General features: G+C 45.5%; 1 protein-coding gene across 1 annotated transcript; it reads right to left on the minus strand.

The window, feature by feature from the left end:
* Nucleotides 1-26,078: 26,078 nt before the first annotated feature.
* On the minus strand, nucleotides 26,079-89,855 carry LOC144773662 (TRPM8 channel-associated factor homolog). The gene is made up of 7 exons (XM_078658810.1): nucleotides 89,223-89,855; nucleotides 79,514-80,490; nucleotides 68,585-68,679; nucleotides 67,181-67,394; nucleotides 65,146-65,385; nucleotides 43,753-44,087; nucleotides 26,079-29,123 (listed from the first exon to the last, which is right to left on the minus strand). The coding sequence occupies exons 1-7, from the start codon at nucleotides 89,837-89,839 to the stop codon at nucleotides 28,872-28,874; spliced, it is 2,730 nt and encodes a 909-aa protein (XP_078514936.1). The 5' UTR covers nucleotides 89,840-89,855; the 3' UTR covers nucleotides 26,079-28,871.
* Between the last annotated feature and the right edge of the window lie 19,708 nt (nucleotides 89,856-109,563).

The following is a 109,563-nucleotide window of genomic DNA, read 5'->3' on the forward strand; positions in this document are numbered from 1 at the left end:
ATGTTAAGTTAAAAGACAAATGGATGAAGCGTGCTGGCCTATCAAAGCCCCTGAAGGTCTGTTTATTATGTATGAATGTTTAGGGAAGATATAGGTGGTCGGTACTAACATTACTACTTGTAGATCTGTGCTTTCTTAATTCAAACTGTAAATCTATCAGTGTTACTAGCACTGAGTGAGAATTGGTACCGCTGCATCTGAAAGACTCAGTGCTTTAAATGGAAACATATAAAGTACAGGTACTCATCCAAAAGTACAACTGAAATTCAATTGCATGCAGCGAAGGTGGTGTTATTCTTACCTTTAGGGTTCTCCCTCACTTGGGCCACCAAAGTCATTCCGGACACCCTGTGCAGGAGACCGCTTGTTGCCTCAGGGGCCCAAGTCAGGCTCTTGGAATCCGCCTCATCTCTGTCCTGTGTTTCCTCCGCACCGTCCCCTGTGTAAGACCCCGATTTAGATGGCTCACTGCGTAACAGCCGTTTGTACAGCCAGTAGCATACACTGGAGCTGACCACCAACCCAAGCAGGGCTCCAAGAAGAGTCCTACTGTAAGGGCCCATGACGGGCGAAGCTGCATCGAAGCCCAGGTTGACAGGAAGGGGTTATTGCCGCCACCGTGACTGGCTGCCTGCGACGCACATGGCTATCTCAAAGCAGAAAGAAAAGGCTGCCGATGCAAGCCTGCTAGCCAGCCTAGGAACGAGACGACCACATTTTCTGTACCGACGATATCTATTTACACGTGTATAGTTAATTCGTTTATGATGTTTCTAAATGCAAATGTTCTCGAGCTACGGCATTACTTTTAGTCTTTTGCAGTTCCAGGTTTGTATTCTGTGCGTTTGTTTTTGTGCGCTGTATGTGAAGAATTTCCCTTTCAAGATGGCTGCTACAGTTGCGTTTATCCAAAGACTGGCCCCATGCGGCACTTTCGATGTTGACAAGGTATTGAGAAAGGACCTAATGAGGTATGCCTGGAAATATTGAAACATGGTTTCTCGGCCCTCGTGTGGTCAGAGGCGGGGGCCTTGTTGCCATGCAACAGTGATTTAGACGCACTGATTCCCTGTAGGACAGGCAGTGTGGAGCGCAGATGCCGCCTGTGAATTATTGATGCCCGGGATCCCATTACCATGTCTTCCCTGTGGCAGGCCGGGGCCCCCCTGAGACACTACATTCAGCAGCACGCACTGCCTGAGATATACAAGGTAGCATAAGAGTAGAGTTTTCACTAACAGCTGTGAACGTCCACTTTGTCTGAATTAATTGCAGGCTCTTAAGTTGAGTGTGAGGTGCTACACCAATTGTTCTTGTGGTTAGCCCCCTGTTATTACCTGTTCTTTGCCAATTTAGATGTGACCAGGGCAGAAGTCATTAAAAACAAGCATTGGCCGCGAAAGTGAAAGTGATCGCGATCGCGATCATTGGCGTGAACGGGAGTTGAAAGCAAGGGTCCCCAACAGGTAGTCCTGTTCCCCAGGGGCCCCTGAAATGTTACAAGTGGCATAAGGTGAATGATACCAGGTGCCGCCTGTTTGGTAAACAAGCACCCACTGGTGCTCCGCCCCGGCAGATAGCTGGTGTAGCCTTGGGGGAGGAGATGGATGTCCAAGGTGGGTGGGGTCCCGCACAGATGACCCTTGTCTCTTTAGGAGACTGTGAGACGGTCTCAGAAGCTCAGCTACCCAGGAACACTAAGAAACATGGGCAGTGGGTGACCATCAATCGCCAAAAGATGGAGGCTCTTAGAGACACACAAGTCAGTGTGACAGCCGTTAGGTGTCCCCTGGTGTCTCAAGGGCAGATTGTCCCTCATGCATTTTGCCAAGCTGTTTACGCCAACAACACAGTGAGGCATTATCCCATGGCTCAGATTCCCTTTGAGTGGGGGGGGGGGCTCTGGTACTCTTCAGGTACCTGTGAGGCCCAGCATGCTTGTTGACTGTTTGTTGGGGAACGATTTGGAGAGCTCCCCTTGGGAAAAGGTGGAGAAGACTACTCACTTGAAGATGGTGGATCTGCCTGACTGGGCGTGTGTGACCACCCGGTCAATGGTAGCCAATCAGGGTGCTCAAGAGGACCTGGAGCCTGAGAGAGAGGCCCAGGAACCTGCCTTAGAGAGAAGTAGCAGGGGGTGCAGGAAACCAGCCCCCGAAGTTTCAACGGCCCAAGAGGAGGTAGACCCTGAGGGGGATGCCCTGGAGCCTACTGGGGAGCAGATAGTTGAACTTGGGGACCTGCCTGAGCTGACCCATTGGCAGCAAGAAGGAGGCCCCTCCAGGGAAGAATTTTGCAAGAAGCAGAAAGAATGCCCTTCTCTTGAGGGCTTGCGGCGACAGACTGTAAGCCAGGCAGCAGGGGATCAGTTAGGATCACATTGGATTTACTGGGAGAATGGTCTCCTGTATAGTGAGCCTAAGGTTGCCGAACCTGGGTCAGCCCGTGTGCTGGTGGTACCCAAGAAGTTCAGAGCCTTCCTACTGGGGCTGGCTAATGATGTGCCTTTAGCAGGACATTTGGGGCAAAAAAAGACATTTGGGAGGCTTGTCACCCACTTTCATTGGCCCCAAATGCGCAAGAGTTCAGATACTCATTGTAGGACCTGTCAGACTTGCCAGGAAAGTGAAAAGAGTGGAAGGAAGCACAAGGCGCCTCTCCAGCCATTCCCTGTGGTCAGTACCCCCTTTGAGCAGGTGGGGATTAACACTGTGGGGCCACTGGACCCCACGACAGCCATGGGCAACAGGTTCATCCTGGTCTTGGTGGACCATGCCACCTGGTTCCCGGAAGCAAGACCTCTGAGGACAGTGACGGACCCCGTGGTGGGACGAGCACTGATGGGAATTTTCTCACGAGTAGGATTCCCTCGTGAGGGAGTGTCTGACCGGGGAACCAACTTCATTTTTAAGTATATGAAGTACCTGTGGCAGGAGTGTGGTGTGACTTACAAGTTCACCACTCCTTACTACCCCCAAGGAAACGGGTAGATTGAAAGGTTCAACCGGACCCTGAAGGGCATGATAATGGGTCTTGAGGAACCCATGAGGCGTGAGTGGGACATCCTCTTACCATGCCTGCTCTTTGCCTACCGAGAGGTGCCACAGAAATCTCTAGGGTTCAGTCCCTTTGAGCTTCTCTATGGACACCCGATCAGGGGACCTCTGAGTCTGGTCAAGGAAGGCTGGGTGCAATCTCCCAGGAAACCTCCCCAGGATGTATATAGCTGCGTGCTAGCCTTCAGGAACTAGACCAGGAGCTGTGCCCGCTGCGAGTCTGCCTGTGATCACTGTGGCTTCCTTGTGAGGCTGCATGCTGTGCCCCTTTTAAAATCAGGTACATTGTGCATCACCGGGTCGAGTGGACCCCGGGGTCGAGCTGAGATTGTTTCACTCGCTTTTTGATTGCCTTTATTGCTTTTGAAGTGAATCTGTAATTATGTGCATTGTGGCTTCTTGAACGCTTTAAAGCCTTGTATTTAGTCTATATAAAAATAACTATTATTCTATAACTGCTTGTGGTGTCCGTTTGTAGCGTATCCCCAGCGTTATTGTGTATGGTCATAAATGCTTCACAACCAGGTTCAATCAGCAGAATGCAGCCACAGCATTAAGCAAGCGTGTAAAGCAGGAGGGCCCACTGTGTGTCTTCCAATTGGTAACACAATGTTTCGCCTGGTTTAATAGCAGTAGTGAGGCCTCTGCCCAGCATGACCCCCGAGCACCACCGCAGCATGCTTCACCATCTGGGATTGTCCTCTGGCCGCAGCACACAGTGTATCCCCTCTTTGCACCACAGCCCCGCCGACCAGGTTAATCCGAGTAGGGTCTGCTGGTCTCAGCGCCTCCAGTTCCTTCATTAGCCGCACAGAGTGCCCCATACAAAGGCGAGGCTAGGCCCTATACGGTCCCCGGGCTATATTCAGCTGCTGCACTACAGGCGGAATCGACAGTGTGGTGGCTCGGTAATTCTACCCCGCTCACCTGTTCTTAAGTGAATTTAGGGATGAAAGGGTGCACCACCAGAGCCCTTAGGGCATTCACCAGGACCCCAGCTCCACTCATCTCTGTGGCAGGGCCCCTGCCTCCAAGTGGCTCAGATTCCTGTATCTTCAGCCATGTCGCCACCAGGGTCCACACCTCAAGACTGCACAGGATGGCCCAGCAGCTGGGCGGCGAACAGCGGGAACCCACAAAGCAGCAGCACACCGCACTGTCAGCTGCCATCAATGCTTCACTCCTCGTTCACGAGACACCACGCAGCATAGACCGCATCTTGACCCTGCTAGCCACGCCCTCCTGAAACTTTTAGCCCCATGTTAGGTATGCAATGTATCTACCGGTGCTTGGTTCAAGGCGTCCGGTAGACAGTTCTCTGTGTTGACATTGGCCCATGCTGTGTCACTTAACCTGGGTATCCTGTTGTATTACTGCTCCTTATGTTTGCCAGATACACCTTTATGCTATCCTCCCATTTGGGTGGAACAATTGTGGTGTACCTTTTAATTTGCTGATTGGTTTGTTGGATGCATGTTTCCAAGCCCCTTGGTTGTGGGATAATACACGCAGATATTTTCCGCGAGAGGGTTGGCTGATGAGGAGTCCCCAGTTTTCAATGACTTGCGCACCTTTATTATGTTATTCGCTTCCTTGATGTCTACCCACATGGTTGTGGTTGATTCTTTTGGACTGATATCATCGTGAAGTGAAGGGCCACAAGATGATCAGAGTAAAAGTATTCAAATGATGGAATATTTTTCAGAAGGCATAGTATCTTTGATCTGACTCACATGCTCCTCTTGAGGAGAACAGAAGTGTGAAAATCAGCAGACTCAGGTTTTCAAGGTGTGTGGTTTCAGATGACTTTGTGTCCTTAACCGTAGTTGAGGTGAGCTCCATTGGTTGTCTGTGATGTCTTTCGGCCACTAGTTGTTTGAATATGGAGCCGGACCGGTCCTCCATTCCTGACCTGATATGGTCCTCGGTTCCTGACCTGATATGGTGCTTGGTTCCTGACCAGATATGGTCCTCGGTTCCTGACCTGGTATGGTGCTCGGTTCCTGATCTGATTTGGTCCTCGGTTCCTGACCTGGCATGATGCTAGGTTCCTGACCTGATGTGGTCCTCGGTAGGGGTGGGTGGAATTTGCTTAATCGCGTTACGCAAATCTCCGCGAAACGGTAAAAATCTCTGCGAACACGCGGAATTGCTTGTTTGTGATGCTTTTTTACTGGTCGCAATCGCTGTTTGCATGCTCGGGGGATATATCTTGCGAACACGCATTTGAAAATGCCAACAAGCAAAAGATTTTGCGAAATCGCGGAACGGAGCATTTTGGGTAATTTTGCGTTCTCTGCAGAACGCGGAATTACCCAAATTCCGTGAGCGGAACGGAATTTACCGCCCAGGCCTAGCCTTCTGTTCCGAGGCCTCACTTCTGCTTTCATTCTGCCCAGTGCTGACGAACACCGGCCTTTGTGGGCTGAAGCCCTGCGTTTATTCTGAGATTACTCCATCATCATTGATGCCAACTCCAGTTTCTGCTGATGAAGAGGGTGCGTCTGACATTCTTGCCGGGCCTCCCAGTGTGTTACTTTCTTTTGAGGACCCCTTCACTGAAACAAGCATATGCAATGCAATCGGTCTCGCATTTCTTTTAATTAGAGCTATTAGTATCGTATATGACTATGTTTTTTACTTATGCTTTTTTATCTGCTGAGCTAGGAAATGTATATCATGTACTGGCAGGGCTGAATATCCACTTTATAGCCAAAAATAGAACATTTAATTAAGTTACTTAAGCATGATAAGGCAAACTAGTTTAGCCAGAACAACACATAAACCGTCACATTCAATCTCTGATGACTGGTGTGGGGGGCAAACATGGCACTGTACACACAGCTACAGCATGTACTAGACATGCTGTACTGTAAAAGAGTGCAGCTTCCCAGCCCATCGCATACTGCACTCCTCACATAGCAACCTTCTCGAAAGACACAGCAAATTGTTAAGTGGAATTTGCAATTGCTTTTTTACTAAAAGGTTGGCAACCCAACAACATGTAAATGTAAATGTGCTGGACTTGTAAAGCGCACAGCTGCCCGTAAGCGTCCCGGCGCTTGCTTAGGGAACCCGTCCTGGTATTCCCCTGTGAGAAACCCCGGCAGGGTGTCCACAAGGTGAAAGCCAGGCATCCCGCCACGAGGGGCCATAGTGGTGATTAAGCAAGCTATTGCCCAGAGTCGCAGAGTGTGACCCCGTGAGTTGAGTAGGCACCAGAGCGAGAATTGTCGAATCCGTGGAATTTTGAGCCCGAGACCCGCCGAGGCGGGGAATCGAACCCTGGTCCACGGTTGATCTCAGCTTCCGGGTCTGCTGCCTCTAACCACTGAGCCACGCTTCTCCACTATGAATTTAGATTCGATTTTACAAAAACAATTTCTAGTACAGGCATTACTTGGTAGTTTCCAGGGTGCCTGCAAAACAAACACCCATGCCAGCTGAGAGCTCCAGCCGCTCTGCGAGACTGAAAGAGGAAGGAAAGGGGTAATTTCCTCCTTCCCGCCTGGTTAATTATTTTTTGTAAACACATTGGGGAATATTATCAAACCCCTGCGATAATTATCGCTGGGCTCGCTTAGCGTGCCGTTTATTATTGCTGTCTATCACTGGAATATATCGCCAAGCTAGCGCTGTATTATCAACGCTTAGCGCTATAGCGATAAATATTCCAGCAATAGTGGGAAAATGGCCAAACATCGCTGAAAAACCAGCAATATCCCTTATAAAACAGCGATAAGCTTGGTGATAAGGCCCTGTGGCCTTAACGCGATAAACCACCTCCCATGTTAGGTATGCCTTAGTCAGGAATTTAGCAGGCGTTAAATTCCTGCGTTAAGGTAGAGTTAGCGCGATTATGATTATCGCTATGCCTCGTTGTTAATATCGCAAAGCTGCCTTAGCAATATTTTTCCGTGTTGTTTTGACAGCCACGCCTACTTTGCATCTCATTATTGATGCGGTGCGATCGAGACAAAAACGGGAGCTAAATCAAGGAAACACGCGCTAGCGTGTCCTTGTTAATAATGCGATAAAATTATCACCGCTTTTTGCCCGAAAACGGACACCAAAGCTGCGATAATTCTATCGCTAGCCCTTGATAATATGCCCCATTGAGTATTTGGGTTTAGAATACCTATGAGCAAACTCTGCCCCTTAGTGTGAACATTCTAAAATAAATATATTAAACTTGACCCCACACCCTTTCTTCTCAACATCCTTATGAAGCAATTAACCCATTGCTAACCCTGCTTTGTGTGTCCTGTGTTTTTGATTGATTCTCAGAGTGAACTAGAGAGGAGACATGGTTTGCCTTTCTTTTCCCAAAATGAAGAGAAACCAGTCTGTCACTGATCAAGCAGAAATGAATGTACCTTCAAAAATGTTTTCCTTTGTAGTTTATAAGATGCTCCATGGATGATAAGGCTGTACAAGCAGTGCTTGAAACGCAAAAACAGAAGCGCAGGTACTCTCCCCGCACCGTGCCCCTCACATATCACCTGTAAATGCAGAGTTTTCCCAGGGGGGGGGGCTTCTTTATATGCAGTGGGGTCCCTTCTACCCCACAGGCCTGCATACACTACGCGTCCACAGCATGCAGACAGACAGTCTATGTTTTCACTCCGGGTGGGGGCTCCAAGGGATGTGCATGCTCCGATGAGATAACTGGGCTGGGTAGAAACCTGGCCTCCCGTCACGCTGTCCGTGTGCTGTAATTGCTACATGAAAGGGGCTTACATGACAATTCAAACAATAGTTGAAATAGGCCATAGGCACATGTTATTGTTGACAGCGCTTACAAAGGCAGGGGTGCACCGAGCGCTATGGTGCCCTGCACAAGCTGCATGTACCTTCCCTTGACCCCTGTGTGTGGAAGCTCAGGCTCCTGCCTGCCCTTGGTAAACCTGCCCCTATCTTTCCTCATCCCCCGTGGCTGCAAGCTGAGGCGCCTGCCTGCCCTCGGTAAAGCGCACCGCAGCACTCGCATTAGCTTTACAGCCGCCATGCTGCTGCTGACATTCACCCTTCTGCCTTCTCACAGCTGTGCTTTCGCTTCCGGGTAACGTCTGTATTGCGCATGTGTTCAGGACAAGTCAGGCAAAATAGAGTGCAAATGCACTCAGCCAATCCCAGGTTTAAACAAGCATTTAAAAATGCAATAGGTCTCGTATTTACGAGAGCCCAATTGCATTGTAAATAAAAGTAAGGGCGTCCAAAAAGGCATGAAAAGGAGTGGGGGGGGAGGTTTTGGTGGGCAGAGAAGTCACAGACTGCGGAAGGGAACGGGGGGAGTCAGGGGAACAAAAGAGTTTTTAAAGTAAAGGGGCTGATAGCCATGGAAAAAGAAACATGACAACATGGTCGTCAGGAGGCGGGAGTAACTTGCCGAAAACCAATCACAATGCAGCATTTAACATTTCAGCCAAAGAAAAAGATTGGTAAAGCTAAGAGGAAAGTGGGCGGAGCTTTCCACACCATACTGTATACAGCATCTCACGACGAGGCAGCGCATGCGCTGCCTAGCCGAGACCTACATATGGACAAGTCTCTTTTTTTGGCATGGCCTTATCTTTTCTCTCCTCCTCTGAATGTCCAGCGTCAGGGGGGCCTTGATGCAGGGGCGTAATACAGGCCCCTGCAGCCCCAGTGCAGGGGGTCCTCACCCTCCAGGGGGCCCCATCAGCACCGCACTTCTGCTGGGGAGCTCTAGTTTGAGTTCAGAGGGGGCCCCTTCACGTGCCCTGCAGCAGAGCCCCCTCAAGGTTCGTTACGCCACTGCCTTGATGAAGCTATTTTATTTCTTGATATGTGTTTTCACATGTCAGGTTCCTAACATATATATTTTGTTTTGCAGTTTTCTGAAGCCTTTTCTTTTCCAGTCGAGTTAGGAGTCCTTGACTGTTAGAGATTCAGCTCATGGCCACCGCCTGGGATGCAGGAGACCTGTTCTCGAAGGCAGATTCCTGTCTGGCTGATATGGCAGAGTAATTCTTAGTATTTGTGTTAAAAGTTTGCTATAGCATGCATCAAATTAGATGTACAATTTGGATTACTCTAGGGGCTGGAAAAAGAAGTAGCCCTGATACCCTTCAAAAGAGCACCTGCGAGGCATGATCGGAGAGGTGCCCGCTTTCACATGGCCTGAGGATACTAACCAATAGTGAACTGTAAAAAGGCCTGTACCTGAGTAGGGTGCCCTCTGCGGTGCACTCGGCCTACAGTGTTTTATGGTGTACTCAACAACGGCCTAGAATCATGGTGGGGGTGTACCACTGCGAAGAGATTCTGCACGGCTGTGGGTTGGGGGATGGAGCAACAGCTTGTAGTATTCAGTATATGTATGTATCCTGTTGCTTTCTCCCCGGCTGCTCAGCCAGTGTGAATGTGCTGTGTGGAAAGTTGGTGTGGTGATGGTGGATATAATCCTTGCATCCTCTCTGCTTTCTTTATTGCTTAGTTCTTTCTTTCATTTATTTATGTAGCGCAACTAATACCCTAAAGCATCACGATTTCTTCACAAGATGTTTGTTCCACCTTGCATCCACGTGTATTTAACACATTTTCCATTACTAGTGTATATGTGAATAGTTGTCTCTATCTAGTATCTTAAATTTTAGTTTCTCTCTAAAGGGGGAGGATATGTTATTTCTTGCTTATGTATATGTGCATCTCCCTTGTCACCTTGGGCACCAGCTGCTCAGCCAGTGTGAACGTGCTGCCTGGAATGTTGGTGTGGTGATGATGGATGGAATGTTTGGGTGCCTGTGAGGTGAGGTGTGACATCTGGAGTATGGGACGAGCAGCAGGCAGGCTGCTCCTGGTGGGGCTGTTTTACATGTTCCTAATACCCTACAATTAAGACTAAATAAACATATTTGAAACATATAGTCCACTGGATCCTCATTGCAACATTTTGGCGACGATTTTAGGAAAAGAAACCCTGCGTGCTACAAATGAATTTACAGAAAGCAGATCTTTTAAATAAAATTAAGGAAACTTGAAGCAATGAGAGAGACAGATTGCTCTGCAGCTCTTCGGCCTCACCAGCTTCCTCTACATCGGCCGGCCCCAGGCAGGGTCTGCTTCTGTTTTTGACATTGGTGAGTTCCAGTATGCTTGCAGGCATTCAGTACACTGAGCGTTTCCATCAACTTGGATTTGTCACCACAGAAGTAGAATAATGTTCCCAGCTAATCAGCTCTTTGGTCGAGCTGTATAGTCGTTATTGTGTGCGCACAGGAAAGGCCATTCCATACCATCCGAAGCGAACATGCTGCGTTCAATGATTGATCAGTGTTTGGTGAGAAGAAAGCAGCAGCTGACATGGTGGACTATGCTCGCAGCGTTTCTTTATGGTGTGATCTACATTATGAATACAAGGAGTCTCATTTATGAGGCCGTGCGTCACTTTTACGTCGCCAGTGCGTCACTTTTTGTGACGCACCAGCAGCGTAAAAAATGTGCCTTGTTGCACCATATTTACAAAGTGTTGCATCTAGGTAGATGCATCACTTTGTAAACCCCTGCACTACATTATACCTGTGCCAGGTATAATGTATGCAAGGGGGGCGTTCTGACGCAAGAAAGGGTCATAGAAGTGACGCGGTGAAATCTATAAGATTTCACTGCGTCACTTCTAGGACGCCGATGCGTCAATTTCTTACACCTGCCTCACAGCAGGGGTAAGACTGACGCAGGTCCTTTCACATGGGGCGTGCCCCATGTGAAAGGACACATTGCTGGAGTTGCGTCACTGGTTAGAGGAGGCAGACCTGGAAGCAGAGGTCAGCCCGGGACCAGGGTTCAATTCCCGGCTCGGCAGGGTCTTGAGTCCTAAAAATGTCCATGGACTCGACAATTCTCGCTCCGGTGCCTACTCGATTCACGGGTTCACACTCTGCGACTCTGGGCAATAGCTTGCTTAATCTCCACAATGGCCCCTCGCGGCGAGAAGCCTGGCTTTCACCTTGCGGATACCCTGCCGGGGTTATCTCACAGGGGAATACCAGGACGGGTTCCCTAAGCAAGCGCTTAGAAACCGCTCGGTGATTTGCGCTATATAAATTCCTGTACACACACACATATTTTTTTTGACACACTCCAGCAATGCGTCACTTTTGCGCCTACAGATACGTCAGAAATACTGATGTATCTGTAACTCCTTGCGCCATGATGCGTCATACTGTAAATATGATGATTCATTGGTGTCGCAAGGAGGGCGCAGTGAAAAGTGACGCATCGCTGCTTTCACGCAGCGATGCATCACTTTTCATAAATGAGGCCCAAGAAGTTTTGGAGTTTCCGCACATTATTTATTGAGTGTTGAGCCTTGGTGCCGGCGGTTGTAGGGGGGCCATCAGGATGAAAGAAACAGAGGCAAGTTTTTTTTCTTGCTTCAAGTGACGTCGCTCAAACCGTTACGATGCGGTTTAAAATTGGAAGCACGAGCCGGTCTTAGCGCGTGCACCTTACCATTTCCAGGGGTCACGGGGAGGTGTTCCAAGCACCCCTGCGACATCTCTATTGCCACGCAATGTTGCGAGATTGACAGTGACGTCTGCTGTTCATTGCTTGGAATGCGTGCTGTGCATTACGCCACAGCGGATGTTGTGTTTCTTGAGTGACCGTCTCCGTCGATCGGAAGCCTTCCCATTTGGCTATCTCTTATCAATATTGTCTTCACAATGGGGTGCTGTTAAGTTGACAAATCTTTATTTTTATGGATGCCGGACAGATGTTCTATTTTGGAAACATTTGAGCTCTACGACTTGCTCCCAGTGGGCTGTGTCAGGATCGTGGCTATGTTTGGCTGGTCACAACATTATATATGCTTACGATTCCACTTAGTAGCAGCCAATGCACCACAGTGCCGTTTTAGATGTGTTTTGCATACCGTTGGGCTGTGCAGCCTGTCCATATGGTGATCACACCTGCAGTTTGCGATGAGACGTAATCACCAGTGACCCAGTTCTGTCTCATAGGTATTTTTTTCTTTGCTTCACTTAAATTGTATATTTTGGTTTCCACTTTATGTTATATTTCCGGGTTGCTCACCACGCTCAATGTTGCTTAGGAGGTCACATACTACTCTTATTGTCTGCAGTATGCTTATCATGCAATGTGTTCTTGTATCCATATTCATGTCTGGGTTTGTTTTCTTTACCAGTGTGTTGTATACCAGCATGTGTGTTGCTATGCTAGCTGTGTCAGTTTGTGTATGGCTGTAATAGTTCATTTATGGTCTTGGAGTCGTTCCTTACAGAACATGGGGTCTTTTGCGTTGGTGTTTCTACTGGAGTTTTCCACTTCACTTTCCCTTACACGTGGGATTGCGTTAAGGGTGGGACTTGCCTATTTTCATAGTGTAGTTTGTGTACCTTTTATATGAGGGATGACCAAGTGGGTGGGTTCGCCCTTTGTATGTTACTCGTTTCATGGGTGGGTGGGTGTGAGTGTCACCTGTTGCCACAAGGTACTCCATTCGCCCTTGTTTTGGGGATGTTTGGTCGGGTGTACTTCACCTATTTTGTCTATGTCATCACATGTGTGTATGAGTCGTGCCTGCGGCTTGTTCATGGGGTGTTGTGTTGTGCTACCTCTCATTCGTGTCTTGCCAGTTGCAGTGGTAGCAGGCGATACTAGGTGCGATTCTGTTGTTATTCTTTTTGTTTAGGAAGAACTTTTAGTGTTCTTTCTCTGTCTGCTTTCTAACAACGAGGGTTTTAAAGACAATGGGGCGTATTACCAAGGGCATTATTGCCGCATTAGCGGGACTTTTTCCGCGGAGATAATTTTATCGCCCTATTACCAAGCTGTCGCTAACACCAGTTAGCGACAGCTTGTAGGCGATAGTGGGCATTTAGGGGACCACTTTGCATGTCAACGATAATTATTGCTAATGACATGCAAAGTGGGCGTGCCAAGATGTTAGCGACTGAAAACAGTCGCTAACATCTCTAACTCATATTAACAACTTTTGGAAATATTCGCGCTAAGCGTGATTATCTCCAAAAGCTAACGCCTGCTAAAAGCAGTTCTTAGCCATGTTATCCAATGGAAGCTGGATAACATGGCTAAGAGCATTGTCACGATAATGCATGAATATCGCTGAAAAATCATTTCGCAGGATTTTTACCGCTTTTGAGATAAACCTTGATAATATCAAGGTATCTCAGCGGTAAAAATCCTCGGTGCTCGGTGATATTTTTTTCCCGCTAACCAAGCAATAGCGATAATTATCGCTATTGCTTGGTAATATGCCCCAATGTTTTCTCTTCTGATATATTTTTTATGAATTTTATAGAAGGGGAGGATGTGTGATATATTATCCTTAGGCTTTCCTGTTTTCAGTTTCTATTTTTTGTAAATTCTGGTGGGGTTTTTTCAGTGTTTTTAATATCTTAAAAAACAGTTGTTATCAGTGGTTACACATTTTCACACCACTAAAAACAACAGAAAAAGTGTTTTTCCAGTGTTTATGGAACGATTTGCTTTTATCATTGCTTGCTTTCTGCACTGAAAGAACATGGTATATAGACAGTGTACGTACAGTGTATATGAGGTCCAAAGAGATTTTTGCAAATTAATCTTATTGTAGTACACCATACAATACTTCTTCAGTGAGTCTTTCGTCATGTGCGCTTGTGCTTTCCTTCCCGTGTAAACTTCTGTGAAAAGGCCCCCTCAGCATTCATAGCCCCTTGGACTGAGAACCATCAGCTAAGGGACACAGTTGGTATGACTCCTTCTTTGATGCCACATAAAGCACGAAATGATAAATATTTGCGTTTAAGTCCCTGGGCAAAAAGAAAACAGTGCACCAGAATGGACTAAAAAGTCAATAGCATCCCTCATTAACTCTGAAGATTGTAAAGATGCTTTCAGCATACCATCTAACATGTGGCAAGGATCTCCTACAGGGAATGACTTCAGCTCGGGTATCAATTTTGACAGGTTACCACACAAATTTTTTATATACGTATCTTAATCACTACAAATACAAACAATATCACTCCAATCTTTGTTGAACTTGGAAAGAACCTTTTTTGCAGAGCATAACAAGTGACACTGCGTTCCATGTTTTCCAAAAGTCTGGTGTTACGTTTTCACCACTATCCCAGATGCTTGGTGTTATATATACTTGTCACTATACCTTGCATTTAATGTTTAAACTTAAAAAAGGAGAGAGTTTTCCCTCATAAACCCAGAAAGGACCGGGACATATAACAACTAAAAAGGAGATTCCTTTCTGTGTGTTTGACTTCTAGATAATTCTTCCAAGACAATTGCTGCACTCGTATAAACTCGTTTTTCCGTTTCTTCCATGTATCAGTCTGGTCACACGTGATCCTAAATACTGCACGGGTTCAAGAACGGATACCTCCTCTTATTCAATTAAGGCAGGTCTGCAGTGTCTTCGATACCGACAACCAGAGAGACCGGACGGACGGAACGTTCGCTGATAGTGAAGACACTGCAGACCTGCCTTAATTGAATAAGAGGAGGTATCCGTTCTTGAACCCGTGCAGTATTTAGGATCACGTGTGACCAGACTGATACACGGAAGAAACGGAAAAACAAGTTTATACGAGTGCAGCAATTGTCTTGGACTGCTTCAGCGCAAACGAAAAAGTCTCTGATGACATAACAGGGAGGAGGAGCCACTAATGTTATAACCAGCCCTGGATTGAATCTGGTACTGCAAAATAAAAATTGCTTTACACAAAGAAGATGTTTTAATAGTCCTGAGGAAGGTGTTCCAAACAACAAAGCACCGAAACGGGTCGACAAACCTTTGACAAAAAGAGTTTTTTAATTGTACTATTTTGTGTTTTTATATGTTTTGTCAGGATAAACTATTTTGGACTAATGTAATATGATTTTTTGCTAAAAAGCCTATATGTTTTAATAAATTGTGTATACTGTGTATATGAAAAATTGGTTTTAAATAGAAATAAATAATAAATTAGATACATCAAATGTAATGTTTTTGACTTAAAGGGTTTTGACTTAAATGTTATGTGTGGTGGGCTGTTGGTATAATTGACTAGAACAAATGGTATTGTTTATCTAGAAGTCAAACACACAGAAAGGAATCTCCTTTTTAGTTATTTAATGTTTAAAGCCTGAGGTGTTGGCAATTCACCTACTATCAATACTGACCCAGTAGAAACTATGATCTGATGTATTAAGGGTTTTTACCCATTCTCTGTGGGTAAATGTGATGACACATATTAGGAAAGATTTTTAGGAAACTAGCCATTTTACCTATCAGTGAAAGAATCAAATGCAGCCAAAATATCAAATGTGAGTTTGATATGTCCTGATTCTCTACAGTTTATAAAATAATTGAACTAAACCTAAAACGTGAAACTAAACCCTGCATCTTTAGACCAAAGGCCATAAAACTGAAAAAAGTAAAAAGAAAAAGAAACAATATCTTAGTGGCATCCCTAAATAACAAAACTCAAGCAGAATAATGTTAGCCAGTCTTCCTTACTGCTAGCTTGTATAACAAAGTTACATTTTATTGACCCTTCAGTAAGAACAAAATGACTCTTTCACTTTCTTTTTCCTTTCTTTGAATGGCATTTAGTTTGTGGTTGTGCAGGTGTTTTTTCAGTGTTTATATGTTTTCACCGGTGAGGGCTATTTTTCTTTCAGTGGGGTTTTATCAGTTATTATAGGTTTAAACCTAAAGCCCCACAGCCTAATTATCCTGTATATTTATCCAATGCATCTACTTCATTTTCCCTAGTATAGTTTCCTGTGCATTTCTCTTCTTGCATTTGTGTACCTCAGCATAACATCTCTTTTTATGGTTCTTTTTGTGTACTCCTTATTGCGTTTTGAAGTTTCAATCTTGTGTTATATAAAGGGGGAGGATATGCAGTATCCTGTATATGTATTTCTCCTGTTGCTTTCTCCCTGTTTGCTCAGCCAGTGTGAGTGTTCTGCTTGGAACGTTGGTGCGGCAATGCTTCATTGATTGTTTGGGTGCCAGTGAGGTGAGATGTGAGAGTTGAAGTATGGGCTGAGCAGCAGGCAGGCTGCTCCTGGAGAGGCTCCTCCACATCAACTTAATAACCTTCAACTAAGACTTAGTAAATCTACTTGAAACACCTCTCAGCCATTGGCTCCTCATTGCTACACAGCTGTGGCACAGCCACCCCGAATACTGAAACAGGCTTCCGCTGCCAAGAGAGCAGACGCTTGGGACGCGGAGTGAGCGTGAGCTGTCCTAGTCTGAAGTGACTGCATGTTGGACCCAGGGCGCCCTGTATGGTGGGACGCCCATTGAGAACTGCTTGACTGCCCCTCCCCCCATCGGAGTGACCTTGACTGTGGCCCCCTGACATTGGAAAACCCCTGGTAGGCTGAGGTGCAGGGCGTGCCCCATTGCCTTTGGCCGAGAGAACCATGCCGGTGCACAGAGCCTGGGGGGAAATGCTGCTTGGCCGCCACTGGAGGTCCGTGCCTGTTGGTGGTTACGCTGGGGTGGGACTACTTAATGTCTCAAAAACTAGTGAAAGGATTTACACCAGACCATAAAAAGCACAATCTGTGGACCAATATCTAGCTTTCTTCCAAATTCAGTGTAATTCTGTTCAGTAGATTTTGCTGTAGCCTTGTCTAAAGTCGTGTATGGAAAATTCATGGGGGCTCGCAGTTTGGGAAAACCCCTTTTCTCCACTCCCGCCTGATGCATCCCCTTGAAACAGTCTAAAACAGCTTTAAAAGTAGGACATGCATGGGAAGGCAAGATGGCGCCTGCACGTCGGGCGTGTGTGTGAGGTGCTCCGCTTGGAGGTCACCTAAAAGGCTATACTGGAGCCCTATCTGCTGTTTCTTGCCATCCGCACGCTACCTCACCGGACCTGCGCTGCCGATACTGGGAGCCGAGGCGAGGCGAAAAACAACGTCCTTGAAAGCTCCACTGCCCACCATCATTGTAGAGGGACGGGGCACAGCTGAGTCGCCGGTTGAGCCGAGCCGCTGAGCCGCTGGGTGGGGAGCCTCGGGAGCGGAGGCGTGGACGACTGCTGCTTCTGCTGCGGCTTCGGCGGCGGCCACGGCTGCGTTTGGAGGCTGCGTTTGGAGGCGGTTGTCGGGGGATATTCTGCCGGCTTGCTGTCTGGTTATCACGGCTGCAGGGCTTGAAGCCATTTGGAGGCTACGGCGGTACGGTAATTGACGGAGGTTAAGCCTGAGGCTAAGAAGACGCCTATGTAAAGGTACAAGTCGACAAATTTAAAAGGGGAAAAAAAAAACATAAAAGTGCTGAGAGGAAAACGCCGGGAGACGGGCTGTTACTTTGCTCTGTGCTCAGGTGCGCTGAGAGTAGCCCTGGCAGTCTGCTAGTCGGTGGACTCGACTTTAATAATTTTGGAAGTACTTTTGACAATTGTTAACAAAGACTTTATCTATTAATGAAGAAAAATACTGCTGATATTGATAAAAACTCTCTAGGCTCTAATTGTTAGATTGAAAGCCCGTACCTTGCTGAGTGGTTAATAAGCTTTTATTATGGCCCAAAAAACCGCACGTGGTGGGAAAACAAGACCCAGCGGTGAGAATCAGATTGGTACACGAGCTGCTTTAGCAGCAAAGACAAAACAAAATGGGAACAATGAAGCAGCAGAAGTAGATGCTGGCCAAACAGGTACTCCGAAAATACCTCAAATGTTTAACACAAAAGGGAAAACCCCAATGGCAAATACGCTTCCAGCAGATGCTGGTGCTGGATATGGAGATGGAGGGGGGAGTAAGAAGGCTATTGACGGTTTGGGGGCTGCAACTACTGAAAAGGAACAGGACAAGACTTTGGTTAAGGCACTTGACCAATTAATAGTCTCACCGATACCCTCTTCTATTGCCCCACCTGTTATATTACAAAAGCCTATGCCGCCGCAGGAGCTTAGCATGGAAGCTGCTGCTAATATCGATATCGATGGTGATCCCGAACTGGGCCCCCCCAGGGTTAAAGCGATAACGGTGCTGGAAGAAGGGATAGATGGAGGGGGAGGTGATCCAATTAGCAGCAAAGACAGTGAATTCTACTCGCTTTCTGAGCATTCTGAGGGCTCTGATTTGGAAGGCGCCTTAGAGGACGATGGGGAGTTTTCCTCTTTGGAAATGTTATGTTATGTTATGTTATGTTATACTTGGTTTTGTATAGCGCACGGCTACTCAAAGAGTGTCCCGGCGCTTTGGTTTGCACACCTATCTCATAACATAACAACATAAAAACAAAGAAAAATCCAGACAGAGGGGAAAAAGAACCCGAAGATGCAGCTAAGAAGTAAAAAGCCAAGTTTTGAGCCCCTTCCTGAAGGCCAGTAGGTTTGAAGTACTACGCAAGGTCACTGGCAGCGCATTCCAAAGCTGGGGAGCCAGCAATCTAAAAGAGCGGCCTCCAATACGCGCCCTTTTGACCCGAGGGACTACGGCGAGGAACAAGGATCCTGACCTCAGGGGCCTGGCTGGATGGTAAAAGGCCAACCTTTTTTGAAGGTATTTTGCTCCGGAGGCATGCAGAGCTTTATGCGCCAGAGTCAAGGTCTTAAAGATAATCCGCTTCCGAACGGGAAGCCAGTGCAGTGCCTGCAGGAGGGCCGAGGCTCTGGCACGGCGAGGTAGTCCAAAGATTGCCCGTGCTGCCGAGTTCTGGACCACCTGCAACCGTTGAAGCAGATATTCTGGCAGGCCGAGATAGAGAATGTTCGAATAGTCAATTCTCGAGCCAATTATCGCCTGCACTGTGATCTTCCTATGCTCCTCCGATAGTAAAGGGAGAAACTTACGCAGCATCCGGAGCAAACCAAAACAGGTGCCAGTGAGGCCGATTATCTGAGAACGTAAAGTTAGGCCGTTGTCAATTTTAATCCCTAGGTTTTTAGCCACCTGGGACGAGCTTACTGGTGGAAACATGTTCTCTGGCCACCACACCTTCCAGTCCGGATCTGAACTGCACCCGAAGAAGAGGACCTCGGATTTATCCGAGTTGCACTTGAGGCCGTTATGTTGGAACCACTGAAAAACAGCCTCAAGGCAACCCCAGATCTTCCCTCCATCAAAGTCCGCACCACTCTCACAGGTGAAGAGGAGCTGGGTGTCGTCAGCGTAGGAAACGATCTGAGCCCCGAAAGACTCCGCCAGAGCCGCCAGAGGGGTCATAAAGATGTTGAATAGAGTCGGGCTCAAAACTGAGCCCTGGGGGACTCCGACACCCAATGGCGACATCTCGGCGGAGCAGGCAGAGGCCCAGACCGTTTGTCGACGGTCTGCCAGGAACGAACGAAACCAATTGAGCACCGTCCCCCTCAGACCGATCTCAAAAAGTCTTACGAGGAGACCCTCGTGGGGGACGGTGTCAAAGGCCGCCGACAGATCTAACATCACCAGCATCGCCCTACCACCTGGATCCAGCACCTCCTTAATAGCCTCCGAAACTTCCAGGAGTGCTGTTTCGGTGCTGAGATTAGAGCAGAATCCAGACTGAGTGGGGTGCAGTAGATCATAGGACTCCAGATAATCGGAAAGCACCTTATGCACATGTTTTTCAAGAATCTTAGCGAAAGCAGGCAAAAGCGAGATAGGCCTGTAATTCGCCAGCACCTCGGCATCCAATCCGGGCTTTTAAAGCAGGGGGATAATCATCGCCTGCTTCCATGACTGAGGAACCACACTCTGAGCAAGAGAGCAGTTCAGCATGGGGTTCACATATGGATTGATGGCTACTGCCATTTTCGCCACAAACTTGGCGGGACAGGCATCCCGCGGGGAGCCTGATTTTAGACAGGCCATCAAATCCAGCGAAGAGGCCATAGAAAGAGGGGGAAAAACTGCCAGAACCGAGCCTGCACTAGACGGGATAGCCAAGACATTCTCCGCCAGGCCGGGCACCTCGGACTCCTGCACAGGGAGAGAATCCTGGATCAGTCGGATCTTAGAGGTGAAAAAATCAGCAATTGCGCTGACCCAGGATTCAATGGGGGGGGTCTGAGTCGACGCAGCGCGCGACATCGTAAACTCCCGCACAATGGCAAAAAGCTCCTTACAGGAGTTAGAGGCAGCTTCAATTTTTCTCGCGAAATATCCCTTCTTCTCGGAGAGGATATCTCGATGATAAGTTTTCACCAAAGACCTGTAGGCACATTTAGCCGCCGGGTCATATTTCGCGCGCCATACTCTCTCCACTACCTTGCATTGTCGACGTAACACCGCCAGCGCTTCGGTAAACCAAGGGGCAGAGGCACGTTTATCTAACTTGCGAGGGGGCCTCACAGGGGCAAGATCATCAAGTCTCTCCAGGAGCCATGCCTGCAACCGCTCTGCATCCCCGTCTAGATCCCCTGTCAGAATACAGGGGTGGGCCGCACATGCCTGTGCCAGTAATTCCGGGGTGACCCGATGCAATGCCCTGAATCCCTGGGAAACCAGCCGAGGGGCACAGGGAGCTTTCCTGACCTCCAGAATGTGAAATTTAATCAGCCTATGATCCGACCATAGCACCTGGATAGGTGCATGAATCTCTATGGGGATGGTAGAGAAAGTCAGATCCAGGGTATGTCCCTTCTCATGGGTCGGTCCAACATGATAGGGCACCAGGCCAAGAGGGGCTGTAACACAGCTAATCCACAAATGGATAGTAATTGGAGCGAGGAAATTTCTAATGGAGACGTGACTACAATAGATTTGGATCAATCCCGTTCGGGAGACCAAGTAATTCCTACTGAGCAAAATGGCATTAATGGCATAAACTCTGGATCTCCTAGTCAAACTCCTGTAGACATCATTTTGAAAGCCATCACTGAGCAACGTTTGGAGGCCAGAGCTGAACATTTGAAAACTCACAATGCCTGTAAAAAATTGCAAAATACTGTACGTCGGCTGGCAAAATCATGCAATGATTTTACCGATAGGATGACAGAAGCAGAAGGTCGTATATCTGCATTAGAAGATCAGGCATCACTTAATAGAACTGATATTGATGGAATCAAAGCTCAGAAAGATGACGCGAATATCAAGCTGGTGGACTTGGAGAATCGGCTTCGCCGCAATAACTTACGAGTTTTGGGGGTGCCTGAAGGATGTGAGGGATCAGATATGAGACAGTTTATAGTCAAACTTTTTGAAGAAGCTTTCCCAGAGGTTAAAGACTGGCAGTGGTCTCAAGAGATTCAAAGGGCTCATCGTTTTCCATTTCGTAAGCAAACTCCACGGGCCAATCAAAGCCAACAATACCCCTGTGCAATTTTGATATCCGTTAATAACTTTCTGGCGAGACAAAAAAGTGTATGACCTTGCAAGACCAGATAGAAAGCAATCTGGAAAGGGTATTGAATTTTTTGTTCGCCGTGACTATTGTCATGCCACCGTAGAAAACCGCTGGAGATTGCGTCAGCTGATTGAGCCATTTCAAAAGCAGGGTGCTCAAGCTTTTCTCCTTCAACCATCTACCCTAAAAACGATATATAAAGGACAGAATCGGTTTTTTACAATGGAGGCTCCAGCGAAGGAATATCTAAACTCTTTAGCATTAGAAAATGTACTAATCTTAAACTCCTATTTGGGTATATTGTTTATCTCTCATGCTTGTTCTTTATTGGTTAACTGACTCTTCAAAGCTTGAGAGAGGATCTCACACGCATCAAAGGGGCGATTGGCACCTTTGCCTTAATGTTCGGGGAGGGTCACAAGGGGTGGGGGGGGTTTGGTGGGGGGGAGAGGGTTTGGGTGGGGCACGGGGGGTGTGCTTGGGAGAAACAGGGGGGAAAAAATTCAGTCAAAGTCACAAAATGTTTAGAATATACGTATTGTTCTGCTTTGGGTGTAAACATGCATGGTATGTATTTAATAGCCATGACTAGTAGTAGTCTTCGCATATGTTCATTTAATGTATGAGGTCTCAATAATACCCAGAAGCGAAAACGAGTGATGCATGAAATTCGTTTGATTCAACCAGATATAATATGTCTTCAAGAAACGCATATACCATGGACCAATAGAAAAGTTTTGAATGACCTCGGGTATTCGGTATTTGCGGCTTCTCAACAATCTACAATGAATCGCGGGGTGGCCACATTGGGGCGACAATCTATATCTACGACAGGTAGAAGCAAAGTGGATAGCTTGGGGCGTTGGGCAATTATTGAATGTGTTATAGGTCATGCAGTGGTTACTATATGTACAGTATATGGATCCTACATGGATGACGCTGCTGTGATAGAATTTTTGAATGTAGAACTGGCTTTATGGGGGACCCCACTTTTCTTACTGGGGGATTTTAATATCCATGGGGAGTTGAATACTTGGGACAGGGGGTTCAGCCATTACGTAGGTAGGAAACCTAAAGTATTTAAAGAACTACGGCAACTGCTATTTCAACATGGCTTGATTGATGGGTGGCCTTTGACTAACCCGAGTGATCCCGGATTTACTTTTTTTTCTTCACCTCATAAGAAATTTGTGCTTCTTGATTATATTTTTCTACCTCGGTCAATGGCAGAGGGATCTAGAATGTTCATAATGCCACGCATCACATCTGATCATGCCCCTATTGTTTTAGATGTGCCCCTGCTTAAAATTCAACGTATAATCAGGTATTTTTCATTCAATAAGAAATTGCTTTTGGATGAAACATATATCCAACAAGTTGTAGCATGGGCCAAACAGTTTTTTGATCTTAATAGAGGCTCCACCTCTTATGCAATGGTTTGGGATTGCTTTAAGGCAGGCCTACGTGGGGAGACTTGTAGCTATGGTTGGAGTTTGCAACAGGAAGGTAAAAAAAAGATGACACAACTTTTGCAGGATCTAACAAATGCAGAGTTAGACCTTACACATGAAATAAGCCTACACCGAGATAGTAGTGCAGCACAAACCAGAGTTGCCAAATGCAAAGCTAAAATAAATGGGATATGGAGTCAGGATATTGCACGCCAATATAAATGTTATCGTGCTGAGCGATACGAATATGGTGAAAATGTGGGAAGATGTTTGGCCCAAAGAATGCAGGGGCGCCAGACAGCACAACGGATAACTTCCTTAGAAGACAGACACGGTAATTTAATAGAGTCACCAGAAGGCATTATACAGGTATTTCATGATTACTATACAGATTTATATACCCAAGATAAATCTTCTGGTGATTCAATTGACCAATACATTGATAGGTGTGACCTAACACAATTAGACCCTGCGAATAAAGAGGATTTAGACTTACCAATCACAATGCAAGAGCTTGAAAATGCTATTAATGAACTTGCGCTAGGGAAGGCCACTGGCCCAAACAAACTTCCATTAGAGATTTACCGTATATTGTTTCCCAATATTAAAGACGACATGCTGGCAACGTTTTTAGATGCTCAAAATGGAAATCCCCATCCATCATGGGATAACGCTAGCATAATTGTATTTAAAAAGAAAGATAAACCGCAGCATCTTCCTGGGTCATATCGACCTATTTCTCTTATTAATACAGACGCAAAACTCTACTCTAAAATTCTTGCGAATAGGTTGATACAAGTTGTCCCTGCACTTGTTTCTAATCAACAACATGGCTTTCTTCCTGGGCGCGGTACGATTAATCACATACACCGCGTCATTGCAACTTTAGATTATGCAACTGTAAAACACGCAAACGTTGGCTTGATCTTTTTAGACGCCGAAAAAGCGTTTGATCGTGTAGCGTGGGTATTTCTATGGGCGATTTTGGGGAAAATGGGGTTTGGACCTCGATTCATATTTGCTCTACAAGTAATTTATAGACACCCTAAGGCTAGGATATGTTTGTCAAGGCAAGAATCAATAGTAGTTAACATTACTCGGAGTACACGCCAGGGCTGTCCATGCTCACCATTATTATTTGCTATTTATATAGAACCACTTTTAAGAATGCTGATGATCTCTCCACATATACAATCTATGGCCTTACCTGGGGCAATATACGTGTATTAGCTTACGCTGATGATGTAGCGATTATAACGTCTGATCCCGAAAGGGCATTACACGAGATTGAAAATCTGACTAGTGAATTTGGCAAAGTATCGGGGTATAAACTTAACATTCAAAAAACCGAGGTAATATCTTCATCAGGACTTTGTCTCAACGATAATAGGGTCACTACTGAGGCTAAATATCTTGGTATTAAAATTAGATTATCGCTTCAAGAGCTAGTCATGGCAAATTGGTCAGATATTCTACATTCCACAAGAAACCAACTTGAGAAAATTGAGTGTTTACATTTGTCATTAGTTGGGAGACGTAATGTCTTAAAAATGACCATTTTGCCTAAAGTTTTATATTATTTTCGATCCGTGCCATTGGAGATACCTTTAATACAATTGAAGAAATTACAATCTGTAACTGATAGATTTCTATGGGCTGGAAATCGGCACGGAGGGCATCTAAATTTATGACACTACCAATACTAAGTGGGGGTTGGGCAGTTCCAAACTTCGCATTATATTATATAGCGTGCCTTATGCAGAATATCAAACATTTTGCGATCGGTGGAACCCCACCTATATTTGAGTGCCCTGATATCTTTTCTCTTTTATTAGGCCCTCAATCTCATCAAATGCTACTTCGTTTTCTAGAACCCAGTTACTATAAAAGAACTAGATTCAAACTGGTGATGGCTGCATTTAAAGGATGGCGGTTCATTGGGAAGCTTACCTCATTTAGACCTATTAATTTTTATACCCCATGTAACTCTATAGAACTGCTTCCTTCAATATTCTGGGATCACACTATGGGTATATGGGGGCAAAAGGGTATATTAACTTTAGGCAATATGGTCAAGGATGGTACAATTGCCTCGTTTCAGGAGTTAAAAAACAGCTATAATCTTTCTCAACATGATTTCTTTAGGTATCTACAAATACGCGATTTTATTTTCAAACACCCAAATGTGCTACTGCTTTGTCACAATAATTTCATTGATATTCTCAAAAAAACTTTTCGTATTGGAATTATATATAATCATTTGGTGAATCGATATCAGGACCATTTGGGATCGCAGGAATCCAAATGGTGTAATAGAATGGGCACACTGGTCGTACCCTTTCTAGAATCCATTTTTACAGCGGATAAAATTATCCGGTCTGCCAATTTATATTCACAACATTATAAAACTTTATTTAATCTTTATCATACACCATTTAAAATGATGAAATGGGGTAGCGCTAATAACGGGAAATGCTATAGATGCCAATCTGATCAAGCAGATATTGTACATATATTTTCAGACTGTTCAGTGTTAAAACCCTTTTTCATATCCATTGAAAAATTTCTAGCTCATATTACAAAATGTGATGTTATAATTTCAAGAGAGATGATCATTTTTGGTTTATCTAATGATAATAATTTATTTTTAGGATATCAAAATAATAGATATCTGATATTTATGGCAATGGCGGTTGCGCGCCTATGTATATCGTCAATGTGGTTGAAGCCAGAAGCTCCTATATATGAAATGTGGCGCACAAAGTTCTATAATGTCTTTTATTTAGAATACAACCTTTATCGGATTGGATCTGTCAGCAAAATGCAAAAAGGGTATAAAATTTGGCAGGCAATGATTGATCATCTGGACCCATGATAAAAATGATTGTCTTTTTTTTTCGATTTCTTTTTTTTTCATTATGTGAAAACTATGATAATATTGTTGTTTATATATAATGCCGTGCGGTCTGCTTGGAATATTTATTTGATTATGTCTGTGTAATTGTCATATAAATTTGTTTGCTTTATGTGGCTTTGAACTGAATCAATAAAAAAAAAAAAGAAACAGTCTAAGCACAAATGAATCCAAAAGTAGCAACTTTTTGGAACGTTTTGTGGAGGTTCATCAAATGGTGCCTAAGTTAATTGCAATTCTAAAAACACTATTCCTATAGAACAGCTGACCTAACTATAACTACCCAGTCGCAGCCACCGCTGGGTAATATGTATATATCTCAAAGCCTCCCGCTCCACAATGATATGCAATCATCAAGAACAATACAACACGAGTACCCGGACACAACTGCTTTATTCCAAAGATCAAGACTCAAATAAACAAATATAGGTGCATAGCCAAGGCCAATGTATATTTAAGTGCATATCAAACCAGAATAACAACAATCAATGTCAAACGCTGTATTTAGTGTGACTCATCATTGTTTTGGTTGTGCACAAATAATTGTGTATACATGACTTTACTACATGCTAGTTATGAGGTGCACAGAAATGTTACAAATTTTGTTAATCGTTTTCAGCAGTTGATGTCCGCAATTTTATGGATGATGCGCCTGAGACATATATCTAAGTACCGCAGCTCATGAAGTGGAGACTGAGAGAGGTGAACATGGTTTGTCGCATTGCCTTAGATCAGTGTGCGGAAAATAAGTGTTTATATCCTCATGTTTATTAATTCCAGAACTAGGGGATTTCACTGAATATGATGGGGCATAATTTAGATTAGAGTAATATTTCACGCCGCGTGCTAGACCTGCCCTGGGGTGATATGGGGGCCAATTAAGTAAACATATTGGGAGAGATTTAAACTTCCACACTTTTATCTTTATTCCTATTCACACAAATTCCCAGTATTACACCCGGAAAGTTGTGCTAAAGGCAGGTTTCAAGGTGTACTAGTGGAAATGACCCCCTTGCTGAGCACCTCAGAGCAGAGAATTCAGCACATGGGAAATGGAGCCTCCTCTTCAACTGCGCATTTCTTTTCTACGTGGAGAAAACATTTTTCCTTGTGGAGAAAATGCTTCCCCCTCACCCCATGATCAAATCTGGGGCTGATCAATTCCCCTCCAGTCCTAGAAGGAGAGTTACTCAAGCCAGGGTTGGAGTAAATGGCCTATCATTATCAGGGTGGGAAGAGTTAGGAGAGGAGACTGTGAGTACCCACAAAGCTACATGTAGCTGGGGGCTCCAAAACCTCCACGTCTTGAAATGCACAAATTAATCCGAAATTAGCACCTTTTTGGAACGTTTGTGGAGGTTCGTCAAATGGTGCCTAAGTTAATAGCAATTCTAAAAACACTATTCCTATAGAACAGCTGACCTAACTATAACTACCCAGTGGCAGCCACCACTGGGTAACATGTGTATATACCTCAAATCATATCTCATATATGTATATATCTCAAATCATAAAGATATACCTGACCATGAGGAGAAAAGGGACCGCCAATGTGTGAGTTACAGGTTTGATTAAGGGTTTGAGAAGGATTTTCCTCTCACTACAGCCTCCGTCTCTCCATCAATGGTCCCAGCAAGAGAAAAGTTTGATAGGAAATTGGGTACATTGATTGATGCGACTGATTGAGAAGAATCAGATATTATTGCAGAGATTTTGAAGTTCAATCTTTAGCCATTGCAGGTTATTGCAGGTTGAATTTATTATTTACAGACAGGAATAATGATACAAAGTTGTATTTGAGGGTTCAAGGCGTCAATGCATTGGAATCGAAGGACCACTGGGAGTTCACATTGAGTTGGTTTTGCCCCCTGATCTTTTGAGCAAATACAATTTTTGAGGAATCAAAAAGTAATGAGTGGGTGGTGGGACCACTTCCCAGGCATTCCCCAATAAACTAGGGGAAGTGAAGATTTCTTTGCATCGTTTAAAGCTGAAATGGGCAGCAGTGCCCATGAAACAGAAATCGCAGTGAATGCCAACCAGTAGATTTGGAGACGTAGAGTCCTTCGAATTGGTTACCCCGATGTTTCGCCTAAAAGAACAGATCATATTTTGAGGCAATAGCCATCATTTCAACTCTCCCATCAGTTCCACTGGGACCTGTAAGGACAGTTATAGGCACCAGTGGAATTATAGAGTCAGCAGGCACACTGCTGATGAGGGGTATCACACCTGTCATACACCTGCTCCAAGCAGGTGAGGACTCTTGTGCAGTACCAGAAAAAAAACTGTCGGATTCAGCACCGTAAATATGATTCATACATGTTTTTGCACAAAACCTGCTAATCCCTACTATTCCCCACCCTCCGAAATTCCCGGGAGCCCCGATGATAATAATTCTGAAGAAGGAACTTCCGGGGATTCCACCAGGCCTGGGTGATAGTGTGAGGGCTGCACATGCAAACATAGTTACATGCTCATAGGAACTCTGTACCTTGTTTGACCCCCCTCTTTATGGATCCGGTGAGACAGTTTTTGTTTTATGTGTTCATCTGTAATCACATTAGAGCTGTTAAGGATGTTGTGAGGGGGTTGATGGTACCACGGGTGAAGATTCTACCTCACAACACCTACACGTTGAACTCACATAAGCAGAGAGTGGCCCTTTCACTCCAGGTCACTATAGACAGTGGGGTAGATTTACAAGCCCCTTGCGCCACTTTTGTGTCACTTTGAACATTGGAAAAGTGGCGCAAGGGGCTTGTAAATCTGCCCCACAGTTCCCAGTCCTGGACACTCGTTCGTGTGATCACCTAAATAAATCTGGTGTTGTGGACTTGTTTTGCTTTCTTTAACGCCTTAACGGCGGACGCGATTTTGCGGAAGTGCGCACTTCCGCAAAACGGTAGGGGCCGTGCCGGCCATTGGCCGACGGCAGCACTAGGGAAGTAGTGCTGACGGCAGCACGGAACGGGTTAAACTAATTAGAGAAACACCCCTGACATCAGTGATATGAAGATAAAAAGCTCAGGGTGTTAGGCTGGAATGAGGTGGGCACCCCACATACACACACAAGAAGAATATATGCAATCATGTGTATTAGAAGCAGCTATTACAGAAGCAGCTGGATAACCATGTTCATCTCTCGAAGTCGTGCGTTTCTGTAATTATTGACATGCAACAAATTTCTTCATCGGGTTCTCCTCCCACTCCGGCAGTGAAGACAGCTTTGCAGAGATGCTGTCTTTGATCGGCCAGCCCCACATCTTGAAAAATGGAGCCAGATTCTTCTTAACCTGATTGGAGAACTTTTCTGCCCACAGGTTCATCTTGGAGGGGTTTTCATTTTTGATGCTAGTCAATTTCTGGTACTCGGAGAAGAGCTGAATGAAGGGAGCCCACCCAAAGCATTCCTGCAGCTGGGGGACAAGAGACAGAATGTTTTGAAACACACTGAATTATTATTTATTTATATTGCACAGTTACTTAACCCCTTGTGTGCTGTTGATGAGCTCAGCTCGTCATGAGGGACGGTTGAGCTGCCCTCATGACGAACTGAGCTCGTAACAGCCGTTGGAACGTTCGCACGCGGGGATAATTTCCCCGCTGGGCTGAACGTTCTAAAAACGGATGTGGTGTGACGAGCTCAGCTCGTCCCGAGGGCAGCTCCGCTGTGCCTCATGATGAGCCAAGCTCGTCAACAGCACAGCGGCGCCGCGCGCTGCCCTCCTCCTCCCCGCACAGCGGGGGGAAAACACCCTGCAGCCAAGGGGTTAAAACCATTTGCAATACATCTTACATACAATTTAAAAGGAAATTGAACAATTATAAAAAAAAAGACATTTGTGTGCAACACTATCAAAACATTATATATATATTTTTTATATATAATGTTTTAAAACACACAAACTCAGACCAATAACTATAGGAAGCAGAGAGAAGAGATCAAAGAGTCCTCTGATCGCGACTCAACCGTGTGGTAAACACTCCGGGTACTACAAATAATACAAGTTTGTGAGAGTGCCCGGGGCAGGTGTGGGAGCCAGGTTACCCCATAGCGAGTGTGGTCATGCTGGCCTGTGAGGATCACGTGGTGTCCTGAGGGCCCATTCCACCACTTGGGTCTAATCAGCAGGTGAATTACAATGATATATCTGAATAGTTTACCTTATATTAGGCATAGACAGCACGTGCCCTCTGGCGACAGACAGTTGAACTCACCATGAACATAATATTCTGCATGCAATGAGTACGTATGTGAGATAAGCGGGTCTAGCAGCATCCAGCCGCCTGGAGCCATGTATGTATGTACATCCACTCCATTGTCTACCTTTGGGGTGTGTGCATGGACATCAGTGTGCGTGACATCATCCTGAACTTGGGAGACCTGCAGCGGTTCCCATATATCCCTTGAGGTCAGGGGTTGCAGCATTATATACATTTCTACATTGTTATGACATGCTATCCAACTGTCCCTACATCCTTTGTAGGGACAGTTGTTACACACCACTTCATGACAAATCTCAAAACCACTGGAGTTTCAAGGGACCCCTTGTATTCAGGCTCAGACTGCCAGGCCTCGAGACTCACCAAGCCCCATCATTGCCTGCATCCCACGCCAAAGCATGTCAGACCCATCATACAAGCCACATGGAAACTCAAGGACGCCTGCTGTATAAGGGATGCTGTATCTCTTTTTTTGTAAATTATTCATCAGCTTTCAGCATCAAGGCTGGGGTGTTTCTTGCACTCCAACCTCAGCCCATGGCAATGCAACCTCCAGTATGGCCTTTAATGAATGTTACCTTACTATGGATGACAAAACTAAAGACTTCTCTGATCCTTGAATCCTTCTTAGACAGGGTGGAGGACTCTAGTATGGATCCCCATGTCACCCAGGAGGTGCCAGATCCTCCCCTAAATACTTGGGAATGCAGCCTTGGCAGTCACCTCACCACCATTCACAATGTTAGAAGTCTTTGCTTGGGCTGAATGGGATTGTGAGGTCTAGCAACAGGTTGTGGACTCTCTTCATAAAGATAGAGACAGGTCTCAGCCACCCCTCAACCCAGCAGCATCCAAAGAAAGAACCAAGAGAAATCCTGAAGTGGGGTTGATGGTTGGGAGTTTTGTGAGTCCACTAGAGCTTAAGGAGCCGTAAGGCTCCTTTCCCTCTTCATGCCTACAGTACCAGGCCAGCTCTGTCTCTGCTACTCTCTCTCTCTAGTCTCTAAGCTTACTTTATTTATTTATTTTAGGAGGAGGGTTATATAGCGCTGACACAACCCGAGAGGTATCAGAGCGCTTTACAGCAACATTAACAACAGAAATCAGAAACAGTCACTAATATTAACACAGATTTCAGTTTGTTATCAGTCAAATTCAGGTAGTTTAAGTACAATTTCAGGAGTTTGCCATTCAAAGTCAAACAAAGAATTTCGATTGTGGAGTTGAGCATCGGATTGTTGAGTAAACTTTACGGGAGCGGAAAATGTAGCTAGGTGGGGATGTCAAGATGGGACTCCGCAGCTATTTTCCAGAGGGATAGAGATGTAGGTTGAGGAGAAATCCTTTTAGTTGTCTCTTAAAGCTCACAAAGGAGGGGTTAGTGCTGATATGTATTGGGAGAGAATTCCAGATTTTAGGGGCGTTGCCTTTAAAAGAGCGAGAAAAGGCTTATGCTTATGTCTTTTCGGGAGGATAAGAAGATGAGTGTTGGAGTTTCGAAGGCTTCTCAATTGTCCTGCTTTAGTGAGTCTGGCTGCAAAGCAATCTGGTTTGCCATTGTGTGGAGCTTTACAGGTGAGATGGGCAGTTTTGAAAACAGCAGTGCGCTTCGATTTGTAGCCACTTTAGGTTTTGCAGCGTGGGGGATGTGTTTGTGTTTCTTTGCTCCTGTGACCATTCTTGCTGCTGCATTTAGGGCGGCTCTCATGCTCACAACGTAAGGTTTTGTGGTTTCTTCCCTTTCCCCATTTCTCGTTCCTTTTCCTGCCTTTTTCTTTCAAGCATCTGTTGCCCCTGATTACACTATGTAACCTGACTATGCAATGCACATTTGGAAGACTACGGAGACCCCCTACCACTCGAGTACAAATAGTTCTCCCTCATTGTACCTCCTCCTCTTCCTTCCCTTCACCCTGGTCTACAAGGATTTGCTACCTGTGTTGAATACAGTTTATAGTTCTCCCCTACATCTGTCAAAGCTACTATTGATCTTGTCTTCGAATGCTAATGGTCTGTCGCACTATGTGAAACGAAAAAAATAATTACCCTATTGTCGGAGGTCCATCAGGTCAAACGTGAAGTGCCCCAGTGCTCATCCCTGGGCTCCACTCTTTTTAATGTGTATGTGTGTCCATTAGCTGATATTATCTGTGCATCTGGCTTTACTATGGTGCCATACATGGACCAACACCGAGATTGTCTACACTGGTTAAGGGTTATTCATAACTCGGGAAGTATGGTGCTTCCGCTTTGACAGCGAGTGTCCTCAATCGGAGAACTGACACTGCAGAGGGGATCCTCAGCACCAATTGTGCACACGGTTCGGGGATAATTTCAGGGGGCCACGTTGATCCTTTTTACTTAATAGACGGCAAATATCTCTGCGCACCCGCTCATAGTGTTAATACTTTTCATGTGGACTACATTGCCGTCACTAATAATTGATCTCCGATCTTTGCTTATATATTTAGAACACCTTTTTGTTGATTTGACCGCACTGGTTTATAGACACTTTCTATTCAGATGGGGCGTTTTTGCAGCCTCAGACAGCCGGGTTGGAATTATAACCGCAGAGCAATTTTCTTTATTTTTCACTTCATATTCTGCCCTGAGGAAGTCACAGGATTATGTCCGATAAGCGACGAAACACGTGTCAGCTGTTTATTTTGTTTGCTCTTGAGAAATAAATCTTGGACACTATCACAAACTTTTCTATAGTGGAAATTGACATTACTTTTAAGTGGACTTTTACATTACCTTACATTGGTTTATAGCTTGATTGTGACGTGTGCCCAGGTCTTTGCATTTCAACACCAAGATTGTCATTTTATTGGCATTGAATATCGGTCAAGTTGTGGTGAGTCTGTCTCCCTGCCAGGAATGAGTCACTAAGTGGATGGCCACCAGTTGCCTGAAACTGCACAACGATTAGACAAAGGGCATGGAGGTGGGAACAACTCATGCCTTTGGGACCGTCTCCTATGGCCTTCATGTCGGGGTGACTGCCCTTACCCTAAATCAGAAGTAAAGAGTTTGAGAGTTTTCCTGGATGAAGATCTCATCATGGCCTCCCAGGTGAAGAAAGTGGCCCGGACATGCTTCTGTCTTCAAAGAGCCCTTAGGAAGACGTTCGAATGGCTCCCTGTGGAAGCCCGGAGAATTCTGGTGCTAGGCCTTATATGTTCCCTTTTAGATTATGGCAACTCGCTCTACCTAGGCAGCCCTGCCTACGTCCCCGGGAGACTGCAGGTTATTCAAAATGATGCAGCCCAAGTCCAAAATCACAGTTTGCACATCTGGCTAGCCTTCACTGGCTGCCGGTGAGAAAAAAAAATTTAATTTAAAGCTCTCTGGATTGCGCACATGTTAAAACACCCTCAGTGCCTACACATCCATAGTCATCAGCGTCTTGAGACCCTCACAGTAGCGCACTTTATAAACCCCCTGATTGATTGATTGATTGTCCCGCATAACAAAGCATGGAAGCTAAGGTCAAACAACCGCATCTTTATTGGTCACTCCAAGAACTAAAAAGGCCAGAAGTGAAGGACTGTCATTTGCCTTCCTGGTGTCCAAGCTTTAAGGCTCTCTCCCCATTCACCTAAGAGCCAGGAACCTTCCCAGCTTCAGAAAGCAACTAAAGACCCACCTGTTCATATAATCAGCGCACTCTTTTTATCATGATCCCTGTCAGTGCTGGGAAGCCCGTGTCTGGGTATCCATGCGCTCTACAAGAAACTGTAACTATCTCCATACAAAACATGCAGGTATTGCTCTGCTTAAAGAAACACACCTTTCCCTGAGGAGTCTCTTGAATTGGAACAAAACTGAGTAGGCACAATGGTGGACAGAGGCGGCGAGTGCCAGTCAGTGGAGACTTGACCCCATCACGTAGCTCCTCGAAGAAATGTGAAATAGCCACCCTTTTAGGATTGAACCTCCTCTCCAAAGTGCTGAAGACCTGGTTGGACTATGAAGGTGAATTGTTTTTTGTCAAGCTGCTCTTAGTGGGCAAGTTGGGGATTGTGAGCTCCATATGTGCCGCTAACATAGGCAGGACTCACTTCTTAGCCTACCTTTCTGTGGTACTGAAAATTCTGAACCCGTGTCATAAACATCGTCGTATCATGACGATTTTGGTATCAGCAGACCGAGAATGACTAGTATATCATGCACAAGCATTTTAGTCATATTCGAGTGACGAAATCACCCTGAAATCATAGTTTTTGTCCTGAACCCTCGTGTTCCATTTTGTGTACGGCAGCCATTTTGTGGGTTGCCCTCACATAGGCAGATGACTAAGGCCAGAAACGAATCTGAAGGAGACGTACACCTTTGCTGACTTCCCTGTGACCTGGGCAAGCTGACTCCACTGCCCAAGGCCAAACCTGTTCGGTCAGTTCCTCTCCCAGTGGCCGAACGAGATAGTATCAGGGCACAACATGCCATAAACCTTTCATCGCACACAAACCCTTCATAATCTTACACACACCTGCCTCTGTTTCTTTCTTTATGACTTGCTTTACGAGCAGGAGGTGCCCGTTTTTATTGGGGGTTCGTCGATATCTGATGAAAATACTGGGCCTTGCCGGATAATTGATTGTGGGCTGGACAAACTGAAATATGGGCTTGTCATCATCACTCTGCTTTTTCTTTGTAGTGAAAATATGTGAATGATCAACTGTAAAACAAAGAATGTTTGCCTAAAGCGTAATATTTTGTATAAAAAGAGAAGCCTGGCTTTGTAAGATTGAGCAGTCTCCTGAGAATATACACCGTGTTGTACTTCTAGGATACATATTACTTGGTTGCAGCCAATAAATTCGATCTTTGACTTCACCTAGAAGACTCTGAGTTTCTGTAGTCTGAAACAGGAATGACCCGAAGTCTTAGGGTGTACCCCTGGCACCGCTGGGTTCCGAAAAACCCAGTGCTTCATCTGGCGCCCAACGTGGGTCGATATCAGCGGTACCGGTCCAAGCCAGAGGTTCGTGAGGAGCTTCGTGTGAAAATTCTGGAGGAAGGCCGCCACTTCATCGACCCCTGCATGTCGACGTGGTCCGAAAGTCTTTTGCTGCGAGGTTCCCCGCTTCCCGACGGCTACGAAGGACTGCTGCCCTGACTATCGCCCTGTTTTGGACCTTTGATGTTTGGTAGAGCGAAACGTTAGACGAGTCTTCTGGTGATGTCATCGATACCTCAGTTAAGTATAAGTGGAGCGTCTCCCAGTCCTTAGTTTGGTTCTTAGTTTGGGTATCCCCTTGGGATCTTTGATTTGGAACTTGCAAGTACCAAAGCCGAGGGACTCGTGTATTCACGAGACTATCGTATTCGATACTCCTTTGAAGTTTGAAGCTAGACTAGAGAGCGAAGATGCCTGGTCTTAGCAGACTTGGAAATTTGTTTTGTCTTGGTTGTAATAGGGATTCCCGATTGGAGGACTCGTGTCCGGTTCCTCCGATTGGAACTCCAACCTATGAATTGTATGTGAAACATGGAGTAGGTCCCATCACATATAATGAAGTATGGATCCGATACACCAGAAAAGATGGTGTTTTAAAATGGCCCCAATATGGTAGCTTTGACATGGAAATTTGAGATAATCTCGAGGTCAAACTTTTTAAGAAGAAAGCACGGCCGGCGATGTTTGACTCTTTCCGCCTATGGCGTAAGGAAGCCAAACAGAAAGAAATTAAATTAGCAAAGAGAAATAAGAGAGAAAGTGGTATCTCGATAATGCAAGCTGCTATACCGTTTAAAGATAACGAAGAGGAACAGATGAGCGAGCAGTTGCACAGGCAACGTAAAATGGTAATCGATAAATGTTATCCAGTTTTGCCGCCTCTTCAGCAAGATGCAGCAAAAGTACTTGAAAAAGACCCCCTAATGTCACATTTGTTGAGTTCGCAACCCCCTTATGTGCAGAGTGCTACAGCACCTCCACAACCTTTAGTCGTGCAACCCCCGGTTGTTTTGCCTCAGGTTCTTCAACAGCCACCAGCTGCTCTCCAGTTGGCTCCTATTCCTCCGGTGCAGCCTCCTCAAGGGCCACCGACTTTGACATTTGCTCTGCCTTTACTTCCTACGACTTTGACCACTATATCGACTTCCATTCCTGGTATTCCTCCTGACACTACCTCTGCGTCTGCCTTGCCTCACTCTGCTTTTCCGCCTGTTCTTTCATCAACTTCTCCCTCTGTTCGCCAGAGAATGACTAGTACTGTTACTAGTCTTCTATATCCTCTCTTTGGAGCAGCAAGTATGACCCCTTTTTCAAAACGAAAACAGTTACGTAGCCACCTGCCTGATTCTAGGGAGAAAGAAACATTGAATTATTTGGCACATAAATGGGTTACGGACCCGACGAGATATGAGCTAGAGTCAGTTATGGATGTCTTCCATCAGTGGGAAGCACCGAAACAGAGATAAGTTTTTGAGAAAATGTGTACTTTTCTTTGTGAGGATTTAGAGGAAAATGATTTGGAGCCTAATCCGCCTGAGTTGTGCCGTGTACGGTTCGAGTTTGCAAAAGGCACGATTGTGGGTTCCGATGTCGGGAAAGCAGTTGCGACATTGTTATCATTCAGGAGTGAGGGTGTTTCTCGGTCGTTGTTTGAGTCTGATTCCTCTGTTAAAAAGAAGGTGAGACAATACCCAATGAGAGAAGTTCCTCCAGTATGGAAGGACGCCGTTGCGGCTGATGTAGCTAATCACGTTGATGCTGTACCAGCACATTTCCAGCGTGTCTGGGTACATGTTCCATGGAAGCGAGCTGAAGTCTTGGCCCTTAAACAGACATTGCCTGATCCCCATAAAAATCCTGCAGGGTATTACAAGGAATTGTCACAGACTGCAAGCTCTTGCATTATGAATTTAGCTGATATGGACATGTTGTTTGGAAATGTTGTTCCACAGCCTTTATGGGGAAAGATTCGTCATGCGGATCATGATCAAGAGTTAGGTGACTCATGGGCTAATATTAGTGCCGCAGATGGCCGACAAGTTGGTGGTGCTAAACCCGAGCCTTTAGTAGAAGATCTCCCTGGTAGGATAATTACTTACATGAAAACTTTAATGCCTGCGATGCGTGTGAATTGGGATAAATTGTCTGCGTGTAAGCAGAAGAAAGATGAAACGGTGTGGGATTTCTTCACCAGGTTTGAAGAAACGTTTATCGACCACAGTGGTCAAGATATGAGTACAGAAGGTGGGCAACGGTTGTTCGTTGACAAGTTTGTGCATAATTTGCTTCCCGAGTTATGTAAGAAGTTAAAGGATTCAGAAAGTTCTTGGGCCGTTTCCTCTTCAGCACAGATATTGGCTACTGCACAGTATTATGAAAACCGAGATAAAGATGAGAAGGATAGAGCAGACAAGAAAACTAAAGAGTTCAAAACGAAGGTTCTTTTACAACAAGCGTATCTGCCACGTGGTGGCCAGAGTAACTATCAGCAACCTCAACAGTATCAGAGAAACTCGCAAAGGGTCGAGTTTTCTCAACCACGTGTTCCTGTAGGTCCCAATCAGTGTTCATATTGTAAAGAAGAGGGTCATTTCAAGTATAGTTGTCCTATTTTGTTACAGCGTACGAATGGTGCTTCTGGTGCACGAGGTCGAGGTGTTCAACAAGCTCCTAGAGGTAGAGGACGTGGAAATTTCCCCCAGAACGCGCGTCCTTTCCCGCTTCAAAATTCAATGGATAGGTTTGATCGGCAGAATAACGCGTCTGGTAGGACGGCTCAGTACCATGCTGATGACTACTATGCAGAAGATGAGCATATGGAAGGTAATGATTGCTAGGACAGCCATAGACAAAGAGAGGGAGTTGTTTCAGTTCCAGTAGATCAGAGTGGACCTTATGTTGAGGTGATTACATCAGGAGTGTCAGAGCCTTTTTTGTTGGATACTGGTGCTACAAAGAGTTCTATTATGCACTCAAAACTCCCTGGCGCACCTTTGTCTGGCGAAACGAATGTTTCAGTACGTTTTTCTGGCGCCCTGGTTAGGAACCCAGTTTCTAGTCCTATGTCCCTTTCTGTTGGACCTTGCGAATTCGAAGCACCCCTTATTTTAACGACCGGTTGTGGTGAAAACTTGTTGGGATTGGATCTGTTGAAAAGATTGTATGCGACGTTGTATTGTTCTCCTTCGGGAGTACAACTTACACTAGGTAAGAAAGCGATCTCTCCAATGTATTTGTCGAAGGACAAACTTCCGACAGAATTGTCATTTCTTCCCGATATTCTTTGGGCTACTGGTCCTAATGATGTGGGTCTTTTGGAAATACTGCCATATGTTGTGACATTGAAAGCCAATGTGAAAATGCCACGAATTCCCCAGTACAAGATCTCTAGTGAAGGTGAAAAAGCATTGCTAGAGATCATTTATGATTTGATTGAAAAAGATGTAATTGAAGAGACAAGAGGCAACATTTGCAATAGTCCTGTTCTGCCTGTTTTGAAACGTACTGATCCTTCCCAGCCACCTGTTTACAGGTTTGTGATTGACCTTAGAGAGGTGAATAAGATCATTGTGCAACAATTTCCAGTTGTTCCTGATATCACTGCCCTATTGACTATGATTCCAGCTTCCGCGACTTGGTTCTCGGTGATTGACTTGAAGAATGCCTTCTTCAGCATCCCGATAGCCGAGGAGAGTAGGGATATTTTTGGCTTCAGTTTAGGAGGCCGAAGCTTCCGCTTCAAACGCGCCCCCCAGGTCTACTGTGAAAGCCCATCGATATATAGTCAGGCTTTAAAAACACAGCTTGATACGATTGTTTTAACTGATGGCGCTACCCTTATTCAGTACGTTGATGATTTGCTTGTTGCTGCAGATACTGAGGAAATCTGTAAAGAAGCCACATTGTCATTGTTGCGTCACTTGTCTGATTTGCATCACAAAGTGTCTCTTTCCAAATTGCAATATTGTCGACAAGAAGTGACCTACCTAGGTCATCTCTTATCGAAGGAGGGAAGGAAACTGACCCCAGAAAGAATTCAGGCAATTGCGAAATTGAGTGTGCCAAGGACACAGAGAGAAGTGCGTGCTTTCCTAGGTATTACATCATATTGCAGACAATGGATACCGAATTTTTCTTTGTTGGCCAAACCTCTGGTGGCAATAACCTGTAAAGATACACCGAATCCCCTCCCGTGGTCTGAAGAGTGTCAGAAAAGTTTTTCCGAATTGCGTGATGCATTATGTTCGGCTCCTGTGTTAGGTACCCCCGACTACAGTAAGCCCTTTACATTGTATGTCCATGAGAAAGAAGATTGTGCATTGTCAGTGTTGACAAAGTTGTTCAGAAACAAGCAGCGTCCATGCGCGTATTTTTTGTCGACTTTAGACCCGGTAGCTAAAGCATTGCCGAGTTGCTTAAGAGCCACAGCGGCAGCAGCTGTTTCTATTCGACAGTCTGCTGATTTAGTGATGAATAACACATTGATTGTGATGGTTCCACATGCAGTGGACACGTTGTTAAACAGGACCAAGACACAGCACTTAACTAGTGCTCGGTTGTCAGGTTACGAGTTGACACTATTAGCGAGTCATGTGCACAATAAAAGATGCTGTAAAGGGTTTTCTGCCGTTCTGGGTACCCATGGTTAACAGCAGGAACATAAGGCAATTGACAAGGGTGGTTGAGTCCACCGTAGTTGAAACTGCCGGTGCCCTTAGTAACTTGACTGCTGAGCTCCAGTCGGATCGTCTTATGACCCTTCAGAACAGGGTCGCGTTAGACGTCATACTTGCAGACCGAGGTGGGGTATGTAGAGTGATCCAACCGAGTTGCTGTGCTTTCATTCCAGATAACGCTCCAACAGTGTACAAGGCCATCTCCAAACTGCATAAGATTTCCGAATCTATTCATGTGGATAAAGGAGATTGGTCGTTAATGGGATGGTTCTGGGAACTGATATCCGCCTGGGGATGGAAAATTCTGATGGTCATTGGGATGATCTTAGCTATTCTTTTCCTGTTCTGTCTGTGCGTACAGTGTGCTCCTGCAATATGTGGCCTCTGTGCTACATCGTGTGTAAGGAAACTTGTATCAAGAGACGAGCTAAGTAATAGGATGATGCTACAGCAACATCTCCATGACTTCATAAATATAGACCTGGACTCAGATTAGCATGAGTATAGGTTATTGCCTATGTAAGGGCAAAAGGAGGGGCTGTGGTACTGAAAATTCTGAACCTGTGTCATAAGCATCGTCGTATCATGACGATTTTGGTATCAGCAGACCGAGAATGACTCGTATATCATGCACAAGCATTTTCGTCATATTCGAGTGACGAAATCACCCTGAAATCATAGTTTTCGTCCTGAACCCTCGGGTTCCATTTTGTGTACGGCAGCCATTTTGTGGGTTGCCCTCACATAGGCAGATGACTAAGGCCAGAAACGAATCTGAAGGACACGTACACCTTTGCTGAATTCCCTGTGACCTGGGCAAGCTGACTCCACTGCCCAAGGCCAAACCTGTTCGGTCAGTTCCTCTCCCAGTGGCCGAACGAGATAGTATCAGGGCACAACATGCCATAAACCTTTCATCGCACACAAACCCTTCCTAATCTTACACACACCTGCCTCTGTTTCTTTCTTTATGACTTGCTTTACGAGCAGGAGGTGCCCGTTTTTATTGGGGGTTCGTCGATATCAGATGAAAATACTGGGCCTTGCCGGATAATTGATTGTGGGCTGGACAAACTGAAATATGGGCTTGTCATCATGACTCTGCTTTTTCTTTGTAGTAAAAATATGTGAATGATCAACTGTAAAACAAAGAATGTTTGCCTAAAGCGTAATATTTTGTATAAAAAGAGAAGGCTGGCTTTGTAAGATTGAGCAGTCTCCTGAGAATATACACCGTGCTGTACTTCTAGGATACCTGTTACTTAGAGGCAGCCAATAAATTTGATCTTTGACTTCACCTTGAAGACTCTGTGTTTCTGTAGTCTGAAACAGGAAGAACCCGAAGTCTTAGGGAACTAAGATTTATTCAACACAATTAGAACCAACTTATAAATGTTACCCAGCACCCAACCCAAAGATGTTTGCACAAAATATTGGAGAAAAGAAATTGTGTGGACAAAATAATGTGTCAAGAATCTCGAGGACAGAAACATCATTACTATGGGTAATCAAACTTTAACTATATTTAACTACACTTATATGTACCCTGACGATATATAAATATTAAAGCTGCATAGATGTGGAGTTGAGTTGTAAATCTATACTTACCTCATTGCATTTACCTTTTCAATATTTTGGTCCTTGATATTTTTGACACAATAATGTCAAGGACCAAATCGCTCTACACGATATTTGTTTCCTTAATATTTTATCAGACAACCAACCCAAGGTATTCTATTTACTGCAACAAACATTCCTTGTTTTTTCAGCAACCAAACAAGAAGAAGATCAATAAGTAACAGACTGGAATATGAGAAGAAGAGAAATACATATCAAAAAGTGTATATTTCAAATTCAATGTTAGTATTAAGCACATTTTGTGGAGGTGCTGATGGTGCAGCACACAGTGAAAAGTGAGAGATAACAAAATTTACAACACAAAGAAAATCACGGGGCGGTAACTATCTACACGCGTACAGAGAAAAATGTCTGTAGGACAACCTGCCAATTACCAGCCAAACAATACTTTCTGAACTGATGACTGAAGCTCAGTATTTAAAGGAGAAAGAAGAAGTGAGGCTGGCCAGGACAGCACTGACCACACCCAGTCTGGCAAGAACTGGAGCCTGACCCATGGAAGGTCTATCAGCATTAGACAGGAGGGATTGAGCATTGCTGTTTCATGATGACTCTAATTATTTGTTTTGATGGTTGTTATTTGTTGACTTGTTTCTTATGGATTGCCAGCTGATCCTGAGCAGTTCTTGCTGTTTGCAAACCCTTCTTCTTGAATGAGTCAATGCCCAGAATTTGGTGGATTTAAAGTATGTTCCATAGGATTGGGGTCAGTGCGTTCCAAAGCAGGGCTCCCACCGCGTGGATGGAACGCCCACAGTGGCTTGTCAATGGAATCTGACCATAACAAATGGAGTTCCATTTGTGTACCTTACGTTGGGCTTTAATATCAAATTCAGGAGCAATGGCTGATGATCTTTTGGACCCTGTCTTGTACAGGCTTTAAAAATGACAAAGAGAATTTAGAACGAGGTCCTCTGTACCAGCAGAAGCCAATGCAGTTCAGACATGGGATGATTTCCTTATGATGAAACAATCTCTTTGGTTTTCAACATCTTTCTTCAGAGCTTTGGCTCACACAACATTTAATAATTCCTTGATGGCCATCAAGTCTCTGATAAAATCAATACAGTGAAAAAAAGGCAGCAACAGATGTCTCATAAGATGAAAGCTTGTGTTTTTGGTTACTGCTGTGGTTTTATTGCTTTGGCAGTGACTAGTGTGGCCCATAATTCCTACATCCAGTTGAAGGTAAGGATGCAGTGAAACAGATCTCCAAGTCAGGAAGATGTCCATGTCCCATCCTCAAGCAGAGATATGTCTCCTTCATACATAAGTAAATGTGTTTCAGTCAAGTTGTAGTGTTTTGACACTCCCCATTAATACATGTATTTGAGTATTATCAATGACGCTGCAGGTAATATTGCAAAGTCAACGGGTCCAGCAGTCACCTGCTTCTTCTGTACATTAGTGGAGACGTGAGGAACCAGTGGATCCCCATGTGTTGGCTTTTACGGTTGATGATGAGAAGGCTAAATTTGACCAGAAAGAATGAGTCATTTGGAGGCTTGTTCAAGAGGCTGAGATCTCGGCCCAGTTCAGATCTTTCAGTGACCTGCATCTAGAGAGGATAGTAGATCTTTATTCATATCGTCAATTATGGCTTCTACACTTCTTTTTGGTCTCAACCCAGATTTTCCTCCCTGGAGATTTGAGTTAGAAACCAGGGGCCCGATTCACAGAACTAACTTAAGACAAAATCCTATCTTAAGTCTGTCTTAAGACAAACTTAAGACAAAATCCTAACTTCTGTGAATACCAAAAGTAGTAAGTTTAGAATTTTGTCTCAAGTTAGTTCTGTGAATTGGCCCCCAGGATTCCTTGTGGTTGGATTGCAACCTCTTCCTCCGGATCTTGCTGCTGAAGGGGAAGTTAAAGATGGCTCTACACATTCCTGGAGTCTGCCAGTTGCCTAGTGGCTTCCTCTGCTTTTTTTAATGTGCTTTAGAGCATGGGTACCACAGGTACATGTATTGCTGTAGTGAATCATGTATGATACTTTCGATCTCAGGCTGGGTTTACAGAAGGTTTCCTTCATTGTGGTGTCCCTGAAGGTTTGTTGATTGTTTTACTCATTAGTGAGGGGCTTAAAATTGCAAAAGAACAGGAAAAAGGCAGGATTTTTGAAGACTCTATCCAAGTATAAGATGATAACTCCACATTTTCTGAAATCGTTGCTATGTCTCCAGGGTCCGGTTCTCACAGAAGGACGTCAGGTGTTCACACCATTGATCTGAGACAACTCAGGTACATTTGGCCATATCTGGCTTCATGACTTCTTAGAAATTCTTGAGGAATTCCCTAGTTGTGTTTGATGCCTGATGCATGCGATTTGTTGGAGGGAGTGTAGTGATAAGGACTGAGGGTCCTTCGTGTGCTGAGCAGCATTTGTGAGGAAGAGAGCTGTGTGCGAGGTGTCAGGAGTAGAATGTCATGGATACTGAAGTTTACTAAGAGGGTTATTCTGAGATTACTCCATTAATGCTACACCCCTACAGACAGTCTGCAGAAACCACATGATTTCACCCATTTCCCCTCACGGCTCACCTGCAGATACGGCTCCAGAGCCATCCAGACATGCCAGTCCTCCAGTCGTGCCCCTTTCTTGATGTAGTCCTTGATGCGCTGCTCTCTGGTTTCTGGGCGAAGGGCCCCATGAGCTTTGCTCCTCTGGACTCCCAGCACCTTCTCGCTCACGTAGACTGACCAAAGGTTGCAGGTGGCTTCTGTGGTGTTAGGACTCACGTTCCAGTTCCAGCCTTGCTGATTGTGCCCCAACTCGTGAAGGGGACCCCAGTTCGATGCAGTAATTAACTCTACGCTAAGGAGGCCTTTGGCTGAGTCTGTGTGGGCCATGATGGGATAGCCAGCGTGCATCCAGCCTGAAAGGAGAAGACAAAAGATGACAACTACTGCATCCCACAGAAGAACCATCAAACACAGCACATGAACAACAGCTTTGTACACTCATACAATAGTCTGGGTTGCTGTGTCTCGCTCTGAGGGTCTGTGTAGGGCCAGATCATTTGCTGTCAGAAGTCACAGATGATATTTGTAGTTCCACCCACCCATCACGTCCTCCTGCTTCAACAATCAACAAAACGTTTTGCCCTGCCTGACTCAAAAGTGTGACTCCTTAAACCGGTTTGATGATACTGTAGCAGAACACCCACCACGAGGCTGCCCGCATTAAAACCAACCAAGTAATCCTTTGAGCTCCCTTTATTAATCATTGTAAAGTTACAGGGATTCTATGGCTGCAGATAAATGAAAGAGACAAAACTATTAACAACTAGTGGAAGGATCTGGATGTAGGTACAGGGGGTGGACACCTCACCTGACGGCAGGCCTGTGTCTTGAATAGAGCAGATAAACCTAGCCTTAGTAACTCAAGGTTCCCCTGAATGAAGGACTGACACAAGGCACAGTTTATTACTCTGCCCACCTGCCACATCATGATCTTTACTAACAAGAGACTGCAGAGAGTACTTGGTATGGGTATGTCCTGTGTAACATGCCTTGAGACCCTTACGGGTGAGTAGTCACGCTTCACAAACTCATGATTGATTTATTTATTGAACATGTCTCCAAATACAGTCCAATGGGTGCCACAGGCCAGCCAAGGTACCCCACCTGGTATTGTAGCAGTACTGGAAGTGGCTGGTATCATATCTGTCAAAACTCAAACATAATACAGCGGGAGATTTATAGACCACGGAGAATTTTCTCCCAAGTTTATGATATCAATGAATGAAACACGAGATATACTTGGGTGTGTATTTCACTTATATTCATAATGAAATGTTTTGGGTATTGAAATTGTTTCAATCATGACTGTAGTTGTAATCACCACTGAAGTTGGGTACCTGGTTGCACAGCGCAATAGTTTTGCCATCTTTCTTTGAACGGTAAACTATCTGTTTTCTTCCCCAAAGGGTTTTTAACATTTGATCCCTCTTTGCTTCTACAGTGGACCACTTTTGATTTTGTATTTATTCATGAATACATTTTAAACAGAAGCAAATCTTTATTGGTCCTGGTGAAGGCCGATACACCTCTTTTGAGGGTGAAACTGCAGAAACATGTTGACCGCTTGTTTCTGTGACACATATAGGAAGGGTTAATAGATTCCTGAAGTGTCCACTGTTTTTAATCCTGACCCGGGTGTGCACTAATACATTTCTTTGTGCATCGGTAATCAGTTTTAACCTTCACTTCACACTTTTACTTCCTGCATGCTCTGCAGCCCTCGTCTTCGCTGAGCCTACCATAGCGTGCCTGCCTTATCTCTGCAAACACATGCAGTGCTCCTCTTTCTTGCTGAAGGAGTTGCGGTCTTCACTGTGATCGGCTGTCACTGCGTGAGAAGCTTCCCTATGATGAAGCATGCCTCCTTCTGTGAGTGAGGGAAATTCATCCTTTAAAGAGAATATTCTCTTTCAGGTAGGTTATCTTGCATTACTTTATTGAAAAACCAATATGTTTATCGGGTTCATATCTGTACCAGAATGAAGAAAAATATGAACCAAATGGTAAACTCTTTATTATGAGACGAACAACTCAAAGTACGGTTGGTAGGTCTGAGCAGGCCCGGACTGGCCGTAGCGGGTATTGGGCTATCCCCCGGTACGCCGCACGGGTGGAGGCTGGTTTTGTGCCCCTGGGGGCCATTTTTGGTACATAGCTGCAAAATCGGCCCTGTAACAACATCGACTGAAAATGTGCCCCGGCAAAGAGCTCGGCAGTACCCCCAACCCCCCGTGGGGGGAGGGAGGCTGCCGAGCACTTTGCCAGGGCCGGTTTTGGTTCTCAGTCCGGCCCTGGGTCTGAGGCCCACTCAGACCTTTTATACAGTGGTCTGGGTCCCATATGCACGTGTAATGTGAAACCCAGACAGTTTCACTCATCCAGCCCAGGACTCTGAGGCAAGTGCAGTGTGGATGAGCAGGAACTCCCAGGCCTCCGCGTCTTGACTTTGGCCAGGCTACTTGAAGAAGGTGCTCTAGAATTTTCCTGTCCAGACAATGAATATGAGTCTTCAGGGGCCTTCCTACCGCTCATTCAGCTTCCATCAAAACACATGATGCGGGCAACGGGGTTCAGATAGTGTATGACATAAGAAAGTGCATTCAATACATTCAATAAGTAGTCAGAGATACAGCTTTTAGGAGTTGTAGAAGACCACTTGCCTCCACCACCCAGCAGTAGGCCGCCATTTGTAATGATTGACCCAAGCCCGCCTAGTGGGTAACATTTTGATAAAAGTGTTTACAGTGGTGCAGCACCAGTGCTCTCCTCTAGAAGGAATGTCGGGCTGGCCACCATGTATTTGCAGTCTACTTGGCATTTTCTTTCCATTTCAAAAACATCCCTCAATGACAAAAACAATGACTTTGAGATGTGTGATGGTTTCTTCCTGCGTGTGAGGGTCAATGTTGTTTTTTCATGCATGAGTTTGCTGTGCCTGGCATTGATGACCTATGTGGGGAAACTCCACACTAGGAGGCCTACCTTACACGAGGGGGGCTCCTGATGCCCCAGAGGCAACAGCCCTGTGGTGGAAAATCTGAAGCGCATGATTGACAACAGGTCAAGAGAACTCTCAACTCTAAATGCTGCAGGGCAACCATGAGTTAGGGGTTAGATGGCTCCTGCAATGTAAGATGGATCTCTTACTCTGCTACCGGTAAATGACCAATTTATTTGTTGGAAAGTATGACCGATGCAGTTGGCAATCAGACAGTCCATTCCACCATCTAACAGTGTCATAAGACCTCAAAATAAACTTATAGAGCCTACAAAGTAACATAGGTGTCTATGGTGCCGGTACACCTACGGGTATTTGTGGGCTTCACAAGTTGTTAAAATTAAAAATATGGCCACTGACATTCTGTGGGGAAAGGCCAGTTGTCTTTGGCAAACATAATTAAATCTGGGTATATTGGGCCCGATTCACAGAATGAACTTAAGACTAAATCCTAAACTTACTACTATTTGGTATTTACAGAATGCACTTACTACTTTCGGGATTCACAGAGTGAACTTACTACTTTCGGGATTCACAGAATAAACTTACTACTTTCGGTATTCACAGAATAGATTTAAGACTACTAACTCTAAGTCCGAAATCGGGGAGTAAATTCCGGCCTGGAGGCGGTGCTTACGGCCCGAAGGCGGAGCTTACGGCCCGGAGGCGGAGCTTCCGGCCCAGAGTCGGAGCTTCCGGCCCAGAGTTGGAGATTTCAGCATGGCAAAAATCCCCACCTCCGAGCCGGAAGCTCCGCCTCTGGGCCGTAAGCTCCGCCTCCGGGCCGTAAGCTCCGCCTCCGGGCCGGAATTTACTCCCCGATTTCGGACTTAGGGTTAGTAGTCTTAAATCTATTCTGTGAATACCGAAAGTAGTAAGTTAATTCTGTGAATCCCGAAAGTAGTAAGTTCACTCTGTGAATCCCGAAAGTAGTAAGTGCATTCTGTGAATACCAAATAGTAGTAAGTTTAGGATTTAGTCTTAAGTTCATTCTGTGAATCGGGCCCAGTGTGTGCTGAGTTACCTAATGCCATCAGTTTTCTTTTGCAGATCTTGCCTATAGCTTTTATCTTTCAGTTACAGAAGACTTTATGTTAGACCTGTTGCCTCAGGGTTGTCTTCACCCCAAATTGTTGCCTCCCTCTTCCATTTTTTCTGACTTTGCTTTTGCTGGCCGTAGGACTCTGAGCACTTTACAACTTTTAACCAGTGCTAAACTGTATGTACTCTTTTCTCTAAACATGATAACATTGGTTCATACCCAATTGGCATATTTACTAAATTATATGTCCCTAAAACTATGCAATGCATGTTATGTTATGTTATTTAGAATTTATAAAGTGCAGCTTTCACTCCGAGGAGCATCAAGGTGCTATGTGGTGCGATACATAAAGAACAGACGTAACTCAGAATTCAGAGGAGTGAGAGGCATAAAGTGTTGGGAGTACCAAAAAATCCAGGATTTCAGGGCTAGCCTGAGGTTAGTCTCTGTTTTAATGAAACGAAGATGACTAGGAAGAAGGTTCCAGGCTTTGGGCCATAGGACCGCAACTGATTTTCCACCCTTTAGGAGCTCCGCTGACGAGGGTCAGAGGAGGCGCGGAATCACAAAGGGAGTGAACCTGTAGATAATTACCAGGATCTTGAAATGGGCTCTTTTGTGGCTAGGCAGCCGGTGTAACGATTTTAGGGCAGCTGAGGCTGAGTAGCCTCGTGGCCATTTCAAGACTATCCATGCAGCTGCTTGTTGGACTATCTGTAGTTTGTTTAAGATGAACTTATTGGTCCCTGCATATAAGCTATTGCAGTAATCCAATCTCGAAGTACTTAGGGCTACTGCCACTGCCTTTCTGGCCGTGCAGGGGAGCAGATCAAAGACCTTTTAAGGGACTTTATCAGGTGAAAGCAAGGACCTGCCACCGCTACCGATTGCTGAAGAAAAGTTAAGTGATGAATCGAATATCACTCCCAAATAATTCTTTGCTATATTTACTGATTTGGGAGGAGGGGGGATGTCCGTGGCCCACCATAGGCCAGGGGTGTACGTATTGGATTTGCCTCATGGGATAATCTTCATTTTTTGTGTGTTACACTTCAGGTGATTCTCTTCCATCCAGTGGAATACCCCAGTGAGGCAACGTTGTAGATTCTCTTCAGACTTGGAGGAGTGTTTGTCTAACACCAAAATTAGCTGTGTATCATCAGCATACGAGATAGTCTCAATGTTGAAAGAGGATATCAGGCTAATGAGGGGAGCCATATAAACATTAAACAGCACTGGACGTGGAGCAGAGCCCTGCAGAACCCCAGCAAGTAGGGTTTTTTCTGCTGACTGATAGTGGCCGAGAGTGACTACTTGTCTCCGGTTGAAGAAAAAAGATTTCAGCCAGGTCAAGGCAAGATGAAATGTGCTGTCTGTTTTAACCCCTTGCGTGCTGCCGTTGGCCGACATGAGCACTACCTCGCTAGTGCTGCCGTCGGCCAACGGCCGACGCGGCCCCGCCCATTTTGCATAAGTGCCGCACTGCCGCGAAATTGCAGCCACGGCAAAGGGGTTAAGATGGTCCAGCAGAATGTCATGTGAGACTGTATCAAATGCAGCTGACAGATCCAATAAAATCAGTGCAGCATTTTTCCCCTGATCTAAGGCTGACTTGAGAGTTTCAGTGGAGTATAGTAATTATGATTCTGGTGAATGATTGGGCCTGAAGCCTGATAGGCTAGGATGTAGAGTATTAGCCTCTTCTAGATAAGGGATCAGTTGTATAATGACTCGTTTCTGTGGTATTTTGCTGGACACGGAATCAGGGAGATAGAACGGAGAGTGGAAAGAGTGGTAGGGTGGGCAAGTTTTTTTTTCTGAAGGGATTTAGCTGCCGCGATTTTCCATTGCATGGGCACTTCGGCTCGTGAGAGAGAGGAATTTCTTATCTTAATTATAACTGGGTTAGTGATGTCAATATTAGCGTGCAAAAAATCTGGGGGGGCAGGGGTCAAATGTAGACCCTGATTTACAGGAGACAATGGCATGGCGTGACTGTTCTAAACTAATAGTTTGGAAATATTGGAGGGTCGGTCTACCACCTACATAATTAGAAGATACCCATGTGGGCGGTGGGAGGGGTGTTTCGAAATCTTTTTTTATAAAATTGGAACTTTCTGTTAAAAAAAATCAGCAATCTGATTGCAGGGAATCTGTGATGGAAGGATTTCTTGTTCGAGTATTTTAGGGCAGGTGAAGGAAATCATTATTTAAAAAAATATTTTTAGATCCAAGTCGGCAAGCCTAAGTAGATTAGTATGGTAGGATTTCTTTTCAACTTTGATCTGTTGGGGATAAGTTTTGAGAGCCATTTTGAAGAGAGTTAGGGGTATATTGTCAAGGGCTACCGATATTTTTATTGCCGCGTTTGCGTACATTTTTGGACGAAATGCGACGATAAAAATATTGCTTTATTTAAAAGAGCACGCTAACGCGTGTTCAATGAGATCAGCGCAGGCTTCAACATCGCATCACCTTGCATCACTAATGAGTTGCAAGGGAGGCGTGTCCAGCGAACCAACATGGGATATTATCGCTAACCCATCTTCTCCCTATTTACACGTATATCGCTAACATGCATAGCGATATTAAAATCAGCGCTAACTGGGTTTTTTGCCTGTTTGTAACGCCTGCTATTTTTCTTACTAAGCCATATCTATAAAGGGAGGTAGATTGTTATCCTGAGTCCACGTCTCCCTATCTATAAGGTTTTTCCTAATGCGCTTTTGTATCGCTGAAATTCCGGAGATTTCAACTCTTTCTGCCGCTTTTGCCTGGATTTCTATCGCCTCTGCGATGAACGTTGCTGATAGTGCACTCACTGGGCGATAGAATCCGGTGATAGGCGGCATTATTTTTCTGCACCCTAAACATGGCCAGCGATTATTATCGCTGGCCGTTGATGATATGCACCTTAGTTGTTCTTGTTTGTAACTTCTCCGCCATCTGCGTTCTAGTTCTCTATAATGTCTGTGTACTTCTCTCTGCTTAAGAGTGTACCAGGGGAAGAAGGTTTCTTGGAAGAATTCTTTTTCAGAGGAACTGGCAGCGCAAAGATATAACCGAGAGTAGACATCCATGAATTAAAGTGCTGGGTGTCTAATGATGGATCCCCTGTAAGAATGGGTCTACTGGCAGATGCTTCTGTACTGAGATCTGAAGTAGCGGACATGTAGTTTTGTGATTGTCCAAGGTGGGGCCCATGGGAATATTAGTGCAGTGGAGTCGAATTCGGAAGGGTATGCACTTGTGATCAGACCAAGTTAAAATAACTGGGTAGTTGACATTTAGTGTTGTAAAATTAGAACAGATCCCCTCAAGAGTATGTCCCGCACCGTTCATGGGGGCTGATATCCGCTGATCCAGACCCAGGGTTTCTATTGTTGCTAAGGAATGTGTTGCTCCAGGGATGATTTTCATGTCTAAATGAAGATTAAAATTCCCAAGTAGAGTAAAGTTTGAAAATCAAAGAATTAAAGTGCTTAATATGTCTCCTAGGCTATCCAAACAATTAAGAGAAGAGCCTGGGGAGAGGGCGGTAAAGCAGAGCTCAATAGAAAGAGATCAAGCCCTCTAATTGAAAACAAGAACCCAAGACTCTCTGCACTATTAAGCCCTACAATTTCAAACGTGGAGTAATTAAGTGTGTTGCGATATATAATTGCAAGCCCTCTTCCCTGATGATCAGGACTATCCTGTCTCTGTATTAGACATCCTGGGGGAGGGCATGAACAATATCTGGATTTCAGCATGCTTTAAGCCATGTTTTCTGTAACAAAAAGGCAGTCCAGATAGAATTTTAGATCATGTCAAAAATATTCTGGGAATGCTTACACAACAATCTGGCATGAATTAGAACCCCCAAAAACAGATTTGAAGACTGGCCAATTCAGAAAATGCAGCTGTCATTTTCTTGCCTTAGCTATTTTGTGCCTCCAGCCTGTCTCCGGGCACCTGACGTGGTGTAGTTTGCTGTGTGTTTTTCTCCTAGACAGCCACATACAATGGGAGCTTAGGTGTCACTGAGTGGGCCATCACTGGCAGGATCGGAGGGAGGAGCTGGCCCATCCTCACTTACACCTGAATAGACTGTGTCCTGTCTCCACACAAAGGGCTGTATACACCCTGTAGTTAGTTTTGAGTCAGGGCAGGGAAGTGCAAGGCTTCTATGCACTTCAAAGGCATGCCAGTACACTTCTGGACCTATGGATACGCTGCCAGGAAGAAGGACTGCCACTATGCTGGACTGCACTCTTCTGGACCCCTACTCTGCTGTCCGGACCTTCTGCCTGCTGCTGTCTTACCTGGGTGAGAAGGACTGGCTCTGCATCTCTTGAACCAGGGGCTAGTTGGCTGGCCTCCAGTTCTGAAGTCTCAAGGACATGACACTTTTCCAACCTCCTTTCACCTGCACCTGGACTCTACAATCTGTGAGTCTACCCTGCCAATTGCTGCAATCCCTGTCCTGGACCCTTGGAAGTGGGCCTAAGGTGCTTGCCAGTAGATCTGACACATATTCAATGCTGAGCAATGCATCTCCGAGCAGAACCTCTGCTGAGCGGCACACCCTAAAGCAAAACCGACGCATCATTGTGGTTGCATGGATTAGACCCATCGCAAAGACCCACATCGCATCTACAGTCCTCGGAACCAACATATCACCTGTGATGGCAAGCCGCATCCACAGCCCAGGTTCTCGCATTGCTCATCGGCGCCAGCCTCAGCAATGACGCCAGACTCGCATCGCAAACCTCATCAATGGGATCCTCGGCGACGACCAAAGAGGACCTAACACCACAAGCTTGCCGTATCTCAGAGCTGACGCATTGCTTCGGCTGCATGGCACATCTTCAACACGGATCAACGCTGGCAACCAAGATTTAAGTTACTCTGTTCAGTAAATCTAACTGGTCCTCTGTAGCCGGCCTGCACTTCATCCTGGTCTGCCTGAACTTGTGACTTTGTCCCAGGATGGCGTGAGCAGATACCTCCAGTAGGCTAAGTGCGTTTTGGCACTATTTTAACTAAAAACTATAACATTCAATATCTCCAGTTCTAGTTTTGGATTGTTATTTTTATGGTCTTGATTTATTTAGTAAAAGTTCCTCTATTTAAATCTGTTGTGAGATCATTTTGTAGTGTTTTTCCACTGTTTTACTGTGTGAACGGTTTGACAAATACTTTACGCATTGCCTCTGAGTTAAGCTTGCCTGCTCTGTGTCAAGCTACTAAGGGGTGAGCACAGGTTAATTTGGAGTTTGCTTGTGCCTTATCCTGATAAGGATTGTGGTTACTGCTTGACCAGGGCTCATACCCCAGTCATTCCACAACCCAATTTCTTAGACAGATGTGCATTAGTGAAGATTGCACTTGGGTTTGTGAAGTGCCATACAGTAATTGTGTGTTACACTAAAACCCCACTTAAATAATCTAAGATCAATTTAAGTTTACATTCTATTTGATTGGCGTTTTCACTTTTTCTAAATTCTTTCTCAGATTGTCCTTGAGACCACTCCTGCAAGAATGGAGTTTGAGCTGGTCAACATGGATGCCTACGCTGCGGCCCAGCTCAGGGAGTTCTACAAGGAAAGAGGACTTCATATCAAGAGCACCACGAGGAAGGGGAAGTTGCAAAAGATGCTGAGGGCTTGAGCAAAGCCCACCAAACACTAGTTGAAGCCAAAGGAGAGGATAATGGGATGGAGGGGTGTTAGACCTTAGGGTGCTCTGGTCTTGCCCCAACTTTTGCCTGCATACCTCCATGTTTTTGTACAAATTTTTGCGTATTTAATGCTCTGCACATTTTACCACTGTTGACCAGTGCTAAAGTGCTTCTGTTCTCTCCCCTAAACATGGCAATATTGGCTCACTCCCAATTGGCATAGTTAATGTACTTATAGGTCCCTAGTAAAGTCCACTACATGTGCCCCCTAACCATGGCGCAGGCCTGCAATTACAGAGCCTGTATGTGTAGTTTTTAACAGCCACTTCGACCTGGCAAGATAACCCTCTTGCCAGTCCTAAACCTTCTCTTTTTATAAATATGTTAACCTTAAATCAGGCCCTGTTTATTCATAGGGCAGGGTGCCATATATTTAAAAGAAAAGACGTGTACCCTTCTGTTTTACATGTCCTGGTAGTGAAAAACTCCCAATTTTGTTTTTCACTACTTTAACACCTTCCACGCTGATGACGAGCTCAGCTCATCAAGAGCGCTACCTGCCGTACGCTCATGATGAGCTGAGCTCGTCATGTAACGCGGTAATTTTAAAATTGCCGTGCACAGCGGGAAAAGCCGCCACAGCGATGCGGTTAAGGTCCATCTCTCCTATAGGATAACATTGGGATTACCTTATTTAATCTTTTAAGTATAATTCGCAATTGGGAAGAGATAGACGTTTCAAGCTTAGTGTCACTGAACTCACAATTTAAAATCACTACATATGGTGAAGTTGAATTTTAAATACCAGTCTAGCAATTGCCACTTTTCGAAAGTTAAAGGATCTAGACTGATTTACATGTAGCTGGGTTTAAACTGGAATGGTATGGGGAGCAAAGAAACAATGGATTTATGTCCAGATCTCTGTACTTGGGTGAATGTTTGACATTGTCCAACACTCTGTCCATCTTCTTTTTGCTCTTTTAGAATGTTGGTATTTGCCCCCCTGTAGTGTGTCTGGAGCCAGGGCAGGAAGGAAGAACCTATCTGCACTTCAAAGTTTTCTTTGAAGTCTCCTTCATTTCATAGGCACCATTGGGTATAAGTAGCACACCTCTGGTGCTACCAAATGAGGGCACTTCTGGACCTGTGACTACTCTGCCAGGAGGAAGAACTTATGTGCTGCCACTCTGGTGGACTACTGGTTTGCTGCCTGCACTCATCCTCACTGTGCTCTTACCTTGCTGAGCTGCCCTGCAGCCTGCTGATTCCCTGCCCGGTGAGAAGGACTGGACTTACATCAGTTGAACCCAAAGTGGCTACAAGGGCTTGCTAACTTGTGTCCTGTTGCCTAAGTCTCAGAGACACAAAATACTTAGAACCCTCCTTTTCTAACCCTTGGGCTCATTTGCTTGCGAATCTGTCCTGCCAAGTGATGCCACGCAGTCCTGGACCCTTGGAAGTGTACTTAGGGGTTTGCTCCAATAGAACCAATACATCCTCTGCTGCAATAGCAGAATTGACACATCGCCACTGTTGCAGGAACTGGACCAGCGCATCATGCTCGGAACCACCGCATTGCATCCGGAACCACAGTCTCAGAATCAATGCATCACCGCGACTGGTTGGAGAAGATCAACGCATCGCACCCCCAGCATGGGCTAACCCAGCGCATCACCTTCAAATGACACACCCAGAACCAGTGCTTCATTCAACGGAACGGATGCATCGCTGAAGTTGCATGCAGAACTTTGGTGCAACACCCCAACCACGCGAGGATCATCTACGCATCTTATGCTGTGACAAGGATTAAGGTACTTTTGCTCAGTGGGTCTTACGTGGCTCCTTTAGCCGGCCTGTGCTCCATCGTGGGCGGCCTGAACTCTTGACTATGTCCCGGTTCACCGTGACCAATTAGATTTTTGAGCACTATTTGCTTCTAAGCTCTACTTTTGCATTTAGTCATTAAAAATTCATATCTCAAATTTTACAGAAATACTTTACACATTACCTCTTAAGTTAAGCCTGACTTCTCTGTTCCAAGCTACCAAAGGGTAAGCACAGGATAATTTAGGGTGTGTTGTGACTTACTCTGACTAGGATTGTAGTTCCTACTTGGACAGGGTGCATACTCTGCCAATCAGAGACACCATTTCTAATAAAGGGCCTAGAGAGGAGCTTCTAGAGGAGTCATCTGCAGTGGAAGGGAATCGCTGGCCCCCTGGAATGGAGCCCCCTGTCAGGGCAGGGAGCAGTGTCTCTTCCTGCAGCCTGTCCACTGTGGAGGTGGTGGAGAGAGGATTCAAGAAAGGAATCTGGCCATGGAGGAGGAGGAGGCTGAAAGTGCCTTGCTGGAGTAAAATGTGTTACTGGCTCACAAACTGAGTCTTAAGGAGCTGGCCAGGCAGGCAGAGTCCAGCAGTGATTGTGGCAGCATACCGACAGTGTCTGAAGGAGACAACAAGGTCTGCATCCCCAAGGATCTGGTGCCCAGTTATGTGGTGGGGGATGATAGCTACAAAATGTTTTCTGCAGATGTTCACAAGATCACAGAAAAGCACTGCCTACAGTGAGGCGGGACACACTTAATTGCATTAGAGGTTGGGGACCAAACCAGGTACACATCCATGAAAGCCATTTTGGTTGCGAAATTTGGTTTGACCCCTGAAAAGTACCAACAAAGGCTCAAAGATAATTGGAAGCTCTCTAGTGCATCCTGGATAGAGTTTGTGGATTACTCCAGCAATGGAACTGAATGGTTGGGTGCAAGGAAGCAAAGTAAATGATTGCAATGGGCTTTACAATCTGATAATGAGAGAGCACATGCTCAGTATTTGCTTTCCGGCACTTAGTTCAAAGCAGGCTGATTGACCCCAGGAAGCTTGCTGAGGAAGCAGACCTCTGGGCCAGCAGCAGAGTGTCCAAAACGATATCTGGGTGAACTCTCACAAGAGTGATCAGGGATCTCACCAGAAGAAAGAGGGGTGAGAAAAACATAAAAATACGAAGTTCTCTAAAGGCCTCCAAAATAATTTCCAAGGAAGTGGTGGTAACCAGTCCCAGTCTGAACCTAAGAAGAATGGGTTATTTCATATGCAGACAGAAAGGTTTGTGCCCCAATTCACAGAGTGCAGCTTCAAATGTCCAAAGAGGGCATGGCCCCCAGCTGATGGGCAGACACCTGGGTTGGTGAGTGTAGCACTTTGTGAAGAGTTCCAGTTAGCTTTGGGGAACAGGCAGAGATGATCCTTGTTTCCTTGGGGCATAAGGAGATGGTGCCAAAAGCCCATATGCTTGCAAATACTAAGTACAGGCAGTGGGTCACCGTGAGTGGGCAATGGGGAGAGTTCTCGAGGGACACAGGAGCCAGGAGACTACTGGACATTGTTAGCTATGTCCACAGAGCAGATCCTTCCAAACACAATCCACCAAGTCATAGTCGCCAACAATCGTGAAATTCAATTACCATTGACTCTGGTTTCCTTTGAGTGGTGGGATCTCAGGTTCTCTAAAACTAGCTGTGAGCTCAACCGTGCTGTAGATTGTCTGTTGGGATGCAACACAGAGCACACTTTCTGCAGGGAGGTAGAGTTTAGGTCACACTTGGAGATGTTGGGATTGCCTGAAAGGGTCTGTATGACCACAAGGTGCAAAGCTGCCAAATTCAGAGGTGTCTGGAGCCTGGAACAATGACCCAGACAGCTACCAAGAAGGAGAGGGGCAAGGTGCTTGGGAAACCATACAAATGGAGATGTTGCTGAAAATGTAACTCGTATAGAGGATGAGCCATTAGCATAAAGTGGACACACTAAAACAAAGTGGACCAATCCAGATCAGAACAAATTTATGAACACTACAGCATCCATCCCCTGCATTCTAAAGAAATCATTGGCGATGCTATTGAGCTGTTTCAAATGAAACAAGCAGAAGGAGATCCCTTGAGTGTAGTCCCCCAACTGTTTCCTACTGGAGCAGTAGGCTGCTATGATGACCTTCCGGTACAGAGACTAGCAGCTGAATACTGCTCAACACAATTATGTTCAGATGATCCAAGATTTTGTCAGTGCATTCCATACATATTCCATCTTCTGTTTGAGAGTTACTTGTCTGGACTTTCATATGTTGTGAATCATATACGGAAGCCAGGTGTTAATCTTCAAAATCTCTCTGCGAGGGAATTTGTTGATAAAGTTCAAGAAAAAGATGAAAACTTAGAATACAACTTAATTAATTTGATGGCGTGCCAACGTGGCACCAACGAGTATTGGTATCGTCATCTTGGAGAAGTCAAATGCAATGATGAATATGCATGGGATGAGCTGCTTGAATTTTTACGAGAGGCAAACTCAAACATTGAGGACATCACGTAAATACATCCGGAGATCTTTGCTCTTTAGATCCTCCTAATGTTTGCAGATAGTTTAACCACAGATTCCAAGCCTTGCTGTCTTTTATCTGCAACAAAATAAATCCTCCTCTTGGCGAAGTAACTGATTTCTTTTGACATAAAGAGTACCCTACAAGAGATGCTCCTCAGATTCACATGATGGCATGGATAAAAGATGCTCCAAAATTTGGAAGGCAGTCTTTGACTGTGCGCCGTCCTTTCTTGAACAGTATGTGACATGCGCCATCCCAATTGATACTACTGATAAATGCTTGAGAGAACAAGATTTACTTTTCCAAACATATAGATGTGGAAAGTACATTAGACGAAATTACAGAAGCAAAGGAAGATTTTACACAAGATGTCATTTTGTATTTCCATGACCGGTTACTTCAAAAGGAAGAATCAACAGCTTAATGTCTGCAGTGAGACATACAGTTACACGGAAATCACAGAAAAATACATACAACCTAAGAACCAAGGATTCCAATGAATGTAATGTTCCAATTCACAAATATGAAATGCAAATATGCACATTCAATTTGTTGCAGACAACTTCATTGCTGAGGCTCATTATGTGACTTCCTACATTACAACACTCAAATGAAAAAGATGTGGCTGGATATTTTTACAAAATAGTTGTACAGCTTTAGTTTAAAAATGGTATCCCATAAGGAGATGGGTTCTTATTTATTTATTTATTTATTTTTAATATTTATAGAGCGCTGCATTTACCCGTAGGCGTCTTGGCGCTGATAAACCATTTATTTAAGTACAATATGTGAGATTAGGAACCAGTTAGTTAATACGGACTATGAGAAAGAATGATTATTGAGTGAACAGCCAAGTTTTCAGGAGTTTACGGAACTGGAGGAGCGTGGCACTTTGTCTGATGTTAAGAGGCAGGGTGTTCCAGAGTCTAGGGGCCGCCACCAGAAAGCGTCGGTCACCCCAGGTGACTGTCTTGGTACGGGGGACGACCAGTTGATTGAGAGTGGCTGATCGTAAAGCTCTGGTGGGTTTGTAGTGTTGTAGTTGATGTTTTAGGAAATGTGGTCCTTGATTGTTAACTGCTTTGAACACAATGCAGAGGGATTTAAAGTGAATTCTTTTTTGTACGGTGAGCCAATGAAAATCCTTTATATTTTTGGAGATGGATTCAAACTTTGTCTTGCCAGAGAGCAGACGAGCCGCCGCGTTTTGTACCGATTGGAGTTTTGTAATTACTCTAGTTTGAGCATTAAGGAATAGCCCGTTGCAATAGTCCAAAGATGAAAGGACAAGGGCAGTGACAAGTGTCTTGATGGCAGAGTCAGGGAGAAAAGGACGAATTTTCCTGATCATTTTTAATTTCAGGTGTGCCGTGGAGACTGTTTTATTGGCGTGGTCCATGAAGATTAGACCATCGTCAAAGGTGACTCCGAGGTTCCTAACCTTCGTGGTAGGAGTGGGAGGGGTATTGAAGGTCTCTGGCCACCAACTAGTTGGCCAGGCTGGTAGGAGTGATCCAAAAATGAGTACCTCGGTTTTTTCTGAATTTAACTTTAGGCAGTTGGTGGCCATCCATTCTCCTATATCTAGGAGCCCTTTCTTAAATTTTTCGGCTACTTGCTCTCCATCCCCTTTGATTGCCAACACTAGTTGGGTGTCGTCGGCGTAGGAGGTTAGGCTCATCCCATGTGCTTTGATGGTCTTGGCAAGGTCCGACACATAAATGTTGAAAAGTGTCGGACTCAGGGATGAGCCTTGAGGAACTCCACAAGGAGTAGAGAGTTGGGCCGATTGAAAGGGTCCTAGAATAACAGCCTGCGTTCTTTTGGCAAGGAAGGACGCAATTAAGTCTTTGGCAGTGTGACAAATGCCAAATCCCTGGACACGATCGACCAAGGTGTTGTGGTCGACCGTGTCGAAGGCCGCCGATAAATCTAGCAGAACCAGGATGGCAGTGCCACCCTGGTCCCTGATTACCCTGATATCATCGGCGGCTTTGATCAGGGCTGTCTCAGTCCCATGGTGTTTCCTGAACCCAAACTGGGTGTTATCAAGGAGCTGATGTTTTTCTATGAACTCAGAAATCTGGGTGTTCATGATTTTTTCAGTCACCTTTGCCATGAAGGGGAGGCTAGCGATAGGGCGATAGTTTTTTAACTCACTTTTATCCAGGGAGGGTTTTTTTAACAGGGGTTTTAATAAGGTATTTTTGAGGGGATCCGGGTAGTTGCCTGACAAGAGAATTGAGTTGCAAACCTGCTTAAGTGCCGGTAGGATAGAATCCATTACCGGTCGGAGTACAGAGAGAGGGCAGGGATCCAGCAGTTATCCTGATTTAATAGTGGATAGTATATTTTTTATTTGGTCAGGGGTGACCGGTTGGAAGCTGGGGAACATATTGGCTGGCACAGAGGTAGTAGATGTGACTGTGTTTAGAGGTGAGTTGGTGGAGAAGGCCTGGTAGATGTCGTCTACTTTGGTGAAAAAAAAGGAGGCGAGAGAATCACACAAAGATTGCGACGGAGGGGGAGTGAGGTCAGGGGAATGACCTGATAGTGCTTTAGTGATTTGAAATAATTGTTTGCTCGAGTTCTTGGCTTTCTCAATTTGATCACTATAGTATTCTTTTTTTGCTTTCGCTATCATGTCTTTGTAAAGTGCCAGAGCTTCCTTGTAGACTACTTTACTGGCTGTGTCATAGTCTTTTCGCCAAATTCTTTCCTTGCTGCGATTAGTCTGTTTTTGTGCCCTTAGTTTTTCATTGTACCAGGGGGCAGTAGGTTTAGATCTATTTCTGGAATGTTCCTTGGAAGGGGCTGATTGGTTTGTAGCCTGGCCCAGCCAGTCGTAGAATTGCTGTAGCGCTAGGTTGGGATCTGAGGCGAACGTAGGACGAGTTTGTTCCAGTATAAGTTGCAGATCGTCGTGATTTATATTTTTCCAGTCTTTAAAAGATTGTTTGGGCATGGGGCGTGGATTGGTGCTGGAATGATTATTAATGGCTATATTTGCAAAAATTGCAAAGTGGTCAGTCCAAGACATAGGCAAAATGTTGGTAATTTGCAGGCCTTCTAGGTTAGAAAAAATGGGATCCAGGATGTGGCCTGCTTGATGAGTGGAGGACGTAACGAGTTGTTTTAGCCCTAGGGTTTCTAGATCAGAGATGAGGGTAGCAGTGTCAGTAAGGTGACCTAGATCTATGTGAAAGTTTAGGTCACCTAGAACCGTAAAGGTACTTTCCGTGGCTACGGATTCCATCATGGTGTTAATGCTTGATAAGAAGGCCGTCTTAGATCCTGGAGGGCGATATATTAGTATTCCCTTGAAATTAAACAAAGGGGAAACGTTGATGGCAAATTGCATGGCCTCACAGGAAGTTGATGGAATAGAGTTCGTTCTTACGGGATACGAGTCTCTGGCAATTATGGCCAGCCCACCTCCTCTTTGTTTGGGCCTATCCTGACAATAAGCCTTAAATCCCTCTGGAACAGCGATGACTAGATCTGGCTGTGAAGTATCATCCGTCCAAGTTTCGGTGATAAACAGTACATCTAATTTAAAATCAGTAATAAGATCAGAGATTTCCTGCCTGTGCTTACCAAGTGAACGCGCATTTATAAGGGCTATGGAAATGGCAGCTCCCACATCCTGTTTTGTCATGGTGCCACTACTATTAGGAAGTATAAGTGGAATAGTGTCATTACAATGGGGGCACGAGGTGGCGGAATCCTTGTGGATCTCTGAGGGTTTGATGTTTACGCAATTGGCCATGATAGATGGCCGAAGCGCAAGTAAGCTTTGGCTGGAGTATTCTTTATAGGCTCCTGACAGGTTTTGGGCAGGGGTTATGGCCCTGGGCCCGCCCGCTGCGCGGACGGGAAGGTATGATGTTTTTATGCATGGGGGGAGAGAGGAGGGCGGGAGGTTTCCAAGCACTGCACCGCCACCCTTCCCTCACTCAAGATGTCTGCTGAGGTGGGTGGGGTGATGTGTCAGCGCGTGAGAGCGAGCGCTGTAAACCTGTGAAGCCTGTCTGCAGCCTCGGGGCGACGCTGATCTCGCACCGAGGTGAGGGCTGTGCTAGTAAAATCGGGCTGGTTAAAATATATACAAAGTTTTTAAAACGCTAATATTATTCAGTAGCGCGTGGAATTACACCAAAGAGTAAAGAAAGGAGCCCCCGGCTTTCCGCCTCAGGGGAGAGTGTTAAACAAATGATTTTACCTGCAGGGGTGATCTCCGACCCTTAAGTAATCTAGGGGGCGGGAGGTTTCCAAGCACTGCACCGCCACCCTTCCCTCACTCAAGATGTCTGCTGAGGTGGGTGGGGTGATGTGTCAGCGCGTGAGAGCGAGCGCTGTAAACCTGTGAAGCCTGTCTGCAGCCTCGGGGCGACGCTGATCTCGCACCGAGGTGAGGGCTGTGCTAGTAAAATCGGGCTGGTTAAAATATATACAAAGTTTTTAAAACGCTAATATTATTCAGTAGCGCGTGGAATTACACCAAAGAGTAAAGAAAGGAGCCCCCGGCTTTCCGCCTCAGGGGAGAGTGTTAAACAAATGATTTTTGAATGTTGTGACAGGTTGAGTTCAGCCAGTTACTTCTCGAATTTTAGGGGATTTGGTTCGGTAAGTCTAGGTCTAGCAAGCATGTAAAATAGAGTGTTAAAGTCTTTTTCAGAAATTCAGTATCAACTGTACAGAGTTCGACAAAGAAAGTACTGACATTGTAAAATCCAACATGTTGGATACATACTACCTAAGAAGAGGTGTACATCTAGAACATATGTGCTTATCTGAAGTTCTTCTGGATATGATGGTTGTTTAGTGAGACATGCTAAAGGAAACTTAATAAACAACAGAAAACTTAGTTGCCAAACATCAGATGAAAGAGAATTTTTCTATTTGGCACTTCTTCAACTGTTCAAGCCTTGGCGTGCTGAATTGGAATTACTTGGAGGCTATTACGGCTATGAAGATGCATTTAATGTTGTGAAATATAGTATTGAGTGTTTAGCCTTCCAAAATTATATGCAAATGTTAACTGATGAGAGTCAGCAAGAAGCAACATTTGCAGCAGAGGTAGCTAAGGACCGTTCACAAAACATTCAAAGTTCTGAACTACTCAGTCAAGATCCTCTTGGACCACCTATTATTAAAAATGAAGCTGCAATAGCTGTGAATGAGGTGGAAAGTGCAATGGAACAGGTTTGACAAGAAAGTACACACCTGGAGCAGTTACTTGCACAACTGAATAACAAACAGATGGACATTTATATGGAAGTAAAAGAGAAAGTAGAACATGGATTTCTCCATGAGGAGAAAGAATGCAACTGTTCATCTTTTAAACCAATTTTATCATATAACAGTGGTAGCGGAGTTGTGCTCCAAATAGTCAAAGTTTGCCACCTTGATAAGCAGTCCAAGACCATTCTTCGTGATGCCTGGAAGAGATCTCTACAAGGAATATCCCATCCCCAATCCAGGACCATACAGCACATTTGCATTCTGCCATATAAAGCCCCGATGAAGTTCCAAAAGCTTGTGTTTTGGAGGAATGAAACATGTTGGCTCTTTTGATGAGCATGTATTGATGTCAAAATATAGGAAGAAATTACAGGAATCACAACTGACTAAATGTGCTTTGTTCGGTGCACCTCCTTGTGTTAAATTTGCTTTACAAATCTGTAAACAGTGGCACCAAAGGGTGACAGGTAGTGGAGTACTGTGCACGACCATTCTTAATAAGACAGCAGCGATAGAGTGAGGTGCTATCTACTAGGGGCCAGATGTAGGTGGCCAATTACCGGTCGGTAACGGCCGAATTTGGCCGTTACCGACCGGTAATTGGATTTTGAGATGTAGGGCCAGTCATTTTACAGAATCGGTAAATTTACCGATCGGTAAATTTACCGATTCTGTAAAATACCGAATCGGTATTTTTACCGATTCGGTAAATTTGATATGTAGGTGGGACTCTTCTGAGTCCCACAAGCCTTACCGAATCGGTATTTTACCATCAAATTCAATTTGATGGTAAAATACCGATTCCGGTGTGCATGCACATGTGTGCATGCACACCTGTGCCATATGACAGGCAGACCTGCCCTTAGGGCATGTATGCCTGCCTCATGGCACCCGACCCTGTTTTGGGGGTGCTAGAGGGTGTCAAAGTGACACCCCCTGCACCCTAGTGAAAATCGGTATTTACCGATTCGGTAAATACCGAATCGGTAATGCCCATTCATTCCTATGGGCTTCAAAGCCCATAGGAATGAATGGGCATTACCGGTCGGTATTTACCGAATCGGTAAATACCGAATATTACCGATTCGGTAAATGCACATCTGGATTTACCTACATCTCCCTCCTTCTATTTTACCGATTCATAAATACCGAATTGGTAAAATTCGGTATTTATGAGTCTGTAAAATAGATTTACCTACATCTGGTCCCTGGTCCGTTACCTTGCATCGTCTTTAGCTTATGATCTTGTGGAGGTGGACTGGCACTTTAGTTCAATTTAGACAGGCAACCAAATGTGATGAATGTTTTAATGCTGCCTTCCTAATAACTGATTCAAGAGTTGATTTTAAATTAGAATGTTCTGTGGATGTAAGTGGTAAGAAAAATGTGGACAATAAAATAGACCATCTAGTTTGACTCCACAACTTGACTTTTCAGACTTGAGGAGTCATGGCAAATGCTGGTTGGCCACGGCTCTGACAGTGGTGAAGGTAAAAATATTGCACCATTGGAAATCCGTTTTGCCACCGTCTCATAACACATGGCTCGCTGACATACACAACATGGCCTCTTATGAATGGCTTATGTATAAGCTTAATGATCAATTGCAGAAGTTTGAGGAGGTCTGGGGCCCCTTCCTCCGTGGTAAGCTGTGGGCATCACCATTACTTAGTTGGGTCTTGCACCTGTCCCTTGGCTGCACTATGTTGGGACGAGGCTTCAAGGGGGACGGTCTGGGGTTCCGACATCACAATGTAGCAGTCCCCTTCCCTTCACTCTTTGATTCACCAATTTATGGTTGTAGTATAGGTTGTGAGTAATGTTTTAAGTTCTCACTGTCTTTTTTAGATGTTTTCAACTTGTAATGTCTTGGGCCTGCATGATCTATCATATCTGTGTCACTGGTGTATGATGTTTGAATATGAAAATTGTGTGCAACTTTAATAAAGAATTGAGATAACAAATAGTCAGTGTGAACTCTAACCTTGCCCTGGTGTGTGGCACGCCCTTGTGCTACCACTAGTGCCACTTTTGTGCGAACTGAAGGTGGTGGTGTGCAGGAGTAAAATGGCAAGGTGTAGTACTAACCTGCAGATATTTGAACATCTGTCACAATTCTCTCTGGCCTTGAGAAGGGCATAGGGAGGGCAGCCAGCTCTGCAACCGCTGCCATCATGCGATCCCACAAGGACATCAGGGCGTTGGGCTTCTCCACCACTTGAGCGAACTCCGTAGGGACGGTGAGGATGATATTGTCAGTCGCAAACTCTGCCCAAGGGGCAGGGTAGTGTCGGATGGTATCCAGCCAGGCAGAATCAGTGGTTTCTCCTGTAGTAGAATCAAAGATAAAGTTAATGTACTTATTATCCAATCAGAACACCAGAACAAGCCAGCACTTAGGCATAAATATGAGTTACTCTCTATATACCCTATTAACTAAACCTCTGAGCTGGTTATTCACAAGGAAACGTAGTAGTGGTCATTTTTTCAGAACAAAATCTCCTTATTTTCAATTATCTCTGCATCAATTTTAAATTATTGAGACTTAAGGTACTTACTTAGAGTTTTGTCCATGAGATACTCCAACAAAACATGATGGATATCCTGTATGCCATGTTACAAGTGGCATAGGCTACTATACACTTTGCAGACAGGACACCAGCCACATTTGTGCAGAGTATCACATCTGGTAAACTCTAAGGCAGAAAGTTCTCACGGTAAAAAGAATCTTCTCCTTCAGAAACAAGATCAGTGAAACAAGTAGCCCCAGCCTCCTTTTCTCAAACCATTAGGTTCTGTTCTAACCTTACCAAACAACCTAAGATTCCAAGCTTGAAAGTCCAGGCAGCAACAATCGCAGCATTCTTCACAATAGAAATAAAGACAATGCACAAATATTTTAATCACAGTCTTTGTCGACCCCGTATTTTGGAAATATGAGCCGACCATTTTGAAAATATCAGTGACGTAATGGTCATCTTTTTTAACCTCTTTAAATTGAAGAGCTCCATAGGATTACTATTACCACAAACCCATCAAGGTATAGAGAAGAAGGTTTGCTAGAATGCTTAATCAAAACCTGAGCTGGGCATATTCTACCATACTCCTCAAAGTTGTAACACCTCATCAGTGAAAGGGATCTTACTGGATGAACAGTCATGCTGCTACTCAAGATGCCAAACTTAGATTCTGCTGTTTTCTGGCAACATTATTTAGAAAATGGTAACCTCCAAACCCACTATGCATAGAACCAGGAACAAACTCCAAAATAAACTTCATTACGGATTCCGGATGAAACATACAGAAATGATCCACCCTCCATACCATAAAGAATATCCTTAAACTCATGGATGAAAGGTGAACCCTGCCTAATTGCAATTTGAGACCTGTGGGCTGCATTGAAGACTGTAAACAATATAACCTTACTGAACATTCTCTAGGTCATAATGGGGCTAGGAGGATCAGTCCTCGATTAGTTCCAGATATTTCAGTCTGCTTGAACACAACTCCATATTCTCAACCTCTGTGATTTGTCAACTTACTTCTTAAACTCTTGTGTACCACCAGGACCCCTCTTCTAACTCAACCAATTTGAATGTTACTTGGAACCCTTTTCAGAAAAGACTCAAGATGAAAATAATACATTCCACTGATATGCTGACATGAATTAGCAGTACCTCTGAAAGATTGAACTCTGCAATGACTGAGTTCATTCTTCTTCTTTCTTAAAATCCCCACCCACCTGTGCAAGAATATATCAGCCTGCTTCTGAATCACATTGAATCTGGTAGCCAGATCTCTAGTGTTTTCCATTGACAACTCCATACATTGCATTGTTCATATTAATAATCTAAAACAACCACCCCATCCCAACTACATATCCTAGGGAAAACATCCACCGTCCATAGGACTTCAGACCTTTGGTGTGGGCTCTAAAGCTCACATATAGACAGTGGTAATGACAATTTGGCAAGCCACTCTTAACCCACAATTGCACCCTCAAAGCCAACCAACATGCAGCAGTCCCTCCTTGTACTAAACATTAAGTGACCAGCCCACATAACGGTAATGCTCTAATAGCTGCTCAATGTAACAGTGTCTACGCCCTATGCACAATACTCACCATGCTTGTAGAAGGGTGCTCGCACTGCCTTTTTTACGGTGACCGGCAATTTTCCAAGCTGGCATCCGGCTGGCACCAGGATATAGATGAGGCCGCCCCACAGGTTGGAGATGGTCATCTTCTCGCGCTTAACCTCGAAGACCTTGATGACTACCGGCGGGCGAAAGAGCTCCTCTTTACCACAGAGGTTATCCGATTGGCATCCAATCTGCACCTGTGGGGTCAGGTACATGCAGTCAGCAGGTGAAAAGGAGGCACGGCTATACTTTCCATCAATCATCAGGAGTGGGGACCATTGGACCACATTATTTCTTCAAGGACCACTCTATGAAAAAGTTCTGTCCTTGTGTGGGAATCACATGTGGTTACAATTGACATCAATCAATGCTGGTGGGGACCAATGGATCACAGACATAACAGGCAGCATGAAAAGGATGCACACATTGGGTGAGGAGAATCAGTCACTGTGTGAATGGGTCAAGCTCCTTTTTCACATGAACAGTCATGAGTATGGGTCTCAGACCGCACACAGAGATTGTTTGTGTGCAGGAAGGGACACATTCCCTGCAAAACAGGCACCCTTGCACTATGATGCAATGGCGTCTACATTGGTGCCAGGCAGTTAAATTAGTGCCAGTGCAGGGGGAAAGTCAGGGCTGCACCCTATTGTTGTAAATACAGTGTACAATCTCAAATGATGCCCTGCGTTTCCCCCCTGCGCTGGTGCTAATTTCAGCTGCCATGGAAGGTGTCCATTTCTTCACATAAACAATCTTAAATTGTGATTTGTAACTTCTATGTGTGCTGTTTTGTGCAGCACACATAGATGTTGCAACTCGGCCTTTTCAAAATGATTGTTTATGTGCAGGAAAGGACACCTTCCCGCACATGAACAATCATGCACGGTGTTTTTGCTGTTTCTATGAGTGCTGCACAATGCAGCACACATAGAAACAGCAAAAACAAGGAGAAATAAAACATTTCTCTTCATTTTGGCAGATTAAGACCAAGTTTTCCCTGGTCTTAATTTTGGCGCTGCGCCATATATATGCCACCCTTGTAAAAAGGGGGCAGCGTCAAAATCAATGGGTGTTCTGGTGGAACGCCCACTGCAACACCCATTGCCCAACCCTTTAAATGCTGTGTAGCATGAAATGGTGCCTTATTTACAAGTGTCAGATAGATACTTAAAATAAAATAAGATAAGTGGCTTAACGCTGCCTTGAGAACAAGGCGCAGCCCCTATCGCCACCACAACGTCAAGAAAGGTGACGCTGTGGTGGTGGTAAGGGCTTGTAAATATGCCACCTGAGTTGTCTGCAAGGAGTGGGCTATGTTCTTCACAGATCTCACGGCTGAGTTGGCATCAAATGGCAGCTCTTCCCATGACAAGCAGTGTCTTACCTTCAGCTTTGCTCCGATGGCTGATGATGGGAGCTCAATGGATGCTTTCTGCTTTGGATAGAGATAAAGGCCAGTGCTTCTCCAAGCGTCGGGTCCTGCAAGAGGTCACACATGGTTAAAAGGTAAATCATGAGGAAATGGCTAAAGCACCCCAAGAGCTGAGCGCTAAATCGACTGAAGATTGTGGTGAAGAAACTCACATAGTTGAGTCTAAAAAGTACTTACTGCAAAAGTGAATAATCTATGAGTCACTTATTTGACCTATAAGAGGTTCCTCCAGCACCTGGCGGAATGTTCCTTAATCCAGGGCAGGATGTACATATATACGGTATCACAGATGTTTCTCATATCAATCACATTGACCGAGTGGTTCACCAACAACAGATACTCCACTACCATATACTCACCTGGGCCCATATACTCACAGTAGTTAAACCACTGGGGGGTGGTGAAGTTTAATAAAATTCCACAAACTGTTTAGGATTAGTCTATTCAATAAATGTGTTCATTTTTCAAACTAACCCTTCACAGATCAACGAGTTCTTTCCTCTGGTCGATGGACCATTAGTTGAACTAGTTGATGGTGATAATTACCATAAACTAACTTTTTTATACTTTAAGTAAATCACCACAGACTCGAGAAAGTTTTAAATCTTCATCTAAAATTCTAGATGCATGTGAACAATCTCAATACAGTGCAGTCACCATCATTCATAGGAGAGAAAATTCAATTAATAATCGCAATACATTTATCTCTGACTCACGCAATAATTGATGCCGGGAAGAGAGAGGACAGAGAGAAAAGATCAAGAGCAATAGCAAATAACAGACATTTATAATTGCCAAAGATTTATTTAAAGTGTTTTATTTAGCGCTGGCGAGACCCGAAGGTATCAGAGCATTTTACATAAGGTTCCATATAGTTGCAAACATACATCAGTTACAAGCTACCAAAAATACCAGTAAAAACTTTTAAGGAGCATGGAAGAAAAGGAAAATGGACTGAGGAAGGGAAAGGGAGTAGGGGAAAAAGGTAGGGTATCGATACGATGGAGAGACGAAGGGAATGTCTACCCAAGGTCCAGCTGGGTAGGTGATGTCTGGGAGGGAATCCGCAGCCCATCTCCTCTTCAGGTATCAGGTAGCTCCAACGGGCATTGGTCAAATAGCTAGGTCTCAACAGAAAAACATAAGGGGGTAGGGTGAATGGGAAGGAGGGGAATACGACAGAGAGACAAAGCAAAGTCTGCCCAAAGTCCGGCTGGGTAGGTGACGGCCGAGGGGGAATCCACAGCCCATCTCCTCTTCAGCTAACAGGTAGCTATACCTGGCTTTGGTCAAATAGCAGGGTCTCCACAGTCGAGGGAAAGTTAAAAAAGTACATGTCCTGGAGGGAGAAAGAGGATCACGGACAGGTGAAGGATGTGATTAAGTTCAGGTCGATGACCAGTTCGATTGTCCAGGAGTGATCAAGCATCGTGGAGCGACCAACTGAGGTGGCCATCATCAGCCCTAGAACAGCTGGTCCTGACTTGTGAGAGAAACACTGCCTCTCAAAAGGTTTTTTTGGAAAGTGGGAGGCAAGCAGTTCACAAATAACTCTGGTTAAGTATGCTTACTCAATGTCACATAAAAAACTGTACGATTAGGGAAGCTTTTTAGCAATTTCCTTCATATATGAAGATTTTTTACCAAATCCACTGTCGTTTGCTGTAACATTCCAAACGTTTGACTATGCCATGATTTAGGTAAGCAGTACAAAAGGGGGTGGTGATGGACGGAGCATCTGAACCAATCAAACACTCACACCCAGTCAACAGATCTGGGTTTAATCCATTACCCGTTCTTTAGCCCACTCTGCCACCCGGGTTCAGACATGGCCATATGCAAATCAGTCTGACCCTGTGCCTCATGGGAACAGTCCAGCCCGAACTGCCAAGCCATGCCTTCCCTGGACCAGAAACAAGCTTCCGAGTACCGGTTTCTGGTATTTCAGCTGTCTTCAGCCCGGCTTGCTTGAATCCAGTGGCAAAGTGAGCAAGGGACTCACATTTAAGCATACCCTGCCCCACTTATGGTGGCCAAAAGCGGTACAAAAGGGGGTGGTGATGGACGGAGCATCTGAACCAATCAAACACTCACACCCAGTCAACAGATCTGGGTTTAATCCATCACCATTCTTTAGCCCACTCTAACTTTGGAACGGTTGCATGGAAACATGTTGTGTTTGGTGTCAAACACTTTGGAATCCTACCCCCCCCCCACCAGTTCTGGCGTCTGGGGTAGAATTCCACCCTTCTAGAGGGAGAGACATGGACACACTGGTCTGACCAGTAATAGTTTAGAAGAACCTTAGCATCACAAAATGGAGGCTGCAGCCACAGAAACGGGTCTGACCTCCTGCTGCTGTACGAAACTCCGACAGGGGAGGCCTGGACAAAAGGTTTCCTGTCACAGGGAGGTGTAACCACCTCCACAGACAGGCTTTAGTGTACTGAGGCTGGGTGGGTGCATTCAGAGAATGCTTTTCAGACAGTGCTGGGGCACACTTGGTGTCCCTGAGCATATCCCAGTTCAAACCAGTTGCAGGGGCACTCAGCCCCTGCTCTGGCGCAAAACTGGACAAAGGGAAAGGGGTGTAACCACCCCTCTCCCCAGATCCTCCCATAGGTGGGTCCCCAGAGTTTGTCCAACCCCCTATCTTAGTATAAGTATAGGACCCCAGTGCTTAGGGCTTCAGATTACACCTGGACAAAACTCTGCAACATATATCCTGGAACTTCGACATTCTATTAGACTAGAAGACGGAAGAATCTCCCTTGGGGTCAAGGAGTGACTCCCCTGTTCAAACAGGCACCAAGAAGCATCTTGCTGGTCTGCATTTCCGAGGCTTGCGTCGGACCCTGAAGTATTTGCGACTCAGGACATGGACTTCCAGACTTCTCAGAGGCCGACATGAGATCCCAGCAAAGCTGAGACCCTCAGCCCTCACGAGTGACGTGGGACCCGAACTCCTGGACACCGTGCACATTTGCAAGTGCATTGACTTTCCAAGCCATCTGCACCGAAGATTGTGGGCCTACACTCCATGAGTCTTCTGTGAACCTGCTTCTAGCATTTCTGCTTGAGGCCCCTTCATGATCCCTGGTCCGTCGGCTGGTGGTAGGTAACTCTTCTTTCCTTTGGGCTTCCCTGGTTGCTCCAGACGTGCCCTGACTCTCTACCAAGAGGTGAGTCCCTCAGACCTTGCTGGTCTGCACCAAAGCTAATCTTTGCTTTCTGCGTGAGTTGCTGTTGCCAAGGGTTGTTTAGTCCCATCCAGAATCAGACACCGCAGCATTCGACATCCTTCGTGGAGCAGCTCGAATCCAGCACCTGGTCATCGTCGACGCCTCCCGTTCCTCGTGGCTGAAGAGTCAAGCTTCACCTCCTTCACATGAAATCACCCGACATCGGTGGGCATCCGCTCATCGCCTTCCTGGTCACTGGCTAGTTACCCAGACCCATTCCCCTCTGCTTTCAGGTTCTTCTCATCTCCGATCCACCCTTGGATCCACCTGGACTCTTTCCACTTGGATGCCAGCACCACTTTCTTTAAAATTCCAACCGCGACTTTCCCCATAGAAGTTAATGGTGATCCGCGGCTGTGTTTAGACAATACACATGTCCCCCTGTGTCACTACCTTGGTTGGTTCCTGGTGGCCCCAGCAGTTCTAAAGGCTCTAGGCCTTATATCTATGTCAGTCATGGTTCTTATACCACTTACTTAATTTATGGTTTGGTACGTCCCTATCTTGTAATTCCAGGAATTGCCAAAAGATATATAATATATACATGTAATATCCTTATGGTAATTCCTGGAATTACAAGAATAAACACAGCATAAAAATATTTATTTATGCACTAAGACGAAGCGTTTCGGCAAAAACATTTTTCGAGTTACATTATTGTGCCAAAATGCTTCTAGAAATAGACTTGATACTTCATAGACAGAGAAGATGTACTTTCACATATATCGATCGTGTCCAGTTTTTTAACCATCCTACAAAATTCATAATTGATTTTAGCATTGATGTTACTCATAATAAAATAGTGACAAAATATATAATATTGCACTGATCATAATACATTTCCATGTGAACAGTACACGTAATTTGTGTTCGATTTGATGGCAGTGCTTTTGGCATCTAGTCGCCAAGTACACGTGTAGAAACCGAGCCCCTTCTGCAATTCCTATCTCTCCTCATGAATGGATGGATTAGTTTATTGATTTATAAGCAAAAACACAGCTATGGTACAGCACGAGCCACTTCTATTACCTACAGTAAAAGCTGCAATGGGCAAATAAATCCTCAGAATGAAAAACAAATAATGTCACAAATGAATGAAGCAAGATTATCAGCAGTGAGGGGTCCAGAGTGGATCCCAAGAAAGGTGATGAAAAAGGACCTGGTAAACTTCAAATACACCTCTTTGCATCGTCTTATGATTCGGGGTGAATACCAAGCTCGTGGACGGGGAGCGTCACTGCCCTGATACGCAAAAAGGGAACGCGCTCCTTGCCTAATACCTGTCGCCAAACTGCCCTGCTGGACTCTTCGGGGACGATCTTTGCGTCCAGCCTCCTGGAGCATCTTGAAGAATGAGCATACTTGTCAGGGGTGATTCCAGGTGTCCAGGCGGTGTTTAGACTCCATCACTCAGTGATAGACAACATAGCAGGGGTTCAATCTCTCATTGATGAATATGTGGGGGCATATTTACAAGCCCCTTGCGCCACTGATGCGTCACTTTTTTTGACGCTCCGGTGATGCAGTGCGGTGCTCCATATTTACAAGGCTATATAATGTCACCTGCATGGCTTTACGTGGCCTTCCAAATAGGGCCCCTTTTCATGCAGCACTTTGCTTAACCCCTTCGACGCTCATGACGAGCTGGGCTCGTCATGGCGTAGCCTCCTCGCACGCTCATGACGAGCCCAGCTCGTCACGTAACATGCGTTTCCGCAAAACCCAGCGTACGGGCGGAATTCCGCCCGCACGCATGCGGTTAAAAGGGGCGTGCCATGGGTGTTGCGGTGGGTGTTCCCACACAGCACCCGTGGATTCTGCTGCATTCCAGATTTAGACTTAGAAAGAGGAAAACAGCTCACAAGATGGTTTTTGTGCAGGAAGGTGTCCCTTCCTGCAGAAAAGCAATCTCTCCTAAAACGCAGTCACCCTTGCATCATGGTGCAAGAGTGCCTTTATTAATGCACAACAGTTAATTGTGCGCCCGCGCAGGGGAAAGCACAGGGATGCAACATATTGTTGTAAATATGACGCATCCCTGTGCTTTGAAAATTACGCAGCAGGGTTTAGCCAGATGGCTTGTGGTGCCGCACAGCATCACTTTCTTGAAAATATGCCCCCTGGTCTCTAAGTGTCAGATTCTATACTCTGTATTTGTTGACTTTCCAACTACATCCTTTGGAGGAAATGGTTTGCCTGGGTATACCTCCCAATCTACTAAGATTAGATGTAACATTAACAAATTCCGACACAGAATGGCCTGAAACAGGGCTGTGTTCTAGCCCTTCTTTTGTTTTCAATGTATTTATGTGACATTTCCTTTCACTTTCATAATCTCAAGAATTTCCCTCCTCATGAAGTGCAACAAATTCTGCCTGTTTTGTTATACGCTGATGATGTCAACTTTGATCTTACGCTGACTTTGTGACTTCGATGCTCTTTTTAAGTATGCAAGAGACAAGCATCTGACGGTAAATATAACTGGAGCCAAGGTAGTGACGTGTAGAGGTATGAGGCAGTGTTGCCCTTTCAAATGGAACTTGGGCGGAAGTCGTATAGAGGGGGTAAAAACATACGTCTATCTTGGAAGGGTCTTTGCTCGGTCTTGGGAAAAATGGTCCCGTCTATCATATAGCGCCAGGATACCCGTAGAGTGACAGCAAGCGCTATATAAGTATTAAAATCAATCAATCAATCATATACAGCCTCCAAGGCATTGGCCCATTAAAAATATGTTATATTGTCTCAGGCATGCACCATTTTAATCTCTTCTAGTGTGCTGTAGTTCAAAGATTCCATCCACTCTTCCCTGTGCTCGTGAGTACACCCCTCCATCACTGGCCCCGCGTGAACCAATGGGAAGGCAGGTTACTTCCGAATGCAACTTCTTTACGTTAAGAAGTTCCTGTCCGGGGGCTGCTGCTGGAATCCGCCCTTACAATGACCTTTTTTTTACAGATACCATGAAGCTGTTTTTAAAAATAAAATATGCTCTTATCAGACTCAGGGGCATTTGTATAAGCCCTTTTCCCGTTCGCAAATGGGCCGATTCTCAGAATTGGCCCGTTTGCGAATGGGAAAAGGCCTATTGGGATGTGATTTTCTATTTTGCGTTTACATTTAAGGAATCGCAAATTGCGATTGCTTAAATGCGATGTAGAAAGCACTTAAGTTGCGCGAATTTGTCATTAGAAATCGCGATTTACCACCAACTGACAGTTGGTGGTAATTTGCGAAATCTTTGAAAAAAGTACTTTTTTGCTTTTTTTAAAGTGCCATGTGCCAAACATACATGTCCTTAGGGCGTGTATGTGCACCACATATGCACACATACATATTTCAGGGGTGCAACAGGATGTCCATTACACACCCTGGCACCCTTGAAATTGCATTCTCAAATTGCGATTCTCTAATTGCGAATCGCAAATTGAGATTGGCTTCCCATTCATTCCTATGGGCCTCCTGGCCCATAGGAATGAATGGAAAGGTATTCCTTAATTGCGATTCGCAATTTGCGAATCTCAAATAAGGAATTCCAAGGAATCGCAAAACATTTGTGAATTTTTTATTACATCCCATTTTGCGATTCTCAATTAGCGATTCTCTAAAAATCGCTATTTGAGAATCGCAATAACGGTATTTGATACATATGTCCCTAAGGGCTTAATGTACAACACGTTGCCAAATCGTTTACCAGTCGCAAAACGGTTAGCGACTGCAAAAATGTCATTTTCAAATGTATCAAATGCACTTGTTTGCTATTTTTCAGAACACACAAGTTACCGAATCAGTATTTTAGTGACACGAACAAATTGCCACCATCAGATGGTACCAGGTGCAACCTATATGAAGAGGCCCAAAATGCATCCGAATGTTCCACATGGCAGCACTGTATATAATCGCGAGGAGGATATGGATTCTTAAGCCCTGCAGAGAAGGGGGCGGAGACAGGAGCGGCTATTCAGAGTGAGGCCGACACTCTCTCTTCCAGCAAATAGAGGAGGACATTTGTGATCAGTACAGGCTATCTAGTTCGGTTATTTTAGACCTAATTGAAGAACTAACACCTCATCTTTAGAAACAATCTCACAAGCAGTGCCATTCCCACCCATGGGCAGGCAGTCTGCTCACTACATCTTTTAGCATCTGGGAGTTACCTTGGGGTCATTGCCGTTGCAGGTAGCATATCACGGAGGCGCCTTTTTAGTTTTTTTTATGATTTTCTAGATGCAATGGTAGAGAGAATGCATCACCATATTACTTTCCCCAGCACAGGAGCTGCAGGCAGCAACATTGAATTTTTACTGCATTTCCCAGTTTTCCAATGTAATTGTTGCTTTGATGGCATCCATTTTCCCTGGTCCTCCCTCATACAATGAGTATATATTTACAAATAGAAAAAAGCACCCATTCACTTAAAATACAGGTGGTTTGTGATGCTAGGCACATCATCACCAACCTTGTAGCCAAGTACCCTGGCAGTACACATGACTCTCTCATGTTCAGGCATAGCGGCATTCACTCCCTTTGTCTCAGAGAAGAGTTTAACACCTCGCGTGCTGGTGACGGAACCACTCCGTCACCAGCCACGGACGCGTTGTGCTGGTGACGGAGTGGTTTCGTCATGGCCCGGCCGCCGCGCCTGCGCTGCACTTATTTCACGCCTGCGCGGCACGTTCTATTGAGCGGGCGGGGCCGTGACAGAACCACTCCGTCACAAGCACAGTGCGCCCGAGGCTCATGACGGAGTGGTTCCGTCACGAGCATGGCGGCGGCGCGCGTACCCCCTAACGCCGCGGCGGAATTACCGCCACAGCCAAGGGGTTAAAGATGGCTATCTACTTGGTAAATATGGCCAATCTATATGACATGAATGTCAAAAATGTTAAAAATTGTATGTATAGTAACCACATTCCCACGTGTTTTGTAGACGACAGTGCATATGCCATGAGGTCACGGAAATTAACACCATATCTACATCCAGCGACTCGGAGGGGGGTTTGCTACAATGCAGCACAAACACGGACCCGCTCTGTAATTGAAAGGATATTTGGCCAACTGAAAAGAAGATGTTGTTGTCTTCACAAAGTGAGGGGGTCCTACAATATTCCCAAAGACAAGTTGCCAGATAATTGTTATAAGTGTAACTCTACATTATGTTGCAAAGTCTTGAGGACTGCCAGAGATAGGTTTGGACTCGATTCTGATGAAGCTGACCCACAAAACCCACCAGCACAGGCAGCACAAGAAGATACATTGGCAGCAGAAGGACGAGCCAGACACACGGCCGTTACAAACAATCACTTTTAAGGTATGTGAGTGATGCTGTGTGTTACATTTTGCATAAGGCTAAACAAGAAATGCAGTGTCAAAGTAAGTAACCCTCATTTCTCTGGTTGTAAAGGGAGCTGTTACATACTTTGCATTCCTCAGAATGTTCAAATGCAAGTACAGCATCAGTACACATTACTGAAAAAGCAAAACAAACAAAATACAATATGTTGTACACATTTAAGAGATATTACTGTTTGACCGACCGGGCACTGAACTTTGCTGCAGGAGTGTAGTGGAGCCTTCTGTATCAACAACACCACCTCGTGATCTACTGTGACGCGCATCCTTTGCGTCATTCACAGAGACACCATACTGGATAAGTCCTCATTTTCAGCATGCCCAGCTGCTCTGCTTTGTGCTATTTGAGGGGTCTGTACGCTTTCCACTGCATGCAACTGCATGGTTACCTACAGATGCTGACCTAGCCTAACCAAAGTGTCCATCTCTGAATCCCGGCTGCACTTCTTCTGGCACTTAAGACACATAGATTTCAAAACCAGCTGACGCAGTCAAAATCCTTAACATTTTTATTACTTGAGAAGACCATCCTGTACTTCACCTGAGCAAGGCACCTGCATGTCCTCTTAGGTGGAAACGTGCCATGTGATTGATACTCAACTTGTAGGTAGAGTTGCATACATATCGCGAAGCCTGCCACCATTGCTGATGCCTGGTGTATCCACTTGCTGATGATCGCAGTCATTTACAGACTATTTGTTTTTTGTAAACAGTTGTGACTACCCATTGGTGACTGTGTTGTGGCTCGCCGGGCATGTTTGTGCTCATCATCAGGATGTGAGCTGCATTGCCGTTGTGTTACCAGTTTTTACCAGAAATGTAAATGTCCCAGAGCTGAAAACAATGCTGCCCAACATGCTACCCAGACAGTTTCTTCTCTGGCATCATCTGTGCCAATTCTAGACTGGTCCCTGCTGCTGAGATCAGGGCTTCCCATCATGTGCTGGGATCTCCTCTGCAATATCCCCAGTGTAAACAAAGCCAAGTTTAGCTTTCACTATTGTGACTACATTCTAGGTCTAGGAGAATTGTTAATTATACAGGAGTAATTGGAGTAATTTCAGTAGTTACACATTACTGTTGTGATGCAGTTAACAACAGTACGCGATTACGACAGCTTCAATAATTAAGAGTAATTTGGGTCAAAAATCCTACTTCAGGAGCAAAGGAATCACAACAAATGTGTAAGTACGCATTACTCTTGTGATGCAAAGTTAACAAAATTACGTAACTATGCCGGGTTTAGTAATTAAGAGTAATTTGGGTCAAAAATCCTACTGCAGGAGCAAAGGAATCACAACGAATGTGTAAGTACGCATTACTCTTGTGATGCAAAGTTAACAAAATTACGTAACTATGCCGAGTTTAGTATTTAAGAGTAATTTGGGTTAAAAATCCTACTGCAGGAGCAATGGAATGACAACAAATGCGTAATTACGCATTGCTCTTGTGATGCGAAGTTAACGAAATTATGGGACTATGCCAGCTTTAGTAATTAAGGGTAATTTGCAGGAGCAAAGGAAAAGCCATCTATGGGAGAATGAGCAGCAGCTGGCTGCTACTGTTCGTGTCCTGTAGCATTTAGTTCTATTTTCTTAGCACAAAATACATTTTGTGCTACATGCTGGATTATGCTTCTCACACAATTTTGCAAAATTACGTAACTATGCCGGGTTCAGTAATTAAGAGTAATTTAGGTCGAAAATCCCACTGCAGGAGCAATGGAAAGACAACAAATGCGAATTACGCATTACTCTTGTGATGCGAAGTTAACGAAACTATGTGACTATGCCAGCTTCAGTAATTAAGAGTCATTTGCGGGAGCAAAGGAAAAGCCAATTATGGGAGAACGAGCAGCTGCTGGCTGCTACTCTTCGTGTCCTGTAGCATTTAGTTCTATTTTCTTAGCACAAAATACATTTTGTGCTACATGCTGGATTATGCTTCTCACACAATTTTGCAAAATTACGAGTAACTATGCAGTAATTATAAGTAATTACGCTAAAGAGAATTACGCCTGTTACGCCACCCCTACTGCATTTCCGAGATGTAGTAATCGTTGTCCAGTTGGTGGCCAGAATCATGAGAACCTCCAAAGAGCCAGAGCATCCAGGGCCTCAATGGAAACTGTATTTGCATGAAAAATATATATTTGCATAAAATCATAAAACCTTTATTTCCAGTGGCTGGGTGTGATTGCCTATTTTCCTATGAACTTTCAGACAAAACCAACCACCTAAAAAGTGAACAATGTCTATACGAACAAAATATCTGGATTTAGCCCTACCTTTATTGTTGGCATCTATGGACACGGTCAAATCAGATGCGTCGTACAAATCCGGCTGTTGGAAGAGCTCAGGCAGGTCAGGGTAATTCTCATAGAGAGATGTCGCCAACTCGATCAGTATGTACTTGTTGGATTTGTTTTGAATCTTATTTCTTTTGCTCACTTCTGGAATCCCAGTGCGGCACAGCAGATCCTTCAACATTTGGTGAATTGAGTGGACCGCTGCAGAGCCTTCTGCGGAGAGCTTCATCATTTCAGCACAGTCCTGCCCCATTTTTGTGATCCGAGATGCAGGAGAGGGCTCTGTATCCCACTTTCCGCTGCTCTCTTGCAGCAACTTGGAAAGAGCTCTGCGGAAGTGGTAGACCTTCGGTGCATCTTCAGGATCCATAGCGTTGTAGGTTTTAGCCGTGAGGGTTTGGCTCAGGATGGAGATTCCAAATGTATTCAGTATTTTATTGCCGGGATATTCTGCTACAGCGTGTTCATATGGATGCTTGTAGGCCCACCACCAGGCATGGCCTCCAATGAGCAAGCCCCCTCCTTCAGCCACAAACTCTTGGATTTTCTGTGCCTCGCTATCACTGTACGACGTGCAGCAGTAGACGCTGAGATTTGGGGTTAGGACCGAATATTCACTTGCCACATTGTTTGCCTTGAGAAGTTCCTGGAGCCCCTTCAGACCACTCATCATGCCAATCTTCCCTTTTCTCCCTGCAGCCAGCCAAGAGATTGCGTTGAGGAGGAAGGGCTTCAGAGGAGCTGTGTTTATATGGTTCTCATGGCCAGCCACGACAACCCTTCCTTTCCCATAGTGTGCCGCAGCTAGAATTGACCGATGAGAATCATCAAGTCCAACGGGGAAGGCCAGTTGCCCATGGACCATGAGATGGGAGGCTGTCCCTCCATTATTAATGTTCAGGTCTGAGACACCAGTTAGAAGATGCCTCATATCCTTGATGATGTCAATCCCATGTCTGAAAAACAAGAACACAATCATGTCAGCATGTGCACTGTGGAAAACACAACACAATCATGACAGCCTTTGCATTGTGGCAAACAGCAATACAACCATCCCAGTATGTACACTTTGGTAAAAAAAGAACACATTCATTCCAGAGTGTGCCCTGTGGGAAACAAAAACACAGCCATCTCAGGATGTGCACTGTGGGAAACAACAACACAATCCTCTTATCATGTGCACTGTGGGAAACAGCAATGCAACTATCTCAGTATGTGCACTGTGGAAATTAACAACACAACCATGTCAGCATGTGCACTGTGGAATTTAACAACACAATCATCTCAGCATGTGCAGTGTGGGAAACCCAAAACAGCGATTCCAGAGTGTACACTGTGGGAAACAACAACACAATACCTCCAGAGTGTACACTATGGGAAACAACAACACAATCATCTCAGCATGTGCAGTGTGAGAAACCCAAGACAGCAATTCCAGAGTGTACACTGTGGGAAACAACAACACAATCCTTCCAGAGTGTACACTGTGGGAAACAACAACACAATCATATCAGCATGTGCAGTGTGGGAAACCCAAGACAGCAATTCCAGAGTGTACACTGTGGGAAACAACAACACAATCCTTCCAGAGTGTACACTGTGGGAAACAACAACACAATCATCTCAGCATGTGCAGTGTGAGAAACCCAAATCAGTCATTCCAGAGTGTACACTGTGGGAAACAACAACACAATCCTTCCAGAGTGTACACTATGGGAAACAACAACACAATCCTTCCAGAGTGTACACTGTGGGAAACAACAACACAATCAGTCTTGTCCTTTTCTGAAATGTGCAATGATTATGACACGCTATGCACATTTTGCCCCTTGGTTGGAACTACGTTGCTATATACTCACCTTTGTGAGACCTTTCCGGTGATATACTTCTGTGTCGTCCAACACCAAAATTTTAAGTGTCTTTGTCGATCTGAAACTTTGGTTTTGTTTCCCTTTTGAGCTCTTTATCTTTTTCATAACAGGTTCCTTGTTAGACGCACCTAGATATTACCTTTGTTCACTGTGTCACACGAACGGCCCTTTTGTCTTCTTTTAGGATTCAACGTCTTCAAGGACACATCATACGTTCTGTATATTTCACTTTTGATGCCCACTACCACATTGTCTATTGGAGTATTACAATTGTTTTGTTTATGCCTTAGGATTTTGTCTTCTCTTAGGAACACTAGAGAATTTTGATTTTATTATCTCCGTCCGGACATTTATGTGACCTATTACAATGTACCACTGATGGACTTGGCCTTTCCCCTGAAATTTTTCGCTTTTTGCCCCCCTAATTTGGGATGTCTCCCCCATGAGTATAAACCTGTATAGGCCATGTGTGGTGTGAGACACCTTGTTAATATGGAATATCATGTAATGGTGTGAGCACATGTAAATTTCCCCCATTGTGTAAAATGTACCCTGGTGAAATGCTGTGTTTTTAAAATGGATGCCCAGGCTATGTGTGTGCCACCTGACTGCAGGAGGTTAGCAGTCTAGTGGTTAGGTACCCAGTCACCCCTAGATTTTGGAGGGAAGCCTGGCACCCAGGGTGCTCAACCCCTCCCCTTGAGCCAGTTTAGGCCAGCGTTGCCAACATTCTAGAAGGTTCTGGCACCACCTGGGAGGAGGGTATAAGTAAGGGGGATGTGCCACCAGAGAGTCAGACAGAGCTGGGACAGGAACGTGAGGGGACCTGCTGCGAGGTGCTACCGCCACATGGGCCTGTGAGCTGGGCCCTGCACCCCTAACCCCCCCTGTACTGTCCCCCGGGCCCCTGACGAAGGAGGGCCCCTACCCAGGTCCCTGACACCGTGGGGACTGTGAATTACGCCAGCGCTGCACAGCAGGAGCCCCAGGAGGTGAGGAGTGGGCCCGTCAGGAACTGAGGTGGGACTGTCTACCCCCCTCTGGAGGAGCTGTGTCCCCCTTGGAAGCGCTGGGCCGTGAGGAGCCACCTGGGGAGGATTGGGCCCCCGAGGGACTGTGGCGTGCTAAAGCACTGTGCCCTGTGACTGGTGTGGCCCCCGGAATGCTGTTGGCCCTGAGAGCTGTGTGGGCCGAGGGAGGAGGGGTGCGCTGTGAATAGCGCAGTTTGCTGAGTAGAATAGCGCCGTGTGGCCTGAAGGGACTGTGAGGGGGATAGAGCTGGAGGAGCCTACCCTCGTTTTGGCGCGCTTGTGGAAATATAAATAATTATTAGAAGGGAGCCTACCCCTGATTGCGGCCGTCCTCACTGCCGCAGCCCGGCGCCGCCTTGTAGGGACCCCCACTGTTGTGGTTAATGTTGCAGCGGCCCCCGGTGCCAGGAGAGGGCCGCCGAAGTGAAGAGAGGCCGCGTTAGGCCCTGAGGCCGCCGTCACCCGCGTCACGTGATGGGGCGCCCGGCCGCGTCATTGGCCGCGCCCCCGCCCAGCCTCGCACGGATTGGCTGCCCAGCCGGGCAGCAGGAAGAGGCCCTTAAAGCCGCGGAAGCTGCTGCAAAGCCCCGGGTTCCCGTGAGGCCGAGGGAACCCGGGCGAAGCCGACGGCGGTGTTGCGGGGCTACCGTGGTGAAGAGGGAGCCCCGACTGGCCACGAGAAGCGTCGCCGCCGTGAGGAGAGAGAGCGGAGTGCGGGAGCCTACCCCGCCTCCGCCTGTGACGGAGTGCCCCGAGGAGAGCCCGAGCAGGCCGACGGAAACCCCGGGACCCCGGAAGGAAGGAGGGGCCCGGGTGAAGAGGGAGCCAGGCTGTCGGGAGGAGGGGGGCTGCGAGGCGCAGGATCGGTGCCTGCCCTGCCTTTGCCTCAGAAGCCCCGGTGGAGAGCTGCTGCTGGCGGGACTCTCCTGATCTGAAGAGAGCCCTGAGCGCCCAAGCCTGACTGTGTTCCTGCGAGTCCGGAGCAGCCACTCTAGAGGCCCCGGGTCCCCTAGAGAGGGGAGGGGCCCGGGTGAAGCAGGAAGAGTGCCGGTGCTCGAGGAGACCTCCTCTGGACTGCCGGTGAATGGGGCCATAACGGGTGTGGAAAGGGCAACGGGGCACAGGGTCGGTGCTCGCCCCCACCCCTCTTCTGTTGGAAATTGGGACTCGGCCCTGTAGGCCCTGGAGGTACGCAGGAGACCTCCTTGACTGGGCAACATCCCCACAGTGAGAAGTGGAGGCCAAGTTTCTTGCCATAAGTAGAATTAATCCCTGGTTAGGGAAGGAAAAGGCTCTGGAAGATCATTATGACAGAGAGTTACCTGAGCCCTAAGGAACTGGCTATCCTGGCCTAATGACCGAGTGATCCCTGGTTAAGGAAGTGCTGATTAACGGCCTACAGTAAAGTGTGCTACTGCTTGTTGCCTGTCCGCACATCCAATTTCACACTGTAGCCCCTTGTCCGTGTGACGGATCTTCCAAACAGAGCACCGTGCACTTTTTATTGATTTGCCCTTATTATCTACTACTCCGGATTATATACTTCAAACCACTTTTAAAAAAATATAAGGTATCCTCCGTGGAAACAGCTATGAGCCTTTTATTCGCACTTGCCAAACCTGATGTGTGCTTTTTTACGGCTGTATATATTTTAAAATCTATATCTTTTAGGAAAAGTATGTCCTTTTAACAGTATGTTGTAAAATTGTAAATGTAAACTGTAAATGTTGTGATATACAGCTGCACTTTTATGATTATTTTATAATGATCGAATAAAGTTTTTGAAATCGAAATCGAAATCGAAGTGTGCTACTGGGGTCAGTGCTGACCGCCTGACGTCCCATGTCATTTCCTTGTGCTCCCTGTTGATTGCGGTCTATGATAACGCAAGTTACTCTAAACGGCCTGTCTAGGTCCCGGGGAGGGTTTGCCCTATGCTGAGGTTCGTAGGCCTAAGGTTCTATGCCCCATGGGTTATTGTTCCCCCTAAGGGGACCCTGGAAGAGTTAATGCCTCACAAGCTACGCCTGATGTTTTATGCCCGCAGGTTGAGAGTGGGGTAAACCGGGATGTGCTCTTGTACTACAGGTGACCTGCTCCTATGCTGGCCTGACGTGTCATTCCAGGCCCCTGGTTACATCCCATGTTAATGTGCAAGCCTGCTGCTTTATCCCAGGTGCTGCTGTCTGGTTCATATGTTGTTGATGCCAATGCACTGCCTGATGTTTGTGTTGCAGGTTGGGGGCTAAGGAGTCGTGTTCCCCAGGTCTTTTCCCGAAGGCTACAGCACTGGGGTTCTGCATGCCCTGTAGATCTTGCGAAGGCGGCCTAATGGTCCTATGGTTATACCCTCCTGCTATTAGATGCTGGGATGCCAAGATGTCTTTCCTTACAGGGGTTATGTATGATGTTGTATTCTGTAATTACAGCCTACTACCAAGGATTAAGGCGTGAGCTGGCCCTGCCTGAGGCGTAGTTCCCACAGGTGGATGGTGGAAGAAACCTTGTTGTGATTTGTTACAGGTGCTCCTGTCTGTTAATATGTGCTGTGATACCATGAAGTTTTCCCTTACAGGGGTCGTGTTTGAGTTATACTGCATGGGGTGTCCTGATGCTAATGTTGTACTTTGCAGTGACAGTCTACTGCTAAGGATGAGAGCCTGAGTTGGCCCCACCATATTGACCCCAGGTTTAATGTTAATTTAATCACATTCTTTTCCTTTCAGCCATGGACTTACGGACTCAGCCCTTACTTCCCATGTAAATAATCCCCCCTGATACACTTGGCTCTGGTGCCAGTTGGCGCCGTGTTGTGATACCAATGTTTATGCATTTTTGCCTTGCAGGTTGGAGATATACTAAACTACTTACTAATTTTCCAACTCAAACTGGTGTCCTGCCTCTTTTGTGGTGTGCCTGGTGTGTCGTCTGTGGGTACTGCGTGAGTGCTTCACATGTCCTCCGAAGTTTGGCCTGCCCGCTTGGTTCCGTTCAACCCCCCTGGAGATTTGGTTACCCCATTTCTTACAACCACCACATGTGATTTCGGTTAATTGCCTTTCTCTACATGGTCACATCAATATTGTTTTCATACACCATAGGGTTTCCACACACTAAGGGTGTCTTTTCCACGTTTTACTCACCTTTTGTATTCCGGCTTAGGTCGTTCAGTCGCCTATTATTGTTGTTTTTCCTTTATTCACTTTTGTATATTTTTTCATTTTTTAATCTTTGTTCATTATTGCTATGAATACGTATGGTAATCCCCATTACTCTTAGTCCTACTCGTCCTCGACCCAGTCATCACTCATGAGGTATTCCACAGACAGGAAACAAAACAGGAAATGCTTTTTAGGCTCCACCCCCCCTCCTGCCAGGTGCTATATCAGACCCAACCACCAGAAGCACATCCTGACACACCAAGCAACAAAGGCCTGGACAGGGAGGGAGGGTGCGAAGTATGACTGGGTCGAGGACGAGTAGGACTAAGAGTAATGGGGATTACCGTATGTAATCATAGCATTACCTCTACGTCCCTCGTCCTCGACCCAGTCATCATTAATGAGGTATCTGTGTGAGTTATGGGGGATCAAGGAGCAAAGTGCCACCACTATCCAGATCTGAGAGGAGGGTGGTATGAACAGACATTCTGGTTAAAATTTCTGGAGTGCAGCACTTCTGAAACTCAAGCTTAGGATTATTGTTTACTGATTTAGTTAAAGCTTGGTTAGCGCCTAGAGGTAACAAAATGGGGTTGTTAGGATTATTGAACTCAATAGCAAAGGAAGAACTTTGTTTTGCTATTTTTGATATCCATAACCTGCTTCTCTGGATTACTGTTCATATTCTGGGTGGTTATCATGAAAATGTAAATGTCCAGTATTTATAAAGCGCGATCAATTACCCAAAGGTGTCAAGGCGCTGGGGGCCGTCAGGAAGACTAAGCGAGCTATTGCCCAGAGTCACATGTGAACCGTATGCCCCTGGGTTCTGGAGTTAGTCTCCCTGGCCGCTGCGCCACAACTCTTCCCATCATGCACATTGTATACACTAGATTAGGATTTTAAAATAAACAAAAATACATATCCTGTTTCTTACTGCAATCTGAGGGTGTTATTCAACAACAAAAGAGTGTTTAGATTTCTACTGTTGTCCCTGAACTCATCCTATAGGACCGATGGTTACCAGGAAAGACGTCCTACGCAATAGTGTTGAGTGCTTTGCGTATGGTTCAAGTCCAACTGGATTCCTAATTCAGGGTGGCACATCAACTGAGCCCCTAATGTCGGGGGTTAGAAATCCAACCCCTTCAGCTCTAGGGGGACCCTAGAGAACCATTTTTTGTGTCCAACGTGGGCCTCAAATGTTTTAGATCTTTGGATAGTATTTGATGACACACTCAAACGATTATCACAATTAATCAGAGATGTCTATTATATTACCGGTGCTGTCCTTCTGATTAAAGAGGTGACCCCTATTGACTGCAGACTTGTCAAGCTTGGGTCATAAATGGTGGTGCCCCATTCTGTGATTTCTAGGTTTTTTACCTAAAGTTTGTTGAATACATTTTCTAAAATGGCCCAACCTGTTGCAATCAGTGTAAATTACAGGGCATCAATCGCACAACATCTCCTTAACAGAGGCATTCCTGACGTATGGAATCCATTAATATTTGCTGTACATGCAGATGCCTATGGGATGTATGACGTTACAACGCAGGCTATTACAACCCCTGCCTTTACAATGCGGTTTTTACATCGCAAACCTTTACAACGCATAGCGCTTAGAGGTGCTGGATAGTGGTAAGTATAATTTTCTATTCCAACTCCAGTCCCCGTGGACACTAGGGAAGGTGTTGGATAGAAAATTAAACTTATTCCCTATCCTAGAGCGCCCCCCAGTGCAATGCGTTGTAATGGTTTGCGATGTAATGACCGCGTTGTAAAGGAAGTGCATTGTAATAGTTTCGTTGTAACGGTTGTTCACCATGCCTATGACTTTGTAATATTTTACTGATGGTTGGAGTGGCTGCTGTACATCCCACCACTGGCAACTTTCATACACGGAGGCCGGCCCCAGTGCCACAACATTATCGGAATGATCGTGACTTGGAAGTCCCACTGACTTACCTGGAACACAGACCTGTTTTGGCTGTCATTTCAATCAATCAGAATTTGTATAGCACAGCACTGTCGCCTATAGGAGTATGTGGGTGCTGCGAATGCATTGTCAGGATAAAGGTCAGAAACTAGCAGAAAGAGGCAGAATAAAGATCAGAAATGAGCAGAAAGAGGCAGAATAAGGATCAGAAAGAAGAAGAATGAGGCAAAATAAGGATCAGAAATGAGCAGAAAGAGGCAGAATAAAGATCGGACACGAGCGGAAAGAGGCAAAATAAAGATCAGAAATGAGCAGAAAGAGGCAAAACAAAGGTCAGAAACGAGCAGAAAGAGGCAATATAAAGATCAGAAACGAGCAGAAAGAGGCAAAACAAAGGTCAGAAACGAGGAGAAAGAGGCAGAATAAAGATTAGAAATGAGCAGAAAGAGGCAAAATAAAGGTCAGAAACGAGCAGAAAGAGGTAATATAAAGACCAGAAACGAGCAGAAAGAGGCAAAACAAAGGTCAGAAACGAGGAGAAAGAGGCAGAATAAAGATCGGACACGAGCGGAAAGAGGCAAAATAAAGATCAGAAATGAGCAGAAAGAGGCAAAACAAAGGTCAGAAACGAGCAGAAAGAGGAATATAAAGATCAGAAACGAGCAGAAAGAGGCAAAACAAAGGTCAGAAACGAGGAGAAAGAGGCAGAATAAAGATTAGAAATGAGCAGAAAGAGGCAAAATAAAGGTAAGATACGAGAAGAAAGAGGCAAAATAATTGGCAGAATGAGCAGCAAGAGGCAGAATAGAGGGCAGGAGCGAGCAGAGAAGAGGCAGAAAAAGGAGCAGAAAATGAGCTGAAGAGGCACAAATTCAAAGGCAGCAGAGGGTAGAGGATGACGGGCATTCTGGACAGGAGAACCATTGCAGGGGGAGCTGGCATGAGGACCTGCTCATGCCAACCTCATTTATTGTATGTACCACAGATTGCTAGAATGGGTCGCGTAAGTAATGACAGGGCCACCAGGACCATCCTGGCTGGGTCACAGAAGATGACTTTTCGAACCCCAAAACAACATCTCAGTCCATCAACCACCACTAATTGACGGATGTGTGATGTTACCACGCGTTCAAAATGATCGCAGTACATCACAACGCATCTTTTAGAACGCAAGTCGTTACCACGACTTGCGCTGTAGGGTGCTGGACTTAGGAATAGTAAGATTCACTATTCCAACTCCAGCCTACGTACAGTAGGGAAGGTGTTGGAATAGTAAATCTACTATTCCTTAGTCTAGAGCTCCCTCCAGCGCAAGTCGTGGTAACGACTTGCGTTGTAAAAGACGCGTCGTAATGACACCTCGGTGTTTTGACGGCGTTGTGAAGGATGTTTACCCTAATGGACCCAACAGCGCTGCCACCTCTTCACCTCTATCACTTGCAACTCTCAGCCTCAGCTCATATATTATGGAAATCATTATAACCATGCACAGGTCGAGTGTGCCAAGATTTCTCCATCTACACAGTGTGTAAATGTTTAATTTCTTTGGATTTAAGTTGATCATCTTTATTCCATTTGCAACTCTGTCTACATATTACATAGAAAAGAGAAATTGCATAGTTGATTCATTAGTTTCCTCCTTTGTCAATCAACACATTTTAATGATAAGGAATGGTTTTCACTCACCCAACAAGCAATGGAGAAACTGGGATTTCTTTGGAGATAGGGAAAACTCTGCCCTCAACGCAGTTGGATGTGAAATAGATGCAGGACACATTGATCACTTCATTTCCAGGAAATTCAAAGCAGACATTTTCTGTGCCGTGCTTGTAGGCCCAATTCCAGGCTTGACCTGCGATGAGGAGACCGCCTCCGTTCTTCACGAATGCAATAAGCTCTTTCTTCTGAGTGGCATTATAAGCGTCCATGCAATACACACCAAAGGATTCCAGAAACCCACCAGTGGACTGCACCTTGATGCAACCATTAGACAAGGTCTTCACCAGGGAGTCAAAGGTAGACTGGACACCAACCAGAGCATCTTTTGAGGGTTTCAGCCAGTTGACAGCATTGAGAAGGAGCTTTGAGAACTTTGGGTTATTGAGGTAGGACTCATGAGAGATTGCCACGATCCGACCCTTCCCATAGTGAGAAGCTGCAATCACAACTTGGCCAGAGGTACTCACAAGCACAGGGAAGGCTTTATCCCCGATCAGGAGCAGTTCACAAGGAACGTAACTTCCTGTAAGGTCCAAACTGTTAATGCCTTGAGTCAAGGCTTTGTAAGATTCCATGAGGCTCATCTCAACGTGGTTCTTGTTCCTGAAAATATTTAAATCAAAAACAGAATTAACAATAATCATCCTTACATCACCAGAAATGTACTTGTCTGTGACTGAATACACTATCAGCCATATTTACTAACCTTTCACAACTTAAACTCTGCATTGAGTTAAAGGGAGTGAACAGAAATGCATCAAATTTACTAGGATATAGCACACTTCAGTTCTCTTATAACGCTGGCACACTTCAGACAGTGGCTCTACCACAGCGAGCACGATTTATGCCACGTCCTGTTGGAAAATTGACGGAGCCACCAGTCTACCCATGAGAGACACGAAGGGATCTTGTATACGGTTCCCTTTTGCCAGACCCCCGCACCGCGATTTCATTAACTGCGGCTGTTTGGGAATGGTTTTCCCCTTCAATGACGTATGCAATGAAATAAATATTCACTTTACCTGAATGACCAATTTGGTTGGCACTCATCTGACTTAATTTTTGATACCCCCCCACCCTCGTCCTGAGGAAGACCCGCCGCTGAGGACCCCAATTTCCCTTAAGCACTAGGGTCAAAACGTCGATGCCCCCGAATAGGCCTACACCTTACATCTGCCCCCCACACAAGATGCACAGATGATGTATACACTGTGATTAACAACAGTTGGAACATTTTAAAAAGCTATTGTGTATATGTGGGTAGGCCTGTGTTTCCAGGGAGACCGCCATAGAATTCATGTTTGGCTCCCCTTTTGTGTAAAACAAACGAAAAGGACTTTATATGCTGCTACTACTGTTTCCCTTTCTGGTTCATCCTTTCACCTGAGCACTACCTTTTTCACACTTTTTCTTTCTTTTGTGATAACCATGTGACCATATGAATTGCATATTAGCAATAATCATAACGTATATCTACAATAATACTGAATGGTTGAATAATTCAAATTGGTTTATCAACCTCTCTTGTTCTTTGAAGTAATTATTTTCTATGTGCCTTTGATTCCATGTGCCGAAGACAAAAAGTTGTCTGGATCTTTAGTTACATTAGTCTAGGACCACTCTTTCCTGTACCCTTGCCACTGATGAGCACAGGCGCAGCCTGTAGACTCTTAGCATTGCTCTGCCGCCTGAGGGAGGCTCTGCTTTTATCAATGCACATCGAGTGTAATGCTGCAGTTTCTCTCTTTACCCCACTTATGTTTCACTTACACAGCTGGGGCCATATTACAATATGGGTGCATTTTCCTTGTACCACATTATAGTGAATGCGCTGCCCCAGGGCATCTGCGAACTCGTGCAGCCCTAGGGGGCAGCACAATCAGGTGAAAAACACAGTCGCTCCGTGTTTATTACAGTGCAGGCGGCAAACCGCCAGCACTTTAAAGGAAGATTAGAGCTCTCCTTGCAGGCGGGTACAGGCAGTGACTGCATACACCTGCATGGGGAAGTCTGGGGGCTCCATGGGACCCCTTTTCCCTCCTACAGAGGGCTGCTATTAGGGGGCACACTGACAGTGTGCCACTGTTTAAGGTGGAGTTTAAACAGAACAAGGGGAACCCTATAAATAGTCAAGGACCAGGGTAGCAGTTTTATCAAGTAACAAAGGGTCCTTGATTAAGCACAATAAATACAAGTTAAAGATAAATTATAGACATGAATCTGTACTATAATAAATAAGGTGCCCAGCCGGACACTAATTTAATTGATTGAGGGAATAACACTTATAAGACACAAATTATACAGTGCGATACAGTCCTGTATCCTATACATACAACATTTAATAAAGGAGACAGATTTTAAACCATCAAGACAAGGAATCAACAGGCAATTATGTATAGAGCCGCTAGTTAAAAGATAACAATTGGTCTAGCTAAGCACATTTAGATAACACAATGTTTGTCACATTGGAAACTGATGTGTCACTACACTGACAGTCGACGGCGTTTCGATCCTATACCCTATGAAGGATCATCATCAGGACTACAGATAACATTGCCTTAATCATAAGCCTAATGGGCCAATTGAAGCAAGGGGACAAGGTTGGACCGTGTAATAATTCAGCAATTGTTGGTCCACGGAGATTTTCGTACTGGGTGCTTCTGTTAGTAATTGAGTCCGCACTATAGGGGGACCATGCGATGCGTCTGGATTGCGCTTGAAGAAAGACGTTTATTCTTTAGTTACAAATCATTTCTGAATGATTTATCAGGGCAGGCGCAGTGAGGGTTCTTTAGTTCGAGCAGTACGTATCTCAGTATGGAGATTCCAACAAAAAGTAACTAGAACCTTCAATCAGGTTCACGATATGGTGTGGGAATTACCCGTGATAGCCGAAGTTATAGCATCCTCGGTGACTGCTGGGCTCGATCGCTCCTGTCAGTGCCACTATAATTTGTGTCTTATAAGTGTTATTCCCTCAATCAATTAAATTAGTGTCCGGCTGGGCACCTTATTTATTATAGTACAGATTCTTGTCTATAATTTATCTTTAACTTGTATTTATTGTGCATAATCAAGGACCCTATGTTACTTGATAAAACGGTTTAAGGTGGTGCACTGTCTGTGCGCCTCCTGACAGCTTCTTTGCCTCTGCGCTCGTGTCTGTAACACGGCACGGGTGGAGAGGCAAACGGATTCCCTCATTTGCATGGCACCACGCCCCCATGCAAATGAGGGGACGCCTTCTGATGGAAGCGCTGGCGCTTTATGTGCACCAGTGCTATCGGTAGTACAGCAGGGTACACACAAGCATCTGCGGCCCCTTCTGTAATACCAAAGTGTCCCTGGGGGCTGCAAAGTGGGCGCAAATGCCAGTTGCCCCCCCCGCCACTCCCCCCCGGGCACTCTGGCAATATGGCCCCTAGTGTTTTGCCATACACTTTATTTGCTAAATTATCACTTTATCACTTATGATAGCTGACATATAATCCTGGTTTTTACACGTGGAGAAGCGTGGCTCAGTGGTTAGAGGCGGCAGAAGCTGAGATCGACCGTGGACCAGGGTTCGATTCCCCGCCTCGGCGGGTCTTGGGCTCAAAATTCCACGGACTTGACAATTCTCGCTCCTGTGCCTACTCGACTCACGGGGTCACACTCTGCGACTCTGGGCAATAGCTTGCTTAATCTCCACTATGGCCCCTCGCGGTGGGATGCCTGGCTTTCACCTTGTGGACACCCTGCCAGGGGTTTCTCACAGGGGAATACCAGGACGGGTTCCCTAAGCAAGCGCTTAGATACCGTGTCGGTGATTTGCGCTATATAAATACATTTACATATAATAATATTTTACTATGAACATACCATTCATATTTTACAATGACATATCATTAATATTGCACTATGAACATGTGATTAATATTTAACTATGACATATTATTAATATTTTACTGTGCACATACCATTAATATTGAACTATGCCATATCCCTTTATTATGAACATACAATTAATACTGAACTGTGCCATATCATCAATACTTTATTATGAACATACCATTAATATTGAACTGTGCCATATCATCAATACTTTATTATGAACATACCATTAATATTTAACTACGATATACCATCAATATTTAACTATAACATATCATTAACATTTTACTAGAAGCATGCCATTAATATTGAACTGTGAAATATCATCAATACTTTACTACGAACATACCATTAATATTTAACTACAATATATCATCAATATTTAGCTATGACATATCATGAATATTTTACTAGAAACATGCCATTAATATTGAACTTTGACATATCACCAGTATGGGCCACTGAGATAGATAGGCACATGCGTCTGGAAGGGAAGGGAAGTTCAAGTTCAAGAATTTGTATAGCGCACTGCTCACCCAGAGGGTCTCAAGGCGCTTGGGGAGGGGGTTCATTATTTATCGAATAGCCAGGTTTTGAGTTCCTTTCTGAAGGAGATGTGGTTCTGTGTAAGGCGGAGGTGAGTGGGGAGTGAGTTCCAGGTCTTGGCCGCCAAGTAGGAGAAGGATCTACCTCCCATGGTGGATCTTTGGATACGCGGAACTGCGGCAAGGCCTTGATTGGAGGATCTTAGTTGGCGGTTGGGTGTGTAGAAGAATAGTCGAGTGTTGAGGCATTCGGGCCCTAGTTTGTAGAGGGCCTTGTGTGCGTGGGTGAGGAGACGGAATGTTATTCTCTTGTTGACGGGAAGCCAGTGGAGGTCTTTCAGGTGGCCGGTAATGTGATCTTGGCGAGGGATGTCCAAAATGAGTCTCGCTGATGCGTTTTGGATGCGTTGGCGTTTTTTCTGTAGTTTGGCTGTAATTCCGGCGTAGAGGGTGTTACCGTAGTCTAGTCGACTCGTAACCAGTGCGTGGGTGACAGTCTTTCTTGTCTCGGCGGGGATCCAATGGAAGATTTTTTTGAGCATACGAAGTACGTTGAAGCAGAAGGATGAGACGGCGTTGACTTGTTTGGACATCGAGAGTGAGGAGTCTAGGATGAAGCCGAGGTTACGTGCGTGGTCTGTGGGTATGGGTGCTGAGCCCAGATCCGAAGGCCACCATGAGTCGGGATGATCCAAGGATGAGCACTTCCGTTTTATCTGAGTTAAGTTTTAGGCGGCTGTTTTTCATCCATACGGCTACTTCTTTCATGCCTTCGTGAAGATTGGTTTTGGCGGTGTTGGGGTCTTTGGTGAGGGAAAGGATCAGCTGGGTGTCGTCAGCGTAGGAGATGATGTTGAGGTTGTGTTGACGCACGATGGAAGCGAGTGGACTCATGTAAACGTTGAAGAGGGTGGGACTGAGTGATGATCCTTGTGGTACACCGCAGATGACTTTGGTGGCCTCTGATTTGAATGGGGGAAGTCGGACTCTCTGAGTTCTCCCAGCTAGGAACGAGATGATCCAGTCCAAGGCTTTTCCTTTTATGCCGATGTTGCTGAGGCGTTCTATGAGGGTGCTGTGACAGACAGTGTCGAAGGCGGCGGAGAGGTCGAGTAGAATGAGGGCCACTGTTTCTCCATTGTCCAGTAGTGTTCGGATGTCGTCTGTTGCTGCGATGAGGGCGGTTTCGGTGCTGTGTTTGGCTCGAAAGCCGGACTGTGAGGGATCGAGGGAGTTGTTGGATTCGAGGAAGGCAGCGAGTTGGCTATTGACGGCTTTCTCAATGACTTTGGCCGGGAATGGGAGGAGGGATATGGGGCGGTAATTTTTAAGTTCAGAGGGGTCTGCTGTGGGTTTCTTTAGGAGGGCGCTGACTTCGGCATGTTTCCAGCTTTCTGGGAAGGTAGCAGAGTTGAAGGAGCAGTTGATGACATCACGGAGATGGGGTGCGATGATGGAGTCTGCTTTGTTGAGGATGTGGTGGGGACATGGGTCGGTTGGCGAGCCAGAGTGGATGGAATTCATTAGGCGGATGGTGTCTTCAGTGGTGATTGGGTTCCAGGCGCTGAGGTTATTAGAGGGCGGTTTAGGTTCTGAGGGGGGTGGAGAGGATTGTTTGTTGGAACTGTTTTCGAAGCTGTTATGTATGTCGGCAATTTTGTTGTAGAAGAAAGAGGATAACGAATCACAGAGGTCTTGGGAGGGAGTGATGTCGTTTGAGGCTGCGGTGGGGTTGGTGAATTCTTTGACGATGTTGAATAGTTCCTTGCTGTTATGGGCCTTGTTGTCGAGTCGATTCTTGAATGCTGTTTTCTTGTACAGAAACTTACACTGTTTTGTTTGTGTTTCAGAGGCAAAGGAAATATCTCATGTGGCACCAATGAAAATTGTGGGACAATAATGAAAGGGGGCACCTCCGCACGGATATCTACTGGCATAGCTGCGAGTTTGTCTACTCTCAACTTGTCACCAGATGGACGGGCCTCTGCACCTTCATAACCATACACACCCCTACTGTGGTCATCCCTGGAGAAGGTCTTTCCTGGTTGTTCCAATATCCACTATAGAAGTAAGTAATATAAATATTCTTGGTTAGTAGGATGGGTTGCCCAATCCATCAGACATTGAGTAATGGGGCCATACAAGTTTAGAAAAATATAGCATTTATGGACTATGGTCCCCTCAAGTAGCAAATAATGGCCTTCTAGGTCTGCAACAGTCAATTCATGCCTAAAATATGGATGTATGACATTACAACGCATGCTTTTACCACGCATGCCTTTACAACGCTGTTTTTACAGCGCATGCCTTTACAACGCATAGTGCTTTGGGGCGCTGGATAGTGAATAGTTTAATTTACTATTCCAACTCCAGTCCCCGTGGATAGTAGGGAAGGTGTTGGATAGTAAATTAAACCTATTCCCTATCCTAGAGCGCCCCCCAGCGCAATGCGTTGTAATGGTTTGCGTTGTAAAAGTTGCGTCGTAAAGGCACTGCGTGGTAAAAGTTGCATTGTAAAGGATGTTTCCCCTAAAATATATCAAATCCCAGATCAGCATAAAGAAACCTTTGCAAAATGGCCTGTAAGAAGCAAAGCATCTGTGGCGGCTACACGATTTGGCGATGTGTGTCTCAGCGCGCTGAGGAAAATGCTTCTCTTGAAGTGAGATATCTACTGCGAGCCGTTTGATATAGCAAGAATCTGCCTGGTTTTATGTGGTAGGTTGAGGCCTCTTACATTCAGATAGTCAATATTCCAAGTCATGAGCTTTACAGGATGATGAGCCAGCATGTTTGGAACAGTTAAATATAATCACTAACGTAGTCTTATCATAGGTACCCACAGGAGAATTAAGCTCAAAGGTGTGTTCAGTACCATAATCTGCGGGATAGCATACGTTTTCTTAAAGGTCAAATTAATGGATCTGATAAACAAAAGGAATACCCTCCTTCAATCCATTTCCCACACTGTAGACTCCAATTAGCAGTACAAAAAGCCCACTCATTCTTAAAATTAAAACCAAAGAACAATACAAAGCAAACAACAGAAAGTAGACCCTTGATGCAAGCTTCTCTTGGGGATCCCAGAGGCAAACCATACAGTGTATTCATCAGTCCATAGTGTGCTCAAAACCATCCCCTTCATCAAGGTGTTCCTAGGGCAATATATAATAGGGGTAGATGTGGTAGCCCCAGGCAAATGTACACCACAATAGAGAAGTGGTATATGGTACTTGCACCCGTGGGTCTTCTGCACCTGGAAAAAGCATAGGCTATCAACATTCAATTGTGTACTCTCTCATTGTGCCATGTAAGTGGCAGTCATAACCTGTTCATTATGGGTGTTGTAAATCTGATGTTGATTCCTTGGCCTGTTTATTAACCATTCTCCTCCAGGCTGTTAAGCGTTTCATCATATGCAGGCCTCAACAGGAGAAGGCTCTGATTTAATTTTTTCAGGTGCAACAGTGTTGTTTTAGGGTCAGTGAAAAACATTGTTTTCCCTTTGTGGATTATACAGAGTTTGGCAGAGAACAACATTGCATATTCTAGACCCAAATCTTGGATGCCCTTTTTAGCTATAAGAAAGATCTGTCATGCTTCTTGAACAGCTATTGTGAAATCTAGAAAGATAGATAGATATATTAGATATATTTGTATTTGAGATCTTTAAGTTTGTGGGCCAATTGAAGACCAGCATCACAGTCTGTATAGTTTAGAACAAAGCTGTGATACGTCAGGGTGGTGCTCTTGGAGGAAGGCAGAAACTCAAAGATCTCTAGGCCCAGTCACCTAGAAACATAGATGACAGTTTTTCTGTGTCAGACAAATATGTGAGTATCTTTTCTACGAACAGTTCCATCCATCTGACTTTCAAAGATTCATGGACCCCAAGAATGTGTAATTTGTTGCAGTACTAACACACCTTGAGGTCTTCTCTTTTGCCATGAGTTGCATCAAGTAGTTTTTCAAGGCATTGCAGCATTTCTGTGTGTGCAATAGAGATATCCTTCAATTCAGATATGCAGCATTCCACACTATCCATGTTTTCAGCAATCTTGTCCATGCTAAGTAGTGCATCTCGTTCCCTACTCCAAGACAGGAGTTGATCCATGTTGTAAGAACTGGGACCACCAGTTCTCCGGGGGTAGCTTGGCTCGAGCAGGAAGGCAACCAGCGGCTTATGTGTAAAGTAGCTACACAACACACTCATCCACTGAGACATTAAGTGGGCGCAATAATGGAGACCATACCGGTGCTTTTGATTGAAAATCAATATCTTTTATATAAGATTAAGTTCAGGATAATCAATTCATCAACATTTCCTATGGTATCTTCGTTAAAGCATTTTCGTCATAGGAGTAACTTTAGCAATTCATTAAAATAACATAGCCTGTCGCAATAACCTTTCCAGCATCGGTATAAGATTCCAATTAATACAAGCCACCAAACATTTAATTTCATCAATCCCTTTGGCAAGAGATAAATACTCAACATTTCATTCAGCTCTAAACAGCAAGTATTCACATTTCATTCTGTAAGAATAAACGGTTCAATATAGGTAGTTCTTTCAATTAGGGCTGGTCCATTGCTGGACAAATCGGCAGGTAATCAGGCATGAACAGTTAACGCAGCATGAGACTGTTTTAAGGCATGCACAGTTAATTGGCCCGAGGAGTTAATCAAGCCCCAGCTGGTCACTGGGCAAAAAACAGTTAATTCCTTTTAAGCCTGTTCCCCCCAGGCAGGCACAGTCATTTAGCCCAAGTACCCTCGATGCTTAACCTAGGCCACACGGTCTCTCAGGGCTCAAGGGGGCCAACGGGGCCCAGTCACCGGTTTCCCCGGGGGAGGGGCGACCTGGGGGCCCAAACCTGCCTTCCGCCCTCCTCCCCGGGGGTTACCTGTTGTCGTCGGCCCTCCGGGGCCCTTGCGTTTGTTCGGGAGCAGGGGGGAGGGGCTCTGACCCTCCCGTGGGCCTCACTTGGCCAGCCGCGGTGACGGGGGCAGTTGCAGCGCTCTGTCGCCCCAGAGGGACAGGTGCAGCATGTGGGGCAGAACGGAGGGGGCTCTTGCGCTCCACAACCCCCTCCGCGATGGGTCCGAGCTTCCCCCGGGTGCCGGCCTCGATGTGAGGGGCTCGATCTGGGCGGCCAATGGTTGCACAGCACTGGCGGGGGCGTGGCCGATGACGCGGCCACGCTCCCCGTCACGTGAGGAGGAACAGCTTGCCTTCAGGCCTAGCGCAGCCTGGTACACTCGGTGCGGCGGCCCTCTCCTGGCATACGGGGGCCGCCGAGGGGGGTTCAATGACACGCTGGACACAGCGCGAAGGGCAGGCAGCAGCGCTGACAGGCCGGAAGCGCCTCGGGGGTGTTACGTGTGCGGCGCTGAAGCCGCGGTCGCCAAGAAGTCTCTTCAGGCACCTCAGGGCGTGCGGACAGCTCCGGGCCACGGCGGTGAGTCACCCTGCCCACACTCGGTCTTCCAAACGCTGCGGGCCGGATGAGTAGCACTTCCCACCGCCTGTTCGTGAGGCAGTCTAGCGCTTGGGGCACATTGCAGCGCTCACGTGGGGTATGACATGGGGGTCACACCTGGCCATTTCTGACAGGAAAGGCAGTCTCTATCACAGCGCTGTGCAGGGGACAAGTTACAGCGCTTTTCAAGTTATGCAGCAAGTAATGCAGGCAGGAGGAAAAGCAGAGCAAGTCAGTCAGGGGGAGGCAGGCAGGACCAGATAGGCCCAGATGAAGGCAGGGAGTGCGCAGGGGCAGCACAGTCCAGTACCTGGTCGATCCCCCAGTACTCTCTGGTTGAAGGGCAAGTAGTCTTCTCGGCGCTTGGATGGTTCTGCGCCCTTATGTGATGGTTTCTTGAAGAGGGGGGGGCTTGAGTTGGAGGCTGGACAAAGTTCCTCAGGTCCCTGAAGATGGACGCTGGGGTTCCCTACCGCTGGGCCAGATCAGGGGGCTTGTCTAGGATACCTCACTCAGCTTAAGAGGCAGTACCTAAATCCTGTCACTCCCAGTGGCATAAGTTCTTGACTAGGCCCTCCCACCTAAATCTCCTGCCTGGGTTCCCCAGGTCAGTGATGCCCCAACTGACTAAAAAAAGTTCCCTCCCTTGCTTTGGTATGCCCAGGTCAGGTGACCACTCTCTAAGGCGGCAAAAATAAGCTCCGCCTTTCTTCTGGAAGGTTCCAGGAGCTTCCCCACTCTACCTATGGACAGGGGATGGCAGGCTGGCATTGCAACAATGTATGGGGATCCAGCCAGCTCCTGGCAACTAGGGTGCTACACTAAAAGACCACGCTGCAGTAGCAGGGGCCAGTGGCAGCCATGTTTGGAGTAGAGAGCACCTGCGTCCTAACATGGATTAGCCATAAAAAGGTGCCCGGAGACCTAAGGGCCAACAAAAAGAAGGTGGGACAAATGAGGCAAGGGCGGAAAAAAAAACAGGGAAAGACCACCCTAGGGCTGACAGGTCTAACACATGCCATTGTGGTCTATAGCGGTAAGTCAGTCTGTATTCATGACAAAGGGTCATGGACGAGGACTGCTCGAGGACGGTAACGAGGTACCGACGGACAGAGCGGGGTCTCCATCGCCGAGCAGTTGCCGGTTGAGGTGAGGCACACTCCCACAGAAAGCTGGGAAAGAGGGAAACGGTCTTACCTACACTTACATAAGAATCATGTCGGGTAGGGTGGTAATACACCACTGACTTTTTTCTTATCTTGTACAAATCACTGTGTATATTTTCACATTCTGATTGCTTCCTTGCAGTAGCATTTTTTCAACTATTTTTAGGTCCTGAAGAAAGCCGGGCATAGTCGCCTTACGGCTGAAACATGTCGACCTCACTACTCGCCAGGAGATAGTAGATTTGTTTTACACTATCAGGCGATCTTTTTATCCTATGACATGCGGACAATACCTAATAAACTTTATTTTTTCTCCCCATAGCCATTTTTAACTTCACTTATATTTCACGAGCACTGCACTCCATCAATCATATCCTGCCTGCCATAACTGCTTTGGCTCAGAATAGTGAGAGCATTTGGCCGAGCGCAGACCTACATTAGCCGCAAACGCGGCACAAGACTGTGCCTGACCTTTTTCTCTCTTGGTCTTCCAGATGACGATGCTCCGCCAAGTGGGTGGGCTGATGGAGACCTTTCTCTAGCCTAGCAGACTGACTTACTCTTGTTTTTTGGTTACAAGTGATACATTGGGTTTTTGAGTAAAAGTTGGTCTATAAACCACCCCACAGACCCTCCACCACACTTTTTTATCTCGGTCTATAGCGGTAACCTGGAGTAGCATGCATGGCCTTCCAGGAGGAGGGTTTTCAAAATGCCTTCCAGGACAGTAAGAGGGGTGAGTACCCTGTATGTGGCTGGGCCACCACCTGAGCCTAGCACAAGTCTCCATGGGCATAGCAGAGAGAGAATTGAGACTGCACATTGCCTTTTTGGAGCATTCTCTGTATTATATCTTGTAGAGTTTCACCTGGCCTCTACTGTACCTGATGTGATGGACTATGCACTCTGAGGCCAGCCATAGCCAAGGAGATAAATACAGGGTTTCGAAAAGATCTGAAGACGTGGCTTTTCGCCCAGTAAATTCTTTGTTGCCTCGCGGAGAGCACTGTGTTATGTACTTCTTTTCGACTTTTCTCTTTGCCAAAGTGCCGGGACACTCTTTTGAGTAGCCGTGCGCTATAGAAGAGCTTTCATAACATAACATAACATAACATAACATAACAGGGTTGTGGACTTCTTGTGCAACACTCATGCTAGGCATCCTGTGTGTGCAATATTGGAGCTGGTGGGTTCTGCATTTTGGGTCCCAACCTTGAAATGCTCACATTGGCGATGAGGGCAAGTGGTGTCCCGTGCACTCCAGCATGCAACTTCCTGACGAGGAGGCCGGCCTGCTGCAGAGGAGGTGGGAGCAGCTCCCTCTACCCATTGCACGCCTTTGGCCTGTGATCTGCTACCGCCTGCTGACTCCCCTGCATGCCCTGAAGTCGGTGGAATTATGAAATGCTGCTATCGCCTGCTAGCACTCAGGGACGCAGGAGGCAGCAGACAGTGCACAGACCTCACCTTTGGCATGTGGTAGCTTCCTTTTTTTGCCAGAGGCAGTTTCTTGTCTCACTGCAACTGGCCTGCAGAAAAGAGGGGGCAGCCCAATATCTCCCATGCGGGCCTTCCATCAGCCCCCCGGTGTGCACTGGTGATATGTGGGAGCCGTCCTGGATATGCCGCCATTCTGCATACCCATCCTGGGGAGAGAGGATAAAACACTTTGCCCAGTAGGGTTGGCTTCTGGATCCCCATCAGTGACACGCCCACAATGGTGGATCACCCTCTTCCATCTCCTTTTCTCTTGCCTGCCAGGCCTACTCCACCTTCCAACATCCATACATCTGTGTCAGCCCTCTACTCGTTCAGGGAGTTGGTGTACCCTGCAACAGCAGCCCTGCATTGGTGAGATGTCAGTGGGACGGCTCAAAAATTACTTTCATACCACTGGAGAGACAAATGGCATTGTCAAGAGGTCCCTGTTGCTTCATTTTGATGGGGAGGAAGTATACACAATGTTCGTAAACCTTCCAGTAATTGTGAAGATGATGACAATGATGCTGATATGGCAGGGCTCAATGCCCTTTTTGATCTACAGGTAAACCACAAATTTGAGAGGTTCAAGCATCCCATGCCCACCAAGGTGATGACAAGATGATCACTGGATTCCATGTATGGCGTAGGTTCCTGGCCAGGCCCTGTGTCAATGATGATCAGAGGAAGGAGGTGAAGGTCCAACTGATTCAAGGGTGCTGCTCGTAGGTGTTGAGTGCGTGATCCTACAACAGCCAGGTATCAAGCTAGAGTACGTTCTCATTCTGGTGAGATCACGTGAACTCTCTAACAGACATGCTGACCAAATGGACAAAGCCCTAGGAAAGGGGCTAGCACCCACAGCCCCGACCAATGGGCATTAAAGTTAAAGCTGTTGCCACAGTATATAGACATCCACCTCTAATTCATCCAACACGCCACAGGGACACCCTTAAGGTCAATGCAAAAACTGTGGTCCATGCTCCCGATTGCTGCCCAGCAAAAGGGAAAACGTGCTCTGAATGTGAGTAGAACAATCACTTTACCAGAGGGTGCCAGAATGCTGAAAAAGAGAGGAAAACCTGCACCCCACGCCCACATAAAGGCAGCATACCCTGGGTGTGGATCACTCTGGCAACATAACATCCAGGCCTTTAACAGCCAGGGAGAGGGGGAGCAGTGAGTCTTCAAGATTTTGTCCACCGGCCTGAACGGCTGAAGAAACTGGCCCCCTCCCATGTGCACCATCATGGTGGAGGAAAAGGACAGTCTGGCCATAATTGACACAAGAGCTTCAGTCAACTTCAGGGACATACAACAATACCGAGTGATCCAGCCAGGCATCCCTTGCAGTGCACAGCTATGATAATCTGTGAGCATGGAGGACAGAAGTCCAGTCCATGGCCAGGTTACTGGAAGTGATTACCCAGAACAAGGACACTCTAAGACCAGTCCCTTTCCACATCATGGAGGAGCACAGGGCAACCTCTTTGGATGTCAAATGGCAGAAGACTCGGTCTTCTTTGCAGGCAAATACATGAATTCCAAGTGGAAGAGATCCTGAAATAGCTTCCATAACTGTTCCATGGGCTAGGATGTCTCAAGAGATCACCTGTCAAGCTGCACATGGGCCACACTGTGCAACCACCTTCACTCAGGCCTTTCCACCTCCACCAGTTAGTGGACAAGGAACTGCAAAAGCTGGAGGAGCAAGGAGTCATTGGGAAAGTGTTGGGGCCACCACTTGGGTATATCTGCTTGTGGTTGTGCCAAAGCTAAAGCAACTCAGTTCCATTGACTATGCGTATCAATGAAGCTCCCAAGCAAGGCTATCTGAAAGGAATGACCCTTGACCCAACCATATGATGACCTAATATCCAATTTAAATGGCTCTCAGTAGGTTTGCAAATCTGGATTTGAATGCTAGGTACCTCTAGATAGAATTTGACAATGACAGCCAATTCATTACAGTGTTCTCCACTCATTTGTACAAATGCCAAAATTGTGGGTTCTCCTCGGCACCTGAGACACGATATGGACTGCAGGGTGTCATAAACATAAACAATGCCATTCCTGTGCTCTACGACCCTGGAAGAACACTATCATATATGCGTGCCACCCACATAAGGCTGGCCTAGTATGGTCCTACGTTGCATCGGCGGAAGTGTTCACTCTTGAACCAAAGATTGACAAAATCCAGGATGCTTAAATACCTTAAAGCTCGAAGGAATTACGAAGTGTTGCACTTGGTGCTTTTCCCCCAAAATCGTTCACTTTCATCCCCCAATATTTATGTATGTCTCCCCCATGGTAATGTATAGGCCATGTGAGGTATGAGATGCCCTGTGTAATGTCAAATGTTAAATGCAATGCAATGGTGTGCAGTTATCAATCCCCCATCAAGAAAATGTACGCTAGTGAACTGCTATTTTTAAAATGGGTGCCATGGTTATGTGTTGTGCCATCTGTGAACTGCTATTTTTAAAATGGGTGCCATGGTTATGTGTTGTGCCATCTGTGAACTGCTATTTTTAAAATGGGTGCCATGGTTATGTGTTGTGCCATCTGTGAACTGCTATTTTTAAAATGGGTGCCATGGTTATGTGTTGTGCCATCTGTGAACTGCTATTTTTAAAATGGGTGCTATGGTTATGTGTTGTGCCATCTGACTGCAGTGGGTTAGCAGTCTAGTTGTCTGGTACCCAGCAATCTCAGTATTTGGAGGGAAAGCCTGGCACCCAGGGTGCTCTACTCCTCCCCCTGAGCCAGTTCGCCAGAGAATTTGAGAAGCTTCTGGCACTGTCTGGGAGGTGAGGTGAGGGGGAAATAAATAAGCGGGATGTGCCACCATGTGCTGAGACAGAGCAGGGACAGGAACGTGAGGGGACCTGCTGCCAGCGGATACCGCCACTTTGTGCCTTTATGGCCAACATCATCTGGAGGTGGGATAGTAAGGTGAAAGATGCCTTTGAGGGCATCAAAAACTCCGTACTGAGGGTTTGCCACCATGGCATACTTTAACCCCCGCCAGAAGATCGAGCTGCTTGTTGATGCAAAACCAGTGGGACTCAGAGAAGTGCTAATGCAGGAAGGGGCATATTTACAAGAAATGACACATCGATGCGCCAAGGCAGCAATGCATCAAAATGTCTTGTGCATGCGTGAAAAATCCTTATGACACCATGGATGTGCTGTAGATAATATACAAGGCTCCATGACGCAAGGTCCCAAGCATTCATCAGAAATTCTGACGTATCCGTGGGAATGATGCCACAAACCATCGGGCCCAAAAAAGGTGCAGTCATGTAGTTGGTCATAAAATTGGCTCCATTACAGCAGTGCATTAAAAAAAAAGAGGTAATGCGTTGGTTTGATTGAGCAAAGTAGCCTACTAGACGGGGACTAATGTAATGGAGTGTCAAGTGGTGAAAAACTCTTCTTGCAGTCTATTAAATTGGTTCTGGATGTCACACTTACAAGTGGGCATAATGTACTTATGTGTACCACTATGCCTACATACGTGTGACATAAGTTGTTAGTGGTGTGTAATGGGTGATTTTCTATGTTACCTACCTTATGTGTGTACTTACCTATTGAGAGGATGAGACTTATTGCAGATTTAACTGTTTCAAGTCACTTCAGCTGGTCAAATGTATCTGAAACAGCCAATACAGCATTCCTATGCCTGGGTTTTAGAGGCATGGGTATTTTGACTCTTCTGAAGCTCAGCAACACACCTCCTGAAGACGTGTCACTTTGGGAAAAAACATAAATACCAGTGCATCAGGTTTATGGGGGATTTTAAGTGGGAACGCCTACTTTCCTAATATTAAAACTAACGCAACACAGCCAATTCCGAGGAAGGTAAAAACTGACACAGGCCGGTGAAAAGTGATATCTGCTTAGATGCGTCATCTTGTAAATATGGAGCAAAGAAAGCGCTGCTGTTGCATTTAAAAGAAATTATGCATTGGTGGCATAGGTTCCTTGTAAACAAGTCCTTATGCGTCTCATGGCATGTGGTTTTCAATCGCGTACAAGTAGTCACTGATCACAAGCCAATTACTCCCCTCACACCCTTCGCTGCTGTGGATTGAGAGGTGTGCAGTGCAGCTCCAGCAGACAACCGTCACGGTCATTTACTGCTATGGGGTGGGGAACCTGGACAACTATCTGCTAAGAGATGCTCACCTGAGGAATAGTGATGGGGAAGGGCTGAGGCGTTAATCCACAACTTTTCTCAGGAAGCATGCCCAAAAGCAATGACCCTCAAAGAAACTGCACAGCAATGCAGGAGGATGCCTGCCTGCAGAAGGCACTACAAGCTCTGCAGCACCACCAGTGGAAGCACTTCCTGGACAACACCAATCGTTGGAGCACAACCGAGAGGTTAATCATATCACAACTGTGGAGAGTTGGGGATGAGCTCTACTGCACCGGGGACAGCCTCATGCTCCGTAGTCAGCAGGTAGTAGTGCCACTGATGGTGTGGAGTAGCACCATCGAGTCGGGCCATCAGGGACACCAGGGAGTGGCCAAGAAGAAGGCAAGACTCAGAGAAAAGGTCTGGTTCCCAGGGATGGACACGGACATCGACAACAAACCCGAGCTTTCTAATGTCAAATTACATATATATGAATTGAAATATTTATGTGTACCAGCATCTTCAATTTTTTAATCTGTTACATTTGAACAGCTGAATAGGAAGATTGTATTAATGATTTTAACTCACTATGTAAACATATATCCTGTATATTTATTGCAAGGTTTTTAAGTAACCAAGCAATTGTTTAAACTAAACTCAAACTCAAACCCATGTCAAATTACAGGGAGTGGGAAACAGTGCTTGCATTCTTATCAAACACCCCTGTCTAAGCCCACGGACCAACTGCAGTGCTGTCTTTGGGAGCTTCCATGATGGGCAGGTGACACTGGTGCTAGTGGACGGCTACTTCTATCTGGTGTGGGAAGATTCCAGCCTTGGCAGTTGGTCTGGTCAGCTGTGAGGTTTTACTGCTCTGCTGTCTTCTTCTATCTACCGTAATAAATATATCTTAATAACCTGAAGACGTGTCCTGCTGCCTACCTAATTTATTTACAACAGTACACATAGTGTTGTGGTGTGGGGCGTGTGGCGATAGGCTCTTGGAAAGTTACAGACCCCACTCAGGTTGTCACTTTGGTCTACACTGATCTGTAGGGTCTTGTTTAATGTCCTCATGAACCTTTCTATTTCACCATTTGACTGTGGACATTAGAGTGTGATCTTGTGGTGGATTTCCAGGGCCTCCAGGTACTCCTTGAACTCAAAGCCCTGAAAGGGCAGGACTTTGTCAGATTTTGTCTTCACAGGGAGGTTAAAGAGTAGCAAAGACCTTATCGAAGATGGACTTCACGTTGTGGAATGACGTTGAGGGTGTCATCTCCACAACCAGTTAATATACAGTAGAACATGGTTTTAAAATAACACTTTGGCTGTCAATTTGAGAAGAAACCTTCGCATGCAGCAATGGTGGTAGCAAAATTGTATCGTGAATCGTTAGGTACACCACCAGCACTTAAGTATGATTTCAATCGATAGGTGTCCATACTACATTCTTATTGTTTCAGAGCGGGGCTCCCTTCCCAGGTTAAGGTGGGTTAGCCTGTCCTACAATTTTGGATGAATAGACAACATAGGAGTACCTTGTTGGACTCCACAGTGATGTAGGACTAATTAGTCATTATAAGTCTTTATCATGTTGGGATTTACACACCTTTTTGATTTGTTGCTATTTTTCTATGTCTCATTCTTACACACAAAGTTCTAGTAATACCGAATCAAACTCAGGATTACTGGTTTTGTATCAATGTTTGTCTTATCTTTTCTTCACTATTTTTCAGCAGCAGCGTTGTTTGCCCTTTGGTCCTGATGAAAGCGTATATACTTTTATAGATTTCAAAGGCTAGAAAATGTTGACCTCTCTATACACCTCAGCAGTTTAATTTGATACAGCTTTGCACCGCTTTTTTTATCATGCAAGTTCGGAAGAGCTAATAAAGAATCTTTTCATCCTCACCAGGCAGTTTTAACTCACTTTCACTTACTTATTGCGCTGCAACCTCTCATCACCTTACTGCTCACATATGGCATTTTAGCATCGGTAACAAACTTTGACAATTTACAAAAACATCCCAGACCTCCTACCTCACAGTGAGGGAGTTGTAACCCTCAGTTGGACTAGGTTTTCCCACTGGGAGGAGAAGCCCATATGATGAAGCATGCCAAATATGGTGGGTGAGGGCATTAGTCCTGAAAGGGATTGCTCCCCTCTTGGGGTTTGTTAGGGAGACGTACATTCACCTCTATCTTCCTTTCTCTCTTTTTTTTCCTATATTGATTTCAGGCTGCCTTAGACCCAAGAAGAATTTTGTGTTATGATTTTAATTTTAGTGGAATCACTTCCCGCAGGTCTCTAAACTCTATCCCTTGGATCCTCCTTCCGAGTTCTTTGTGTTATGAGGGTATTAAGGTTGTCAGGCTTCTTTGAGATAAAATAAAGGATTTATAAAGCAAAAACAACTTTTACAATTAAACACAGTTTAGAATTGTCTCAGGTAGTAATGAAGGACACAACATTAGCACCTTGACAATTGCAACTTGATTTTAATGTACTCCACATCTTAAAAGTCAACTTCATTACAGTCAGTAAATTGAACTATGTGATTGGAGGGTTAATATTAAATGGAGGCAGTGGTACACCACACCGTATTCATATCTAATGAGGTCCCTAGAGGTTGACTTCAGGCAGAAAGCAAGGTGTTGCGATGCTATGTTAGGGGTCTGGTAAACTTTGCTAGACTACATGTTGTGTGAGGAAACAGTGCTGACACACATTACCCCCATCCAAGAGCTCATTAGAACTCCTTGTGAGCCCACTGTGCACCAACGCACTGCAAGACACGGCAAGGAGGGGCTCGATGATAAAGCATGCCACATGATGTGGACTTGATGATGAAGCATTCCACGTGATGTTGACACGATGATGAAGCATGCCACATGATGTACACTCAATGATGAAGCATGCCATGTGACGTGGGCTCGAGGATGAAGCATGCTGCATGCCCTGGGTTTGATGAAAAAACATGCCACAAGACTTGGATTCGATGATGAAGCATGCCACATGATGTGGACTCGAAGATGAAGCAAGCCACATGATGTGGACTCGAAGATGAAGCAAGCCACATGATGTGGACTCGAAGATGAAGCAAGCCACATGATGTGGACTCGAAGATAAAGCAAGCCACATGATGTGGACTCAAAGATGAAGCAAGCCACATGATGTGGACTTGATGATCAAGCGTGTCACATGATGTGGACGCGATGATCAAGCGTGCCACATGATGTGGACTTGATGATCAAGCGTGCCACATGATGTGGACTTGATGATGAAGCACGCCACATGATGTGCACTCAATGATGAAGCATGCCACGTGACGTGGACTCGATGATGAAGCATGCCGCATGCCCTGGATTTGATGATGAAAAATGCCACAAGACTTGGATTCGATGATGAAGCATGCCACATGATGTGGACTCGAAGATGAAGCAAGCCACATGATGTGGACTTGATGATCAAGCGTGCCACATGATGTCGACTCGATGATCAAGCGTGCTACATGATGTGGACTCGATGATCAAGCGTGCCACATGATGTGGACTCGATGATGTAGCATGCCACATGACTTGGACTCAATAATGAAGCATGCCACATGATGTGGCACA

Source organism: Lissotriton helveticus, chromosome 8 (genome assembly GCF_964261635.1).
Source record: "Lissotriton helveticus chromosome 8, aLisHel1.1, whole genome shotgun sequence".
Lineage (NCBI taxonomy): Eukaryota > Metazoa > Chordata > Amphibia > Caudata > Salamandridae > Lissotriton > Lissotriton helveticus.

Coding starts and splice junctions, on each gene's coding strand:
- LOC144773662 (XM_078658810.1), bottom strand. CDS start 89,839: ATGAGCCTCATGGAATCTTACAAAGCCTTGACTCAAGGCATTAACAGT. Junction 80,491..89,222: donor GTTTCTCCATTGCTTGTTGG/GTGAGTGAAAAC, acceptor CTTGTTTTTCAG/ACATGGGATTGACATCATCA. Junction 65,386..67,180: donor AGCACCCTTCTACAAGCATG/GTGAGTATTGTG, acceptor ATTCTACTACAG/GAGAAACCACTGATTCTGCC.